This window comes from Mauremys mutica, chromosome 3, assembly GCF_020497125.1.
Source record: "Mauremys mutica isolate MM-2020 ecotype Southern chromosome 3, ASM2049712v1, whole genome shotgun sequence".
In the NCBI taxonomy this organism is placed as follows: Eukaryota; Metazoa; Chordata; order Testudines; family Geoemydidae; genus Mauremys; species Mauremys mutica.
Window position 1 is genome coordinate 68,464,582 of NC_059074.1, and position 126,057 is coordinate 68,590,638.

Below are 126,057 nucleotides of genomic sequence, written 5' to 3' on the forward strand. Positions count from 1 at the left end.
AAATTGCAGGAAGGATTGAGGAACCAAGCCTATACTTTCTCTAGGAAAATCAATTTGGAGCAGTTGTGATCAGGAAATGCACTCCATACTAAAGTTTTTACAAAACGTAGTTTCGATTGTAAAATACCATTTAAAAAAAATGAGGTAAAGTTACCCATTGATGGGGGCTAGATAGATAGATTAGACGATAATCAGAAATGAAAATAGCCTCTTCCACCAAATGGCTATAGAAACCTCTGTGCTGAACTCCGAGTTCAGTTGCTGCGTGATGGCTTTCAAGAACGTGTAAATCTGTCCCTGAAATTGCAAGAGAAAAATGACTGCTCCAAGCACTCAGTCATTGCTTTATCACAAGCCTGTATTTCCATGGCAGATTACCCACCCCCACTCCAGACAACTACCATAAATTTTTGGTGCTATCCATAAAGATAGAGTCTATGATGAGCTTTGTTGCGATGTAACCAAAGCGAATATTCATTGTACCCTGATTTCCACCCCCCAAATAATTATAGAATCATAGAATATCAGGGTTGAAAGGGATCTCAGGAGGTCATCTAGTCCAACCCCCTGCTCAAAGCAGGACCAATCCCCAGGCAGATTTTTACCCCAGATCCCAAAATGGCCCCCTCAAGGATTGAACTCACAACCCTGGGTTTAGCAGGCTAACGCTCACACCACTGAGCTATCCCCCCCCCTCTAGGCTTCACATGCAGTGTATGTCTGGGATGCCTGAAATAGATTGTGCTTTAGTGGCAAGCCCAGAGAAGTGGTAAATTTATTCACACACTTATATGGCTCCCATGACACAGTATCTGTGCACCTCACAAATATGAATTTATCTTTGCAATACCCCAGGACAATTAAACAAAAATAATTAGGAAGCTGGGTAGAAAATATGATAAAAGATTTGGGAATGGGAAAAAACAATCTAAGGGATGCAGAGGAGCAAATTCTGTTTCCTTCCACACTATTCTCTCCTGTAATTTCTTCCCAGCTTTAATTATCAAAGGTGAGAAGATGAAGGGAATGGGGGAGGGGGGGATGTGTGTGGCTTGGCTAAGGAAAGGGAGATGGAGGAATGAGTACTACTTTCTCTCTTTCTGTCCCAGTCACCAAAGCCCTCCTGTACACAGTCCCCTGCTGCCTATCAAATCCATCTCCTGTGCCACAACTCCCTCCTGCATGACAAGTTTTCCCCAGCTTTTCACTTTGAAAACCTGCCCCCCCCTCCACTTGCTTTTGCATCAGAAATGACACATGCTCCAGGAACCACTTCTCTCATCACAAAAGCAGACTTAGAAATTCTTCCTTCCCTTCCTGCATATCATTTTCCTGGTCTCTTATCATTACACACAAGCCCAGCCCATAAACCAAACCATGGCAGTGTAACAGTTTCTTCTTAGGAGGTGCACCTTTCAGGGAATTAAGCCTGGTCTACACTAAGCGTTTAAACCGGTTTTAGGAGCATTAAACCGATTTAACGCCACACCCGTCCACACTAAGAGGCCCTTTATATTGGTATAAAGGGCTCTTTAAACCGGTTTCTGTACTCCTCCCTAACGAGAGGAGTAGCGCTAATATCGGTATTACCATATCGGATTAGGGTTAGTGTGGCCGCAGATCGACGGTATTGGCCTCCGGGCGGTATCCCACAGTGCACCACTGACCGCTCTGGACAGCAATCTGAACTCGGATGCAGTGGCCAGGTAGACAGGAAAAGCCCCGCGAACTTTTGAATATTTCCTGTTTGCCCAGCGTGGAGCTCCGATCAGCACGTGTGGCAATGCAGTTAAAAATCAAAATAAAGAAAGAGCTCCCGCATGGACCATGCGGACGTGATCGCTGTAAGGGCAGGCAAATCTGTTCTATCAGCGCTCCGTTACAGAAGACGAATTAAAAAACATTTTTAAAAAATCTCCAGACAGACGCCATAGCAGGGACTCAGCGCTCTGCTGCGTGACAAGCGTAACGGAAAGCCAAGGAATCAAATGGACGCTCATGGACTGGAGGACTCAAGCTATCCCACAGTTCCTGCAGTCTCTCTGAAAAGCATTTGCATTCTTGGCTGAGCTCCAAATGCTTCTAGGGTCAAACACAGTGTCCGCAGTGGGTCAGGGCATAGCTCGGCAATTTACGCACCCCCCCACCCACCCCCAGAAGTGAAAGGGAAAACAATCCTCTCTTGACTCTTTTACATGTCACCCTATCTTTACTGAATGCTGCAGATAGACGCGATGCTGCAGCACTGAACACCAACATCCTTGCTCCCCCCCTGCCATGGGTGGCTGATGGTGCAAAACGACTGGTACCCGTCCTCATCATCAGCCTATTGGCACATGGGGCAGTGCAAAAGGGCTGGTAACCATGCTGACTAGCATCCGTCAGGTTGATCAAGGGTGCCTGGCCCTAATTTTTCCTGGTAGATGGTGCAGTATGGCTGATAACCATCGTCGTCATAGCAACAGGGGGCTGAGCTCTGTCAGCCCCCACCCTTCATGTGTAAAAAAAAGATTCAATTGCCCCTGGACTAGCAGAGGGATGCTGGGCTCCTCTCCTCCACACTCCTTACTGTCCTGTCTGGACTATCATAGCAGCTGGAGGCTGCCTTCCACTCATTTCTCACTAACAAGTCAGTGTGTCTTATTCCTGCATTCTTTATTACTTCATCACACAAGTGGGGGGGCAATGCTACAGTAGCCCAGGAAGGCTGGGGGAAGAACGGAATCAACAGGTGGGGTTGTTGCAGGAGCACCCCCTGTGAATAGCATACAGCTCATAATTTCTGCAGGATCTGACACAGAGCAGCTGTGCTCTCTGATACAGTGGTTCTCTAGTACACTTGCATATTCTAGGCAGGACTGATTCTATTTTTAGATACCAAAAAGGAGGGATTGACTCTGGGAGTCATTCCCAATTTTGGCTTTTGCGCCCCTGGCTAAGAGCAGCCAAGGGCACTTATGACAGCAGCAAATGGTGCAAAACGACTGGTAGCCATGATCATCTTTTTATCAATTTATGGATTGGTAGATGGTGCAGTATGGCTGGTAACCATCTCTGCTGTCATGCAAAAGCAAAAGCATGCTGCTGTGTAGCGCTGCTGAATCGCCTCTGTCAGCGGCATCTAGTACACATACGGTGACAGTCACAAAAGGCAAAACAGGCTCCATGATTGCCATGCTATGGCATCTGCCAGGGCAATCCAGGGAAAAAAGGCGCGAAATGCTTGTCTGCCGTTGCTTTCCCAGAGGAAGGAGTGACTGACGACATTTACCCAGAACCACCCGCGACAATGATTTTTGCCCCATCAGGCACTGGGATCTCAACCCGGAAATTCCAAGGGGCGGGGGAGGCTGCGGGAACTATGGGATAGCTACGGAATAGCTACCCACAGTGCAATGCTAGCCTCGGACCGTGGACGCACACCACCGATTTAATGTGTTTAGTGTGGCCGCGCGCACTCGATTTTATACAATCTGTTTTACAAAACCGGTTTATGCAAATTTGGAATAGTCCCGTAGTGTAGACGTACCCTTAGAAACAACAGATTTCCTGCTGTTTAAAAACAACTGAGAGATTCCTCCTGTAATCCAGTGAGAAACCAAAAATTACCCTCAGCTTGCAAAGAAGGAGCCAGCCCAGAATAATTGCCTTCCCTTTAAACACAATGCAGAATTCAGTCCCAGGAAGCCACAACTGCACTATCAGAAACACAATCCATACAACCCCCTCACGATACAGCAGAACAGAACAGACTGAAATAAGACCAGCTATTAAATGAACAACCCATACGGTAGTGTAAATTAGTATAGTACCATAGACTTCAACAGAGCTTTTCAGATTTACACCCACTGAGGAGCTGGTTGGTAAACTTTTAAAAGTGGATTCTGGTTTTCATATTTCAGTGCCTGTAAAAGCAGGTTTCTTTTGGTACCATGAATTCCACTGTAAAGGCCTTAGAGGAAAGAAATTAGTAACATTTGAAAACCCTACAAATAATCAAACAGCTTTTCTATAGATCAGGCTGTAGCAATCTTGGGGCCTGATATCTTATGCACTTCTGTCTCTGGAAAGGAGGGATTCCCAGTTCTCCAGCTGTATAAACCCTGTGTTTCTAGCCAAGGCAGATGAGGAGAGCTCACACCTTTAAAACTGGCACTGGTGCAGGAGTACATGTATCGATTTGTGGGTCTGTGTCAATCAACCCTGCTCCAACAAGACCCAGGATCATCCATGCCTGGGGGCAGGGGAGGGAGGGAGGAAGGAATGCACACCCTCCTCCCGGCAACCAGTGGTAAATTTGCAAGGAAAGGGACTTTGGAAATATTAATGGAGCCTCAGGCCTCTGTTAGTTTTTCTGCAGGTTTCTCTCTGGTTGCTGGAGGATGAGGTGCATTTCCCTGGCCTGTCCCCGTACAGCCACAGAGGAATCCCGGATCAGAGAACAGCTGGGGTTACTGATCTGAGGTTGAGAAATTCCTCCTGAATTCCCCCAGTAAATTCACAGGAAAGGAAATGACAGCCTGAGGTTTTATGAACAGTTCTGCAGCCTTCCTCCTTGCTGGAGCTCCCATGAAACCCTGGCAACATGGCCGTGCTGTCCGGTGGAGCTGTGCTAGCAGGGAGCCAGAGGCAACTGCAGACTCCACAGTAATTGCTGAAGCCCAGTCAGAGGCACAGGGTCTGTGGGAGGAAGCCCTGTGATTCTACGGTATCCCTCTACATCTGTACGGCATTAGGGGGCCTGACATTTACCCATTCCATAGCAAGTGAGGAGGGAATTTCACATCCAAATGGAATGGTTTGGAAGAAACCATTTGAGGGGAACCTCACAGCAATTTCCTACCTTTATGGCCCCTTCCCATAGATTTTTTTTTCTACGTGGAGGATGATTTCACTCACTCACTCTCCCCAGCTGAGATTTGCCGAGCTGACAGAGCAATGCAAGAATTCACCATGACACACAGAGTAATAAGGAGTCTGTCAATCCAACCTCCTGGAAATGCAACTTCTGCTATTTTTGTACTTACTGCTCAGCATTAGAGGAAGAAGACTGAGTACATTGAATATCATTCAACTCCCATTAAGGTAACGGTTGGTAGACAGTACCTTGTCAACCCTGATATTCTGAAAGTACAATGGACCATTCCTGAAACACTTCAACCCTTAACGATATGGCTTACTGAAGGTTGTTGTGTAGCAGCAGTATCATACAAAGTGAGAAGAGGTAAGAGAGGCTGTTTCTGTGTTAAAAAAGTGATTTACTGTCATGACTCTGTGTGGAATTATTTGTTATAATGAGAAATTTTGAGTTGTCATTTATGTGTCCAAAATGTTTAAACGTGGCCTGTGAAAATAGCTTTAGAATTTAACAGATGTTCAAATAGTGTTTATCATATGTGAAAATGAAGGTAAAAGCCTTGCCTCGTATTGGAAGGAGATAACCTCAGTCCTGCAGTCCCTTACATCAACATCTCATTCCCCAGTGGCACATTCCCCTTGTTCACACTCTTAACACTGAAGCAATCATTTGCAGTCTGAGCCCAGCAAGAAGCAGTAGTCTCAGTAATGGAGTTCTTTAATCATAAGGAGTAAGCAATAAATAGATTCAAGGATTTGGGATGGAGCCAGAACACGGAGAAAGAGCAACATAAAAACCCTTTGTAGCATTGAAAATGGGCTTTCTCTTCTCATCTCCTTGAAACTAGAATATTACACTTCAGAAATAACCGAAAAATTTCAAACCCTTTTGTCAAGGTATGTAAAGTTTCAGATCAGGAAAAATGTTCCAGCTTCCAGGAAAGAGACTTGGGGGCAATATTATATCCTGTGGCATGGGAGATACAGGTTTAAGACTGTGAATATTTGTCTTTTGCTGTCTAGGTTGGTGAAGCTCAGGAATGCTGCAATGGTGATGGCAGGAATGGTCACTGATCGAAGCTTAATCCTGTCCAATGCTCAGTTCCTGTTTTGTAAGATATGTTTGGCACCTCATAGGATGGGCCCTTAGGCCCTGAATCTGCAAAGCACTTGAGCATATGCTTAACTTTAATGCATGACTTCAGTTAAACAAGCATGCTTTAAGTTAAGCATGCACCTAAACATTTTCTGGATCAAGGCCATAATGATCATGTGCATACACAAATCCTGGTACTCCCCTACAAATTAGGAAACATTCTTCTTCTTCCATATCCAATTTGTAATGAATCTGTGTGCAGCTACATACAGATATCAAGCCAAATCTTCACCTGGTGTAAAATGACACAGCTCCACTGACTTAAAAAAAGCTGTGCAAATTTACAGCTGCTGAGAATCTGGCTTATTGTGATCGTTTGTTGTTCTGAACACATGCAACAATGAACTGGCTTTTGGGTCCAAAAATACAGATCTCCACCACTGAAGGAGACTCCATTAACTATAATATAATAACCTACTGGTTTATAGCCTCCATATCAGCCAACCAGCCACTAGTGGGCATCAAAATTGCAAACCCTTCATCAGGTCTTGAATTCCATCCAGCAGAGGTCAGTGGTTAGCGTGCAGAGCTATGTATTTGTGCTTTTGGGGGGAAACTAATGGGCAGACACTTTATTTTCTCTGGTTTCAATCTGTGTGGATTTCAGTTTGGGGTTTGGAAAAAACCAAACAAACCTCAAACTGGAACTTAGTCAAAACCATCAAGTGTCACTTGCTTTTGTATGGAAACTACACATTTTGCATAGACTCAATGTGAATTTACAGATCATTCCAGGCTTGCTCAAAAGGTCTGCAAACTCTTCAAGAACTCTGGTAGAAGGCTAATTTTGTAACAATATAAAACCAGATAATTGTTCTTTGTTTTTCTTGTGTATGTTTCGCTTAGCTCTAGCTGTGGCATTTCATGTTAATTGCCCCTGACAACAATGGATACATCAGTTGAGGACCTAGCCCTATGTAGCATGCTAGCAACTACATTGCAATGGGTGCTGTAGATCTGAAGAACTATGCTGTAGTGTAATGAGTAAAGTTAATTACCTATTATTGCGTATCCACACAGTACACAATTTTAATTCAATTATCAGTTTGGTTGAAAAATGATGTTTCAAACATAGCAGAGAACACATTTATCATTGAGGTCTAAATCTATTCTGTCTGTCAAGGCTGATGCTTTAAACTGAAGACATCTTTGTTATTGGAGCCAAATACAATAAAATAAAAAGCATTTGAAAAAGCAAAATTCCTACAAATTTTCCCCTTGAGATAGATGAAACAAATTTGTTATTGATGCTGCACTTTGGCAAATTTGTCTTTTTATCCAACAGAAAACAGGAGGATTTTCTGTCAAAAGTGTGCCCAGAGACATTGCAATTAGCACCCCCGCCCCCAATCCTGAATGGACCTTCAGGGGGTAACAAATGATCCTCCCATCCAGATTTCAGCAGGGAGAAGCTCAGAGGTGCTCCCAACTATTCCCTGTTTTTAAGTGACTGGCTCAAAGAGGATAAAGCAACTCTCTTGTGAAAATGGCTTCTGTTAACTGAACCTCACTGGTTCAGTCAGTCAGGAAGCTAGAATCAATATCTTGCGACTTATGTTGCCAGACAGAAGCAGCCAACGCAACTCCAATTTTCAAAATACAGAATTTTGTCTTAGTTATTATAGGAGCAAAGGGTTTTACACACATTCTGATTGAAGTATCTCTATTTTTTCATCTCATTGCTTTACAGTTCACAGACCGTTTTTTAACTAAAAAATGGGCAAAATTTCCACAGCCATCCAATCCTTTGTTACATAGCTTTAGTGCTCAGTTTGAGGATCACTAGTTCAAAATAAAAAATAAAAGATTGTTTCATTAAATTCTATTGGGGGCTCTAGTGCAGAGGTGCCAAACATCTGTCCTGTTGGCTAGATGTATTTATATGGCCCACCTGTCATATTCTGGCCTTGTCTTCATTAGGAAAAAGGGTGTGTTTCTGCCTCATGTTAACTAACATCTGGTGACTAATGTGAGGTAAAATCCTAATGAAGACAAGACAGTTGTAGTATTAGCATATGTTAGCAGGTCCAGATAGCTCTTGGGCTCCCCCATAGTCTACCTCAACCTGCTAATGTGTGAAAGCTATGGCCTGCTTTGGCTTCACTAGGATTTTATCTTGTGTTAGTTACCTCATGGCAGCTAACAAGAAGTAATAAAAAACACCACACCCCATGATTTTTTTTGCTGTTTCGTTGAAAATCCACAAACCTGCACAGTGCTTTTCTGTCTCTGCCCTCTCTGACAGAAGCAAGGAGCTCAGAGAGATCAGCACCATTCTCATGAACATTGCAAATACAGGACATATGATTTCCCTGTATTTGCAGACCTTCAGGGAGTACTGCAACAACTGGGATCACAATAAGGAAGATGAGGATATCTTCAAGGAGAGTTTGTTGAAGGACATTGTGAAAAAAAATCCAGCTTGTTGGTGGCATTCATGGAGCAGCTGCAGATGGTGGATCTCTGCCTCTGGGCCCAAGAAACAAACACCTACTGGTGGGATCACATTGGAATGCAGTTTTGGGACGAGCGGAGTGACTGAAGAACTTTCAGATGCAAAAGACCACATTCCTGGATCTGTGTGCTGAGCTCACCCAGCCATCCAATGCAGGGACACCAGAATGAGAGCTGCACTTACACTTGAGGAGTTGCCATTGTGTTCTGGAAGCTGGCAGTACCGGATTACTACCCAGTCACTGGGAAATCATTTTGAAGTTGGAAAATCCACAGTGGGAGCTGTTGTCAAGCAAGTGTGTAGAGCCACTAATCATCTCCTGCTACACAGGACTGTGACTCTTGGCAATGTGCAAGAAATAGGGTTGGATTTGTAGCAATGGGGTTCCTGAACTGTGGTGCGGTGATAGACGAATGCATATCCCTATTTTGGCATCAGGTCACCTTGCTACTGAGTACATCAACAGAAAGAGATACCTTTCCGTGGTTATGCCAGTGCTAGTGGATCACCACAGAAACTTCCCCGATATCAGTGTGGATTGATCAGAGAAGGTACATGATGCTTACATTTCTAAGAACACAGGACTGTTCAGAAAGTTGCATGATGGGACATTCTTTCCTGAGCAGCTGATTTCCATTGGCGATGTGGAAATGCCAGTAGTGTTTTGGGGGGCCCAGTCCACCCCTTGCTCCCCTGGCTCATGAAGCTGTGCACCAGCCAGCTGGATAGTGTCAAGGAAAGATTCAATTAGCAACTCTGTAGGTTCAGAATGACAGTTGAATGTGCTTTAGGTAGATTGAAGGGTTGTTGGTATTGTTTACTCACTATATGAGAACTCAGTGAGAAGAACAGCCCAATGGTTGTGTTGTGCGCTGCATAATACCAGTGAGGCAAAAGGGGAAAAGCTGCTGCCAAGGTTGTGATGGTTTCCAGGGTAGCTGGGTATGGCGCATGACCAGCACGTGTTAAGCATTCTGCACGATAAATGACTCAAATTCAACCCTTAAAAACATATGGGGAGGTTATGTTTGTGTTTTTGTGTATTTACATATATATTGGTAGAGGTCAACAATGTAATCAAACAGTCATTGTCTATGCTGTATTCTGTTAATTCAGAGATCAAAAGAACTTCTTAACAGTTAAATGAACTGTAAACATAGGATATCACTGTATTCATCTCTCTTCGAAATGTGTAGCAAATCATCTGTGAATGGTGGAAAAACAGGCAATTGGCTTATGTTAATTCGTGTAGCTAATTGCCGGTGATGCTTGGAAATGGACCTACTTCAAAGTCGCCTTGATTACCTATTGTTGGTCTAAGGACTCAGACCTGTCAAAGAAGGCCTGGAATTGTATAAAGGACTCTTGGGTCCTGATCCTGTCATCTCAGATCTGCTTGAGGTTTCATGCACGGGAAGCCTAAGCCACAAGGACTGAGTACCAGTTCTGACTGGATCACCCTGAATATAAAACTTTGGGCTATAACCTATGGACTAATTCTGAAGGAACTCTTTGCAACTACAAAGCTCACCATCTCTACTATGAATCTGAACCTCAAGCATTGAACTCATGTCTGTATGTATACTGATCTTATAACCATACTCTCGCTCTTTTCTTTTTAATTTTTTTTTAGTTTAGTTCATAAGAATTGACTGTAAGCGTGTCTTTGGGAAAGGTCTGGAATATTCATTAACTTGGGAGATAATGTGTCCGATCCTTTGGGACTAACCTTTTTTATACGATGAATAAGATTTTCATTAATCCTCATCATATCTGACTTGGGTGACTAAGTGGAGGCCTAAGGCTGTGTTACTTTAAGGGAACTGCGTTGTTGACTTCTGAGTAACCACTGAGGTATAACAGAAGCTTCTTTTGTGCTGGCTTGGTAAATCTAAGTATTAGAATATCCACCAGCTTTGGGGATTGCCTGCCCCATTCTTTGAAGTTCACCCTAATTGAGTAACCTCAGCTGGCTCCCCTGAGATTCCGGTCACACCGGGACTGTGAGTCACCTTGTTACCTTTCTGCCTCCAGCATGAGGGACATTTGCTTGTTCTTAACTGGGTGTCAGCTCCCTGACACCATCAGCCCAAGCACTCTCCTTTGGACTATGCCAGCTCTTACTTTGCCTTGCAGTTTACAATAAGTGTGCCCCAGTTCCCGAACTCCTTTGAAATATTCCCCATGCTGTCCAGACCCTTATTCTCTGAACACTCACAGAAATACCAGGTCTGCTGTCCTCAAGGGAACAGTGTATACAGCAGCTTGTATGAACCAACTCAGGATCAGCACCTTGCTTTACATCACAGCACTAAGATGTATTTATAGTGGAACGAAGAATGAGTTTATTACCAAAGATTCAAAAGAGAGTGAGTAAGGATAATGGAGACAAAAAGGGTTAACTATAAAACAAAATTATAACATGCTTTTTAGAGATTAAATTTAACTATTAGGTTAACCTGTTTAATGAAGTTTATCTCACCCAAGACTTTTGCAGCATCTTCAGCCATGGCTGGTTGAGATCCTGTTTACATGAATGCAAATGCACTGCTCATTCTTAGGTGTAAGATGCTGGAGTATCTTCTTTGTTCCCCATTATAGTCCAGCAAACCTTTGAAGTATATCTCCAGATAAGGTTCTTTCCCCCACACTGTGTGCTCTTCCCTGTTGACTTCATATCTCACTGCTGACTTCATATGTAAATGGGCCTCCATTGTGTTAGCTTACAATGCTTAATTTATATGCCGACAGAGAAACAGGTGAATAAACATCTTTTGTCTGACAAGAAACCTGTTTATCACTGCTATGATATAGAATCTAAGAACATATTTTCAGTACAGATGCATAATTCCTTTGTAGTATCTGTATGTACATTTCACAACAATAACAATGACCAGCATGACCCTGGCTTTCATTTCAGACCTCACATGATATTCTTTGGTGAACCAGAATTTGCAGACTATTATCAGGATAATCTTATAACCCCCTTTGCCAGTTGGCACTAAGGGGTCCTTGGGTCACAAGGCTGGAGGGGTGAGGTGGCGCGGCTGTCTGCTGAACTCAAAGAGGTGGACTGTTACAACAGCCCCACATAAAGCTATGCATGGGAGGGAGGCTTTAAAGATTCATTTTCACAGCCAGCAACAATAGCATTCTGTCCTGAGGTAATATCTATCTTGTGTAATTTAAACTATGTATTTTTTGGTTTTTGCCTGCTGATATCTCTTCTGTTGTGCCTGCTACAAATTATAAATACAGCTAGGCCTGGGGCATTGCTTTGTGCTATGAACTGCATGCTGCTTGCTGTACATTTATAAAGATGGCTGGGTGTTTTCTTGGTGCAGTGAATTCTGCGGTGCTTGGTGTGCATTTATAAATACTGTTTAATTTCTTGACAGCTGCTATGCATTTTGTAATATTTGTTGTGCACTAATAAAGATACTTTGAATGCAAAAATTCAGTGCACAAAATCAAGGTGTGAACAAACAAATAAAATGTCATACAGGCTCCTAACATACCTTAACGGGTTAAAAATTCCTATTGAAAAAAGAGGTAAACGTTTACATCCATTTGTGTAAACAAAAAGGTGATTCAGTGTAGTTTGTTGTGGTTACACATATACCAAACTGTGGTTTTCACAAGTTAGTGTATGTGAACCTGTTGTGTTTCTTCCTGTACCCTGGTATGGAGTGGCAGGGGTGGCAGGGGTTAGGATACAGTCTGTGATGCTACTGGAAAGTTGAGGGGTGTAGGGAGCTGCAAGCAGGGAGTTCTCCAAAGAGTGCAGATTTTTATGAATCCAGGATTTTTGGACCTGTAGGTCAACCTCTGCAGCATTTGTGTTTGCTACCCATTATATCCAGGTGCACTTCATCTTCCTTGCCCTGCTGGGACTCCTGGGGCTTTTCCCTGTTGTCTCCGTTTTTCTCCATATGCTCTCGGACATATTGTCTCTCCAAGCCCTTTGTTTATGGCCCAATGCAGGATCTCTCAGAATATGTCCTACCAAGTCCTCTTCCCTTTCCTTCTCATCAGAGTCAGGCATTCTGCGGGCCGGGAGGGGGAAATTCCTCAAGGCCACCATTCTGGAAGCTGCTGATAAAGAGACCAGGCACCACTGGATTTACAGTCACAACACAGAGTTTCAAAACTCCTTCCTTTACTCCCATAAAAACTTTTAATCAGACATGCTTATTGACACCGCCACTTTGGAGATCCTCAGCACCATGCTGCTCTCCAGCTCCAACCTGTTGAGTACGGTCTGACATGATATTGTTCGAGAATTTGCTTTGAATTGACTTCCCAACTTTTTATTTTCTCATGCTAGACCAGGAAAGTCATGAAAAGTTAATACTGTTGTCTTGTACAGTGGGGGATGGGCTGAGTGCCATCTTTAAATGGCAGGGCAGGGTGAAGGAGAAGAAGGAAAAGCAAATAAAACATTTTAAGGAAAAAGGCATCACACACTTACCCAAACTCCCTTCCTCTTCATCAGTGGGCTCATCCGCACTCAGTTGGCAGGACGGGCTAGACTCCTCCTGAGTTTCAAACAGGCTCTAGCTCACAGTATGTTTGGAGCCCCTGGTGCATCTTCCCCCTCCCCCTCCTCCTCCTCACTGTTCGCAGCAGGAATATTTGTCTTGGGTTCCTCTCAGTTATCCACAATGGTCTGCAGGGTGTTGGATGGGTCACCGCCACATACGGCATGCAGTTCATTGTAAAAGCAGCAGGTCTGTGGATCAGCACCAGATTTCTTGTTGTCTTCCCTCACCTTGTGGTCTCCCTGGAGAAGTTCTTTCACTTTTACGTGGCACTGCTGCTGATTCCTGTCAGACCCCATTGTCTGCATCCTCTGGGCAATCTGCTCATAGGTGTCCATGTTTCTGCAGCTGTTCTGTAGTGGGGCATGCACTGCCTCTTCCTCCCACGGGTCTGGGAGATCCAACACTTCCTGCCTGCTCCAGGCAGAAGTGCATTGAGTACCTCTCTGTGTACGTGGAGCTGGCATGGTTGGCTGGACACGAACAACAAAGGTGAGCTGCCAGGTGAGTTCACCCAGGTCAGCAATCAGGAAAAGGCATTTAAAAAACATGTGGGGTGTTTGAAGTGTGTGTGAGGGGGAAGGGAGGCTTCTGATATCCACAATCTCCGTGCAGCAGAGTTTAAAATTGTGAGCAGAAAGGTCACTTTCTTGGAGACTGGGGCTTTGCAGGACGGTGGCTGGAGGACTGTTAGATTTGACACAGGTCATGCTGTGTCTACACTTCTACTGTGTCAACCAAGTAGTTCAGCCATGACTGTGTGCCTATTCAGGCTGGTGGTTTTACTGTATCACCCTAGCAGGATGCTTATGTCAGCTGGTGATGCATTTGAGATACATGCATACATAAGTTGATGCAAGGCAGCAAGGCAGTTTACCCCAATCTCACTTTGTAGTTTAGATCAGCCCTAAGTTTCTAGCCCTCTTGACTGGAATGTTAATGCCCAAATGTTGGCAGTGTGTAACTGATGCAGCCTTGTCTTTCTGAGGCTCCTGACAGCCTAACACAATAGCTCTGGGAAGAGTGAAATCCCTTGCCCTCGTTAATATAATGGAGCTGTTAACACTAAAGCCCAGTGACAATCCTTTACTTGTCATCATTTCCTAGTTCATTTTATCAGCTGGGATGTGAATGGAGCAGGAGTTTCAAGCCCAGAGTGGGTAGGGGAGGGAATTAGGAGTGGCTTCAGGGAAGGAAATGCAGGCAGAGTGAAGAGAGAAGGTATAGCGAGGCGGTGGGATACCCCGCAGCCCCGTGGAGGGACAAGCCTCCCCTAGCACCAAAGTGGGTGGAGCCAGTGGGTCCTGTGCCCGCCCCCCAGAGGTCACGGCACAGGACAGGAAGTAAAAAAGCCCCACTGCAAAGTTCAGTTGAAAGCCAGCTGCCGGAGAGGCCAGATACCTGTGGCCTAGCTCCGGGTTGGGGAACTCCAGCAGGGTGCGTCAGACCCGAGGACTGGCCAGGCCAACTGAGCCCACCCCTCGCCAGCTACCCCGAGGAGGAGCCGAGCCCACCCCTCGCCAGCTACCCCGAGGAGGAGCCGAGCCCACCCCTCGCCAGCTACCCCGAGGAGGAGCCACGCCCACCCCTCGCCAGCTACCCCGAGGAGGAGCCACGCCCACCCCTCGCCAGCTACCCCGAGGAGGAGCCACGCCCACCCCTCGCCAGCTACCCCGAGGAGCAGCCGAGCCCACCCCTCGCCAGCTACCCCGAGGAGCAGCCGAGCCCACCCCTCGCCAGCTACCCCGAGGAGCAGCCGAACCCACCCCTCGCCAGCTACCCCGAAGAGGAGCCGAGCACCCCTCGCCAGCTACCCCGAGGAAGCCGAGCCCACCCCTCGCCAGCTACCCCGAGGAGGAGCCACGCCCACCCCTCGCCAGCTACCCCGAGGAGGAGCCACGCCCACCCCTCGCCAGCTACCCCGAGGAGGAGCCACGCCCACCCCTCGCCAGCTACCCCGAGGAGCAGCCGAGCCCACCCCTCGCCAGCTACCCCGAGGAGCAGCCGAGCCCCCCCCTCGCCAGCTACCCCGAGGAGCAGCCGACCCCACCCCTCGCCAGCTACCCCGAAGAGGAGCCGAGCCCACCCCTCGCCAGCTACCCCGAGGAGGAGCCGAGCCCACCCCTCGCCAGCTACCCCGAGGAGGAGCCACGTCCACCCCTCGCCAGCTACCCCGAAGAGGAGCCGAGCCCACCCCTCGCCAGCTACCCCGAGGAGGAGCCACGCCCACCCCTCGCCAGCTACCCCGAGGAGGAGCCACACCCACCCCTCGCCAGCTACCCCGAGGAGCAGCCGAGCCCACCCCTCGCCAGCTACCCCGAGGAGGAGCCGAGCCTACCCCTCGCCAGCTACCCGGAGGAACCGATGGTGCTGGAAACCGCCGAGGACACCAGCCAAACCCAGCTACCTTATGAGTCCAGAAGTAGCCCGGGGGCAGCCGACCCTGGCCCGGCTACAGCGGGGCCAGAACCAATGTCAGTGTGTTGTGGTCAGGATCCCCACTGACGCAGCAGTGAGTCTTCTGCCGCTGCTAGGGCCCTGGGCTGGGACGCAGTGGAGCGGGTGGGCCTGCATCCCCCCTGCCACCACACTCACGGGTGGCAGTCTCCCCATCGCACCAGACACTCAGAAATCTGAGCTCCTGACTGTGTGTTTGCTGCCCCGCCCTGACCTAGGGCCAGGGCTCATATTGAACTATTGGCTCAGCCCCTGCCTAAGGGCCCGAGCTCCTGACTGTTTGTTTACCAGCCAGCCCTGACCCAGGGCTTGGGCCCAGAGCGAACTAGTGCGAGGCAGTGGGATACCTCACAGCCCCACTGAGGGACGAGCCTTGGCCGAGCCCTTCTGCAGGAGAGCTACAGAGACAGGGAAAGGGGAGAGAAGCAGAAAGAGTAGGAGGGGAAGGGAAAGAAACAAAGAACAGAAATGGCCGTGGTCCTCATGGAGACTATATTTCCCTATTCAGTGATTCTGAATGCGCCTGAGCTACTATCATAATTGTGTGTGAATGTCCCGATCTCAACTGATTCCTAACCCAACCGCTGGTGCAAGGGGCCAGAGTCTGGCCACAAATGGCCTGCAAGAAGTTTGCTGCTGCTGCTGCTGTAATGGTGATGGAGGCAGCTCTTGTACCAGCTTCCCACCTATCCCTCCCCCAATGTCAGGGGAGGGAGGAAACAGGGTGGGGTGGGTGTAGCTATAGCAGAGTTCTGCTTTGCCAGTTCTCCACTGGCATAGGCTCCATTAGGGACCCTACAGCTGTGGTATAAATTAGCGTCACCCTTCAGGCATGTTAACGGTCTCCATGGCTGGCATAAACCAGCCTCAGAATCAGGACTGGTGTATGCCCCCTGTCCATGTGCACCAACTTCCTCTCTATCCAGGGGGTGCTCAACCCCCCCTCCACCCCAGGCCCTGCCCCCATTCCACCCCTTCCCCAAACTTCCACCCTGCCTCTTTTTGCCCTCGTTCCACCCTGTCCCTGCCCCCACTCCACCCCCTTCCCCCAGGACCTCACCCCGCCCTGCCTCTTCCTACCCCCGCCCCAGCTCTTTCTGCCCCCGCCCTGCCTCTTTCCACCCACTCTCTGGATCGTGCCCTGTCCTCACTTCTCCCCCTCCCTTCCAACACCTCCTGCATGCTGCGGAACAGCTGGTGGGCTGGAGACACTGGGAGGGAGGGGGAGAAGTTGATCAGCAAGGCTGCCAGTGGGGGGAATCTGCTGAGGAGGAGGGTGGCAGCTGGCTGCCAGTGGATGCTAAGCACCCACTATTTTTTTTCATGGGTAGTCCAGGGCTGCAGCACCCATGGAGTCAGTGCCTGTGCCCCTGACAACCTAGCCCTCTCTTGAATTAGTTAAACTTGGCCACAGGAGAGAACCTAACCTTGAAATTTAGTTGTTATATTAAGGTCATAATCTTTCTAGCCTTGATCTTTATGCAAACTTTCCATTGGCATCAGTGGGTGACCTGCTGTGCATCTAGGGGAATATGCAGTCCTACATGTACGGACCATAATTAAAATTGGAGTGACTCCCTAATCTAATGGCCTAAAATCTGGAGCTGCCGCATTTATTATCTGTTAGGTACAGCCAATGTGCTCAGCACTGTACAAGACATGAAAATAAAGACAGTCCCTGCCAAATAGGTTATAATCTAGATAGAAGATAGACAAAGAGAAGACAGAACATCTTGGGAAACCAGAGAAGGCTTCTCAAGTGTCATTTATTTTATTATTATTATTATTATTATTATTCAGCATGGAAGAAATGAGATTTTAGGGGAGAGCTGAGCAAGGAAAGGGTGATGGCTTATGAACTGAGACAAGAGACTGAGAACTTTCCCTGTATAACAGATAGCATGGACAAAGATACAGAGGGAGGGTGGAAAAAGGGAATGAAAGGGGTGGAACTGTTGGCAGATGGGGGTCAGAAAAAGGGATGTGGTCATTGATAAGGTCCTAGATATATGTTGGGGTGGAATTGTTGCTAGTTTCAAGGTACAAGACTTTTGAACTGGGTACAATGAGCATGGGGAAGGCAGTGAAGACATTCAAAAAAGAGCATGACATGTCAGAGGGATGGTCAAGGAAGAACATTTTGGTGGTGGCATTTTGGATGGTCTGGAGAAGGGGTGATATGGATATTATGGAGGCTGGAGAAGAGAAAGCAGCAGTACATGGATTGAGATGATTAGGTCTTGGACAAAACAAATAGCTGACGGGACAGAGAGGAAGGATCAGAATTCTGATATCTTGTGGGGGAAGAAATGGCAAGGCTTGCTCATGGACTGGATGTGTGAGACGGAGAGCGAGGATTCAAAGATGACTCACGGTTACGTGTCTGGTAGCAAGGTGCATGACTGGGAGCCATTAAGAAGATCTGTGTTTTATGATACAGACTCTGCAAATAAAACCAGCCTGGCACTGTTGGTCTGAAATACTAGGGTTTATTTATGTCAATTACAGTGAATGAGCAATGAATTTTCAGTTGTTATGTTCTCTCCAGTCATCTACCCTGATTCTCCAATGATAGTCCACACTGTGGTGATTAGAGGGGTTTTATGACTGACTTCTAGCAGAAAAAGCCCTGGTTTTCTGTTTGATATGGAGGCAAAGTCGTCTGCACTGCAGTCTGCAGCATCAGTGCCAAGGGTTTGACTTTATTTGCAGCTGAACATTGAGAATTCTGAGTGAACTCAAGGCAGTCTCTCACATTCTGTTCTTTTGTGCGTGAGTTGTAGCAAGACTCATGGCACTGAATAAGATGAAGAGATTGCTGGAATTGTCAATGCAATCATCCTGGATTTATGTACTGCAGAGTACCTGGAAGAAATGCTCAGAACCCCCGGGAGGCATCACTTTCTGTCAGGCCCTAAAAAAAAGTTTCTTACAACTCTTAGTTGAGTGAAGATTAAGTTAATTATATCTGTGACAGGTGAAGGATGGGGCACCGTGTTCCCCTTATGCAGGCAGACAGCACAAAGCTTATGCCTCAATGATGTTCTATTTAAATCCCCAAAATATGGTTTATGTGGGACTTGAGCATGCTGGTCTACTTCACAGGTCTGCATTTCACCTGGAAGAATTAGCATGGGTTTGGAAGTGTCTAGGAACTCCCATTCAAATCTTGGTTCTGTCACTGACTCTCTGTGTGACTTGGGGTAAATCACTCAGTCTTTGGTTCCCATTTTCTTTTTTGGTAAAAGGGGGTGCAGAGCACTTATCTGCTTCACAGCTGTGCCTGTAAAGCATGGTGTGATTGTCTGATGTGAAATGCTCCGCTCTGCCCTGGTGTGAAGTAGGGGTTGCTATACTCACCTACTCCACAGGGGGGATGTAGTGATGTGTTTACACTGTTCTTGGAAAAGGGAAAGCTCCATCTAAGAATTATTATATGTTCCTGCAACTTGGAGAGTGTTGCTGCACATGCAGAATGAGCATCCTGCTCTGTAACCTACGTATATTGAATTCACAGGTGCACAGAAAGGCTTGTGGGGGGAGATTCTCAGGATAGGAGAGGGTCTGGTCTTTCTGGAGACACAGAAGCTGATTTAACAAAGAAACACCAATGTGCATGGTACAGCAGTGAGGCTTTCGGGCTCTGCTGTAATGGATGTCTTAGCAGGCTAAACATCAAGATCCTAAGGATAGGTCTACACTGCAATTACACACCTGTGGTTGGCTTGGGTCAGCTGACTCAGACTTGTAGGGCTCAGGCTATGGGACTTTAAAATTGCAGTGTAGACTTTCGAGCTCTAGCTGGAGCCTGTGTCCTGGGACCCTCCCCCTTTGCCCCCCCCAATTATGCCCATGAGCATGTAAGCAGGGTCTGATTGAACTCTCCCATGACAAGTATCAAAGGGGTAGCCATGATAGTCTGGATCTGTAAAAAGTGACGGAGTCCTGTGGCACCTTATAGACCAACAGAAGTATTGGAGCATAAGAATGCGTCTGATGAGGTGGATATTCACCCATGAAAGCTTATGCTCCAATACTTCTGTAAGTCTTTAAGGTGCCACAGGACTCTTTGTCGCTTCTCCCATTACAGCTAGTTGGGGAGGGGGAAAGACTTCAGAAGCAAACTGTATTTACATGAACACACCTACTCTGCGTAGGTATCTAGCAGACAGGAGCTGCGTAGCTCCAAGTGATCAGCTTTGGCTGGTGTTGGGTTACAAACCACTTTAGTACTGAATGCAGGGGTAGTGAAATGCTGTTATCAGTGTGTTGTCATTATTGTATGAATGAAGGGGAGCAGAACTGTGCTTAACCCTGTCCCAAATGAGGGGGTCACCCTCAGATGAAGGGACCTCATTAAACCAGTGGCTCAAATGCCAGAGCCCTGTGAAAGTAAAAGGGGTGGGGACAGGCATCTCAGCCAGGCAGTCTGGATTCTAACCTAAGGATCTCCAGATTGGTTTAACCTATTCCTCCCCACCATTCAAAGATACAAGTAAATAAGCTTAATTAGGAGCCTTTTGTTATTTTAAGTACTCAGTAAGAGCTGAAATCACTTGAGATGGGGCAGTGTTTCTGCCCAGCCTACTGAGAGCCAAAAATCACTAAGGGTATGTCTACACTATGAAATTAGGTCAATTTTATAGAAGTTGATTTTTTAGAAATCAATTGTATACAGTCGATTGTGTGTGTCCCCACTAAGTGCATTAGATCGGCAGTGTGTGTCCACAGTACCAAGGCTAGTTTTGACTTTCAGAGCGTTGCACTGTGGTAGCTATCCCTCAGTTCCCACAGTCTCCGCCACCCATTGGAATTCTGGGTTGAGATCCAAATGCCTGATGGGGCAAAAACATTGTTGCAGTTGGTTTGGGATACATGTCATCAGGCCCCCCTCCCTCCAAGCAACAGCAGACAATCGTTTCTCGCCTTTTTTCCTAGGTTACCCGTGCAGACGACATACCACGGCAAGCATGGAGCCCGCTCAGCTCACCATCACCATACATCTCCTGGGTGCTGCTGGCAGACGCAGTACTGCAGTGCTACACAGCAGCAGCTCCTTGCCTTCGCGGCAGCAAACGGTGTAGTACGACTGCTAGCTGTCTTCATTGTCTCCTGGGTGCTCCTGGCCAACCTCGGTAAGGTGGGTCAGGGGTGCCTGGGCAGACATGGGTGCTCCTGGCCAGCCTCAGTGAGGTCGGTCAGGGGCACCTGGACATAAATGGGAGTGACTCCAGGTCATTCTCTTCTTTAAGTTTTGTCTCATGGAGATTCAGTCCTGCCTGGAATATCATGCAAGCTGGAGACTTCTGCCTCAGGCTGCTCTCCCAGCCGGCAGCACCATGCAGTTGCGTCTACCCCTTGCTTCCATGGCTCATGAAGCCTGGACAGTAGTAAGGAGCAGTTCAACTATTGGCTGAGCAAGTGCAGAATGGTGGCAGAATGTGCATTTGGATGTTTGAAAGCACACTGGCGCAGTTTACTGCCTCGGTTAGACCTCAGTGAAACCAATATTCCCATTGTTATTACCGCTTGCTGTGTGCTCCACAATATCTGTGAGAGTAAGGTGGAGATGTTTATGGCGGGGTGGGAGGTTGAGGCAAATCACCTGGCCGCTGGTTACACGCAGCCAGACACCAGAGCAGTTAGAAGAGCACAGCAGGGTGCGCTGCACATCATAGAAGCTTTGAAAACCAATTTCATGACTGGTCAGGCTATGGTGTGATAGTTCTGTTTGTTTCTCTTGATGAAAATCCGCCCCCTTGGTTCACTTTACTTCCCTGTAAGCCAACTGCCCTCCCCTCCCCACTTTGATCACCGCTTGCGGAGGCAATAAAGTCATTGTTGTTTCAAATTCATGCATTCTTTATTAATTCATCACACAAATGGGGGGATAACTGCTAAGGTAGCCCGGGAGGGGTGGGGGAGGACGGAAGCACCGGGTGGGGTGGTGGAGGAGGGGAGGAGGGAAGGACAAGGCCACACTGCACTTCAAAACTTATTGAATGCCAGCTTTCTGTTGCTTGGGCAGTCCTCTGGGGTGGAGTGGAGTTCTGATAGCATGGATTCGTCTCCCCATACAGCAATCAGATCCAGTACCTCCCATTCGGTCCATGCTGGAGCTTTTTTGCGATTCTGGGACTCCATGGTCAACTCTGCTGATGAGATCTGCATGGTCACCTCTAAGCTCACCACGTTGGCCAAACAGGATATGAAATTCAAAAGTTCATGGGGCTTTTCCTTTCTACCTGGCCAGTGCCTCTGTGTTGAGAGTGCTGTCCAGAGCAGTCACGATGGAGCACTCTGGGATAGCTCCCAGAGGCCAATACAGTTGAATTGCATCCACACTACTCCAAATTCGACCCGGCAGGGTCGATTTCAGCGCTAATCCCCTTGTCGGTAGGAGTACCAAAATCAATTTTAAGCGCCCTTTAAGTCGACAGAAATGGCTTCGTCATGTGGACGGGTGCAGGGTTAAATTGTTTATTCTGGGGCATTGGTTCCATACTGACTGAACAAAGAGAGCCACCTACTGAATTAACCACAGCAGTTGCTGGAGGTTTCTCCACATAAATACTCTAACGCTGCTAAATTCAACCTAAACTCGGAGTGTAGACCAGGGCTAAGAAACTGACTTGCAGAGGTCACAGCAGAGAGGCAGGTGGCAGTAGAAGGTGACTGATGGGTGATTGGCGAAAGTGGCAAGCAGTAGGCCGGTGGGAGCGGCTGGCAAAAGTGGCGGGCAGTTGACTGGCAGGGCAGCAGCGGCTGGCAGAGCAGCCAGGCATTGAGGCACAGTGGCTGGCGGGGCATCCAGCCAGAGCAAGTGTTCAGATGGCGGAACAAACCAGGTTCCTTCTTCCCCAGGTGGGAGATGAATTCACACAGATGTGCCCCTGCATCCTGGGTCCTCACTGACCAAGGACAACCACTGTGAGTAGGGTATAGTGAGGGAGCAGAGGGGAGCACAGTAAAGGAACTGTTGGTTGTAGAACTCAAAAGCATGAGGCAGAGGACTCTGTCCCACGCACTCTAGGGTGGGTGTCCTGCTCACAGTTTTAGGTTTAGTAATCCTGCTTGTGGCATCTTCCCTAATTAATGTCCGGTGACTTCTCTTCTTTCATTAAAAGTTTTTTTCCTACACTCAGACTCTGTGGGTGGGGAAATAGTGCCTCTCAGTTCGAGCCGGTTCTATGTTGTATTGTTGAAAAGGAACCCCTAGATATTGAACTTGTCCCTGGTTGTTGCCGGCTCCACCTGGCAGAAGGGTTACAAGCAGAATGTCTGGTGCTCCTTCTGATCCCTGGCTGGTGCAGTGACCTTTTGGAACTACTGTCACTGGTACTCTTTAATACAGTCCCTAGGTAGCTTTATCCTTACCGCAGAGGCCATTACAGCCCCTGGCCAGCCCAGGCTCCTTTCCCCTCTATCCTCTTCATTGATGCTGAGTTTATACGCGGTGCATCTGGGAATCTGGCCCAAGTTAGAATTAGTTAGTCTTTTTAGAGCCAGAGGTTCAAATCTAGATCCATCTGGCTGAGCCCTTCATCTTCAAGGTTCATAAATTAAGCTCCATGCAGTTAGTTCCCTGTGTGGATTTTTCAGAGCTCCATGCAGCATTCTGTGTGCCAGTTGGCTGCTACTCTTCACCCCTGGGGCCACTGCAATTCAATGGCGCAATATGTTGATAATTTGTCAAGTGCTGCAGGATGAAATGTGCTACATAAATGTAAAATAATATTATAATCCAACCTACTGAATCAGGGCACGCTGAGCTGGGACATCTATCTTACTAGGACGTTTCCCAGGGAATTGATTTAGCCTAATGGCAATTACTGCTGCTTAATCAGGACAGTATTTAGGATAAATTCTGTTTAATGAGGATCCGTTTAGCTACTACCAGATAATGAAGGGATGAACAAACAGATTTTCAATAGATATGAGATTCTGAGGTCACGTCTCCTTATACAAATAAAGATTAAGATGTATATTTTCATGGGTAATTCCAACAATCAGAAGTATCTAAAAGTACAGAAAATTAGTTCCTCTGCAACCCATGTTCACTAGGATCATGGTGGGTTTGTGTGTCTGACCTGGACATCCAATTTGATGTAAAAATCCATCACAAACCTTGGTAAATTGTTTCACTTCTTCATTACCCTCACTGTTAAAATGTTGTGCCTTATTTCCAGTCTGAATTTGTCTAGCTTCAGCTTTCATCCACTGGGTCTTGTTATACCTTTCTCTGCTAGATTGAAGAGCCCATTATCAAATTATTGTTCCTCATGTAGGTACTTGTAGATTATGATCAAATCATCCCATAAGACTCTCTTTGATAAACTAAATAGTTTGAGCTCCCTGAATTTCTCTCTGTAAGGCACATTTCCAGTACTTTAATTATTCATGTGGCTCTTCTTATTCTCCACTGGAAATCAACGTACCTGCCTCAGCAGGGAGTAGTAAAAGGGTATGTGGTGACCAGAAAAATCACAGCCCACCACCTGCATGCTACTGGGATCACTACACTTATCTGAGAGGAAAAAGTGGAGCCTAAGGATATGTCTGTGCTGCAGTTTAAAATCTGTGGCTGGCCTGTGCTGGCTGACTCGGGCTCGCGGGGCTCAGGCTAAGGGGCTGTTTACTTGTGGTGTAAATGTTTGGGCTTGGGCTAGAGCCTGGGCTCTAGGATCCTGCAGGTGAGAGGGTCCCAGAGCTTGGCCTGCAGCCCAAGTTTAAAAGTCTATATTGCAATTTAACAGCCCCTTAGCCTGAACCTCAAGAGCTCAAGTCAGCTGGCACAGCCAGCTGCAGGTGTTGAATTGCAGTGTAGACATATCCTGAGTTGCAATGGCGATAAGTTGAGAGATCTGTAGGGTCACAGCAAAATATAAATGGAGAAAAAAACCTTCTTAGCAATTCTACCTTCCTTACAGGCAAAGTCATGTGGAATCCCTGTCATACTTCCTGCCCATTCTACTGTCTTCCTCTCACTCACCTCCTTCCCTTATACACCCCAGTCACAGTCAGTGTAACTTGACAAGGGCGGTATGGGTATGACTTTGTGGAAGGTAGGGTTGCTGGGTGTCTGGTTTTCGAGTGGAATGCCCGCTCAAAAAGGTACCGCTGACTGGAGCTGTGCTGACCAAGTTGTTAAAAGTCCGGTCGGCGGTGCAGTAGGGCCCCGGGGCTAAGGCAGGCTCCCTGCTTGCACTAGCTCCGCACTGCTTCTGGAAGTGGCCCCCAGGTCCTTGTGGCCCCTAGGCGCCTGGGCAGCCAGGGAGGCTCTGCAGCTCCCATTGGCTGGGAACCGCGACCAATGGGAACTGTGGGGGCAGTGCCTGCCGGCATGAGGACAACTCATGGAGCCAACCTGGCTGATGGCGACCCATGTGCGTAGGGGTTGCAGGGACCTGGCAGCCACTTCCTGGGAGTTGCAGTAAGCGCCACTGGTACCCTGCACCCCGAACCCCTCCCGCATCCCAACTCCTTACCCCAGCCCGAGTCCCGTCCCACACCCAAACTCACTCCTGAAGCCTGTACCCTGCACCTCCAAACACTCGAACCCCCTGCCACAACCCTGAGCCCTCTCCTACACCCCAAACCCTTTATCCCTGGCCCAACCCCAGAACCCACACCCCCAACTGAAGCCCTCACCCCCCTCCCGCACCCCAAACATAGAATCATCGAATATTAGGGTTGGAAGAGACCTCAGAAGGTCATCTAGTCCAATCCCCTGCTCAAAGCATGACCAACACCAACTAAATCATCCCAGCCAGGGCTTTGTCAAGCCGGGCCTTAAAACTTCTAAGATTGGAGATTCCACCACCTCCCTAGGTAACCCATTCCAGTGCTTCACCACCCTCCTAGTGAAATAGTGTTTCCTAATATCCGACCTAGACCTCCCCCACTGCAACTTGAGACCATTGCTTCTTGTTTGGTCATCTGCCACCACTGAGAACAGCCTAGCTCCATCCTCTTTGGAAACCCCCTTCAGGTAGTTGAAGGCTGCTATCAAATCCCCCCCCACCCACACACACACTCTTCTCTTCTGCAGACTAAATAACCTCCATTTCCTCAGCCTCTCCTTGTAAGTCATGTGCCCCAGCCCCCTAATCATTTTGTTGCCCTCCGCTGGACTCTCTCCAATTTGTCCACATCCCTTCTGTAGTGGGGGGACCAAAATTGGATGCAATACTCCAGGTGTGGCCTCACCAGTGCCGAATAGAGGGGAATAATCACTTCCCTTGATCTGTTGGCAATGCTCCTACTAATACAGCCCAATATGCTGTTGGCCTTCTTGGCAACAAGGGCACGCTGCTGACTTATATCCAGCTTCTTGTCCACTGTAATCCCCAGGTCCTTTTCTGCAGAACTGCTGTTTAGCCAGTCAGTCCACAGCCTGTAGCGATGCATGGGATTCTTCCTTCCTAAGTACAGAACTCTTCATTTGTCCTTGTTGAACCTCATCAGATTTCTTTTGGCCCAATCCTCCAATTTGTCTAGGTCACTCTGGACCCTATCCCTACCCTCCAGTGTATCTACCCCGCCTCCCCAGATTAGCATCATCTGCGAATTTGCTAATCCCATCATCCAGATTATTAATAAAGATATTGAACAAAACCGGCCCCAGGACTGACTCCTGAGGCACTCTGCTTGATACCAGCTGCCAACTAGACATTGAGCTGTTGATCACTACCTGTTGAGCCCGACAATCTAGCCAGCTTTCTATCCACCTTATAGTTCATTCATCCAATCCATACTTCTTTAACTTGCTGGGAAGAATACTGTGGGAGACCATATCAAAAGCGTTGCTAAAATTAAGATATATCACATCTACTGCTTTCCCCATATCCACAGAGCCAGTTATCTCATCATAGAAGGCAATCAGGTTGGTCAGGCATGACTTGCCCTTGGTGAATCTATGTTGACTGTTCCTGATCACATTCCTCTCCTCCAAGTGCTTCAAAATGGATTCCTTGAGTACCTGCTCCAAGATTTTACAGGGGACTGAAGTGAGGCTGACGGGTCTGTAGTTCCCTGGCTTCTCTTTCTTCCCTTTTTAAAATATGGGCACTATATTTGCCTTTTTCCAATCGTCTGGGACCTCCCCTGATCGCCACGAATTTTCAAAGATAATGGCCAATGGCTCTACAATCACATCAGCCAACTCCCTCAGCACCCTTGGATGCATTAGATCTGGACCCATGGACTTGTTCATGTCCAGCTTTTCTAAATAGTCTTTACCCTGTTCTTTCACCACTGGGGGCTGCTCACCTCCTCCCCATACTGTGTTGTCCAGTGCAGCAGTCTGGGAGTTGACCTTATCTGTGAAAACTGAGGCAAAAAAAGATTGAGTACTTCACCTTTTTCCACGTCATCTGTCACTATGTTGCCTCCCCCATTCAGTAGGGGGTCCCACACTTTCCCTGACCTTCTTCTTGTTGCTAACATACCTGTAGAAACCCTTCTTGTTACCCTTCACATCCCTTGCTAGCTGCAACTCCTAATGTGACTTGCCCTTCCTGATTACACCCCTGTATGCTCTAGCAATATTTTTATACTCCTCCCTAGTCCTCTGTCCAAATTTCCACTTCTTGTAAGCTTCCTTTTTGAGTTTAAGCTCACCGAAGATTTCACTGTTAAGCCAAGCTGGTCGCCTGCCATATTTGCTATTCTTTCTGCACATTGGGATGGTTTGTTCCCGTGCTCTCAATAAGGCTTCTTTAAAATACAAAGGTGCCCCACACAACTTTAACCCAACCCTTGAATCCTCAATTTCCTTGAGCCCAAATCACATGTAATCCATGTGTCTCCACTCAGCTGTTTAATGGGGAAGAAATTGGAAAAACAGGTACTTTCCCAAGTTCCATTTACAAATAAAGCCTCACCCACAAACCAAGCTCTGCCCACTTGAAATGCCAAAATGAGATGTCAAAACAGGACATCACTGCATCTATTTACATGTCACTCACAATTTGAAGTTTAGATTTGCAACCATCAGGGCTAGAGACTTAATTTTTGAAAATGAAAGCTTAGCTCCTGAAACATTAGCAGGCAGCTTTCAAAGAAGGACCAACCCACCAAACACTGTCCCACTTTAATTTCTGTCCACAACACGTGCAGACTCAGCACTGACAATATAAGCCACAAACACCACTACCCAGTGCAATACTTGATGTACAAAGATAGGCATTAATTATCTACCCACTGGATATGTTCTAAATATTTGAGCAGAGTCTAGTTTTTGATTCATCCATCCCTCACAAAAAAGCAACACCAATATTTTGCATCTGGGAAGAGGAAAGATGATCTGTGGTTAAAAAAGAGAACTAGGTGCTATGTCTACCTCCAACATTCCTGTGTAACTTTGGGAAGGTCACTTCATCTCTGTATTTGGGTATTTTTGTTTTTGTTTTTCAAATGCTACCTTAACTTTTAATTCTGAATGTTCAGACATTTCTGCTTTTAAAAATGACAATGTTCTTTTAAGGCTTTCCCCTCATTACTTTATGGATATGAGTTAAATGAAGTCCCCCCCCCCTTCTTCTTCTTGCAATTTTTGTTCTGCTCACCAAAAAATGTTACATAACTCTCACATTTGAAGAACTGTGCTAGTCTTCAGTATCTGAGCAGTGCTCCTTTACACTGCTAGTCATGAGAAAAGTATTTCTTATTTTCTTTCCTTGCATTTTCTTTCCTTCCATTGACTCTAAAGTTCTTTGCAGATGTTTAGGGTATTATGTTCTGTTCCAGTGGAAGACTTAGGAACAAATGTATGCTAGAAAAATGTTTTTTATAATGTGCTATCTGTGTGTGTGTCATTATTGCTACCAGTAGTTCTATACCTAACATTTGTGCCTGTCTCAGTTTCTTCTTGGAAAAAGTTCTCTTCACTTCTGAGATCTGGAAGGGTATCATTCAAAGCATCTATTAAAAGCATATTAATCCCCAAACCCTTTCCCAGATTTATGTTGCAAGTAAATTATTGGGTTCCAATAATAAATAACAAGTATTGGCTAAAAATATCATCGGGAAGGATTAAAATCAACAAGGTGACTTTTATGTGATTGAGGATTAGCTGTTAACCATATTCTCTTAGGAATTTGAAGAGTGAACAATTATATCACTGCTTCAGAGGCACCCTTTTGATTACTTATCCCAGAAGTCTTCAAAGTTTAAACATGCAAATATTACTATTATTATTTCTCAAACATCAGCTGTATGCTTGACACTGTGTAAATAGATAAGAAAGCACCATTCATGCCCCATGGAATTTGCAATTCAGCATACAGACAAAACAGTTCAGCCAAATGTAATACACTAGCTGATGATGTGAGATTGAGGTGGTCTGGGAAACTTGCAGAGGTCACTATGAAAGGTTTGAGAGCCCTTGGAGAATATGCTGGGAACTTTGAAAAAAAAAGTGTATTTTTTTAAAGCATATATAAAAAAGAACCCCAAACATGGTGAAAGTGTAGAACACGCACCCACCAGGACTAAATTTAAAAGATGTGCTTAGCAGTGAACACATGCATAGCATATGGATGCAGCTGACGGAAGAGTTGCTGGACTCCATTCAAGATACCACTCACACAGCAGATGAACCATCATAAATTTAAGCTACATAAGTCACATCCTCACCACTAAGGTTCCATTTAGTTATCTGCGAATACAGTTCAGTGTCAGAATGTGGATAACTAGCTTTGTTGTCTTCTGAAAGTATAGACATTTCTGTGCAGGAAAATGATTATGGACACATAACATAGACAAGTCCTCACCCGCTCTTTACCTCTCGTGAATTTCCTACCTTGGCATCTTTTACTTCATAGACTCTCTGCCTAACAGATTTTGCACAGCATTTTGTCATTTGGTTCTTTATGATTGCTCAGTGAAAAACAGGCACTATTCCTTAGCATTATCTTTTACAAAAATTTCTACAATTGAGTTAAGCTTCTAGAACAGATTAATAGCTTTGCAGAGTTACATCTTTGCCAAGTCTTCTTCACACACACACACACACACACACAGACACGTAGCCACCACAAAAGACAATAACCTTGAAAAGGAAAACACATATAAATTCCTGTTATGTCTCTTTAATTTCCATGATCACTACTGTTTATCCTCTTGTCTGAACTTTCACATCACTGAGCCAGACCAGACCTCAGCTGGACCTATATGAATGTCAGGTTATTGGTGTTCTTCAGTGATTTACCATTATTAAAGTATTTTATCAAAAAAGCTATAGTATACCAGCATGACCAATAGAACGGATAAACATTTACTGAGCAAAACCAAATATTCTTTTATTTCCAGTGCAATATCTGAGCCATAACATATTCTTATCCCATTGCTTGAAAAAAAATGAATGATTTTTGCTTTGCACAATTCTTTTAAGGATAATTTGATAAGTGACTGCCTAGAATTCATTAATTAAAATCCTAGGTTTCTAGGTGGGCCGAAAAATTACGGATGCCCCCTGAGTTATGCTAGCACTACACAAAATATTAACTTCCATTCCCAACTGTGCATTTTTAAATCTTGTGCGCTGCTCTTCATTTAAGGGACTAGCACCATGCTATTTAAACACTGATTACACCTAGATAATCCAAATTATATTATATGAGGGATAGGGAATTTGAGTGATTTTAATTCTTCATAGGATGGAAAAAATTCAAAATTAGACATTCTGTTTAATGACTTTTAGGAAACTATTCTTCCTCTTTAACGTAGTTTTGGTTTTTTAAAATTGATGAGCCCAAACCAAACTCCTGTCTCCTAATATTCAGATTTTGAGGCAGTTTGGATCTGGAGCTCGATATGAATTTCGTGGCTTGTCCATATTTCTATAATGGGCTGAACTGAAACCACAGATCTAAGCATTCAGTAAATTTCTGATAAAATCAGGGTTGGTCAGGATGATGATGATAATTATTAATAAACATTATTGTAGCACCCAAAGGCTCCAGTCAAGTTTGGGGCTGTATTGCACTCTATTGTGCTGTATAAACATAGATAAAGAGACCTGTAGAGTTTATGATCTAGAAGATGACTGGTTGTGGATGGGAATACAACAAATGTCATCCAAATAACCAATAATAATAATAACATGGTCACAACAGGTGTCATTTTGTCAGTTATATGTGTTGGTGTTGGTGTTGTTAAGTAGCATGAGGAGAAATGCATGAATGCGGCAGTTAATAAAAGTGAGGGAGCAGGAAAAGGAAGGAGGAAAGAGACAATCATAGCTCATCACCTGCTTACCCATGGTCAACAGATAGGGTTTTGTAGGTATTGCAGCAGGGCTGGTTTTTAAGGAGAGGTTTGGAAGAGGATAGGATAGTAGCTGTATGGCTGCTTTTCCAGATTTTTTCCCCATGTATAAAAGGCATAACAGGAGAAAGCATGAAGTTGTCTGAGGGAAAAGTAGATTGATGTGTGGTCTGGAAATGTTGGAAGAGCAAAGGTAGGATCAACTTCCTGGTAAATCACTAGGGCAGGAAGTTAGCGTAAGATAAGATGTAAAGGACTTTAAAGGTAAAAACAAGAAGTTTCCATGTGATATAGAAATGAAGAAGGAGCCAGTGGAAGAATTGGAGAGGGGATTGATGTGGGGACAAACCAGGAAGATTAAGCAGCAGCATTTTGAATGCAGCAAGGGAGGCAAAGTTGCAATACTGAAAGCCAAAGATGAAGTAGTCAAAGACAAAGAGAAGAAGGTTCTGGGCAAGAATTTTGGTAGTGCAAAGTAAAAGGAAAGACCGGGGCTTAGAGCTATTATGTAAGAAGGTTAGCAGCAGAGGTGAAAGTAAGCCGGTCCGGTATGGTGTATGGGCAAGAGCCGGTACGCCGTGCCGGACTGGACCGGCTTCTCCGGTGGTGATTTAAAGGGCCCAGGGCTCCAGCCGCTGCGGGGAGCCCCGGGCCCTTTAAATCACCGCAAGAGCTCCAGCAGCCAGTAAGTCCTTTAAGCGCTGCCCGGGCCCCACTGCCGGAGCTCCGGCAGCACTTTAAAGGGCCCAGGGCTCCCCACAGCGGCCGGAGCCTCTGGCCCTTTAAATCACTGCCTCTGCAGCTGGTAGCTCCGGGATGATTTAAATCTTAAAAGCCCCCACCCTCTTCCGGCTGAGGCCACGCCCCCGCTCAGGACTCCAGCGTACTGGTAAGTCCTTTAAGTTACTTTCATCCCTGATTAGCAGCTAGGTTTAGATGTGGCCTGGATCTATGGTCTAGAGAGAGGATTAAGTGAAAGACAAAGCTCAGGTTACAGCCCTGAGTAACTGAGAAGTCAGTAATGTTGTCTGTAATGATGGAGAAGGGGGAAAGGTTAGAGCTTTATTGGGAGAGATCAAGAGCTCAGTTTCAGCCAAGCTGAGTTTAAGTTTACAGGTGAGCATGGTGTAATGATGTCAGAAAGACAGGCAAGGAGGTGTGTTTGTTCAGAGGGAGACAGGTCTGCAGTGGAGAAGATCTGAGAGTCATCAGCACAAAGGTGATAGCTGAAGTCATGAAAATGATTAATTTGTAGATTCCAAGGCCAGAAGGGACCACTGTGTAATCTAATCTGACCTCCTGTGCAGCACAGATCATAGAACTTCCCCAAAATAATTTCTAGACCATATGTTTTAGAAAAATATCCAATCTTGATTTAAAAATTACCAGTGATAGAGAATCCACCACACAAACATTGTAGTTGTTCCAATTCATCTGACTAGTCTATACTAGACTGATTCTTGCCTGCATATTTATACCTGCTCCTGGAAATTTCCACCACATGCGTCTGACGAAGTGGGTATTCACTCACAAAAGCTTGTGCTCAGATATATTTGTTAGTCTATAAGGTGCCACAGGACTCTTTGTCACTTTTTAATGATTAATTACTCACTGTTAAAAATGTACTCTTTATTGCCAGTCTGAATTTGTCTAGCTTCAACTTCCAGCCAGGGATGGGGTGTAGAAGGCGAAAAGAAGGGGGCTAAAGATAGGGGCCTCAGGGGCTCCCACTGAAAGTTGTAGAGGGTATGAGAACCCAGAGAACAAAGCCCTGAAGATACTGTTAGAGAGGTCAGTGCAGAATCAGCAGAGGATAATATCATGAAAGCCAAGAAAGAAAATGATTCAAGAAGAGCATGGCTAGGGTATGATCAGATGTCCTGATAAAATTGGGACTGTCCCGATATTTAACTCTTTGTCCCGTGTCCTGACCAAGTACGATCAGGACGCCATTTGTCCCAATATTGTAGGTTGCTTGCCAGGCATCTGGTTGGCGCGGGGCTGGCAGGCTCCCTATCCAGCTCTGTGCAGCTCCCCAGAAGTGGCAACAGCTCCGTCTGGGTCCTAGGCATAGGGACGGCCAGGGGAGCTCTGCATGCTGCCCCCGCCATGAGCACCTGTTCCACAGCTCCCATTGGCCAGGAAGCGCGGCCAATGGGAGCTGCAGGGGCAGCGTCTCTGAGTGACGCTGTGCGCACAGCCGCCTGGCCGTGCCTCCGCCTAGCACCCAGAGGGAGCTGTTGCCACTTCCGGGGAGCCGCCTGAGGTAAACACCACCTAGAATCCACAAGCTCCACCTAGAATCCACCTAGAATGCACCCCCCCCCAGACTTGAGCCCACTCCCACACCCACACTCTCTCCTGGAGTCAGCACCCTGAAACGCCCCCGCACCCCAACCCCCAGCCCTGAGACCCCCCCTTGCAGCCGGGGGCTGCAGACGGAGCCGTGCGCCCCCGTCCAACCTGTGGCTCTCAGCGGTCAGCGAGACTGTAGCCGGGGGCTGCAGCTGGGGCTGTGCGCTCCTGCTCTATGGCTTGAGGTGGGGGCCGGAGCCAGGGACATGTGCCCCCGACCTGCGGCTTCCGGTGGGGGCGTGAGCCTGTGGCTGCCCCCCCACGTGTCTGGATATTTTATTTTTGTGATCTGGTCACCCTAAGCATGGCTGACAATTTCAAAGGTAGCCCGATAGGTCAAGGAAGATGGAGTAGAGGTTCTGAGAAAGGCTTTGCTCACATCACGCTTTTAACTAGCTTAGGCAGCAATTTTATCTGTCTCAAGATATCTTTCTTAATTTTGTTCTTAAATTGACCTAGCTGTGTCTTAGTTGTGCAGGCGGTGTCCCAACAGAGCACTAGAGTTGCCTACCTTAAAAAAAGAAAATATTTCGTATTATATTTTACAGTGCTCTTTATTTTTTCTTGTATTTTAAATTTTAATTTAATTCATTTGAAGCCTATTTGGAATCTGATGTCACTTTTAACCACATTTCACTTGATTGCAGTTACTTGTGGAATTAAGCCTTCATAGCTGCAGTTGCTCAATGTCAAAGGACAAAGAAAATAAATTACTTGAAAGAAAACTGAAGCAGCATTTCTATTCTGCATTTCAGTTGCTGACATTTTCCGGAAAATGGCAAGAGATGTCAGAATAGAGGCTGTTAAAATGATTTATCTTTGTAGCCTATTAAGTTGAATTCTGAAAGAGTGAAGTGAAAACTGAAGACTTCCAGGGGGGACTTCATATATTTTATCTGATGTATTCTATTACTTACATTATTTCAAGTTTATAGCAAAAGATTTCTGCTTTTTCACCCCAGGGTTCATCTTTAAATGTGTCCAAGACCTGGGAATCCTATCTTTTACACCCTTTTAAAAACATCTGGCCACTTTAAAGTAGACCTCCAAACAGTCCTGGGTTTTACAGGTTTGTTCTGCTTTGACCCCCCTCCAGTACATTCCAGGCCAATGGGGGCTGTGGGAAGTGGCCACTTTCCACAGCTCCCATTGGCCTGGAGCGGTGAACCGTGGCCAGTGGGAGCCATGATCGGCCGAACCTGAAGACATGGCACGTTAACAAACCAGCCTGGCCTGCCAGGGTGCTTACCCTGGCAGGCATGTGCTAAAAGTTGCTGATCCCTGGATTAACAGGAGTCCCTGAGAGAGCAAAACAAGAGAAACCCCTGGAATTTATCCCCAGACTTTTAATGGAAATACATGTTCTGCTTGAGGACTTTATATCTGACACTTAAAAAGCCCAAAGGTCCCTAGTCCCAATGGCTGCCTCCAGGGCCCTGATATTCAGGTTTATCGGCTTCACGACCAAAGAAACCATTCCATGCAAGGCAAGAGAAAAAGGAGAGCTTTAGTGAGGAAATCCTCCCCTCTAAAATACTGCTCTTTCAAGACTTCGCAAAGGAGATTGTGTGTCATAGGGTGGCTTTCAGTAGGCCCTGGGGCACTTTCAGAACCAAAGGAGCTAAAGTATTATGATTCCTGATTTATAGCTAGCTTCTGATTTATATTCATTACTATCAACTTCACCTTTCTTCCATTTGTATATATATTCCCAATCATCATGAATATTTTCTGTTTAAATTCTTCCTCTCAGATGGTTTGGCTCATAATTGTTTTCAGCTTTGTGAAATTGACCTTTTTAAAGCACCAAGTATGTATATATTATAGATTTGGACTCTATTTTGTTTGCACATAACAAATGTGATCAAGTCATGAACTCTTGTACCTAAGCTACCACTAATTTTTAGTTCTGTGATCAATTCCTCTGTATCTGTCAAGACTAGGTCTAATATAGAATTCCCCTGTGTTGGATGCAACACTTTGTTGGTTAGGAAATTGTCATCTACAGTATTTAGAAACAGGGCCAGCTCTGGGCACCAGCCCAGCAAGCAGCTGCTTGGGGCAGCCAACGGTGAGGGGCGGCACGTCCAGGTCTTTGGTGGCAATTCGGTGGCGGGTCCTTTACTCCCTCTCGGAGCGATGGACCAGCCGCTGAATTGCCGCCGAAGACTGAAGCAGCGGTGGTAGAGCTGCAGATCGCAATCGCGGCTTTTTTTCTTTCTTTCTTTTTTTTTTTTTGCTGCTTGGGGTGGCAAAAACCCTGTTTAGAAATTCCAAGGATGATTCCAGAATATATCTCTAAGGTTGACGTCTGAATGATAATACAGCTTCTTTTCCACTAGATATGTGCTTAAGGAGCCAGTCATCCTGTCCCCTAGTTGGTGTCTGTAGCAGACACCAACTAGTACTCCATCTTGTGCTTTATCAGTTATGTTATTGATTCATAAGCATTGAAGATCATTTTCTTCCAACTATCAGTAACTCTGAAACAGGTACTGTAATGCCATTTTTTCCTACAGTGCTACTCACCCTCCGCCTTTGCCCACTCAGTACTTCCTAAATAGGTTATAACTATTCATTTTAACATTCCAATTGTGAGGATCATCCCACCAGGTTTCAGTAACACCAATAGATTGATTTTATGCTCTTAAACGAGCAATTCCAATTCCTGTTGTTTGTTACCCAGGCTCCTAGCATTGGGGTATAGACCATTAAAATTTTTCTTCTCTTCAATCACTTTGAGCCTTGATTAATTTTATTTTTGACATCTATATTTTGTGCTAAATTAGGTCTCCTTTAGTTCCACCATTTTACCCTCCCTTTCTTATATTAATTTTAACGTCCTTCTGACTAGTCTTTCCTTTAGAAGTTTTGTTCCCCTTCTATGAGATGGCGGCTGGGCAAACTATACAGACTTCTCTCCTTATCAAAGGTGGACCAATACTCCACAAAATCTTCTATCCTACATCACTTACCTAGCCAGTGGTTCACTTCCAGAATCTTCTGTCTTCAGTCTTGTTTTGCTGCCAGGATAGGAAGGATCTCCAAGAAGATTACTTGGACATTCCTCTCCTTTAACAACCTCCCAAGTTCTCTGAAGTCATATATAATCTGTGAGGTATCACATGAAGTCATGTTGTTAGTGCCAATATATACCATCATATGTATCATCCTTGTCCACTGACTTCAGAAACCCATTGAGTCTCAGCGTCACTCATCTCATGGCTCCAGGGAGACAGCTCACCATCTTCTTGTATCAAGTATCAGAGGGGTAGCCGTGTTAGTCTGGTTCTGTAGAAGCAGCAAAGAATCCTGTGGCACCTTATAGACTTGCATCTGAAGAAGTGGGTATTCACCCACGAAAGCTCATGCTGCAAAACGTCTGTTAGTCTATAAGGTGCCACAGGACATCTTCTTGTATGATTTTCTTCACATCCTTTGGTTTCTTGATTAATTTTGTTCTCAACATCATTATCTTCTGCTAAATGAGTGGTCATTTGTTCTCTCTTTTCACCCTCCCCTTTTCTTATTAGTTTCATGTCCTCCTGACTATTCTAGTCAGCCTGTCCCCAAGAAGATTGGTAAGGTTCCTCTTCTACTCAGATGAGAGCCATGCGAACTGTACAGCAACCTCTCCACAAAGCCAAAGCAACTAAAACTAGATGTCTGAGTCTCCTATCCCAGTACAATTCCTCCTCCACCCCCCACCCTCCCTCGGGGTTTTTGCAAGGGGAACAGGGCAACAGACATATATACCTTAAATTCTCATTCCTATTTACGTTTTAAAACCTTTCTAAGATGCCATTGCCTAAACAGCACTGTTATGTCTCTGTCTCTTAAAGTAATCTCTTGGAACATTAAAGGATTTAACACCAAAGTTAAATATAAGAAAATTTATGTCTGGTTATTAACAGCCAAGGTTGACACACTATTTTTACAGGAGACTCATTTAACTGTAGAAGAGCCTCATACATTGGAACGAGATTGGACTGGTACTGCTGCCACACCTCAAAATCTAGAGGACTCTCTGTGCTGTTCCAAAGAGAACTGGCAGTGAATATTATTTATGTTATCTGGGATACTCAGGATATCTCCCAATTGGTTCACAGCTTCTATATAAACCCAGGACAGGAACAGAAGGTTGTCCATGCAACTGGGTTCTCCCTGTGTAGGACTGTTTCCCCTGCAATGCCTGCTCCTTGCAACTGATCTCCTAACCCTGCCTGCCTCCTGACACCTGGCTCTTGGTTTTGCCCTCTGGCTTGCCTTGGCCTCTGACCTCCTGATAGCTGACCTGGTCTGACTCCTGCTCTGACCCCAGATCAGACCGCCCATGCCCCGGTCGTGACACTTAACTTCAGCTAATCCCAAACCAGGTCAGGATCTCATGCCATGCTTGAATTAGAGACCAATCTCCATAATCAATAAAAATATTGGCCAAACTGTTGGCATTTAGGCTGGAGAAAGCTGTGCTCAGTGGGATTTATTAAAGGCCAGCATGGCTCGGATAACTCAAGACAGTAGGTGTAATAGCAGTATGGCATGATGACCCTGAATCCCAAGCACTTCTAGCTTTGGATGCAGAAAAGGCCTTTGATCAAGTGAACTGGGAATACATACTATATACTCTCCAGAGGTTTAGTCTGGGGCCTTTTTTTGTAGCATAGGTTAAACTTTTATATAAGGATTCCATATACCATCTCTTAACCATTGGCATAATTTCAGACTCATTTAACTTTCTCAGAGGCACTAGACAGGGTTATCCACTGGCCCCTCTCCTGTTTTCTCTAGCCCTCAAACCCAGGGCAATCGCCATACGCTGTCACCTGAATATTTGGAGCATCAAGATTTGCCCATTTGGAGTACAGTTTGATGCTATACACCAATGATGACCTCTTGTCTATAATGGACCCCAACATCACAGTGCTTAGCCTTCTAGTGTTAATCCAAGATTTTGGCTCACTTTCAGGCTATAGAATTAACTGAGAGAAGTTGGAACTACTTGAAATCTCCTGGCTGCTTTATAGTGGGGGCTTTCTCCCAGTGGCATTTTCTGAGGAAATTAAATACTTGGGGATAAAAATAGTAAGGAACATTTAAAAAAAAAACTTGTAAAAACTAATTTAGAACCTTCCATCCTACAACTAGAAGACAACATCAGTCAGTGGCAAGACCTTTCTCTGAGCCTCTGAAGTAAAATTAATTAAAATTTAGGTGAACATTTAACCTAGATTTTTATATATTTTGAATGGGTTTCCTATCATCCTCTCCCTATTCTATTTTAAAAGATTTCAAAATATCAAAACCTTTATATGGGGCCTGAGTCAGTGCCTTACGCTGTGTTGGAGGAAACTTCAGCTCACCGTTGTTGTCTTGGTTTCAGACTTCTGGTCCTTCAGAATGATTACATTGCCTCCATCATGTCCCAAGCGCCTCACTGGTTCCAACATATAAACAATAATACCCCTTTTCAGATTGAGATCAAATAAGAAGTCATGAAATGAATCCCCCTACTGGGGCTTTTGGGATCCTCATCCTGGTATAGCACAAGCTCCAGTGTGCTTCAGCTGGTGGGAAGTACCAGTTGTAGACTACAAACTGCTGCATGTTTGGAGAACTTCCTGGATCCTGCTGGGAAGTATCCTTTGCCCTCCCAGCAGGAAGTTCTAGCACTAAAGCTGGGAGCATGAGGCAAGCAGAGAGGGGGCCGCTGGACTGTAATCCCTGTTCTATGTTTCCTTACAGGTAGGACCAAAAAGGACTTAAAGAGCACCCTGAGAATAGTTGTAAATGATGCAAAAGAAGAACATTGGCTTGGCTGTTTTGGAGTTTAGTTATTGTGGGAGTCAGACCATGTTCATAGGGGGGTTGTGTTATAGGAAGTACACTCTGCCCTCCCAGCGGGAAGGTTGAGCACTGAAGCTGGGAGCATGAGGCAGGAAGGGAAGAGGCTGCTGGAACTGTAATCCTGTTCTAGGTTTCCTTACAGAATAAAACTTTTCTCCTGGTGGTTTGCCTAAGTGGATCTGGTCTGGAGTGACACACTCTGGCACACATGACAGTGCACGCAGAGGAACCTCAGGCCCGGTCCCCCAGAGTTGTGTACAAAGCTACAAGGCAGACTAACCCTATCTTAAATTACCCATACTGGGATGGTGAATTGGAGGGATGGGGGTTATACTACCATACAGAGAAAAACAAAGTACCCCTGTAGAGGCCACCAGAAGAGTATGGACCATTTTGGCCAATAAATTTCATTTTCACACTCAGCACTATACAAAAGCCACTATCTGGAATAGTTCTAATTTACCAATTGGCAATCAACAAATCATATGGAGATAATGGTTGATTGATGATTGACAGAGAGTTCCAGTCGAGGTCCTACGATATCAGGATAACCTCCTGGCCACACCATTTGGCAACTTATACAGCTGACACATTTATTGACCTGTCACTTTGGCCTGGACACTACCGCTGGTCTGAAAGTGGAAATCATAACAATTTATGCATTTTTGAAAATGTTTTTGTCGCATATTGGATTGAAAAGTAAAAATGTGAAATTTTTGTGAGAATGGATTTCCAGAAAAATTCCGTTTCAGGAGAACTGAAATTGTATGTCTATTTTGAGCTCATGTGAGGTAGCTGCTAACTGATTACACTGAATAGGATGTAGCTGTCAAGAGATTGTCTTTTCATGCACTACTTGGCATTTCCTCTGTTTGTTTCTTTCTGTTTGACTTGTATTGATGAAGGATGCAGGTGTGTGGTTGGTTGCTGCATAATTGGAAGTGGTGGTAAAAGAGCAGTGCACTAGATATACAGACAGCAACAAGACCATTTAACTCCCCAGGGGACTAAGTAAAGATGAATTGTTGGTGAAAAATTGAGTATATGACAGATATACCCACGGTTCAAGTCACATGGTATCAGTTCTAGTTCCCCGACTGGCTGGGCCAATGTGGCCAGGAAGGTCATGTTAAAATACTGGATAACATCAGTTCCCAAATATATATGTTTCCAGACTGTATAATTATTAGTCTGATTAGAGATATTTGACTCTGTTTCTTTGACCAAACGTATCTGTTGTTAACTTCTCTCTGTAAGCTAATCAGAAAAATATCCGGTCTCTTTCTCCTGTCACAATGAGGTAAAACAGGAGTAAATCTTCTGAAGTCTATGGATCTAACTAGTGTAAGTGTAGTGTGAGAACAGAATTAGGCTCAATGTTTTTCTAATCTTTTACTTTTACAGAAAATATCACCTTGCATAGGTGCTGGAACTAGGGATGCTAGGGGTGCAGCAGCACCTCCCTAGCTTGAAGTGGTTTCTATCATATACAGAGTTTACAGTTTTGTTCAATGGCTCTCAGGACCCCCACTAAACAAATTATTCCAGCACCTATATCACCTTGACAATGACAACAAACATTCAGGAGGAGATGGAAAAAAATGTCTCCATGTACCTTTAAAGGATCTCTAAGTGGCTTCAGATACACCCTAGGGCAGGGGTCGGCAACCTTTCAGAAGCAGTGTGCCGAGTCTTCATTTATTCACTCTAATTTAAGGTTTCGCGTGCCAGTAATACATTTTAACATTTTTTGAAGGTCTCTTTCTATAAGTCTATAATAAATATATAACTAAACTATTGTTATATGTAAAGTAAATAAGGTTTTTAAAATGTTTAAGAAGCTCCATTTAAAATTAAATTAAAATGCAGAGCCTCCCGGACCGGTGGCCAGGACCTGGGCAGTGTGAGTGCCACTGAAAATCAGCTCAGCACGCGTGCCATAGGTTGCCTACCCCTACCCTACGGAATAACCATTGCTGAAAAAAACCCAAGCTGATGTTCTAGAAGACAAAAGAATGAATTAAAAACCTAAACAACCTTCAGTAATGCATTTAAAAGCCTAATTCTATTATTTCACTCAGCCTGTGTTTTCTTTTGAATCAGACTAATAATTATACACCCTGGGAACTGTTATATTTCATATATGGGGGAACTGCCATTATTCAGTATTTTGAGAATTCTTAAACCTCCCATTTATTTTATTTATCATTTTTACAAGGAGAACAGAGGCAGCCTGGTGTCAGAAAAAGATCAGAGAGGCCAACTCTGTCTTGTTTAGTCCCCAGGGGACTGATTGAATTTTCCTCTGGACAGTATTATTTTATATTTCTGCTTCACTTGTATATATTTATTTTGATTTACAAATTATACTATCATGTCCGCAGGGCAACAGTCCTTCGAGAATAATTTCTGTTTGTGCCTGTGAGCTGGCTTAATGTCTGTGTTATGTGATTGAGGATGGACTCCTAAATAAGTTTAATTTCTTCCTCCATCGCTTGATTCAGCAGCCAGAAAACTGACTGGATAATATTCTATTTGACATTAAACCTCACATTTAGTTTGGGACAGGAACTGCCTTTTTATTATATGTGTAGAGTGTCTAGCCTGATGGGTCCCTGGTCCCTGGATGAGGCTTCTATGCACTATCACTATACAAATAATAATAATGAGAAAGCAGCACCCTGAGAAAGATCAAGTAACTTCTTTTTGAATGAGGCAGTGGAGTAATTCCACACACAGTGAAAAGATGGAGCAGCGGGGCAGAGAGGTTGTACATGTGGAAAAAAGAATCACCTTTACTAAGCTGGATGAGAGACAAGGTCTACTGCTGATCCTGAAGAGCTGCCACAAAGAGAATTTGCCAAGTGTAACTATGAGGAGTAGGCAATAAGGGACAGAGCAATTGGCAGAGCAGAGCAATTGGCCCCTCAGCTCTAGCAGCACTATGAAGTCAAGTCGACAGCCTCTACTGGGATCCCAGGGGCCAATCTCATGACCCAGCCATCCCTGAGATGACTATTGAGAGAGGTTGAAGTAAACACAGGCTCAAATTTTTAAAGGTATTTAAGCATTGCGCCCTTCAGTATTAAAGGCCAGCATTCAGAAGCAGCAAGTCTCAGAGCCCAGATCAGCTGATTTGGGCTTGTGCTCCAGGACTAAAAATAGCAGTGTAGACCTTCCTGCTTAGGTTTGAGGCCTGGCTCTGAGACCCTCCCTGGATTTCAGGGCCTAAGCCCCAGCCCGAGCAGGAACATCTATTTTTAGCCCCGTAGCAGAGCCCAAGTCAGTTGACCTGGGCTCTGAGACTCGCTGCCACGGGTTTTTTTTTAGTTTGTTTTGGGTTGTTTTTTTGGCCTTCTTTTGGTACATCCTTGCACTGTATTTTGAGTCTTGCCAGCAAAACCCCAAGTTTCTGCTGGTCAAGTTAAAGCACTTCTGAGCAGCATAAGTCCTGTACTGGTGCTCTTCCACCAGTACAATGCCTGTGTGGACACAGGCTAATACAAACAGTCCTCTACCAAAAATCCCATAGTTCCCCTTTCTTTGCAATGGTGACCACTCTGGTTGAATTTTTGAGCTATGCTGCCAGGGGTCACAGTGACCAGAAGCCACCCCCATAGGGAGGCATTTCCAAAACAAGTTGTGGATTTAAAGGATGGCACGAGGCTTCTCGTCACTGTGACCCTGCTAACCCACCTTTGCAAATACACCTTTGCTGCTTTGCACACAGGTGTGGCCCCAGGTAAAATAGCAGGTAAATCTTATGCTGCTTCTTGGTCTCAGAAAGAAGCCCTGGATTTCCTTATCATGTGGAGGGAAGGGCAGTGCAAGCCCAGCTCTGAAACTGCTGCAGGAATTAATATGTTTATGTGGCCATTGGAAAGGACATTTAGAAGCTGGGGTACAATAGGGATGAGCAACAATGTTGGGCAAAGGGGAAGGAACTGCATCAGTCCTACCAAAAGGGCCCAGCCAGGCAGTGGCACAGCTGCGAGCGGCGGCACAGGAGCCGGCGAACAGGGCTGCTAACAGGGGAGTTTGAGTGGGAGTTTACAGGGGGAGTCGGAAGGGGCAGGGGGCGCGGTGCTGTGTGTGCTGTGTTCCCCAGGTGAGAAGGCTGATAGAGGCAGAGACAACAGCAGCCATGAGCCAAGCAGCAGAGGATACAATGAGGATGATTGCATGCGGCAGCTGCGGTATGTACATGGTCCTCGTGTGGGCACCGGAACAGAGGTATGTATGCATGAAGTGCCGCCTAATAGAGCTGCTGGAAGAAAAGATCCTAGATCTAGAGATGCAGGTAGAAACGCTGGTAGAGTATGGGAGGGGGTTTGAGCAGCTGATGGAGCAAAGGCAAGCTGTGGCTGAAGGGGAATGCTCAGGAGTACAGGGGGAAGCAGGGGCTAAGGCCTGTGAGGGGGGAATGCTGGATGGGGAACATGGGCAGTGGAAGCATGTGACCGTGAGAAGCAGGAAGGGGGAAAGGAGGGCCAGTGAAGGAGAAATAGAGCTAAGGAACAGGTTTGAAGGTTTGGAGAATGAGGAAGGGGTACAGCAGTTGGTAGCTGACGGTGGGAGGGCAAGGAAGAAGAGAATAGCGGCTAGTCCGATAGAAAGAGGGGAGGAGTCGATGGAGACAGCACCAACTTTGGGCCCCAGGAGGATGCAGGATGGCTTAAGGGGGACTACAAGGGATGATAGGAATGGAAGGAGCTTGCAACCAGGGGGAACGGGGGATAGGTTAGCAGACCACACTGTCACCAGGCAAAGGCAGGTCTACGTGATTGGGGATTCCATACTGAGAAGGTTGGACAGGCCTGTGACCAGGGCCGATCCGGAGAACAGAAGGGTGTGCTGTCTACCGGGCGCTAAAATACGGGATGTGGACCTGCAGTTGAAAAGGATCCTAAAAGGAGCAGGTAAGAACCCGTTGATCATCCTTCATGTAGGAACGAATGACACGGCTAGATTCTCGCTGGAGAGAATCAAGGGAGACTATGCCAGGCTAGGTAAGACGCTCAAGGAAATTGAGGCTCAGGTGATCTTCAGTGGGATTCTACCTGTCCCTAGGGAAGGGCGACAAAGGGGTGACAGGATTGTGAGGATAAATAGTTGGCTCAGGGAGTGGTGCTATAAGGAGGGCTTTGGGATGTATGGGCACTGGGAGGCTTTCGGGGACAGAGAACTGTTCTCACGGGATGGGCTCCACCTGAGTAGGGAAGGAATTAGACTTCTAGGAGGGAGGCTGGCTCATCTGATCAAAAGAGCTTTAAACCGGGTAGAGATGGACCTTGCGAAGGGAATTAAAACCAATAGTAAAAGGTTTTTTAGCCATATAAATAGGAAGAAAACCAAAAAAGAAGAAGTGGGACCGCTTAAAACTGTAAACGGAGTGGAGATTAAGGATAAGCTAGGCATGGCACAATATCTAAATGAATATTTTGCCTCGGTCTTTAATGAGGCTAATGAAGGGTTTAGGAATAGTGGCAGAGAGACTGATGGGAGTGAAGGTGCGGGGTTGGAAATTACAGTATCCGAGGTAGAAGCCAAACTTGAACAGCTTAATGGTAGTAAATCAGGCGGCCCGGATAATCTTCATCCTAGAATATTAAAGGAATTGGCGAGTGAAATTGCAAGCCTGTTAGCGATAATTTTTAATGAATCTCTAAACTCGGGGGTTGTACCGTTTGACTGGAGATTAGCTAATATAGTTCCTATTTTCAAGAAGGGGAAAAAAAGTGATCCGGGTAACTACAGGCCTGTTAGTTTAACATCTGTAGTATGTAAAGTCATGGAAAAAATATTAAAGGAGAGAGTAGTTACGGACCTTGAGGTCAATGGCAATTGGGACAAATTACAACATGGTTTTACGAAAGGTAGATCGTGCCAAACCAACCTGATCTCCTTCTTTGAGAAAGTAACAGATTTTTTAGACAAGGGAAATGCGGTGGATCTAATATATCTTGATTTCAGTAAGGCGTTTGATACGGTACCGCATGAAGAATTACTGGTTAAATTGGAAAAGATGGGGATCGAAATGAAAATCCAGAGGTGGATAAGGAACTGGTTAAAGGGGAGACTGCAGCGGGTCGTACTGAAAGGTGAGCTGTCGGGTTGGAGGGAGGTTACCAGTGGAGTTCCTCAAGGTTCGGTTTTGGGTCCGATCTTATTCAATCTATTTATCACTGACCTCGGAACCAAAAGTAGGAGTGGGCTGATAAAGTTTGCGGATGACACGAAGTTGGGAGGTATTGCCAATTCGGAGAAGGACCGGGATATCCTCCAGGGAGATTTGGATGACCTTGTAAACTGGAGTATTAGTAATAGGATGAAATTCAATAGTGAGAAGTGTAAGGTTATGCATTTAGGGATGACTAACAGGAATTTTAGTTATAAGCTGGGGACGCACTAGTTGGAAGTAACGGACGAGGAGAAGGACCTCGGAGTCCTGGTTGATCGCAGGATGACTATGAGTCGGCAATGTGATGTGGCCATTAAAAAAGCTAATGCGGTCTTGGGATGCATTAGGCGAGGTATTTCCAGTAGAGATAAGGAGGTGCTAGTCCCGTTATACAAGGCGTTGGTGAGACCTCATTTGGAGTACTGTGTGCAGTTTTGGTCTCCCATGTTTAAGAAGGATGAATTCAAACTGGAACGGGTACAAAGAAGGGCCACTAGAATGATCCGAGGAATGGAAAGCCTGTCGTATGAAAGGAGACTTGAGGAGCTCGGTTTGTTTTCCTTAACCAAAAGAAGGTTGAGAGGAGATATGATTGCTCTCTTTAAATATATCAGAGGGATAAATACCAGGGAGGGAGAGGAATTATTTCAGCTCAGTACTAATGTGGACACGAGAACAAATGGATATAAATTGGCAGTCGGGAAGTTTAGGCTTGAAATTAGACGAAGGTTTCTAACCATCAGGGGAGTGAAATTCTGGAACAGCCTACCGAGGGAAACAGTGGGGGCGAAGGACCTCTCTGGCTTTAAGATTAAGCTTGATAAGTTTATGGAGGGAATGGTTTGATAGGATAACTTGATTTAGTCAATAGGTCAATAACGTGCCACCACTGGTAATTAGTACCGAGGGTCAATGTTGATATTGAAAGTCTTTTTCCTGAGTGTCTGGCTCGAGAGACTTGCCCACATGCTCGGAGTTCAGCTGATCGCCATATTTGGGGTCGGGAAGGAATTTTCCTCCAGGGTAGATTGGCAGTGGCCCTGGAGGTTTTTCGCTTTCCTCCGCACCATGGGGCAGGGGTCGCTTGCTGGAGGATTATCTGCTACTTGAAGTCTTTAAATCAGGATTTGGGGACTTCAACAGCTGAGTCAAGGGAGAGAATTATTTCAGGAGTGGGTGGGTCAGCTTTTGTGGCCTGCATCTTGCGGGAGGTCAGACTAGATGATCATAATGGTCCCTTCTGATCTTAAGTTCTATGATTCTATGATTGAAAAGGCAAAGGAGGCAAACAAAACCTCTGGTGCTGTCCCCCAAGAGTTGTCACTACTCTGTAGAGCTCGATGCAATACTGAGTGTGGACCCTACCAATACCCCATGAGTGACAATACACTCTTTGAGGATGGGATGTGGAGGATGCAGTTCCAGCAGATAGCCAGGAGCTCTTTGCAGCCCAGCCAAACCTGCCTCAGATGAGCCTAGAGACAGAACCCATTGAGGAAGGGGAAGGAAGCTCAGGTAGGTGTATTAATACATGCATTTGTTTGTTTTTGTAACTTACTGCACAGCTCCGAAATCTTCGCCCTCACTCCACCACCATCTCAATATGGCAACCAACCACATGCAGGCAGGCAATCAAGCAATTGTCTTTTAATGTAGCTGGTTTATTTTAAGTGCATGCCTTGACTGTAATAGGTAGAAAACAACACATAGATACACTGAGCATTGAAAACACATTAGCAAATGCATATTTTTTGCCAGCAGATAAAATTTCTCGTAACACAACAATGCAAGTATAAATCAGTGCATTGCAAAGAGAAAAAGAAACCAATCACCTGAGCATTCAAATAAAATACTTTGAAAATACAAAAATATCCATAGAAGCAATCCAGTAACTGGGAATTCAGAATACAGGATTTTATAGGAATAACATTGTAAACTAAACATGTAAACATTAAAAACAGTATTTTGGTTTTCCAGTCTGAAAGTCCAACACAGATTTCTTGCATGCTGTGCTTAGATTCACCATGTCAAATTTCAACAGTTGCTGCGCATTTCTGTTCTTCTGCCTGATACCAAATTTCCCAAACATACTTGCCCAGGGTGTCATTATCCTTTCCTACCTGCATAGTAAAGAAAAAACGTGGGCCTAAACTGACCTGACAGTGACCTTTTTAATAACAGTGGTCAAAATAAGCAGGCAAAGGACAATGCAAATACAAATGCAAATGATTTGATTACCGTAAATCGGATCAAATAAAATAAATAATCTAAGTAGCCAGGGATTAAATTAAATAGAAGTCACTGTACTGAGTGATGGATAATTAACTAGAATTGTATTTACTTATTTTTCTTGTACTGAAGAAGGCGCATCTTTGGCTTTCTTTTCTTTCAATGCAGCCTTTAACTAAACAAAATTATTATTAATTTTTTACACTGGGTGGAGCATTATTTAAACAGGGTAAATTGGAGAGACAAAGACAACAAGTATTGAGATTCAGGTTTAGACCTATATCACCAGGTAAGAGCTTGCCAGAATGGGCAGACATTGGACCTGATTTGCAGAGGTGCTGAGTACTCACTGCTCCAGCAGACTGCAATGGGATCTGCAGATGCTCAGCCTTTCTGAAAATCATGCCCTTATGTTTCCAAGTTACACTTGGAAAAAACAAGCAAACAGTTTAAAGGCAATTCCTAATTTCTGCACCTGAGTTTATCAAGCTTCATGTTTATCAATCCAAATTCACAGTGAGGAATGGTGCAGAGCTGACTGGCATCTAAAGCAGAGATGCATCCTACACTTTTAAAATCTTATCAGAATGCGAGACGGCAGTTCTTAAACCCAGATCACACAAGGGAACATCCTGCTGATTTTAATCTTTTCCTTTAAGATTTTTGATTCTGGAAAATTGGGGAGTGTTTTAGCTTCATCATTATTATCTAGTAATTAAAAAATTATTGATTGCTTAAATAAATGCCAAGGTCCTCTAAAAATAGAGCTTGTCAAATAGTAGATGCCATTTTTATTTTTAAAAGTTTTATAAATTACACAATATTTGCAAGGGCTTTGCAGTATCCTGCCGTACTCTGTCACAGCAGTCAGTATATTTGTTCAGCGTATGCGCAAAGTTGCCTTTTTATGTGTACCTCTGTTCAAAATACCTACTAATTAATTTAGTGAAAGACCTGCTACCTCCATTTCTCCCACAGCTGTGGGACTACTACAGACAGTCAATCTATCTAGGGATTTACCCTGCACTCATTACCATGGTATCTTGGTGCTTCTACAGCAGTGGCTATCTGACTAGATATCCAAGGGGGAATTAATGAGCATTAACTCTTGTTAGGTCCCATGCTTTTCCCAACTGCAAGGTACAGCAGCCAACAACAGCATGTCTCTTAGATGCAATGTGCTTCCTGAAGAAGGAAAGCTAGCAGGGCAGTGTGGAGGCTCTGGCATCAATGCCTTGCTGTGCATTTCTGGCCAGGTGGCAGCATGCTAATATGATGACTTGTGGGCTGGCATTCTTCTCGCTGTACCAGAGAATGGAGACGAACAAAGCTAGGGGTACTGTAAGCAGTGTGGTAGTGAGGACGCCAATGAACACCATATAAAGTTGGGTAACTTTCAGTCAGGATATAGAGAACAGGAAAATGGAAAGAGAGGACCCAGGCTGAGGCTGGAGTGGGTTGTGGGAAAGGACTGGAGGGCAAACAACAATTGATTATTGGGTGGGAGCTTGACCAGTGTTCTCAGTTAGCAAAGAGCAAGGCAACCTGACTAGCAGTCTGCCCTAGACGTCGGAGTGAGATATCTGCCCCGTTATGTGTCATGACTAGAAAACAACTAGTGGGGACTTAATGTCTGAACGGGGGGCAAGTTAACAGGAACATCTGAGAGTAACAGTGATAAAAGAGATTAATAGCAAGTTAATTGTCTAGTGAAGTCTGTGAGGCTGGAGGCAGAGTTTCCTTGTGGATTCCCAAGGCTCTGAGGTTTTGCAGGCACATGTTCTTTGCTTTCTCCAAGGATTTTTAAACCCCTCTCCTCTGAGGGGAACATGTGGAGGAAAATCTGCAAGGTGGCACAGAGTTTCCTGGGCTGTCTGTTCAATTGACAGCTTTTCCACAGGAGGGTACAAAATGGTTGACAGTTTGTCCGCTCATGAGAAACAAAGACAAACAGTTTCAGCTGCTTCCTCTGTGATGGTAATCAGAGAGATAAGAACTTTATAGAGATCATGAAAACACCCACAATTACATTAAAAAGACATATTTTAATAAGGGATATAAATCCTATTTGGGGCAGAGACCATCTGTCATTATGTGTGTGCACAGTGCCTAGCACAAAGTGAACCTGCTCTTGATTTGGTCCTCCAGGCAACTACTGCAATGAAAATTAATACTAATAAAAAAAATATTAGCGAAGCACTAACTGACCGAGTTAGGAAAATACATTCCCTATGTGTGGATTATTCCATACTTCTCCATTATGGGGATTCTAGCAGCTTCTTCCAAAATATGTTGTATTAGCCACTGTCAGACAGGACTGAGCTAGATGGGTTACTCATCTGATCCACTTAGGCAATTTCTAGATTCTTAAGTCCACCTTCTTATGCTTTGTCTGAGTGGCTGGGCTTCAATCAGAGGGAAAGTAATTTATTCCACTTACACTCAATGGCCTAGTATGTGAAATGTTCCCAGGATGTACATGAGCCTTCTGTGTAGCTTTGGGATGCAGGATCCTCTGGAATTAATTTCCTCACTGCCTTTTCACATTCTGAAGGCCTGCTGGTGTTCTGTGTAAATAGAGTCTCCCTACATGTTCAGTTTACCAGTATTGATGGTAACATTATCAGAGTCAAAAGGTCAGACTCTCTCATATCCAAGGGGACACCCAACACATGCACATTTCTTGAACTGATCTATTTTTCAAGATACTCCAGATGTTGTTCTGCCACAGGATTTCTCCTTTAACAGTATTTTAATTGAATGGGCCTGTTCTATTACGTATCCCTCAGCTGCTTAATAGATCATTTTTAGAGATATGCAGTCAATAGATTCTTGTTCTTGAAAATTTTTTTTACAGGCAAAGCTTGCCAAAAGAGTCTTGAGAGCCCAGTTGTCGTGAACTGTTATTGTGATGGTGGCTCTAGTATGACAAAACAACTAGAAAGCAAAAACTAGTCCAGAGATACACTTCTAGCACTGCTGCAAACACGATTTAAAGCTAGCAGACTAGGCGTTAACACAGTCATTTTGAACAGCTAGTATGTGCATCTTATATGCAACCATACATGCCAGGAAAAAAATTTATTTTAAGCCCATAACAGTCATGAAATGATTGAAAATCTGTGTATTTCCCCTCACATCCTGCAAAACCTGGCATTTCCTTCATAGATAGGGCCTCGTTTTCATAGGTGGTGAGTACCCACAGTTCCAGTTGAAAACAGTGAAATCTGCAGCTGCTCAGCACCTTTGAAGGCACATGACCTTGCTCCCACCGAAGTTAGCAACAAAACTCCCATTGACTTTTAAGTGAGCAGGATTAGATTATGGGGACCAAATTCAGCCCTCACTTACACCCCTGCAACCCTGTTGAGGATAAAAAGGCTGCACAAGTGTGAGAGCAGAATTTGGCTATGAGTTTATGAAGACTTGCAGGCAGTTTTACTCATGAGTTCTCTCAGTTATAAATCTCTCATTCCTTATATGAAATAATGATCACCCTATTGCTAAACACTCTTTCCAAAGTCTGTGTTCAATGTACTGATAAATTTAAAATATGAAAGTCAGTGGAATTTATGAAAAAGTCTGAAAGTAGATATAGATAGGCTGATATTTTTGGCCTTTTTTTTTAAACTATTGTTTTTGGTTTTAAAAGAATCATTTCAGGAAGATACAAGTAGCTAGTAAATAATGCAAACAGATGTAGATAATCAAATGGTTTATGTTTGATTTTGATAATGCATGACTTACTGAGTTAACTACACTTCCACCCATGGAAAAAAATCTCGCTTGAAGTCCACTATCTTTCTATTCCAAAAGCCACCAAAGCAGGAAGTGACTTCTCTGCACCAGCAGTGAAGAAGGAGCCATGGAAGATCAAGGATGGCTACTCTAGTAAGTAGGGCCAGTTCCAGGGGCAGGCGAGCAGGGTGGTTACCCTGGGCACCAACTTCCAGGGGACGCCATATTACTGTGCTGCTTGGCTCCCCCCACCCTGCTCCACTGATTGTCTGTCACGGTTGTTTTGTTTATTTGTCTACTGGAAGTGGGCAGGGGCCACCGAAAACATATTCCTCCCTGGCCAGTAAAATGGCTGTGGCTGCTCCTGGTAATGATAGTTGAAAACAGGGAGGGGAGAAAAGCAGCAGCTAAGAAAAACTGTATCCATCTGTGGAAGGTCAAGCAGGTAGCTGTCAGACTAGAGCAGGAGAGAAGACTGCACCTGACTTTTTCATATCAGATGAGGTGCTACATGCTGGTTTTAGTCACATGAATGGGGCTTTATTATTTGAAAAGTTTCCCTGAGTTTTGTCTGCAGTGCTGATTATTGCTGTTCAGAAATAACACATTTGTATTTTTGGTTTTGTGATGTCTGGGGCAGGCTATGATATTTTGTTCACCATTAAAGAATCATTGCTTACCAACAGTTACTATATGGTGGCAGGAGATACCATGTTTTCTTCCTGTTCTCACTACAGGGAAATAACTGTAGTATCTCATATACCACAGTGTACCGACTTCTGATTTTTTAAAATGACAACCACCATACATAAAACAAAAAAATGCACTGCAGGTCTGAGTATGTTAGGATTTGAATGTAAATTGCAGAAAGAACAGAACTGCTCTCCCATGAGAGGGAATCTGAGCAGAATCTCAGATACTTTTTTCAGAAATGCTGCCAACAGTGTGTTCATTAACTACTTATGGATCTGTAAAATAAGTAGAGCAATTTCCAGCTGAGAAAAGCTTAGCCCGCGTTTCTAGTGGCTTGGGGGAGATTTCCATTTAGCTCTCTTGCTAAAGCCTACTGACCTGTCTGAGTCTCAGCTGTGGTAACATATGTAAAGAGAGGAAGTCCAATGACCAGCGGCCAATTCTTGCTCCCATTGAAGTCAACTGAAAAATTCCCATTGACTTGGGGATGGAACTAGGACTGTGTCCTGGGGTGTTCTGTGGTCACTCAATGCTTACAGAGCATGCAAGAGCTCTGCTTTATTCGGTGTCCAGTTTCAGCTGGCTGTGCATAACAACAAGAGCTTCAGGCAGTGCCTTGCCCAGACTCTATGTCTGGGAAACTCAGTCCTTAAAGGCACAGGCCGCGCCACCGCCTCTTTCTTTCCTAGCCAAAACTTATTAACAATAACACTTAAAGAACCAACATTAATATAACATGCATTTACAAATACTTATAATCTAATAACTAAACTTACTAATAACATTCAGTTAGTCATTGAAGTGCCCTGTATGCTCATTTGGACCTGCAGTGCTCCGTTGGGACCTCAGAACTACTGCTGTCAGAAGGTGGCAAATCCACTTAAAAAGATAAGAATGGCCCTACTGGGTCAGACCAAAGGTCCATCTAGCCCAGTATCCTATCTTCCAACAGTGGCCAGTGCCAGGTGCCCCAGAGGGAATGAACAGAACAGGTAATCAAGTGATCCATCCCCTGTCGCTCATTCCCAGCTTCTGGCAAACAGAGGCTAGGGACACCATCCCTGCCCATCCTGACTGATAACCATTGATGGACCTATCCTTCATAAATTTATCTAGTGTTTATTTTTAACTCTGTTATGGTCTTGACCTTCACAACATCATCTGGCAAGGAGTTCCACAGGTTGACAGTGTGTTGTGTGAAGAAATACTTCCTTTTATTTGTTTTAAACCTGCTGCCTATTAATTTCATTTGGTGACCCTTAGTGTTATGAGCAGTAGTAAACAACACTTCCTTATCTACTTTCTCTACACCAGTCATGATTTTATAGACCTCAATCATATCTCCCCTTAGCCATCTCTTTTCGAAGCTGAAAAGTCCCAGTCTTATTAATCTCTCCTCATTTGGCTTGTTCCATACCCCTAATCATTTTTGTTGCCCTTTTCTGCCCTTTTGCCTCATTTCTTCTGGTTGTTTTATGTCCTGGTGCTCTGTTGTCTCAATCTGCTGTAGTTGTTGCCTGTTTGAGACTCTTTGGGCAAAAAGGCAGGTCCTGTGCCCGGTATCGTCCTCCTTTTTGGGATTTGGAGAAGGTGTCACCATAGTATGTATCTACCTAAGGTGAAAATCTCATATGACTGCAGGGCAACTTACCTCTTGTGACCCCACTGTTGATTGCGACCATTGTTTCCCAACGTAGAGACACTCATCATCATTTTCATGAAGTGGTGGCAGCTGCCAGGACCTCAAATCATATTGATTTTTGTTTTGCCTTATCTGTCTCTATACAGCTGCAAGTCCCCAGAGACTGACATCAGTTTCTATCAGTGCAGATGTTCTTGTTTTTCGTTTTCTGTCCAACAAAATTTCAGCAGGTAACAACCCCTGCTTCACTAATGTTATTCTGTAACTTAACTGTGCTAAATACAGATCAGTCTGACTCCACAGCTTTTTTCAGTAGGTGCTTTATTATTTTGATACTGTTTCCTACCAACTCATTAGATTGGGGATAATGGAGACTAGTGGTTACATGTCTAAACCTGTACTTCACTACAAAATGCTTAAACTCATGCCCACTAAACTGTGCCCCATTGACTGATACTACGTCAGGTATACCATATACTAGCAAAAACAGATTTGATAGGCACAATCACCTATTTAGATGTAGTATCTTCTAGTAGGAGTATCTCAGGAAAGTGAGAATAATAGTTTAGGACAAATACATAGTTTTTTCTAGCCAACATAAACAAATCTATGCCTGCTTTGCTCCAGCGGGCCAATTTTTCCTGTGCTAATAGCGTGATCTCTTTCACTTTACTGGGCCTGTATTTTTAGCATATGTGTAAGCAGAGTCAGGATGAGCCCCACCCTGACATCTGGTGTTAAATTATGGGGAGTGCGGAAAGTGTTGCATTGGTATTTCGGTTATTTGCATAGGCACTCCCACCCCACTTAGCATACCGCAAAGCAGCATGGGATGGTTATTTTCGCAGCTGTGGGAGCCCCAATTTCGTTGTTATTGGGGCAGGAGGAATGAAATGTTGTCACCCTGATTGGGTAAATGGGGAACTACAAAATTGTCTTGTGATGGGGGGTTTCATTGTCAGCTGGATAGCGCTTGCTAGATGGGGCACATGGGTTCCAAAACCCATTGAAAAGAGAGAGGCTGAGGACAGAGATCTGTACTTGGTGGTGCAGGCTCTTTGTGTGAGCCAGAAGCACCAATTCCACCTGTGCCTCTCTCCACTGTGGAATGTCAGAGTTAATTTTTGATTCCCTTAAGAATCTAAATGCAGGTTACTGAGCTGAATTCACTGGTACTGGGGCTCCCCTACTAAGAGCTGGAATCACTAAGAGCTGAAATCACTGAAGAGCTGGACTTGCTGAGCTGAGAGCACTGAGTACTGTGCTAATGAGTGGGGGAGCCTGAAGCCATACCGTGGAGCAGAGCAGCTGGCAGAGCAGAGTGGAGCAGTTTGTGCAGCCACTGGGTGAGTGGAGCCAAGCAGCTCGTGAGGATGGCTGGAGTGGCTCACAGGACAGCTGGTGGACCAGAGCAGCTGGCAGAGCGGAGCAGCCCACAGAGCAAGGGGAGCTGAGCTGTTTGCGGAGATGACTAGTGGAAGCAGAACCCCACGAAGAGGCAGGGCATTTGGCCCCGAAACCACGTAAGGTGCCCCTTTCTACCCAGGCTGGGGAGGGGGACCTCTGCAGAGAGACTCTTGAGCTCTGGGGCTGCACTGACCCGGGACAGAGACTTTTGGATTGTGGGACTTTTGGGACTGTGGGTGATTTGGGGGTTGCTGGACTCAAGGGCCCCGAGAGAAGGACATGGCCCAATTTGCTGGGGTGGGTCTTTGCTCACGGTTTGACCTATGAACTCTAGCTGAGGTATTTTCCCAGTTTAATGCTTGTTGTTTGTCATGTAATTAAACCTTTTCTGCTACACCAAGACTCTGTGTTTGCGAAAGGGGAAGTATTGCCTCTTCGAGGCGCCCAGGGGTAAGTGTAAGATTTTCCCAGGTCACTGGGTCGGGGCTCGAGCTGGTTTTGCATTATGTTGTGGGGAAGGGACCCCTATGTATTGAACCCGGCCCTTGCTGCTATCGTTTCGGCCCGGCAGAAGGGTTACATATGTAACAAGCCTTAACAGCTTCCTCTATGTTACTGTTCATTTGAGTCCAGTATAAAATGGCTCTGTCCAGTTTTAACTGGCTGTGTGTAACAACAATAGTTTCACAGCACCCACCCACACTCTGGGAAGCTCAGTTCTTAAAGGCACAGTCGCCAATACCACAGGTCCCACATGAGATATCCCACTAATTCTCTTAGTTTAAGTTTATTCTAGTGTTTGGTTCCCTGTTGATAGATACTGAGGGCTAAATTCAGATGTTGGAGTAAGTAGATACAACTACTCAGACTTCAGCAGAATTGCATATGCTTATCCCAGGTCTGATTATGATCTAATATCTTTGTACGTTACTTTTTTCACATTACTGTAAAGTACTGAAATTTATTTGAAATAACTTATTTTACAGGAGAAAGTACAACTATGTCAAAGACATGATGGCAGATTTCCAAACAATAATATTAATAATAAAAAAATCTGCTCTGCTATTGATCCAAATGAATGTTGAAAACATTACTATGGCAACAATTCTTACTTCCTGGAAGAAGCATGGCATTATCTATGCATAGGAATTAAATAGGAAGAGGTGTTTTTCAATGTGTTTCCCCCTACCCACCCACTACAGATGTGCTGACCTTCTGACATCAGCTCCTGCTGCAGGAAGTTTCTATTAAATAAAACTTAGGGAATTATTCATTGGCTCATGCCCAGTGAATCAAGAAATACCATCTACCTCAAACACTCTGTCACAGAAGACAACATGGCATGGAATTCACATTTTCTGAAAGAATCAAGCATCTTTCTTGCATTTAAAGCCACCAAGTTTATCATTGTGAATAAAACAGGCATGTTGACAGGTCCATTTTAGTGTTGTGTGTGTTTTGGTTATGTGCAGTTACAAAGCTATGAAAACACCAATTATTAGCTAAAGAAACTCTGTGAAACATCCATGTTTGTTGTACTCTTTATGTGAATGAGTGAGGATTTATGGTAAAAATACAAATTGTTTTTGTTCCCTCCTCTAATAGTGGCAGTAAGACTAATAAAATAAGCAAGAAACTACTTTGCATTATGTGGCTAAATAGGTCTATCAAATACAGCCTGAGCGCTAACCAAGAGCACTAAGGAAGATAGAGATATTTATAACACTTCACAAGCCTTGTACTTCCTGAAGGTGTCAACTTTACCTGGGGTGCATCTCTCCCCCTCAAGACCCATGTGGGCACCTGTAAGGAAAATACAACTCTGACCACTTGGGTAACTGCTGCTCCTATGATCCTGGGGTGGTGGTGACTGTTATGGGCCCAGGAAGACTACTTTCCCCCTTCCTATAACTGCCTGGGGAGAGAGAAAGTATTAAGTGAGGAAGGTGCCAGTGATAAGAGCAGAGCCTGGAAGAAAGCTTCCAAACACCATTCCACTGCAGAAATGCTTTTGTTACTGTCCTGGTGCTGGAGACATGAGGAAGCAGTTGCAATCTCTTTCAAAGATGTTCATTTGCCAGCCCCTTTCCTGTTGGGGCAGCCCAGGGTACAACCAGCCATGAGAGCAGGTGTAGGTGTGGCAAACCCACTACTTGGCAATCCACTATGCTCCTCCATGGAGTCACTAGCAGAGTGAGTAAGGGGAGTGAGGAGAGCAGATTCTCGCACACTAATCTTACTTAGGAGGGACACCCTCTATTTTTGAGCAAAATATTTAGCTTTTTTCTTGGTCCCTTCAAAAAGCTTTCCTAGGTCTGTATATTTCATTGGAGTTATGTGGTCTTATTTTAATTCCATTATGTCCTCATTTATAACTTTCAAATGGTGTCCCATCTGGAAGAGATGAAAAATAAGGAGGATTAGGAAAAGTGAGAGACAGCTTGGGGAATAGTTAGACACAAGTTTATGGAGAGGACAGACACTCAATATTTGTGGGGGTGCAGTGCTGAAATGGAATAGACTTCCATACTAAAGAATAATATTGACATAAAGCATGCTAACTAGCCACCAACTAGTTCTCTGCAGTTTACTTTGTGTCCATTTAAAAAAAAACCTGTTTTTTGGTAAGATCTTAAAAACGGAGCTCCTGATTACTCTGTGTGGACATTAAAAATCCACTTATGTGAGAGCAGTGGTTTTCATTGCCACCATCTCAAAACTGTCATTTGTTCTGTGCACCAGTTGTTTTCTGTCCTCCACACCAGAGGTGCATTGCATTGGCACTATATTGTAAAGTGCTTTGAAAGGATGAAAGAATCAAAATGTAGAGTGGGAGATGACCTATTAATTCATCTAATTTATCATTTCACTGCTTCAAGAGGATTATTCCTTATTTCACATTTAGTTACGTTTTTCCAATCTAGTTTTAAAAGTTCCACTGGGTGGGACTTGAAGCTATAGAATATATCCTTATCATTCTGACAATATAAACTTTGTTTGCAGAGTTGTTGTAGCCGTGTTGGTCCCAGAATATTAGAAAGACAAGGTGGATGAGGTAATATCTTTTATTGCGCCAACTTCTATAGGTGAGAGAGACCGCTTCTGAGCCACTCGGAGCTCTTCTTCAGATCTGGGAAAAGTAGTCAGAGCGTCACACCTAAATGTAAGGTGGAACAGATTGTTTAGCATAAGTAGTTAGCGCATGTTCTAAGGGACCACTCTACTCTTTCCTCGACCTGAAAAAGAACTCTCTGTGGCTCGAAAGCTTCTCTCTCTCCTCAACAGAAGTTGGTCCAATAAAATATGTTACCTACCCGCTTTATCTCTCTGATACAAACTTTGAAAGTCTTATGCATTTGATGGAATAGGCAACGCCTCTCCACCCATCAAATCAAAATATTGCAGTGCTCTAAACTCCCCAGAGTGAAATTCCTGTCCCCATCACTATAGTAAATGAGAGTCTACCATGTATTTTAAAAAAGTAATAGCTCTCTTCCTTCCTTCCTTCCCAGCCCATAGGATAAATAGCTTCATTAGTTCACAGGAATTTTGTTTGTTTGCTTGTTTATGTTTGTGCGTGTGAGCGAGTGGGTGTTTTGTGTATCCATATGTGTGGGAAGAAATTATTGGGGGAAAGCTAAATTGAAATAAGATTTGCATTTAATTCTGAAAGGGATGTGATCTCTGCTCATTCTTATCTCTTGCAAGAGTTAATACTATAGTCTTGGTCCAGCTTCTTTGAGAGTTCTATCTCCTGCATTCACAAGCCTCCTATTCTTTGAGTTTCATCATTCCAGTGGAACACACATGTCAATGGAGGTCCTGGTTGCAGAGGGAGACACTCTTTTTTAAGTAGCTTGGGCCAATTCCAGACAAGGTTTTGAGCATCAGGACAGAGACTTTGAGCTGGACTCTATTCAGTGTAAAGACCAGAGCCCTAGGGACACGTGTTCATTGTGGCCTGTGATGTTAAGCTGCGTTGGGTAGTAGTTAGCCAAAATCCCCATTCTCCTCCAGAACTATGGTTTTGCACACCTGCTATCTATATAGCTGTCATCTTTCTACCCCAGATGTGGCTGCATTTCAGCAGAGCTTCATGTATGTAGCTTGTAAAGAGCTTTGGGATACTTTGGGTTGACAGGTGCTATCGAAAGCTAAGATACTATTGTAAGTGTTTCTATTAGGAACAGGCCTGAAGCAGAACACTGAATCCAAACTCTCTTCCTTCTGAAGTTTGGGGAAGTGCTCTATGGGTTCAATTCCATATACAGATTGTGTTACTTAGGCCTATCTGTAATTAGTGTCCTCAACATTCAGGCAGCACAAAGTTTGTGGTCCACATTTTCAGAAAGTAGGGCTTTGAGGTCCATTCACACAAATACAGGATTGATGCCATAGATGTACATACAAATTAGTATTTAGGCATCATGGGCCAGAGTCTGCTCTCATTTGGACCAATTTAAATCCCCAGTGACTTCAGAGAAAGTTAGTCTGAATTTGTAAGTCTGAGTAGACCCTGCCCCCTACATGTTAGAGTGGAACTGAGAAGGAGGGCTGCTCCGGGTGCTGTGACAGTCCGATGGCCGGCAGATCTGGGTGGCTGCCTGGGGAGAAGGGGCAGCAAAGGTGGCATTGCCTGGGTGCTGTGAGATGGAAAAGAGATGTCTGTGGGTGAGGTGCAATGGAAAGGAGGCAGAGAAGGAGGTTCTGGTGGGGGGTGCCCAGCCAGGAGGGAGGGGCAGAGAAGGCTGGGGATGTTTTTGGGGTGCCAGGTGGAAAACAAGGGACGGGGAGGGGAGTCTGTGAGGGGGGTCGGGGGACTGAGGACATGGAGGATGGAAAGAGGGTGGGGGAGGGGGGAGTCTCCTCCTGGCACCATCATGCAGAGGCAGGCGCGCGGAGCCTCCCGCCTGGCTTGCCGGCAGCTCCGAACGCTGAGCCGCCCCTTTGTGACGCCTCAGGCGTTGCCGGGCTGCGGCGGCGGGTTCCACCGAGGCGGCTCGGCGCCGGGCTGAGGTCGCGGGGGCGGCCACTCGGGGCGCGGCGGAGGATGGGGCTGCGGGCGGCCGGGGACGCGGGGCGCCTCGCCCTGCGCCTGGGGCTGCTCCTGAGCCTGCTGGCCCAGCAGCCCGTGAGCGCCAAGAACGACAGCGGCTCTGCCCTCGAGCAAGCCGTGGTGGAGCCGATAGTGCAGCTGTTAGAGCCGGGTGAGGGGAGGGGCCGGACCGACGCGTTGCTGCAGGGTGGGGTGGGCAGCAGCGGGGTGCCAGGCAGGGTGAGGGGGTGGCTGTGGGGTGCTAGACAGGGTGAGGTGGGTGTCAGTGGGGTGGCAGGCAGGGTGAGGGGGTGGCTGTGGGGTACTAGACAGGGTGAGGGGGGGTGTCAGTGGGGTGCCAGGCAGGGTGAGGTGGGTGTCTGTGGGGTGCTAGACAGGGTGAGGTGGGTGTCAGTGGGGTGGCAGGCAGGGTGATGGGGTGTCTGTAGGGTGCCAGGCAGGGTGATGCGGTGTCTGTGGGGTGCCAGGGTGGGTGAGGGGCTGTCTGTGGGATGGCAGGGAGGGTGATGGGGTCACTAGGGTGAGGGGGTGCCATGCAGCGGGGATGGTTCCTGGGTGCTGAGGACAAGCAGGATTTCCCTGAGCACGCTAGGAGTGGGGAAGTGCAGAAAAGCTCCCTGGCCCCATTTACTTTCACCAGGAAGGAGCCTGGCTCCCCTGGTGCATGGAGAGTAGGTCATATCATATGCCAACAGTGGGAAGATGTCCTTGTTCATTCATGATTTATCAAGTCACAGCGTTTCTAAGGGGCCCTCCTAAAGGGGGAGCAAGGGAAATCCTAGATTTACTTGTGATTCTTGTAGCTGAACAGTGTGGGCTAAAGGAACGTGTTGGGTACATGTAAACTCCCTCACAGTCTGTTAAGTTCATTGAGTAATGAGACACCTAAGTTCACACCTAGTGTGTCATTAGGCACAAGGCCAGCTACATAATGAATTGCATTCCTTCCTTCCATCTGAAAGTGGACTTTTCCTTTTACAGAATTTCATCTGTCTCCTTGTCTTATTTTTTCCTACCACATCATTTTTCATACTGTGTTTATCCCATTTCCCTGCTCAGATGTAACCACTCTCAGTGTCATTACAGAAATTGCCTATCAGGGATCATGAGAGATCAATGTAGCCAGCTGCTTTGACTGCAAAACCTGAGTTCCAGCAGTCCTGGAACTAGGAATGAGAGTGTTAAAGTTATCCCCTGGATGCTCAGGCCTCATGTATAGCGTAGTGGAAAATATTGCTAATAAGCCACAATAAGAATAAAACATTTAAAACACGAATGAGTGACTTTCTCTATTAGTTCACTTCACAGGCATGACTTGGAACAACCTCTATTGACATTCTCAAACAGGATTTTTAAGTGTTTATCAAAATGTACTATGTGCATCCTGTGATGTGACCTGTAATGAAAAGAGAGAATAATGGAAACAGTTTCTGCTCTGCATGGTTTTTACCAGGATTCCAGATGTAGAGAAGAACCTGAGATGTCTTTGCTTTGCTGGTACTAATTGCAGCCCTATGACTGGAATGTAAATGTATATTATTTTAGCATAGTCTCATCTCATTTTGTGTGAGATTTACATATATAACTCCTATTAATGCTAGTGGAAGTTATATACATAAATTTTTTTGCATAGGGATGATGCTATATCTTTTTATCAGTGTCTGATGCAAAATGAAAAAGGCATATATAAATGTACGGCTCAATAGGGGTTTTTTTCTGGAGAGATTTCTCAAATTTTAGATTGGTTTAAAAAATCTAGGGAGGAAATGCAAGAAAAAAAGAGGTGAGATTGCATCATAACAATGATATGTACAGTATATCACCTCTGCTTCTGTTCCTCTTAAAGATTTTGTTATTTGTTTTTGTTTTTCTTTGCTTTTTTATTTTTTTTTTCAAATTCACTGACAGCAGGATTGAGTCCATTTTCAATTATTTCTGATTGGCATGCTAATTTAGAGTCAATCCATTTTCAGTGTCTAAATATGTTTAAAAGTTTAGTTGAAATAGTATTTGAAAATAAAAAAAATCCTTTTTTTGATTTAGGGTTATTCATCTCTTATGAACAAATCACCATTGTAAGTTTAAAAACATAAGAATGACCATTTCAAGTCAGACCAAAGGTTCATCTAGCCCAGTATCCTGTCTTCAGACAATTGCCAGTGCCAGATGCTTCAGAGGGAATGAACAAAACCTGGCAATTTTGAGAGATCCATCCCCAGTTGTCCAGTCCAAGCTTCTGGCAATTGAAGGTTAGGGATGCCCAGTGCATGGGATAGCATCCTTGACCATTTTGACTAATAGCTATTGATGAACCCATCCTCCATGAACTTATCTAATTCTTTTTTGAACGCAGGTATACATTTGGCCTTCACAACAGACAATGGCAACAAGTTCCACAGGTTGACTGTGTGTTGTGTGAAGATGTACTTCCTATTTTTGTTTTGAACCTTCTGCTTATTCATTTCATCGAATGACCCCTAGTTCCTGTGTTATATGTTATGTGAAGGGGTAAATAACACTTCGCTATTCACTTTCTCCACGCCATTCATGATTTTACAGACCTCTATTATACCCCCCTTAGTCACCTCTTTTCTGGACCGAACAATCCAAGTTTTTTAAATTTCTCCTTGTATGGAAGCTGTTTCATCCCCCTAATCCTTTTCATTGCCCTTCTGTGTATCTTCTCTGATTCTAATATATCTTTTTTGAGATGGGGTGATCAGAACTGCATGCAGTATTCAAGGTGTGGGTGTATCATGGATTTCTGTAGTGGCATTCTGGTATTTTCTGTTTTATTATCTATCCCTTTCCTAATGGTTCCTAACATTCTGTTAGCTTTTTTGACTGCTGCTGCGTATTCAGCAGATGTTTTCAGAAAACTGTCCACTATGACTCCAAGATCTTTCTTGAGTGGTAACGGCTAATTTAGACCCCATCATTTTGTATGTATAATTAGGATTGTTTTCTAATGTGAATTACTTTGCATTTATCAGCATTGAATTTTGTCTGCCATTTTCTTGCACGGTCACCCGGTTTAGTGAGATCCCTTTGTAAATCTTCGCAGTCATCTTTGGACTTAACTATCTTGAGTAATTTTGTATCCATTGCAAATTTTGCCACTTTTCTGTTCATTGCCTTTTCCAGATAATTTATGAATATGTTGAATAGTACTGGTCCCAGGACAGATCCTTAGGGGACCCCACTGTTTACCTCTCTCCGTTGTGAAAACTGACCATTTATTTCTACCCTTTGTTTCCTATCTTTTAACCCGTTACTGAGCCACGAGAGGGACCTTCCCTCTTATCCCATGACTGCTTAGCTTGCTTAAGTTTGCGACAAAAGAGTCATGATATGTTTTATAATGATGCTACTGGATTGTGGGAAGCCTCCTGAGAGGATAGCATAGTTGGTATCTGCCTCATAGTTAGAGGAAGTTTGCTTGCTTTGGGTAGTAAGGTTGCTCACCTTTTGTTAGTAATCTTTGAATCTGTTCGGTCCCTGGCTGCTCTTAAATCAAGTAGTAGCAGTGGCCAAAACCCATTTTTTCATTTGTATCTGGATGGGAAATTGCAACCTCTCCTTTCAGATGTGACCACACCTTGCCACAGTTGCCAGATCTGGTAATTTCTAGATTGGATGTCTGTAATATGTAGACTCTGGGGTAGACACCTTGGGTAAAAAACCTGCAGCTGGCCCCAGTCAGCTGACTCTAGCTCACACTGTGGGTGAGGGTGGAGGGGCCCAGAGCTTGGGCTCCAGCCTGAGCCTGAACATCTACAGAGCATTTTTAGCCCCACAGACTGAGCTCTGCAAGCCTGAGTGAGCTGACCTGGCCAGCCATGAGTGTGCTGTGAGGGTGCCGCGAGTCTTTTACCCCTTGTGGCAGTTCCCCAGCTAGTATAAATTGTCATTGCTGCATTGAAATCAATAGAACGTTGACAATGTACACCAGCGAAGGATCTGCCCTCCAGTTTTCCCAGTTCTCTAACATGTTTTATTTCTGTCCCTATGAATGAGAATAAACCATTTTATAATATGGGCTGATCACAGCCACATTTAAACATGTTTACATTTGTATTATAGATGGGATCTTGGAAATCTCCTCTCCCTTTGTATTATGCTGTGGTGGTTGAGATTAGCCAAAGCTCTTGAGCTAATATCCCACAGATTTAAATGAGGTGTGGGGGAGGGAAGGCACTGAAGGCATGGTGTCTTAAGTTATGGGCTGTCTCTCTGTTTTCACATGATTTTGCATGAGGTGATACTGACAGAATCTATTTTTTTTAAATTCCTCCCTCTCTGGTTTGAGAGAGTTAATAATAATGAACTAAATTGTGAAATTATTCTTTAAATATTGCTGTATATGTACTAAAAGGATGATCTGATTAGCACTGCTTATATATATAGTGACAGTTAGGAATAGCACAAGTGTAGAATTATGAAGTTTCATGAATAATGTTGGAAAAGAGGTTGTAAGAGTTTGATAACAATTTATGCCTACTACCACTGTAGTGTTAATCCCCTACTGTAGAGTAAGGAAGGCTATTTTATATTTGTGTATCACTGACTGCTAGTGGAAAGGACCCACTCATTTTTCCACCACAGAAATGTTATGTAAAGTTTTAACAGCTTAAAAGAAGAGAAATATAAACTTGCATTACTGAATTAACATAACATTTTGTGTAGAAGAGATTCCAAAACAAAAAAATGAGGAATAGAAAAAGTAAACTTTGCATTTATGGTATTTATTATCATAACAACATATTTGGAGTAGGATAGACTGATTATGTAGACTTGCAAAAACAGCCATAATAAATCGTCTTTGTCCCTTTGCATTTTAGAAGATTAAAAAGACTTATTGCCTGTTAAAATGAATTGTTTTCAAAGACACTGCATAAAGTTGTTTAATTCCTCTATTGGTCAGTTACTTTTTCTTAGCATCCTTATAAACATTCAACTTGTATTAATAAATCCATATTTGAATCCCAGATGGAGATGTGAACCTTTTACTTCTGCATAATTTGCAAAACTCATTTCCTAGCCTGAGAAGTACCAGAAAAATGGAAGAAGCCAAATCATAGTGGTTAAAACCACAATAGTTAATTAAAAGACTGTACCTGGTTGATTCATTGCTTGTGCTAGCTGTCTAAAGCTGACCTTAAAGTGTGATGGGGAAAAAAATCATGTGGGAAGGCTTGCAGTAAACTAATTTAACATAGAAGATTGATTTATAAGGAAAATGCATAATATTTTCTCAAAAATGAGATTAAGATTTAAATATTAGTTATTTGCACTTGGTTTTCTGAAAAGGCTAGGGAAGACTTCAAGAAGTGAATTTCCTGGTAAATGGGTATTCCTCCTCCCCCCCCCCCCCCGCACACCCTCCAAGAAGGTGTCATATTAGAAATGTAACTTCAGACTTTGTGTTTAGGTTTGAATGCTACAGTATCCAAGGAAGTAGAATTTGGAATATGCACAGTGACGTGTGGTAAGTAGCAAAGCAGATGAATAAAGCATATTGTAATTTGTTTTTGGGAAAAAAGTGCTAACTGTAGCAATTTAGCAGGTGTAATTTGCTTGCTCTCCTTCACCTCTCATTGATTTCAATTTCCAATAACTATAATTAACAAAAACAATCAAGCTGATTGTCATTAGAAGTTTAGGTCAGATCTGTTGTTTTATTAATTTCACAGCCTGCAAGCTCCTATTTTAAACCAGTTCCCTACATTTATTGGCACATGAGCTGCCTTCACCAAAGTAACAATTTTCTCTATTTGTGAACATCTGTGAGATGTTCAGAAGATGAAAGATCTTCTGATGCATCTCACAGATGTCTTCCCACATACAGTATTGCCAACTCTATCAAAAAATTGCTCATCTGCAATAGTCTATTCTATATTCCACATTTATATAATTTATAAACTGTGTAATGGAAAGAAGAGGTATCCTGGAGAAAGATAGGATGAAAATTCAGCACATAGAATCTCAGAATTTTTGCTTCACCCATCTGGATATATTGCAAAGAAGACATCTGTGGTATTAGGGTGGTAATAGGGGCCGGAATGGAGTGGCACTGCATTGCTTAGAAAGCACCCATTTAGCAGAAGATTCAGAAATAGTATTGAATTTGTTTTGAACAGACTCTGTCTCTCATAGTATCATAGTACCTGGAAACAAGAAGGGAGGAGGGGAACCACCAACTTTCAGATCAATTAGTCTATTCCCCAGCCAATATGGTATTATTTCATACATTACATTCTCTAGTATTTTTTTCCTGACTAGTTCTGAATGTCGCAAATGATGGGGCTTCCACTACTGCCCTTGGGAAACTATTCCACATGCTAATAAATCTTGATCTCAAAAAGTCTTTTTTTCTGACACTCAGTTTAATTATTCCCTTTCTTAATTTTGTCATTTACTGCTGGTTATACACCTCACTTCCCCTCATTATGAGCCACCCTAAATAATCTCATTTTCTTTCATGCTTGCACCCTTAAGATATTTAGAGACTGTTATCATGGCCCACCTCTTCAGTGGACCTCTCAGATGTCCCTCCATTTGAGGGACTTAACTCATTTTAGACCAAAGTTACCTGTGTTCCCAACAAATGTGATGTCCCTTCACTTTTATTGGTGTCAGTTATTTAAATCTTAAATAAATAATCATCAGTTAGAGGTTGGATGAAGGATTATTTACACTAAAGGCCATTCCCCATCATTTTGAATTTGGATATTATTTTGTTTCCCTCATTTTGGGTCTCGGTCACTCATTAGATCCAATAGTTGGGTGTTGGCAGGTTGAAAGGTATTCCCTCCAGTCCATCCAGCCAAACTATATACATTTAACTTTCTTAATCTTTATTTATAAACCCATCCCTACATCCCTCAGTAATTTTGGTTGCTGTTTGAACTGCCTCCAGTTTCTCAATATCTTTCTGTTAATGTTGTGGCCAGAATTCAATACTCTTGACGTGGTTATACCACGGCTTATAGAGAGATCATAAAACCTTATTTCTTCATAATAATGATGCTCGTTAATATTTTGGTCAATTCTGCATTAGTCTTTTTTGCTGCCGTGTCCCAATAAATTGATGTCTAATTTTTCTGTCTACTATTATCTCTAGGTCTCTTTCACTATTTGTATTTTCCTTCCCATTGATATTTACTTTTTGTATTATTTTTCCCAGCTGTATTATTAACTTGCATTTTTTTCAAGTTCCATGTTTCTAATCTTTCTAGTTTAACATGACCATGCTTCCATCTGAGTTAATTTGAATAATTCTTTAAAATAAGACTTCATTTGACAGAGTATTGCAGTAGATTAACTTCTGCAGAGTTGGCAGCTGCTAATAGGGAGGGGAAGAGGGAAACAAGTTTTCTGGGAGTAGAAGACAAAACTGGTCAAAATGGAGCGGCAGGGGAGTACTGAAATGCCCTACAGGTCTCTGGATGGGGTTCCTTTAGTCAACTCTTTGACTTTGATAGCGTGCCACAGTTTTAATATTCAGGTAGTTAAAACAGGCATGTTTTTTCCTACTAAACGTGACCACAGTTAGCTCAGCATCCGGATTTTTTCAGACCAGCCATTTTGATGTTCAAAGGTTTTCTGCTCACCCCCCTCTGTTTTCCCAGACAACCAGACAACAAAAAGACCTAGTTCTAAAGTAAGAGGAATGTCTTTAATAAAAGTGTCAGTTCATTGTCATTTACACCTCTGTCTCTGCATCCTTGAGATGAGACATTCTCAGCAGTGGAGAATGATCCCTGTTTTGTGACAGCTTCAGTAAGTGTTGTTGTCTCCCTCTGTCACTTGAAGTATTGTTTCATGAGCTATATCTCATCTGTGAAATATTCTAATATCTATCAGTGTGTACCATACATATTTAAAAGAAGCAGATACATCACAACAAATTATTCTTCACATCAGTGGGGTTAATTCAGCATTCCAATCAATTTCCCATTTATCATACTGCAGGAGGGTTTTAACTCCCCTTTTCCCATGCCCCTGCAGTTTAGTAAACAACATGCTGCTAGAATAATGGCAATTTCTTCAGTGTTTACTGGGCCTAAACATACTATTCCCTCCACCCCCACACCCTATGTCATTTCAGTGAACTGTGTACACATTGTTTGGCAAAAATAAATATAGCATTTGTTTTGAATTTGTAATGGTTAAAATGAGGCAGTGTTCCCATTGAAATACTGATGTGTGAGAGTAAATACATTTTATTTAATTGAATTTTATACAGACATTTCTCTTCACCGTCAATATTTATGATTGCCTACTTCCCCTCCTTATCTTCAGTAGGACCCTCCATGTATTAGGTGGAGTTATGAGGGTCAAAATGAGGAGGTCTGAATGGGATCCACTTCAGAGCCTGTCAGTGTTGTTCCTTAGCCTGACAATACTGGTTACTGTTAAGTGATTCAAGGCTCTCCTTCTTCTAAGAGGATCCTATCCTATGAGGTGCTTAGCACACTCAATCCCTGTTGACATCAGTGGGAATTAAAGGTGCCCAGTACAGTGCAGGGTCAGGGTCAGAGTGGGAAGGCTATCTCTACCATGCTCCCAGCACCAGCTGACTTGGGCACTGAAAGACCATGTTCATGAATACTGCTAGTCAGCTTTGATGTTTGATTTGCTGTTTTGTTTTTTAGCAGTATACAGTATATTTCTGTTTATCCAAACGCCTATTATCCAAACCTTTGCATTATCTGAATCCCTTCCTTGTCCGCCAGCATGAGACACAGGAAATACATGCCCTTTATAGCATGTGGGGAGGGATAGCACAGTGGTTTGAGCATTGGCCTGCTAAACCCAGGGTTGTGAGTTCAGCCCTTGAGGGGGCCACTTAGAGATCTGGGGCAAAAACTGGTCCTGCTAGTGAAGGCAGGGGGCTGGACTTGATGACCTTTCAAGGTCCCTTCCAGTTCTAGGAGATTGGTATATCTCCAATTATTACCTTTTTTATTATATATCTTATGCAAGGGACAAGAAAGAGGTTCAGTAATGTGGAGGTTCATATAATGGAGTGGAGAGCCCAGCCAGGACTATTAGGAGGTGTAGTAGGACTAGCTCCTGTCTACAGAGGAGGCCACTTTGCTGGTGAATGGCTCCTGTGGCAGCACAGGGAGTCCTCTGCAACCCCACTGTCATGAGAGTGAGTGAGTAGGGCTGTGACAGCAGTGCTGCAGAGAGAGATCCCTTTGCTGCTGCAGGCCCAGTGATACCCAATCCCTGCAGGCACAAGGTGTGAGATGGGTGGGTGGGGAACAGAGACCCCCAGCCAAGACTGCAAAGAGAAGGAGGACAAGCCCTCAGTCTCAGGGGAGGCCATCCTGCTACTGGTGCCTGAAAAGCTCTCGATTATCCAAGCAAAATCCGTGTCCCAAGTGCTGTTTGGATAATCTGGAGTATAAAGTTTAATTGTATTTTGAATTCTTCTAAAAGGAGTATATTAAGAATGACTTTTTAGGAATGTGACATGGTGACTCTGAGGATCTGTGTGCTTTACAGGACCTTAGGTGATGAAAGTGGGCAGAATTAAGTGTTGTCAGCCAAATCTTAAGTACAAATATGGGATAGCCTTGGCAGAAGCTCTGAGAGGATCTGTTTCTCCGGATGTATGGTAGATAAATTAGTTTAGCATCCAATATAAAGAGGGAGAAGGCAAAAAATGTTGGAAGAAAAAGAAGAAATGGAAACTAAAATATATTTTTAAATTTTTTTTGCAAAGGTATTGGCATTCGAGAAGTTATATTAACCAACGGGTGCCCTGGAAGCGAAACAAAATGTATTGTTCGTGTAGAGGAATGCAGAGGACCAGTAGATTGTGGATGTAAGTAGAATACTATGATATAGGAATTTAGAGTGAATGTGTTTATTCAAGGGAAACATCTTTATTCTGTGTGAGTGTGGTGGAAGTGGAAGGAAATGATTGCATTCCATTCTCCAATTACCCTATTAGGCAATCTAATAACATTTCAAAACTCATTTTTGTACTGATGTGTGTTTGATTTTAAGTCGCTGTAAAGTACATTTTTCTGCACTTATTTTCTATTTTGTAGATATGTATGTATTTCTAAATATTAAGCCAAACTGCACATTTTAAATGGTTTTAATTGAAAGAACAATTTCAAAATAACATTCCTTGATTAGCTAAATTATGAAATGTATGGTACATACAGAGATATTTTAGACAGTTTTTGATGTATCTATTAAAATTTTCTTCCACAGGGGGTAAACCAATTTCTGAAAGCCTTGCAACTGTGAAGATCCCATGTATTTTTATACCTCCAGAGAATCGATTTACATATCTTTGGAAAATGTTAATTCCAGACCAGGTGAGCAACTGAACCTCACCTTCTGCAGGAGAATGATGTATTCAGTACTTTTACGAGCTGCTTCAACAATCTCATACAAACTCCTGGTTTAATTTTTTTCTTTGCTATCATAATACAAATGAGATCTTTCAGTTTTTCTTTGACAGTCAGATGGCACAAGAGCTTGTGTGCCCCACTACTTTGTAGAGCTCCAATTTTCCTTTATTTATTTAAAGTAAGCAATACATTCTGTAATGTATTTTAAAAAGTAACCTTTTTTGTTCTTACTTGAGTAAATAAATGCAAAGTAATGCACATTAGAAAACATAACCCCAACTATGCATACAAATGATAGGGTCTAAATTAGCTGCTTCCACTCAACAAAGAGATTGTGGAGTCATTGTGGATAGTGCTCTGAAAACATCTGCTCAATGTGCAGCAGCAGTCAAAAAAGTGAACAGAATGTGTGGAACCATTAGGAAAAGGATAGATAATAAAACAGAAAATATCATAGTGCAAGTATAGAAATCCATGATTCGCCCACAGCTTGTATACTGCGTGCAGTTCTGGGAACCCATCTAAAAAAAATATTAGAATCAGAGAAAGTACAGAGAAGGGCAACAGAAATTATTAAGGGTATGGAACCGCTTCCATATGAGGAGAGATTAAAAAGACTGGGACTTCTCAGCTTGGAAAAGAAATGACTAAGAGGGGATATCATAGAGGTCAATACAATCTCAACTGTTGTGGAGAAAGTGGATAAGGAAGTGTTATTTATGCCTTCACATAATATGAGAACCAGGAGTCACCCAATGAAATTAATAGGCAGCAGATTTAAAACAAAAGGAAGTACCTCTTCACATAGCGCACAGTCAACCTGTGGAACTCATTGCCAGGGGGTATTGTAAAGATTAGAACTGTAATGGGGGTCAAAAAAGAACTAGATAAGTTCACGAAGGATAGGTGCTTCAATAGCTAATACCCATGATCATCAGGGATGCAACCCCATGCTCTGTGTCCCTAGCCTCTGATTGCCAGAAGCTGGGAGTGGAGGACGGGATGGATCACTTGATAATTGTCCTGTTCTGTTCATTGGCATTGGCCACTGTCAGAAGACAGGTTATTGGTCTAGATGGACTATTAGCCTGACCCAGTATGGCCATTCTTATGTTCTTAGAACTTGGGTTGTCAACCTGGAGGATGTGAACAAGTGTCAGTGGGATATAACCACATTGCCCTACTCCTTTGGTGAATAGGAGAGGTGTCCTGCCTAGATGTGATGGGGTTTTGGATAGTGAGGGAGGGACCCTGGTAAGGAACTGATTGAAAAGTGCTTGAGTAGAATAACCAGTTTTCAATGTGACTTTGATATAGAGCATTTCCCCCTTATAAAGCTATTTGAAAAAAAATCCATTTTGTCTTTTTTTTTAATATGGATAGCAATCACTGATTCTTCCTAATGATTCGGCTATTTTGGAGGTACACAGGGATACCCATCCAGTAGCTTTCCAGTGTGACACGAAAGAAAATAATGAGATAGTTGCCTCTGTAAAATATACAGTATATACAACAGCTGGTAAGTCCATAGTCGCTTTTAAACCTTTTACAAGATATTGCTTGTGTTTAATGAGTAGCTATAAGCCTTCATGGTACTGTACCTTACCTTAGTATCAGAATAGGTGTTCACATACTATAATGAGTGCCATATAAATGCTTATCAATAAAAGATGAATAGAAAAGAAAACACGGCTATGGAAACTATGAGGTTTTGATGGTAGCAATAAGTAATTTCTTAAATTTATAGGCTAAAATAAATTATTTCTCTTTGCCTTTAAATTTATCACTAGGGCTTGGTCAATCTGCACAGATCTCAGGTGTCTTCTCTCACTGCTAGCAAAAAAGCAGGAAAGGCAACCAGTTAAATGGAAGCAGCTCTACTCCAGTTAGTGGCATCTTGTTCTCTGCTTCTCAGCTCCCCTGTTAAATTCCCCAGTGCAGTGCAGAAGTAGGAAGGCAACCTTTTGAATTTTAACACATTTAACTGCCATCTTGAATTTTATCATGCATGCTGGATTTAGAAAAGCTTAAAATTAAAAAGAAGATTTCATAAAATGGTTCAACTGCAACAGCTTTCTTCCCTCTTCTGCTGCAGGTAATTTTTGCTTGCATTGTCAGGAAAGACAGCAGTGGTCCCGTTTGCCTTTCAGATTCTGAGAGGCCTGCTGGAGACTCCAGCCTTCCCAATCAGTAGAAAAGAGAAGGAACCTTATGTGGACAGAGTCCCTGCCGGAAAAAGTATGGATTCAGATGGACCTAGAGCCAGAGAGGACCATTTTATTGAGGAGAATGAAAAGAGTCTGTTTTAAAAGTGTGCTGCCAGCAAGATTGAATTATCCAAATAAACACTGTAGAGGAGAGGGCATGGGACTGGAAACCTCTCGAAGTCCCTTATTTTTCTACTCCCCCATGGTTTCATGTCCATCTGAAGTGACATTTAATTCAGGAAGGAACTCTGCTCACATAGGTAAGGTCTCTTCTCTTTTCTTCTGCAGAGTGCCCAGGAATTTGTTTTTGCATTCTTAAATCCATCTGTCTCCTGCAAAACTTCCAGAGCTCTGGCTTTATCAGGTTATATTCTATCTATCGGTATTCAAACTCTGAAATCTGTTTGTAGGAAGGAGTGGTTTCCTTTGACCCTGATCAACAAGCATTTAATCATGTGTTTAGGTTTAAGCACTCAAGTAGTCCCATTGAATTGGAGTCATGCTTGAACTTAAACATGTGATTAAGTTGTTTACTGAATGAGGGCTAGGCTCAGGTCCATCCAGCAGAATGTCTCACAAGGATTACAGGAATCTATTCAGAAGTTATTGGTTTGGCTATGCAATTATAAGACTCTCAGCAAAGCGTGGCTCCAAGATCTACTACCTCTGTTCCTTGGAAAAAAAGAATCAAGTTCCACTCTTCGGAAGACAATGGAAAAAGCCTGTGTCATGCTCAGTGCCAAACTGGTTTCCTCTAGATCGATACAGACTGCCAGTGGATTTTCAGACGAGTGGCTTACTTCCCCTAACATGCATGCAGACCTAAAAAACTGAAGGTGGAAGAGATCATCAGTAAAATAATTGATTGTGAGTTATATAGTTCTACAGAGACCTTTTTGTTGTGTGTCCAGATCTGCTGTCTGTTGGCTTTCTGAGATCCAGCAAGATCAGGATTTCTTCATGTATCTCTCCAGGGGGATCAGAACTTTTGAAAGGTCCCTTTTGCTGTTAAAAGCTGTAGAGATATGCCACAGGATTCCGTGTTTAAATGCAGACATTCTTAGCTCTTCTCTGATAGTTTACAGAGCTCTGTTGCTCAGACTCTGGAGAGGGGGAACGTTACTTCACATCTTAGAATGCTAGCCCTCCCACTTCAAAGTTGAAAACATATTTTGCAGAGAGTTTAGGCATTACTTTACCAGACCTCTTGAACAAGAAGGTATCTCTGCCTATTCCAGAAAATCTAAACCTTTCTCCTCAGAGTGGATTCTTACCTTTGCCATCTGTTAATCTCCAGTGAGGTAGAGCCTTAAAAGCAAATTTTTTGGAGGGGATGGGGAATGAGGAGGTACAAGGGGCAGAATTGGTCATTTTTAAGGCCAATTACAAGGCCAAACCCTTCTTTTCAGCATCCATATTTAACTATAAGGGTTTCAGACCAGAATGGAATTGGCACTAGGGGAAGGATCTCAGGCTGATTCTGTCTAAATGGATCAGTTTTACTTAGGATCACAGTGGGCCTTGTTCGGTATCTCCTAGAGTTACTTTCTATGATTTCTCACTTTCCCTTCGAGGCATTTGAATCCATAGAATTGAAGTTTCTATGTAGTCTTCCTTGCTGTGATAAAGGCCACCAGTAGGGTGATTTCAATACCTTCTAGATTGTTACTTTATATGCTGTTCCACAGATATAGGGTTCTTTGCACCTTCCCTAGTTTTCTCCCCACAATGCTTTTGCCTTTTCACATCATTCCAGATATTTTCTTGCCCAGTTTTAGTCAGCAATGTAGGACTAGGAAAGGGGACATTTGGCATACCCTATATCTACGGAGCACTCTTAAGGCTTGCGTTGAAAACAGAACCCTTTAGAAAGCTGACTTTCTTTGGGCCTGAGCCAATTCCCATTAAAATCAATGGGTGTCCTTGGTTCCCATAAACTTTAGAGGGCACTGGATTGGGCCCTTTGTTCTTTTCAAGGGCCCCAAGCAGGAACTGCCATTGCAAAGTAGATCAGGAATCATACAGAATACCAGAAGTGCCTTGTGTGGCTAGGATCAGAGCACATTTTACCCAGGTCATCACCTTTTTTCAGGTAGAGGGAGGTGAAGCCTAAGTAGATGATCTGTGTCATGTGGCTTTCTGGTGATCTTTGCACACTTATCAGAAGCATTGCCAACTGAAGGGTCTGGTTTTGACCCACACAACTTTGTTCAGAGGGTACTCAGAGTGGCTTTTCCTTGAGAGGATCCAGATGTGTTCTTGGAGAGAAGTGAATAGGATCGTAATGGGTGTTTTCCAATTCCTTCCACTTCCTCTAGAGAAATGGAGAATGAGCTGCAAGGCTGGGGAAGGGGAATGGAAATGCTTCAGCTTGGTTGGTTGGGTTTCCTGCTTGTTGCTGCCAGGGAAAGGAGAATCTTGTGCTGGTCAACTGTTATAAAAAAACAAAACAAACAGGTAAGAGGAAAACTTGTTTGTTCTGGCCTCACTCCCTCACTTCACTCTCTTTTCCCTCTTTTTGACTTGTATGCTTGTGTAATTTGAACATTACAGCCAAATTCTCAGCTAGTGTAAATAAGCATAGCTCTATTGGAAGAAATAGAACATTGATTTACACCAGCTGAGAATTTGGCCCCATACAGGTATAAGAATTTTCTTGTTTAAAACATGCTGCATGATCTTTTCCACTTCAAATTTTAGGATATGTCTTAGGAAGGTGGAAGAAGTACTGTATACATTTTGCAAAAGTGCAGGAAGAGACCTGTAGGAGCTGTTCACACACATATTCCAAGTGGCTATGTGGAAGAACCTGGTGTAATGTAAAGCTGCCTATAGAAAGCCTTCATTTGCACTTACTCAGCAGATTACCATAGTTCTCACTGACCTTCTATTGAACAATAATAATGCTTTTTCACAATGAGCTGTCATCACAAATGGGCTTTTCTCCTTTATTTTCAACACAGTTCCAGACGGATTGGTTCTGTTCTTCTTTTGTAGCATCCTGGGGAAAGAAAACAATTACTTGTTTTTCCTTCAGTAAACATTATTATGGCCATTGCAAGAAAAAACCCACCCATTAGTAGCTGAATTTTCCATATGTCCCTCTTATCAAATCACTACCATGAGATACAGTAAAGCATTTTGTTCATACTCCTTCCTGTTATGTTGTTAAGTTGCTTTTGAAGACTCTAGTGCCATAAGGCAGTTTATTCATGTTTTCTAATTATAGTTCTGTAGGGAGGGAGGATTTTGCGGGGGAAGGGGTGAAGATAGAGAATGATTCTCCTCATGATGCCATGTGAAGGGAGCCAGTCTGCCAAGATCCAGACTGTGCCCCTTGTTCCATCACCCTAGTGAGTGTGTTTATTGGCACCAGCAGTGGAGGAGGTGGAGGCAGCAGCTTGTCAGGCATCAGAAATGGCACATCACCCACGTGGACAGTAGGTTGTGCTGAGGCACTTCTGTAGACCATTTCTCATGAGTTCAGTTCACTTCCTATTCAGGCAGAGGCTGACTCTTTCTAACAGACTACTCTAAAAAGGACATATTATGGGGTTTTTTTGCATTATATAGTAATAAAATAGGGAATCCCAGTGACCATATTTGGAATTCCTGGTCTTTGTGTGTAGAGAGAGAGAAAGAGAGTTTGTTTCCACATCTGGACATGCACATGCATTTTTAATATGTGAAGAGTCTTGCAGGTGATCCACAAGGGGAACAAAGATATGTGCACCAGTAGTACATACGTACAAAAAAGTCTGACTAGGGAGTAAAAAGTGCATTCCTATCTAATGCAACTTTCTCAAAACAAACAATATATACTTAGAAAGCTGGGTCTGAAATTAAGTGAAAATAATGCATATATGCTGCTGAAGTGTGTGAACAAATGGTCAAGCATTCTGTTTATAGAGAGAATACTCTTATCATCTTCACCTACAACATCATGCTCTAGTGACAGCTACAACTCAATGAAATAATTTTGGGGAAAAACGTACAGTGGCAGTTCTTAGAATGATGTTCCTATGGGTGCTCCACTCGTAAGTGTGGCAGCCCCTCCTGCGCCTGGGATCAGAGATCTTCATCAGCAGTGCCTGTTGGACTTCACATGCCCCTCCCACATTGTGAGTGGGACATATATATAGCGCTGTGCAGTCGAACCGCCCACAGTTTCATCTCTATCGCCTTTGGTCTGGGATGGAATCTACAGCAGAGCCTGCTTCTCCTATTTCCCTCACTAGATAGTGCCTCACCTGTTAGTGTACTGTAGTTAGTATTTTCTTCTTCTCCTTTCTTTCTTCTATCTAAAAAAAATAATTTTTTGTTTTAAGTTTACCTTCACAGTTATTTCATAGTTTAGGTTTCCATTTCCTCACTTCCTGCCCTTTCCAACTGGGAAGCTTTTTTCCTTCACCTTTGTGCCCAAATCCCCTAGGTTTAAGAGTTGCTTTTCTTGCGAGGCCACCTTCTCAGTAATGGATGGACATCTGCAGTACATTTGCTGTTTGGAAGAGGGACACGTCCCAGAAAAGTGTTCCCACTGCCTTGGCCTGAAAGCCGGAGCCAGAAAGACCGGGACATTAGATTAAAACTTCTCCTCATGGAGAAATTCCTGCAACTGGCATCAGACCCGGGCTCAGACTTTTCCCCGGAGAGGCCCTCACTCTCTGCCAGGTTGTTTGCTGATACTCACTCCCATGTCCCTTGAAAAGAAAGTCTTTTGTTTTTCACTCAGATGAAAAGAAATGGGCTCCCTCCTCACACCTTGAGGCACATCCTCCCCGACAAGGTTTGTTGCCTCAACATTGTTTGGCAGGGGACACAATTCCAGGGCCCATCTGAGTACCTCTGGTACTGATGCAAAGAAATGGTCTAAAGACCCTAACTGAGCAGACCTACAGCCCTTCGCACTATTTCCCAGCTCTGGGGAACGAGACAGGCTGACTTCAGGAGCTATAGCACCAACAATAATGATGGCACTGGCATCCTTTCGGACACCGACAAGACAGTCAATACCGAGCAAGCCCTCGGCATCATTGAAATCATCTGCACTGGTCAAAGCACCAGCCAAGTCACCATCATCGGCCAAATCATTGGTGCCATCTATGGACACTTTAAGGGAATACACTATTTCTTCGGCATTGAGTCACGCTGGCACTAATGATTCTTTTTCCCCCTCCACAAGACTTTATGTACCCTAAAGACCTGCTGGTATCTGACACTCCTGAGTCTCCACTCCTTTGACCTCCCCCCACTTCCAACCTCCTCTCTGGATTCACAACACTTCTACCTTTCTCTGCCAAGGATGGCACTTCCCTTCCGCCGTGATGAGGAGGAGGAATAGGAGGGCTCAATTGCTCCCTTGTCTACCAGGCAAATCACACCTGCTCATCCTCGCTATCCACAATTCACATCTAGTCCACAATCTTGGCATGGACCACTGTGGATGCAGCCACATGTTCCACTCCCTCCATACTGGCCATACTGGGACTCTTGGGCCATGTGCAAGCCACAGTTTGGGAACCCTCCTAAAAAGCAAAGCCTGAGACCTACAGCTCTCCCTTCACCATCGGTCTCTTGCCCTCTGGAGAGTGAAACTATGCTGGTACCAACTAAGCGGAAGAACAGGAGGAGGCCACATCAACACTACATTTTTCCTTGTCCTCTCCTGACGAGGTTATTATGCCTCAACCTTCTACATCTGCCAACAACTTCAGAAATTTTTCAGGACTTATTCCACAGGATTGCAGACTCCCTGGAGATCCCTTTGGAGGAAGTTGAGCTTCAGCAGCATAAGCTGCTTGATATGCTTCACACATCCTCTTTCTCCAAGATCGCACTACCGATCAATGAGGTTCTTCTCCATCCTGTGAAGATGCTCTAGCAGACCCTGGTGTCCATTCCTCCCACCTGCAAACACACCAACAAAAAATATTATGTTCTGGTGAAGGATGTGGAATTTCTATTCTCACACCCCACCCCAAATTCTTTGGTGGTCAGTGCTGTGCAAGAGAAAGGCCGTCAATACCAATCCCATTCTAGTCATCCAGACAGGGATTGGAAACACCTAAACTTATTTGGACTCAAAGCATATTTGTCAACCATGCTCCAATTTTGATTCTCTATCTATGAAGCTCTCATGGCTAAATACAATTACCTAAACTATGCTAAGGAAGAGCAATTCCAGTCCTTAATATCGGAAGGACACCTTCTAACCCGTACACCCTAAAAGCCTCGTTAGACTCTGCAGACACTGCTGCCTAATCCATTGCGACTGCTGTGGTAATGAGGCATGCGTCATGGCTTCACCTCTCAAGTTTTCCTAAGGAGGTACAAACCACAGTAGAGGACTTACCTTTTGAGGGCCAGAAACTATTCTCGGAATGCATGGAGGATTCTCTGCCCTCCCTTAAAGACTCCCGAGCTACACTCCGACCTCTCGGCATTTATACACCACCACCAAAGAGACGCTCGGAAATATCATCTCCCCCCGCAATCCCGACCACGCAGTACACCCCTCAACAGCACTATGGGCTTGGCTACACTTGAGAGTTGCAGCGCTGGTGGAGGCTTTCCAGTGCTGCAACTTAGTAACTGTCCACACCTGCAAGGCACATTCAGCGCTGCAACTCCCTGGCTGCAGCGCTGGCTGAACACCTGGTCTGCTTGGGGTGTAGCGAGTGCAGCGCTGGTGATCCAGCGCTGCTCATCAAGTGTGGACACACACCAGCACTGTTATTGGCCTCCAGGGTATTAGCAGATATCCCAGAATGCTTTTAACTAAATTACTTTCTTTGTTTTGTTATGCAGCCTCTCTTTGTTTTGTTGTGAACTTGGAGCTCCAGTGCTCCGGGAGCTGCTTATCTAAAAAACAAACACAGCTCCTGTTTGCTGTGATCAATCTGTACCTGACTGTGAACAATCAAATGAGATAACCCCTGTGAATGAGGCAGGCAGGGAGTGAGTGTTTGCTTGACAGAGAAACAGCGGGGGCAGAGGGGAGAAAGGGAGTCCGTTGGATGCAGGCTGTTTGCAGTTAAGAGTTAAGAGTAAGGGGTCGGGAACATTTTCTGATTTTGCAAGGCAGGAAGCTAACACACAGTGTTGGCTCCAAAAATCCACTCTCTCTCTCTCCCCCGCTCCCTGTCACACTACACCCCACCCCACCCCTCTCTTTTGAAAAGCACGTTGCTGCCACTTGAACGCTGGGATAGCTGCCCATAATGCATCACTCCCAACAGTGCTGCAAATGCTGCAAGTGTGGCCACACACCAGCGCTGGTAGCTGTGAGTGTGGCCACACACCAGCGCTGTTCCTACACAGCTGGATGACCAGCGCTGTAAACTCCCAGCGCTGCAACTCTCAAGTGTAGCCAAGCCCTATGACACCTAGCACCGAAGACAAAGGCCTCCTACTAAACATAGACAGCCCACTCCTCAAGGGGCTACCTGTGACACACCTCCACCGAAGCAACAATTGTGAAGCTGTGATCAAGGCCCCAAGAAGCCTGGCCCTCTTCCGGTCATTCCCACAATCTTCAATATTCCACCAGTTTGGCAATCAACTAACTCAGTTTTTCCCATCTTGGAAATTAATCACATTGGACAAGTTGGTTCTAGAGGTAATCAAGGAAGGATACTCCATCCCTTTTCTATCCATCCTGCCCCGCCACCTCATATGCTATCCCTCTTCAGGGACCCTTCTCATGATTCCATTCTGTGGGGGGAAATAAATCATCTGCAACGGGGACCCATAGAACTGGTCCCTTCCCAGCACATGGGACAGGGTTTCTACTCACACTATTTCCTGATCCAGAAGAAATCTGGCAGCTGGTGACCCATTCTAGACCTTCACAATCTAAACAAGTTCATCAAACTGCAATGCTTCAAGATGGTTACCCTCTCCACTATTATCCTAGCACAGGAACAGAGGAACTAGTTCTTGGCCCTCGACCTCCAAGACGTATACTTTCATATTCATATTTCATATTCACAGCATCTTGGGTGTTCTCCAAGGTCCTTGCAGTAGTTGCTACTTACTTAAGGAAACAAGGAAACATCTTTCCATACTTGGATGATTATCTCCTCAACGCCTCATCCGAGACCGACATTCTCTGAGCTGTCCACGTAACTATTGGCCTTTTCATGAAGCTAGGCCTCCTTGTGAACTTAGAAAAGTCCACTTTAATGCTGGTGCAATAACTGGAATTCATCGGCTCACAATTGGGGATGCCGCACAAGCCAGAGCCTTCCTACCACCTCACAGATTCTTGGCTACTGTAGATCTGGTATCCCACGGATGGGTCTGCCCCCAGATCTCTGCCAGAACCTGCCTGCAACTTCTAGGCTACATAGCAGTGGCAAATTTCAGGGTCAGGCACGCAAGACTCCATGTGTGATCTCTTCGGGCATGGCTCCATACAGTATATCTCCCCCACAAACACAACCTCCAGAAGTTCTTATCCATGCCGATGAGAGTTAAGGACTCACTACTTTGGTGGACACTGCCCAACAACATCTGTGTCAGAGTTTCTTTTCTCCAGCCACCACCAACCATGATCCTAACAACTGATGCCTCCCTAACTGGTTGGGGAGCGCATCTCCACAATCACGCAGTCCAGGGCAGATGGTCATTAACCAATCTACCCTACACATCAATCTCCTAGAGTAGTCTGCCAGGCCTGATGATATTTCCTCCCTCTACTCAATCAGCGTACCATCAGAGTCATGATGGACAACCTCACCTGCATGTATTATATCGACAGGCAGGGAAAAGCAAGGTCCCACTCTTTATGCTCAGATGCACTCAAATCGTAGAATTGGTATATTCAACACAATATCACCATGTCAGCAGCGTACTTCCTTGGATACCAGAACACCACCGCAGATGCACTGAGCAGGAGATTCTCACATGATCATGAGTGGGAACGGGATAGGTGAACATTTCAGCCCATCTTTAACTGATGGAGATACCCCACCATAGAGCTCTTTGCCATACAACACAACTCCCGCTGTCCTCAATTTTGTTCCAGAGTGGGTCTGGGACATGGATCTCTGGGAGACACATTCCTCATAACATTGGATGCACATCTCCTTTATGCCTTCCTTCCCTTTCCCCTCTTATTCTGAGTACTTTGCAAGATATAGGAGGACCAAGCTCATGTCATACTTACAGCTCCAACAGGGCCACGACAGGTCTGGATACTTACCTCCTCCACATGATGATATACCAGTTGATCTCTCTCCATCCAACGCGCCTGTCACAGGACACATTCTCCATCCCAATCCAAAGATGCCCCATCTCAAAGCCTGGCTCCTCCATGGTTCCGGGATTTGGAAGTAACCCGTTCAGAGGCAGTCAAATACTTTTAAATAGTAGGCAGGACACAACTAGTCACATATATGTTCACCAAAGGACTAGATTTTAATGCTGATGAGCCTCCCACAAGTCGACACAGCACATGCTCCCCTACCACTTATCCTGGAATACATGCCAGACCGTAAACAATCAGATCTATCCACCAGCTCCATTTAGGTACACTTGGTGACAATCATTACTTTTCACTGCCACATAGATGGTCATTCTGTCTTCACACATCTGCTCACCAAACACCTCTGAAGGTCTCTATAACTTTTATCCCCACATAGGAAACCCGACCCCTGCCTGGGATCTTGTCCTTGTCCTACCTTCTCTGACTAGACCCCCATATGAACCAATGTCAACCTATTCTTATGTGTATCTATCAGTGAAAATGACCTTCCTTGTCACCATCACGTCTGCCTGACAAGTTGGTGAAATTACAGCCCTTATGGCATGTCCACCTGTGGTGGGGCGATGACTCACCGCTGTGGCGCCCCCTTCTGGTTGTCCAGGGAATTAGCTCTCCAGCCTCCAGAGCGCCCTCTGCAGGCTGGTGTCTCGCCTGCCACTGGCCCCATGTTCTTCCCAGACCCCGGTGCCCTTTGCCTAGGGGTTCTGCCCATCACAGTACCCCCTCACTCTGGGTCTCCCCTCCCAGGGGAACTCCCAACCCCCTATCCCCACCTTGCCTCAATGGCTACTGCCAGTCATCATCTAGCCCCCAGCTCCCAGGCAGCCAGGTCCTTCTCTCTCAAAAGGCTAGAGAGAGAGTGTGTCTTCAGCCTCTGGCCCTCAGCCCTCTTCTAGGGCCAGCCATCGCCTGATTGGGGTGTGGCCCTAGCTGTGGCTGCTTCTCCAATCAGCCCAGCTTTTTCCAGCCACAGCCAACTCCAGGGTTGCTTTAACCCCTTCAGGGCCGGAGCGGGGTGACCACCCCACTACACCACCATACACACTATTCTACAAGGAGGAAGTTACACTACGCTCACGCCTGAGATTTCTACCTAAGGTTCCAGTATCTATCCATCTCAACTAACCTATACACCTTCCTTGCTTCTTCCCGAAGCCTCACAGTAATCAACAGGAGGCAGCTCTACACAGACTGGACGTGAGATGAGCATTAGTGTTTTACTTGGACAGGACTAAACCTTTCTGGAAATCACCATGATTATTCCTCTCCACCACCAAAAGAGCTAGAGGCACAGCCGTATCTAAGCAGCGCCTTTCAAAATGGATTTCGCAGTGTATGCCTTTATCTTATGAACTCCACAATAGACAACATCCTACCACAATCAGAGCACATTCCACACATTCATTATCCACCTCGATAGCCTTTCTCAGTAATGTCCCCATTGCTGAAATTTGCAAAGCAGACCGCACAGCACTATAAATGTGTCCTGCTCATAACATGAAGGGCTGTGTATGTGCATGTGCGGTCCAACGGGCACTGCTGATGAAGATCTCCAAACCCAGGTGCAGGGGATACTGCCACGCCTACAAGTGGAGCACTCATAGGGACACACATCTTGAAGAACCTCAGTTACTATACAGGGTGAGTAACATATTCAGTTACTCATAATATATTGCTCTTTCATACTGCAAATAAAATTAATGTGTTGGTTAATTTGTATAGAATCTGATTTTTACAGAAATTCCTAAAATATCTTCCAAAATGTTTGTATTGGTTTGGGGCTACTCTGACTTGTGCACAACTCACTTTCTTATTTAATACAAACAAACAAAACAAGAAGTTTCACTTAAATTTACCACACATTCCTCTTTCAGTCCAGAAAAGCATGATCAAAGAATCAACAGCTACACTGAAAACATGTGGCTGTGTAAAGGTTGGAGACTTATGAAATATAAATTGACAGGAGTGGAGCTATTTGACACTGTCGGCTTCTAAGATGTTTTACTAGAGTATTGCTATTAGAGCATTTTAAAGAATATTCTCCTATCTCTACTTTTAATAAACAAATTAATTTTTTTCAGAATGACTGGAATAAATATTACACTGGCTGAATCAGTGGATTAAAGACATACTGAGCCATATCCTGCACAGCTCATTCTGGCAAAACTCTCACTGATTGTAATGGAAGTTTTGTCTGAGTGATTAGTACAGAATCAAGCCAATTGTATTGCTTTAAAATACTTTTAAAGTGCTTTTTGTGATGCCTGAATCAGTATTTCCTCAGAGTAAAATGCTTGATTACACATTCACTTTTCTCTCTGCTCTGCTTTTATTTTAATCATATGTGATAGCCTTGAAGGCATCTCTGCTTATTATAAGGTTGTCTCATAGACTACTCTAGTTCTGGATTATATGGATCTGCCATACGAAGCAAAGGTGAATGGATCAATACTGGATGAACTATGAGATACTTCCTACTTCTCATTAGCAGACTCCCCTGTTGCAGCCTGCAAATAGAGATATCCTTAGAGCATCATAATCACTTATTACTAAGCAGTAAAATAAAAAATCTAAATTAATTAAATAGCAAAATTGAAGTTATTTTTAATTAATATCCCCCCCATATCATTCTAAAATGTCACAGTCCAACATTTAAAATGAAACTGCCTAAAAGCAGTTAGTTACTTTAACCTTATCTGACAATTCCTATATGCAGAGCAGTTAGTTTTGGAATTTTCAACCAGTCTAGTGATCATACCTGTCAACCCTGTATCATGCAGAAAGACCATGGGGATTATAAGAATGATCTATGATTTAGGAATAATGAAATCATTACTGCCGTGATGCAAGAAAATGGACTGGAGGGCCCATTAATACTCAAGTGATGCTATGGATTTCCTGCAATCACTGTGGGAATTTTGCATAGCAGTAAATGTCAGGATCACACCCTGTGCTTTTAACATATATGTTGCCAGATAGAAATCAATCTGAAATTAAATTAAAATTCGCTTGTATATGTACAATGTTCCCTCTAATTTTTTCCACCCATGGGCGGAATGAATTTTGTTATGTGTACCAATATCAAGGTAATGTGTGGATGTGCGCCACCAGTAGAAAGAAAAAATCTAGATATATATTTTTTAAAAGTTACCATAGGGATAATTACTCCAGCCAGAACAGGTTAGGCATTTTAGAACTCACTACTCAAAGAATTAAATTTAAGCATAAGAGAGAAATAAAAATTATGAAATGCATAGGCTAATCAAAAAAATAAAATAGCACTCTGAAAGAATAAAATTACAGAAAATATATGTGCATTGCAGGAAGTATCAAGTAACGAAAACAACAATAATACAAGTATGTGTTGGGAGGTGAGTGTGAAAGACTGTGTGTATGTGTGTGAGACAGAAAAAGTGTGTGTGTGTGTGTGTGAGAGAGAGAGACACACACGCGCGCATCTCTCCCCTCTGCAGCCCTGGCCGGGGAAGACACGCCTGCCAAAGTCCAGGCCAGAGCTGGGACCAGGGAAGAGAGACGCCTCTTCCGTCCCCGCCGCAGCCCCTGCCGGGGGAGAGAGACATCTCTCTCCCCTTCGCTCTGCACACCCCAAGCTCCCCCAACCCCCCATCACCTCACCCCACTGTGCTCACCCTCCACATTCTCTCCACTCACTTGTGTGCACACCTGTGTCGCTGCTGCGTGGCCCATGATGGCCTCATGTGCAGCTGCGCAGGTGCACACCTGAGAGGAAATACAGTATATGTAGATTGTTGAATCTGGAGTGATCAGAGGCGGGTGTATTACATTTCAGGAACTTGGATTGTTATTGGACACTTGTCAACATTTCTGATTAGAGCTGACCGTGTTTGTCCACCAAACATTTTTCTTCACAGTGTGACAATTGAATCTCATAAATTAGATGGAAAAGACTTACTAGGTCATCTTGCATGTCTTCTACCAATGTTGGATTGTTCCTTATACACCTCTACCCTGTTATAACGCCACCTGATATAACACAAATTCGGATATAACGCGGTAAAGCAGTGCGCCGGGGTGGTGGGGCTGCATGCTCCAGCAGATCAAGTCAAGTTCGATATAACACGGTTTCACCTATAACGTGGTAAGATTTTTTGGCTCCCAAGGACAGCGTTATATTGAGGTAGAGGTGTAGTTTGTTCTCACGTGTTTTGTCTGGTATCATGTAAAATGTCTCAGGTAGTGGGGTTGCCAATACTTCCCTTAGAAGATTGTTCTGGAGTTTAACCAACTGCATTGTTAAGAAATATTTTCTGATCCTAAGTTTTCCCTTGCTCAATTTCATCCTATTACGTGTAGTTATACCTCTTTGGTCAACCCAAAACAATTCCTCTCCATGCTTCATGCTTCAAATACAATACAGTTAACATCCTCTGATTTATTATTGATTAATTATTATTATTTATTTGTATGCTCCTAGGAGCCCCAGCCATGGATCAAGGCTCATTGTACTAGGAATTGCACAAACACAGAACAAAGAGACAATCTATGCCCTGAAGAATTTACAATCTCAGCAAATGATTTAATTTACTTATTTTTTAATTTTTTAAATTTATACAATATACCTAGCTTTACCTTAACCTATTCAAATGTTATAAAAACAATTTCTAAAAAGCAAAATATTACTATTTTACTAATTCTTTTCATAACACCAGCTTTTTTCCTAATCTAAGGTTTTAATAACTTTAATAATTTGTGCTGCTCCTAATTCCCTCCAATTTGTTACCATCTTTCTGATACTGATGTGTGCGAAACTATGTGCAGTCTGACTAGGGCTGTATAGAGAAGGACTACCATATATCTAATCGGCTTGTGATGGGATGCCTCTTTGGATACAGCTCATAATTGATTTGGGTTCTGATTTCCTTCCACCATATTGCATTGCAAGCTCTAATGTAATTTGCTGTCCCTTACTACTCCTAGGCTTTTTAAAGTCATTATGTGTCTGGTTTTCCATTGCCTTGTATCTTCTATGCTCACACCTGTGCAAAGTGGGTGTAAAATACTACTATTCTGATTTGGACTCATTTTTTCACAGGTCTAACTGGTTACACAAGGTTTAAGGCAATGGAGAATCAGGCCCTATTTCTTTTCATTTATTTTCCTTCCATTTAACATCCTGTTCAACAAGATGTTTGAGCAATAATGATCAAGGTATTTCTTCTCTTTAGAATTGGAAACAAGAAGATTAAGGAGACCAAACACAGATATAGTTCTGGTGTTTGTCCTGATAACTGGAGTTATTGTTTGTGTTGGTGTGATCTTTGCATTAATCTTCATAATTCTTCACTGGTAGGTGGACAGCGTACAAATGTGATTTTTGTGTTCTTTGATCAGAATATAGTACTACTAACTGCAAACCTGACACTCAGATGAGATAATTTAATTTTTCTACACTGGGATATTTATGTTGCTATTGGTCAGTATATCTGACAGTGTCTCTTTTTACTAGAGTAGCTTCAAAAGAAGTAATCTGCAAAGCAGTACCATAGATTATTGATGGGAAGGGACATGATATAGCACATTCTGTGTAAGGGAATGGGAATGTAAATCTACTTAAATTTACATTTTTGTTCAATTATTATTTCCATATCAGGGCAGCTGTAAAAGCATTCTGGGCATCAAAAGTTGGTAAGAGCTTCAAAGAAGAACAATCAAGCTCTCAAGGTTCAATGAGAACCATAGAAGAAGCACCAGGATCAGGATCTGTATTGGCATCAGGATCAAGATTAGCATCAGGATCCGCATTAGCGTCAGGATCAAGATTAGCATCAGGATCTGCATTAGCATCAGGATCTAGATTAGCCTCAGCAACAATGTCAGTACAAACACCATCACATATAGATACTACTGGACAAGAAGAGGAGTCTTTCCATGAATGGAACAATGAAAAAGAGAATTAGAAAGAAAAATAAGACTAGACTATAATAAAAGATTATCTAAAAAGAGATTATAATAAAGCATGTTTAAAATACTCACATTACTAGTTTTAAGATTTTTTTTAACATACATTGGGTATATAGAGCTGAACCTTAAAGATGGTGTGGGAAAAATACTAGGCCCTGCTGCCCTGCACCAAAGGGCCATGCTATTGACTCTGGCCGCTAGGCCACACTGTCCTGTATTGAAAGGCAGCACTATTAACTTTAGCCGCTAGGCCACGCTGCCCTGGGCACCAGGGCTATTAACTTTTTGCTGGTCCTTAGATCCCTGGGTGGCGAGATCAGAGACGGACAAGTGGACCACGTACCCCCGCAATCCTCCTTTTGGGCCAGGGTGTGCATACACCACCACAGGGGCCCTTTAAAAATTTGTCCCCAAAATAATTAAAATAAATGTTATGACCAAATTCCTTGGATAAGTGAAATCTCTGAAAAGGGGCCCTAGGAAATAACAGTTTTGGTATTTTACATCATAGTGACTTAAAAAAAAAGACTCATTTCAGATACTCAAGCATGGACAAAATTGGTTCTCAATAAACAAACAGTATATTGTTTAAAAACAGAAGCACAAGAAGATTATATACAGAACATAGCATTTACAAACTACCAGACAAATCTACATATATGAGCTACATAGCCATATAGGTGCAGATCCAGGAAATTTACACTCAACTGGTGAAGAGCTTGTATATTGTGAAAAATGGTGATCTTTCGGTTTTATTCTTCTTCCTTAATTTTTGGCATTCTAAAACCTCCCACAATACCCGCCGTCCCGAGAAAATTAAATGCAAAAGTCCAGCATTAAATATGAAACAGTACCTAGCTGCTCCATACTTAGGGTTGCAACTCACTTTCTGTTACAACTCTAAAGTTATGAGATCACATGCACTCAAAAGTCAGGAAACTTCAAAAGTTAAGGTTGCTCTGGCAAAGTTCCTACATTCTGACAGCATGTATTATTTTATCATCTTCTTTACCCTGCTAGATGTAAACCTTAATGTATTACTCTTTCTATTAGTCCACATTATAAAATACACAGGATGTGCAACATAGCCTTTTAAATATAGCCATAGCAACCTTTTAATTTTTTGAATTTCCTTACTTTTGATCCCACAACCTGAACATTGCATTACTTTTTTTTCACTATGGCAGATAAGCTGAAGGATATCCAGAAATAAAGGTTTGTCTTACTCTTTTTTAAAGGAGAAAATAATGTTTAAAGGTCAAAAATCTGATCAAACTCTTCTTTCTAAGTTAGAGATATTCTCCCTCTCTCTCTTTCTAAACATGTCTTACAATGTCTGTTGTGTTTGAGTAATTTAAATCATGCTGATACCTTTTTGTTATTATCTTTTGATAGCTGAATTAATTCAAAGCAGCAAAGCAAAGTTTTGCTTTCTGCAGGATGTATGCACAATATTTGCATTTCCTCCTGTTAGCCATATGTAATGGAAATATTAAATGTTAAATTCACAATGGCCTCAAGTCAGGAAAGCATCTATATTCAGGACCGCTTAAGCATGTAAGTCCCACTGAAGTCAATATGGGATTTAAGCATATTGAGTTCTTCTATGGGTATAATTCCCAGCTTTAGGAGACACACTTGCACAAGCTCCCATTGAGTGACCACACTAAAAATAGAGAGTAGACACAGCAGGATGAGCACTAGGAGGGTCTAGCCAGCCCAAGGGCATTCCCATCCGAGTATATACTCAGGACAGCTAGTTCGTCCAACCGCTCATGCTGCTGTGGCTACCTTGTATTTTTAGCATGCTAGCTTGATGAAAGCCAGCGTGACTCATACCCCCAGTTTGAAGTGTAGACATGCTCTGGCAGGAGAAGCGCAGAACTCAGCCTTCCTGATTTTGAGCTCCGGGGGGGAGGGGGGGACAGAGCAGCTCTCAGAGTAGTTTAGACAGATCTGGGCCTGTCTAAGGGTATGTCTACACTGCAAATGAAGGAGTCATTGCAGAACAGGCAGGTGTACCCACTCTAGCTTTAATCTAGCTAGTTTGGGTAATAGCAGAGAAGATGTGGTGGCATGGACCCTAGCATGGGCAGCCACCCAACTATATCCCCAGGGTTCCTTGTGGGTTTGTTTTGGGGTGGCCAGCCCAGGCTGAAACCTATTCCATCATGTCCTCACTGCCAGTCAGTCGCATGAGGTGGTCCTCAGAGGACAGCCCTAGCTGTCAACCTCAGCTTCTGCACTGGGTGAATTCTCCCATGGCTGGATCCAGGGCTTTTAGAGCCCCTTTACAATGCTGTTACCCAGCATAAAGGGGCAGGAGCAGGCGTGAGAATCTCACCTACATTTAAAGTTAAACATCTACTGAAGTTCTGTGAAGTGATTTCCTGAATGGGGGCCAAATTGTTTATGTCATCTTCATTATCTCATTTACCTTGCATTATCTAGATTTGATTAATCACCTTGCTATTTTTGTTTTAATCTGACAGGATTTAAAATCTTTTTCTTTTCTTTTCTTTTCTTTTCTTTTCAAGGATGATCCTTTTGGAATTCATAACTCGTCTGTATACGATCCACCATCTGTCTCAGAAAATTTAGGATACATTTATATAGTTATTTAGGTCTTGATGTATGTTTCATTTACGTCTTATCTAATACTATCTATGATGGAAATCAGTTTTTCTTTGACAGCTTTACTGGTCCTTGTTGGAAATGAATTTTTTATGTTGAATCGCAAAGATTTTCATTATATTTTATCACTTTATTTAGTCAAACACATTTAACAAAACACTAGGCACTCAAAGCTATTTCTCTGGTATTATGCATAGTGGATAACTTAGCAGCATAAATAAAGGTCATTTTTTAACCAGATGCTCCATAAAATGAAATTAAAAAAACATGAGTTGAAAACAGATTTAGTTCTCTATGATTAGCAGTGATATTTTCAGCAGTGTTCTGAAGGTACAGGAGGCAAATAATTTGATTTGTATATCAGCTAAATGTTAAGTCAAATACAAAGTAGTTTATGATGGCTATGCAATTATTTTTTTAGAAATAGTAGAAAGCTTGAATTCTGCAATTTACTTATTTATTTAAAATATATGGACTATTTTTCAGTGGTACTGAGCACCCTCAGCTTCCGCTCACTTCATTATGGGCATCTCTTTAAATTAGGCCAATTCTGTGCACTTGTGTTTCACTCCTAAGTTTCACATTAGATGTCTAGAAATAATTTTGAGTGAATAACTGGATCAGAGTGCACAGACTGGAAAATTCTTTATAGTAGTTCAGCATAACACTACTTTAACAGGAGATTGTGTTTATGTGCTGTGAAAAGATAGCTGGAAAAAAGCATGCCTGCCTGAAGCAATTAGAATCAAAATTCAACACATTTGTGAGATACTGATTGATTATTGGATATTCTTAAGCAATATGTGTTTTGTACTGTCTCTACCCTAAAGATGTGGAATAGACCACAGCTCAAACTAGGCAATCTAATGACCATTTTGAAGAGAGTTGGACTGTAACCAATGAATTCTTAAGGGTACATTGCAAACTTTTTGCAGGAGTGACAGTGTCTTATTACATATTTGCACAAAGGGGCCCCGATCCAGACTGGGGCTTCTGGATGTTAAATATTAACATCTGCTTATTGTACACAAGAAACATTTAAGCCCTTGAGCTAAAACTACCCTGTTCTATACATGGAAAGTTAACAATCTTACTATATGCAGGGCTGGTAGCACTGGCTGCTGTTTAGGGTGCCCAACACTTTCCATTGTAAGCCCCTGCTTTCAGATTCTTATAACATTGCTAAACTTTGACTGTTTGAGCTGAAATTTTCCATGCTGGCTGTCTGCCTTGGCTGAATTTTTGGGAAAAATGTTAGCCAAATGGTTCAACCATTTCCGAGAATGAAGCTAGGAGAATGCCCACATTAAAAAATTATTGAGATCTTTTTGTTGAACAGCTGTAGCACCCCCATGATTTGGGTCAGGAACTTGAAATTAGGCCATGTATGGCCTTTGTGAAAAGGATGTGTCTTTTGCCATTCTGATGAAAATCCCACTCAAATAAAATCATAGTTCACACATGCTCAGTAGATATTTACTAGAATTTAGCTAAAATCTCTGAAGATTCTGTCCTCACTGAACATGCTTGAACCTCTCACAAATCTTAGTGCTCATCAGAGTGTACATGCCCCATCCCCACAGAACAACTGATCATGGTCCATGCCCCCACTGCTCCAAGTGCTGCTGACCAGGCTATGCATGCATTTTCCCCTTGTAGCTCCTATGTGCCTGGACTGAACATCTGCCATCCCAACTGCAACTGAGCATGCTCCAGTCCAGTGCTCTGGGGGCTCAGAAAAATTAAGGCTGAAGTCTCTGGACTGGGATGGGGCCAGGCACTGGAACTGAGAGAACAGAGCCTGTCTCTTTACTGATCCCCCCTGCTGACACCCAGGCAGTGTGGAGGAGGAAGCTGCCTGATTCAAATGCAGAGGGAACAAAAGCCAGATGAGGAGGAGGGAAAGAAGTAGTCTGATGAAACTGGGACTGGTGGGGGTAGGAGGAGAGACACTGTGACAGGGGGTTGAAGTGAGAGAGACTGGGAATGGTTGATCAAGGAGACTGGGACTGGGAGGGGGAGAGTGGGACTGGCTGGGCAAGAAAATGGGGAGTTGTGGCAGGGAGGGCAGTCTGAGACTTGTTGGATGGGAAGGCTCAGAGTGGGAGCCATGGGGTGGCAGGGGAGGCTGGGAATGTGAGGGACAGGAGGCTGGGACAGGGAGCTGGGACAGAGAGGAAAGGCTGGGAGTGATTGAGCAAGGAGACTGGATGGTGGATGGTGGCGATGAGATTGGGATCTCTGAGGGAAATGGGGGGAGTGACTGGGAAGGGGGAGGATCATTGTGATTGGATGAGGAGCTGGAGGGAGGGGGAAGATTAGGATTGGCTGGGAAAGGAAAAGACTAGGCACAAGTAGGGGAGGAGAGCGAGATCTGACAAGGATCTGGAGTACAGGGGGCAAACTGTGACTGGCTGAGCAAAGAGACTGGGGCAAGGAGACAGAACGGATGAGGAGCCCAGGAAGGTAGAGTGGGAGCTGGGATGGGGTTGGGGAGAGACAAGGAGGCACATGATGGAATTTCTGTTTTTTCAGTTTAAAAACCTATTAAAAACCTAGGAAATTACGCATAAAACCTATGTTAAAATACCTTATGAAGGCAGAAAAGCCAAGCATTCAAAAGTTAGGAAATGCCAGACTTAAAGTTAACTGTGCAACCTTATTTTGGCCTCCTTGTGCATATGCGCTATGTCACACTGGCTTATGGATTAGTTTGGAAGACTAATGGAAGACAGACCCTGCAGAAAAGGCAGCAAAGAAGAAAGTTTGAAGGATCTTATGAGAGAGGTGGATAAAAAAAGCAATCAAATGTGATATGATTGACAGAGCAGAGGAAGAAGGGCAATGGGATGGGGTACACAAGCAAATAAGTGGAGAAGGGCTTAAAAGATAAAGACTCAGAACAAAAATCCTGGTGCCATTTAAGTCAATGGAATTTTGCCATTAGCTGCGGTGGGGTTAGTATTTCACCCTAAAATCTTGAATATGACGTGATGGAGAGAATACACAGAGACACATTTACTGATAGACAAGTGTGTACTTCCTTGTAAATACCTATAAAACAACCTTTTAAAAGTTTTAAAACGTGCAAACTTTTACAATTACAAAAAATAAGGTACATCCCTTGTCTCATGAAATGTTCATTAGGCAAATTATGTAGTTCTTTCAAAATGCCATCAGTCTTCCTGGTCCAAGTAATCCTCGCAGCAGTTCTCCAGCCAGTGCAAGTCAAAATGTCAGCTCTCTTTGAATATTTGAAAGGCAAGTCATATATAATTAAATCTCTTGTTTTTATTTTTTCAGTGTTGATTTATTTGTGTGTGTTTTATTCAGGCTGCCTGTGTTTTGCACAAACAGCACTTACTAGTCTCAGGAGAAGACATTTTTGATTTCCACAGAAAGCATGAAAAGTCAAAGTTCATGAAGTGTAAAACCCAAAGGGATTATTAGATCATCTAATCTGACCTCCTGTATACCATAGACCATTAAATTTCATCCAGGTACTCCTATCCTGAGCCTAATAACCTGTGGCTGGCTAAAGCATATCTTCCAAAAAGGCATCCAGTCTTAATTTGAAAACATCAAAGAGAGGGAGAATCCACCATTTCCCTTGGTAGTTTGTTCCGATGGTTAATCACCCTCATGCAGGTGCGGCTCTATGTTTTTTGCTGCCCCAAGCATGGCAGTCAGGCGGCCTTCGGCGGCACGCCTGCAGGCGGTCCACTGGTCACGCGGATTCGGCGGCGGTTCTGCAGGTGATCTGCCGGTCCCACGCCTTTGTTGTACCCGCTGCTGAATTACCGCTGAAGCCACGGGACTGGCGGACCTCCCGCAGAAACGCTGCCGAAGGCTGTCTGACTGCCACCCTCACAGCGACCGGCAGCCCCCCTCCCCCCCGTGGCTTGCTGCCCCAGGCATGCACTTGCTGCGCTGGTGCCTGGAGCCGCCCCTGCCCTCATGGTTAAAAATGTGTGCCTAATTTCTAATTTGAATTTGTCTAGCTTCAGCTTCCAGCCATTAGTTCTTTTTCTGTCTTTCTCTACTAGATTAAAGAGCCCCTTAATACCCAGTATTTTCTCCCCATTAAGGTATTTATACACTGTAATCAAGTCATCTCTCAATTTTCTTTATAAACCAAAGAGATTGAGCTCTTCAAATCTCTAACTGTAAGGCTTTCTCCAGCCCTTGAATTGTTTCTGTTGCTCATTTTCTGCACCTTCACCAATTTATCAAAATCCTTTTAAAAGTGTGGACACCAGAATTGTAAGCGATATTCCAGTCTCGATCTCACCAATGCCATATATAGAGGACAAATCTCCTCCCTACTCCTACACTCGTTTGCACATCCAAGGATTGCATTAGCCCTTTTTGCCACAGCATCACACTGAGAGCACATGTTCAGTTGCCTGTCCACAATGACCCCTCAATCCTTTTCAGAGTCACTGCTTTCCAGCACAGTCCCCTGTTCCTTAGGAATGGCCTGAATTCCTTCCCCTTAGATGTATAACTTTACATTTAGCCATATTAAAACACAGTTTATTTGAATGGGCCCAGCTTACCAAGCCATCCACTTGGCTCTGTATGATTGCCCTGTCCTCATTATTTACCGCTCTGCCAATCTTTGTGGCCTCCACAAATTTCATCAGCAGTGATTTTATTTTCACTTCCAGATCTCTGGTGAAAATGTTGAAATGGGTCAGCCTGGTACTGATCCCTATGGAAACCCACTAGAAACATGCCCATTTGATGATGTTTCTTCACTGACAACTACTTTTTGAGATCTGTCATTGCAGCATGACATTCTGATGAAAAATTAGCATTATACAGTGTCAGTAGAGTGCACTGGCTAACTAGGGCTATGTCTACACTGCATGTCTACACTGCACTTTTGTTGGTGAAGGATGTGAAAAAACACACCTCTGACTGACAAAAGTTTTACCGACAAAAAGCACCAATGTGGACAGTGCTTTGTCGGCGGGAGAGTATATTATATCTATGCACTTACCTTTATTCACCAAACTTTTAATGTCCTCAAGGAATAAAATCAGGTGTATTTGACAAGACCTAAAACCACAAAACCTGTTGATTAGTATCAAGTATATTTCTGGCTGTTAATTCTTTACCAGATGAATCCCGTATCAGCTTTTCAATTATTTTAATAATGTATTTGTATATAAATATTGTAAATAAATGTAAAATAACATTATAACAAAGTGAAATAACATTACAACATTTAAAATAACATTTTCACTTCAAAAAATTAATTTTCAACAAAACCCCATTTTTCAGCAAGAAAAGTTTTCAGTCACAAAATTTTAGCCAGCTCTCCCGATGGGTGACTTTCGCCGTTTGTGAGAATGAAGCATAGTAGTAGTTTGGAATCCTCTGTGGTAGGTTTCACATTCACAGTGAATAAAAGTAGCAATCCTGGTGACTGCAATCAGGAGCTTGTCTGAATTCGCTGGGGGTTCGTTCAAGCTTGGTATTGAGTGAGGAAAAAACAGGCAGGACCAGGGTAACACTGAAAAGCCAAGTGGCTGCGTTTATTTAGGGATTTCTTTACACTTTGGGCCGGGGGAGGAGGCAATTTCCAACTGGGACTCAGATAAACAATGCAAGCAAATTCAAACCAATAACAATGTACTGTATACTGCTCGCCACACCACCAAATAGACAGGCACACCAATCTCTCAAGGTAGGAATCGGGTTCGTCAGGGCGATGCCCGGTGCAACACAGAAAAGAGACCCACGGGCCACTGCCTCAGCCACCCTTGCGTTCACACAGAGGATAAATCCAGAGTGTGGTGCGGCTGCAGCTGGGCAGATTCCACTCACTCAGACGGCGGGGACTGGACCCCCTTGGTCAGCTACTCTCTAAGTAGAGGCAGCTCCCAAGTTTAAACACACACACACACTGGACACAGACAGAGCAGTGATTCATTCACATAAACAGTTTGCAATTAACAATTTAATAACAACTAGAACAATTATACAAGCTAGCTAAACAATTGTGCAATTCTGAGCAAGTTAGGGAAGGGAAAAATAAGAGGCTAAATAAGCTAACTGTCAGATATCAAAAAGCAAATACCGCACTCCAGGCGCAGCAGAACAGACACCAGAAGCATGACGAGCTGACAGGGATCGGGTCCAAACGACAACGAATCCAAACGATACGACACGAGCGCGCTTTACCGGGAGGAGACCCTGGCCGAAAGAGTGATCAGGTCCTTCAGCTAACACGCGGATGCTCCACACAAATTTTGGGGGGAAATCTAGTTTTATAGAAAGGTCTCACTCCCTCGTGTCAGCATCTGATTGGCTCCCTGGTCCCTCCTCCCTTCAGGCTTCGAGCTGTTGCCACCCCACGTTGGAAGGATTTGCACACGGCACACTGGAGTTGACAAGTAAACAAACTTGACCCTTAGACGACTGGGTTCAAAAAGAGCGGGAAAGTGAGTCGCTGGGCAGAATTAACCTGACCTCCAGACGACCGACCCAAAAAAAAACAGGTTGCCGGGCAGAATCAGGCCTTCACACACAGAACTAGCCTGACCTTTAGATGGCCCAGCAGGAGAGAGAAAAAAACAAAAACCCAGGAGAGCATACACAGCCAGTGTTGCTGGGCAGGACTGAGTCTCTGCCCTCTCCTATACAACAAGAACTTGGTCTAAGATGGAGGCTGCCTTGTCCTTTTAACAGGACGAGATGGCCATGGACCGACAAGTGGCCATACATAGCCATAACTGTGCAACGGATTGCGACAGAGCTTTAACTATTGAGAACACACCATAGATATGTTTTTTCTTTTGATTGTACTTTATATTGAAAAAAGAAGTGGTGGAGGAGAGCCCTGGTCACATGCACAAATTTCTTTACATTCAAAGTTATGCAGGCTAATTAATCAGCTCTCCTACTTGGGATGCAAGTGAATCACGTTGGGGAGACAGGGAGGATTTTTTTACTCCCTGCTACAAAACTGCAGTGGTGGCTGGTGTGACAACAATGTTTTTATTTGGGAAGCGCCCACAAGACTCACTCAAAACAGGAATATTCATGACATTTACAAATCGATATATTAAACAAGTGAATATATAAGGTAGCAACAGCCATTTTCATATGGGTTTCTTCATTAAATAGACTGGATCCCTCTTTAATTTACTCAAATTGCATCCTAAATCCAAGCAATAGCTATGTATACATTTAAATGTCTTAAGCTGCTATGTAGTATTGCTGTGAGATGTTAAAAACTTGCTGCATTACACCCTACAGGTGGCTGCATTTCAGTGGTCTGTGAAGCAATTGCTGGGTTTTAATGTGTGTTTAGGGGTACGTCTACACTACGGGATTATTCCGATTTTACATAAACTGGTTTAGCAAAACAGATTGTATAAAATCGATTGCGCGCGGCCACACTAAACACATTAAATCGGTGGTGTGCGTCCACGGTCCAAGGCTAGCGTCGATTTCTGGAGCGTTGCATTGTGGGTAGCTATCCCGTAGCTATCCCATAGTTCCCGCAGCCTCCCCCGCCCCTTGGAATTTCCGGGTTGTGATCCCAGTGCCTGATGGGGCAAAAATCATTGTCGTGGGTGGTTCTGGGTACAGCCTCACCCCTCCCTCCCTGAAAGCAGCAGACAAGCGTTTCGCGCCTTTTTTGCTTGGTGAACTGTGCGGACGCCATAACACAGCAAGCATGGACCCTGCTCAGCTCAATACCGCAATCGTGGATGTTTTAAACACCTCGCGCACTCTCGTGCAGTATATGCTGAACCAGGACCTTCAAACCGAGGCGAGGAGGAGGCAGATACGGCAGCGCGGCGATGACAGTGATGAGGACGTAGACACAGTATTCTCTCAAACCGCGGGCCCCTGCGCTTTGGAGATCCTGATGGTAATGGGGCAGATTCTATCCATTGAACGCCGATTTTGGGCCCGGGAAACAAGCACTGACTGGTGGGACCGCATTGTGTTGCAGGTGTGGGACGATTCCCAGTGGCTGCAAAATTTTCGCATGCGTAAGGGCACTTTCATGGAACTTTGTGACTTGCTTGCCCCTGCCCTGAAACGCCATAATACCAAGATGAGAGCAGCCCTCACAGTAGAGAAGCGAGTGGCGATAGCCCTGTGGAAGCTTGCAACGCCAGACAGCTACCGGTCAGTCGGGAATCAATTTGGAGTTGGAAAATCTACTGTGGGGGCTGCTGTGATGCAAGTAGCCAAAGCAATCACTAAGCTGCTGCTACGAAAGGTTGTGACTCTGGGAAACGTGCAGGCCATAGTGGATGGCTTTGCTGCACTGGGATTCCCTAACTGTGGGGGGGCGATAGATGGAACCCATATCCCTATCTTGTCACCGCAGCGCCAGGGCACCCAGTACGTAAACCGCAAGGGGTACTTTTCAATGGTGCTGCAAGCACTGGTGGATCACAAGGGACGTTTCACAAACATCCACGTGGGATGGCCAGGGAGGGTTCATGACGCTCGCGTATTCAAAAGCACTACTCTGTTTAAATGGCTGCAGCAAGGGAATTACTTCCCAGACCAGAAAATAACAGTTGGGGATGTTGAAATGCCTGTCGTTATCCTGGGGGACCCAGCCTACCCCTTGATGCCATGGCTCATGAAGCCATACACAGGCAGCCTGGACAGTGGTCAGGATCTGTTCAATTACAGGCTGAGCAAATGCAGAATGGTGGTGGAATGTGCATTTGGCCGTTTAAAGGCGCGCTGGCGGACATTACTGACTCGCTCAGACCTCAGCCAAACCAATGTCCCCTATGTTATTGCTGCTTGCTGTATTCTCCACAATCTCTGTGAGAGTAAGGGGGAGACCTTTATGGCGGGGTGGGAGGCTGAGGCAAATCACCTGCCCGCTGATTACGCGCAGCCAGACACCAGGGAGATTAGAAGAGCACACCAGGAAGCGGTGCGCATCAGAGAAGCTTTGAAAACGAGCTTCATCAATGGCCAGGGTACAGTGTGACTGCTGTGTTTGTTGATGAACACCCAACCCCCCTTGATTGACTCATTCCCTGTAAGCAACTCACCCTCCCCCTTCGAGTACAGCTTACTTATGCAAATAAAGTCACTCTCGTTTAAAAATCATGAATTCTTTATTAATTTATTATAAAAAGAGGGAGAGAAGTAAGGGTGTGGTTTGGGAGGAGGATAGGAAGGATGGAGAAGGCCATTAAAAAAATTTCACATTAACGACAGCCTTCTGGTTGGGCTGTCCACGGGGGTGGAGTGGGCGGGTGCACGGAGCCTCCCCCCACGCGTTCTTACATGTCTGGGTGAGGAGGATATGGAACATGGTGAGGGTTGAGGGTGGTTATACAGGGGCTGCAGCGGCACTCTGTGATCCTGCTGCCGTTCCTGAAGCTCCACCAGACGCTGGAGCATGTCAGTTTGATCACGCAGCAGCCCCAGAGTTGCATCCCGCCACCGCTGATCTTCCTGCCGCCACCGCTGATTTTCCTGCCGGTCTTCCTGCCGCCACCTCTCATCTCGGGTGTCCCTCCTGTCCTCACGTTCACTGGCCTCTTTCCTGTAATTTGATACCACGTCCTTCCACTCATTCAGATGAGCTCTTTCATTGCGTGTAACTTCCATAATATCCGAGAACATTTCATCTCGCGTCTTCTTTTTCCTCCGCCTTATCTGTGCTAGCCTTTGGGATGGAGGAGGGATGGTTGAAAAATTTGCAGCTGCATGAGGGAGATAAATATTTAGAAAGATACATTTTACAGAACAATGGTTATACTCTTTCACGGTGAACAGCTCTATTCACCTTACATAGCACATGTGATTTCCCTACAAGGTCGCATTTTTCATCTTAATAGTGAGTGCCTGCAGCTCTGGAGTTACAGATCTCACAGACACAGGTCCAGGCATCAGAATTCAGCTTGCATGCGGCCATGGTAAGCCACTGTCTTTCGGCTTCTGCAGTGATTTACCCCTCCCCCCAATGCATGGCTAATACCACGCTAGCTCCCTGCTAATCAACACCCTTCCCACCCCCCCCACCCACTGCGTGGCTGGTAGCTTGGGGAAGCCCCGCTGACCAAACACAAAAAAGATCATCGGCATTTCATTCCTCCCCGCCCCCCGCTTGGCTACGTGGAGGAAAGGATTTTTTTTTAAGCTGCTGCAGTCCACGAACCCAGTAGGAAAATGGCCATCCCCCTTAATTAAATTCCTGATTTTTAACCAGGTTATCCTGAACGATATCACTTTGCTGAGGATAACACAACAAGATAAAGAACGGATGCTTCTTGAATGCCAGCAGTCACCGGGACCATACGCTGCTATGCTTTGCCACGCAATGATACCTGATTACTTGCTACATGCATGGCGTGGTAAAGTGTCCTACCATGGTGGGCGGAACAAGGCTGCCTTGCCCAGAAACCTTCTGCAAAGGCTTCTGGAGTACCTACAGGAGTGCTTCATCGAGATGTCCCTGGAGGATTTCCTCTCAATCCCCGGACATGTTAACAAACTTTTCTAAGTAACTATACTGTCTGCGAATGCATCCCAAGTCCTCAGGGCAAATCAATCATTAAAAAACGGTTGCTTAAAAAACAATGTTTGCTATTTACAAAGGTACACTCACCAGAGCTCCCTTCCATGGCGTCATTGTCTGGGATACTTGCTTGGGAGGGCTGGGAGGAGGGTAATTCCGTCAGGGTGATAAAAAGCTCCTGGCTGCTGGGGCTCACGGAGTGCTGTGTGCTCTCTGCTAGGTCTTCCTCCTCTTCTTCATCTTCATCTTCCCCGTCTGCATAATCCTCAGCCATGGCAGAGATTACAACCCCCACCTCGGAATCCACGATCAGGGGTGGGGTACTTGTGGCGCAGCCCCCTAAAATTGCATGCAGCTCAGCATAGAAGTGGCATGTTTTTCGACCTGCCCCGGACCTTCCGTTTGCTTCTTTGGTTTTCTGGTAGGCTTGTCTGAGCTCCTTAACTTTCACTCTGCACTGCACTGAGTCCCTGCTGTGGCCTTTATCCGTCATAGCCTTAGAAATTCTTTCAAATACTTTTTCATTTCGTCTTTTGGAACGCAGTTCTGTTAGCACTGAATCCTCTCCCCATATAGCGATCAGATCCAGTACCTCCCGTGCAGTCCATGCTGGGGCTCTTTTTCGATTCTCAGGAGACTGCATTGTTACCTGTGCTGACGAGCTCTGCGTGGTCACCTGTGCTGATGAGCTCTCCACGCTGGGGAAGCAGGAAATGAATTTCAAAAGTTCGCGGGGCTTTTCCTGTCTACCTGGCCAGTGCATCCGAGTTCAGAATGCTGTCCAGAGCGGTCAGTGGTGCACTGTGGGATACCGCCCGGAGGCCAATACCGTCGATTTGCGGCCACACTAACCCTATTCCGATATGTTAATCCCGATATTAGCGCTACTCCTCTCGTCGGGGAGGAGTACAGAAACCGATTTAAAGAGCCATTAAAATCGATATAAGGTGCCTCCTAGTGTGGACGGTTGTGGCGTTAAATCGGTTTTACGCTCCTAAAACCGATTTAAACGCCTAGTGTAGACCAGGCTTAGGTTTCTGAAGTGCTTTGGGAGTCCTTGGGTCTGAAAGCCACTGTATAAATAGGCGATCATTATCACTCAGTGATTGGTGGTATAGACTCTATAGAATATCTATTTTGGGTTATTTTTATCCTTGATAAAAGCTAGTACCTCTTTTCTTAACCATGATTTGCACAAGCTATGTAGGGACAGGGCCTTATTTGGATCTCACTTCGACTTGCTTTACACTTGTGTAACTCCATTGCCTTCAGAGCAATTTCTGTGGATTTACTCCAGTGTAACAGGGCCAAATCAGTCCCCCAGAATCCTGGAAGGGACCTGGCATGTGTCTCTGTAACATCTTGTAATTTCAACTCGCATTCTGTGAGATTGGTTCATCAGTGTGACATGTCAAAATGTTACCAGGAATGAATTACATCTATCACTCCTCACCTCTCAGAAGACACATCCTTCTCTGGAACACTGATTCACAGGGGCACTTGAGATGTGAATTGTATTGGCAGAATTTTTAAATGTGAATGAAAGCATGTAAGTGGGATGCCACATGCAAGTACTGGAACAGAGTGAAGAATATTTCTTTTCAGTTGTCTCTTGTAAATGCAAGTATAATCCACCTCACTGCGATGCTGTCTCTAACCTACACCCAGCTGCCTTTGGCCCCAAAGTGCTGTTCTCTCAGTTGAGTATTGCCAGGACATAGAGATGGCCCAGCTGTGTTCATGTTCCATTAGCCAGGTCCCTTATCCTGAGGTCCAGAATAAATGAGAGTGGCTTGGGTGCCATTACAACAGCTCTGTGCCACCCAGACATTTCCTCTTACTAATGGAATCCTTCATCAGCCAGTTATGCAGCCATGGCGAGGATGAGGGTATGTCTACACTATGAAATTAGGTTGATTTTATAGAAGTTGATTTTTAGAAATCAATTTTATACAGTTGATTGCGTATGTCCACACTAAGCGTATTAAGTCAGTGGAGTGCGTCCTCACTACCATGGCTAGCATCGACTTACAGAGCGTTGCACTGTGGGTAGCTATCCCACAGTTCCCGCAGTCTCCGCCACCCATTGGAATTCTGGGTCAAGCTCCCAATGCCTGATCGGGCAAAAACATTGTTGCGGGTGATTTTGGGTACATGTTGTCAGTCACCCCTCCCTCTGTGAAAGCAATGTCAGACAATCGTTTTGCACCAGACACCAGGGTGATTAGAAGAGCACAGCAAGGTGTGCTGCACATCAGAGAGGCTTTGAAAACCAGTTTCATGACTGGCCAGGCTTCGGTGTGACAGTTGTGTGTGTTTCTCCTTGATGCAAAACCGCCCCCTTTGTTGATTTTAATTCCTTGTAAGCCAACCACCTTCCCCACTTCGAAATAAAGTAACTATTGTTTTGAAACCATGCATTCTTTCTTTATTAATTAAAAAAAATGAGATAACGGACAAGGTAGCCCAGGTGGGGTGAGGGAGGAAGGAAGGACAAGGCTACTTTGCTTATTGTAGCCACACTAAAAATCAAACTGTCTGAATGACAGCCTTCTGTTGCTTGGGCCATCCTCTGGAGTGGAGTGGCTGGGTGCCCGGAACCTCTCCTCTGCCTCCCCTGCCCTCCCCTCCCCCGCCGTGATCTTGGGCGTCTGGGTGAGGAGGCTATGGAACATGGGGAGGAGGGTAGGCGGTTATACAGTGGATGCAGCAGGGGTCTGTGCTCTTGTTGGCTTTCCTGCAACTCCAACAGATGATTCATCATGTCCATTTGCTCCCCCATTAGCCTCAGCATCACGTCCTGCCTCTGCTTTTTGCGCTCACTTAATTCTTTCCTGGCTTCTGCCACTGAATGCCTCCATGCATTAAGCTGTGCCCTATCAGTGTGGAAGGGCTGCATGAGCTCGGAAAACATGTAATCATGAGTGCATTTTTTTCGCCTTCTAATCTGCGATAACCTCAGGGACGGAGATGATAGTGGGAGCATAGAAACATTCTGTGCTCTATGATTCTGGGGGGACTGCATGGTCACCTGTGCTGCTGAGTTTGCCACGCTGACCAAACAGGAAATGAAATTCAAAAGTTCCTGGGGCTTTTCCTGTGTACCTAGCTAGTGCATCAGAGTTCAAAGTGCTGTCCGGAGCGGTCACAATGGAGCACTCTGAGATAGCTCCCAGAGGCCAATACCGTCGATTTCCATCTGCACTACCCCAAATTCGATCCAGCAAAGTCGATTTTAGCTCTACTCCCCTCGCTGGGGAGGAGTACAGAAGTCAATTTTAAGAACCCTTTAGGTTGATGGAACAGGGTTGGTTGTGTGGACGCATTCATTTTTAAATCGACCTAACGCGGCTAAATTCGACCTAACCCCGTAGTGTAGACCAGGCCTGAGGCTGTCTGTCTGAGTGTGTGTTGTGTACTTGCATAATAGCAGTGCTAGAAAGGCTTATACACTAGACCAGTGGTTCCCAAACTGGGGTTCGTGAAATGTTACATGGGGTTCATGGGAAAAAATTCCCTAATGGCGGACAGAGCTGTCCCTAGGGTCCCCGGACAGCATGGGAGCAGCAGCCCTGAGCCCCTGGACTTCCAAGAGCTAAGCAGATCAAAGCAAGCATCTCTATCACACTGAGGAGATTTAAACTTCAAGACTCCTTATAAGAAATGGAAAGGGAAGTGGATATTTTTTGCTGTTTTTAAAATTAAATAGGCAGCTAGTATTGATTTTAAAATTATTATGAAGAACAAGTTTAAGCTTTGTTGTAACGTGCATTGTTTGCCTGGAGTGCTCAAGACCTGAATGCTTGTGTAGGAGGAATGCTTTGAGTTGGCTTCTTAAATACCTTCATGCTGTTTCACATCTGATACTCCTTGATGAAACGTTGGAGCCTTGTCTTATAACAGGCTTATTCAAAGTGGTACAAGCTATGAAAGTGAGATCTAGGAAGAGTGTTGCCGTTTTCATAATGTAATAAAAATACTATAATGATCAATAATAATTAATAATAAATAGTGTGTAATAAGCATGTCATAAAAACAAATTTTATATTTCCAAGATTACTGCTTTTATAATTTATACTCAGGTAAAGGAGAAAATCCCTGGAAATATTCATTTTTCTGACAGGGTTTGCAAGACTCAACATTTTGGTGAAAGTGGTTCACAGGTTGTTAAAGTCTGGGAACCACTGCACTAGAGAGTCACATGCTTTAGTAGGCCAAGTTCATTGCTCACACCAGAAACTCTTTACATTTCTTCATGGTTCCCTACAAACTCTGTGTGCCATCCTCCCATCCCTCTCTATTTTAGGGACACCTTGCACCCCTCCCAGTCTCCCTATAGCAGGGGCTCTGCATATGCCCAAACCCCTCCTTCATCACATGCCAGCGTCTATGTGTGTCCCCCTTCCCCATACCATTGTCCCCATCCTCCTTCTCCAGGTGAGGGTCTATGTGTCCCCCCTCATTCTTCCCTTCTACCAGTTCCCCCTTTCCCACCATGGTACATGAACTACAGGGATTCTAGTTTTCCAGGATAACCCCCTCCCCAAATTCTCTGATAAAAAAATCTGTGTTTTTCTGTGATTAAAATGAAACGCTGAACTTTAGTTTCCCCAGCCACAATATATATATATATATATATATATATATATATATCAGTTGAACATAATGTTTTATTGATATAGTTCCAATTTTTAAGCAAGTTCTAAGCCTACCAGTTCCATCAATCATTATAATAATATAAAATTAATAGAATTGCAATTTGTATTTCTTACATCTACCAGACCCTTCTATGTCTGTATTCTACATTTTTAGAAAATTGGTTTTTTTTAAATGCACAAAACCACACAGTAAACACAGATCCTATAAGCTGGAATATGTTCACGTATAATATTTAAGCATTAAAAATTAAGAAATTAATAATCAAAGAGTGTGTATAACCAACAGACAGAAAAAGCCAGCTTTACATCAGTGGGAAGGGAAAAAGCCTTCATACAGTCTGTGAGACACCAATAATGATATTCTAAGGACAGTATGTCACATGAATAAAAGATTCTTACATAAGGCTTAAGTAGATTTAGGATAAATCTTACAAAAGTGCCTGAGTGACTTGGGAGCCTGGAAACATATTTCAGCCTACCAGTTGGAATATATAATTGTGTGCACTGTGTGCATTTGCTACTAGTTATTACCACTGTATAGGCTGATTGCTGACCAGCAGGGATTTTAGTTTTCCATGATAAAAAAACCAAACATATATAGGTATTAGTAGAACACAATGCTTTATTGATATATTTACGTTGTAAAATACTGGAATGATCTAGTCACAATGCGTTGTTTCTTTGCTGTTATCGATGGCCCTGCTGTTTCAGCCTCTTGTTTTCGTTTTTTGTCATTCAGCTTATGTTTAGCACTTTCTATGTGTCCTACAATTGTCTGCCTTCAAACATAACCTACAGCCTTGCTGTATACCGTACAGAACAGCACTTTACCATCAATGTGAAGTTTGTCCTTGCCAAACTCAGTGACACGGTCTTTAGGGGTGATTTTTAGTTTTCAGCATCTTTTCATAACTTTAATTACTCATGTCTGGAGGCTGAAGTGAAATTTGAGATGCATTAAAACACGAACCCCTATACACCATTGAGTAACCTCTGTACGCTGGAAGCAGTTTATTGGAGAATGTTTCACTACGCACATTTACAGCACATTCAAAAACCAATCACAAGAAGGGGAGTTTGCGCGCATTGAATAAATAACACTGGTACTTTCAGTAAAATGTAGATCACAGTGAATGTGTGTTTTTATTTTTTCACAAAATGTAAAAACTAAAGATTCTCAGTAAAAACGCAAATTCTATGTTTTGCTGTGTTTTTCCGTGGCAAACAGATTTCTGATCTGTGGTGATCTGTGTGCCCCCTATTTCCCCTCCACTACATGCTCTGTGGGCTCTTCCAATTTCCACCCATGTCTCCATTCCAGGGTCCCCCTTCCTCACACCCAGTGGTCTATGTGCCCCCATCTCAGGGGCTCTGTATGCCCCCCATTTCCTCCTCCAATCTTCCTCCCCTCCAGTATGGGAGAGAAATTATTCAGAGTGTCAACATTTTTAAACAGTATTGGGAGGATGGGCAGGACTGGGATGGCGTATTATTAGGCTGGAAGATGCTGTCGACTGGTTCTTTGATCTATAGAATTTCAGAGCTGGATAAAACCGATGTGTGAGCTAGCAAGATGCCAGGGACTCTGAGCACCTCCTCCACCATTTCCCTCTTCTAGTTTTCTGAATTTTATCAAAATCAATAAGGTTCTGACCATTCATGCCTAAAACATTTCTTGACTTTTTGGAATTGATTGGCTGCGGCGTTCAAAGTTATCACATTACAACAATAAATGCTGTTGAGTTGAGTGTAAGGCCTTGCAGGCTCAGCCAATGACGTTAAAATGAGCCTCTATGCAAGACCGTGTAGACTTTGTTTCTGCCACTCTGCCAGTCTGATTCACTCCTAGATATACTAGGTATGTGAGAATAAACACAGTGGTTGGTACCACTGCCCCCCAGCTGGGAGAGGGACCTGTAGACCATGGGTGAGATTTCATAGCAGCCAGCTGGCAGAAACTCCCACAGGAATGAACTGAATTAGCACATTCTCCACCCCCCTTACTCATGCTTCCTCCACAGCCAGTGCCACCAATTGCTTTGGCTGGCTGTGTGCTCCTCTAGCAAAGGGAAAGAAGATGTGTTGTGTTGTCACTACCTCCCCACCCCCCAGTGCCTGGGCAGATTTTCTTCTACTGGGGATTCTTCACCCTTGGTAACAAGAGTCGGCAGCTGAGTATCTCAAGGGATAGTGTAGCCCCCTTCTTTGTATCTGAATATGTAGTCAGATATGAGCGTAGCTTTGTTTGTTTTGTGGTGTTCTGGGTGAAGAACTGTTCGAGAAAAAAATCTTCAGCTTCAGATTCTTTTCAGTGCAGGGTTAGTAGCGGCTGTGATAATTGCCTGCTATTCTGGGAACCTCCCATTTGTCATATTATTTCCATGTGACCACTTCCTACAACTGGAGCCCAATCCTGGACTCTTTGTGTACCCAAAGATCCCATGAAAGTCAACGGGTGCTCAGGGGTTGCAGGATCATGTGTCAAGCTGTTAAATATTTATGTACTTCACCTAGTTAATGCAGTGGGTAAAAGCCTAACAAGTTGAAGTCAATGGGAGTTTTATGTGAGTAAGAACTAAGAGCTACAGGATCTGGCCTCTAAAAAGAAAAATATTGGCCAAATAGGTTCACACTGACCGCTATGATGTGATCTTATAATAAAGAGACCCTTGCATAGGGCCTATGCTTTTGTTCAATCAATGGGAGTTTTACCCTAACTAGGATCAAGATTAGACCTATATCATATACACACAGAGGAGGGGAGTGGGGTGTCAAGTTAAGGTCTACATGAACCATGACTCTGAAAGTCATGACTTCTGGGGGCTTAAGATATTAATATTAGTGCATCGTAGTTTCATTGCACTTAATATATAAAAATAAATATTTCTTTATGTGTCAGTCCACAGATGTACAGCTGCAAAAAGCTAGGTTTAAATAGTGCCCAAATAGTGACATGTCAGGAAATGTAAAGTTAACTTGATACTTAAACATTAATTCATGAATCTGACTGTGTTTGTTATTCTTCACAAAAGTCAGGAAATAAGATGAGTGTTAGACTTAATTCTGAATATCCTGGCCCTGGCCCTGTGGTGTCTCAGAGATAACATTCTCTAAACATTGTGTCTTTAAAAATTTAATTACCTTCTTATTTCCATGTTCCTGTTGCTTTGACTTCTGTTATGTGTATTCTCTTGCATCTCAGGCTGCTTGCTATTCAGTCTCTCTCTGCCCTACGTTCTCTGATTATTTACACTATGCGTTTACAATTCTTCCTTTTTAACTTTTGTTTCCAGTGAAAGGTCTCAATTCCTACACATATGGCTAGCTTGAACCACTTGTTTGAAAGCAGAGAAGTGAGGATATACTAGGTACCCTTGAAAAATCTGGATTTTTCCTTATGCCCTTCCTTATTCCCAGCAGGGGCGGCTCTAGGATTTGAGCCGCCCCAAGCACGGCGGCACGCCACAGGGGGCGTTCTGGTGGTCGCCAGTCCCGCGGCTCCGGTGGACCTCCTGCAGGCACGCCTGTGGGAGGTCCACCGGAGCCGCGGGACCAGCGGACCTTCCACAGGCACGCCTGTGGGAGGTCCACCGGAGCCGCCTGCCGCTCTCCCGCGGGACGCCGCCCCAAGCGCGCGCTTGGCTCACTGGGGTCTGGAGCCAGCCCTGATTCCCAGCTTCCTGAAGATTTCCACTTCCCAACAGGACATATTAGCATACCTCTGGCAGGAGCATCTCCGATTCCTCTGTCTAATACACCCTGAAACAGAGAAGAGAAGCCCTCTGCACAGAAGCAACAATTAAGACCTTTTTGCACAGTGTCATTACCCTCTCAGACCAGCATGATTACCAACCTTGCCAAGATTACCGCTGAGGTTTCCAGCTCCTACTTTATCAAAGACTCCAGTTTTGCTGTTCTCCCTTCCTATGCACAAGAGTTAGGCCCCAATCTTGTGATGAGTTGTGTGACTGGAGAACTGTGCCCACAAGCAGTCTCACTAACGTCAATGGGGCTCTGCACCGGAGCATGATTTGCCCACACAGAGCTCTTTGCAGGATCAAGAACTTAGTCCTTAAATAGTTAACATGTGGTGTCATGGATGACAATGCTGTTGTTGTCCTTGGGAGTTTGGCTCACACAACATGACAGAATGATATTCACACCATAGTTGTTTATTAGGTTGCTTCCTTGAACACTTTTTCAATGTAATCTGCATTGTTCTTCATTATTGGAGTTTTTTATGTACAAGCCCTTTTTAGTCAAGCAAATATGACATCACCCGCTCTCCTCACATGGTCTACATAATCATATTCCTTATAGAATCAAATAAAATTGCATTTTACAACAAAAGTGCTTCTATAAATTTTCAACCATGTTTACTCCCTTCTGCTGAAATCAAAACCAAAATAAGGTAAGTGACTCAGTCTGTGTTGAAATTATTTTCTAATAATGGGTAGATATTCTTGTTTATTATTATGTGCATATAATTCAGAGAGGGCAATTAACATCTTAATGAAATCTTTACATAGAATAATAGCGGTTTTTATGAAAATGGGATTGTGAGCTGATTTGTTGCTTCTAGCAAACAAAACATAATCAGATTCTGTTTAACAATGTACAAACCTATTAACATATGAAGAATGCACTCAGATAACGTTAGCATTATAACACAAGATAAGAACAAGCTTAACTCAGTCCCTTTTCTCATGATGTTGCAGCACAGATGAGACCAAACTCCGCTGTCATTTACACCACTACAGTCTCATTGGTGAGGTACTCAGCAGTTTATTTGCTGAGGGTTAGTGATTTGTCAACCTTTATTTGGTTTTAGTCCCCATAGGTTTTCACCCCTCAATCTTACTTGCAAGTTTAGATTAAAAGAAACCTGAAACTTAACAAGGAATTAAGGCCTTGTCTACATTGCGGATTTGGCTGGATTATAGCCATTGGTGACAGCAATCAATGTAGATGCACTGGCACCAAATCCCAGTTTAGGCAAACAAAGCTGATATTTGCATTGGTGGAGAAGTAAATTGCAATAATGCAAATCATAGCTGGTAATGCCAGTCTACCTATACGAGGGGTTAGCCCAGGGCACCTATGCTGATGGCTGGAATTGGGGCAGATCCCCACTGTAGACAAGACCTAGAATTGAAACCAAAGGTTGCAGTTTGCTTGGTTTCCAATCCCTTCCTAAGAACACATGGGGAGGGAACAAAAGGTTTGCTTGAAACTTGGCCAAGGTTCACTTGCATCAGACATAGGTCAACTGGAACATGGCCCACACTCACTCTAGATGTACAGGAGCTGCGGCAGTCCTTTGAGGGTGTGTCCACACTGCAATTAAATATTTTTTCTTCCAGACCATACTAAATGTTTACACATAAGACGAAATCCAGCCTACTCAGTGCAATGGTTTGAAAATAATACAGTGAGGTGATGCCACTGCCAAAAGAATTCTGCTAGCCAAGGTAGCATCCCACTGGATGGGCTGGCTGTGGCACAAAAAGATCACTTCACTGCTTCTTTGAGCAGGAGTATTGTGCGCACTCTTGGTCTACTGGCTAGTGTGCGCCATTGGTGGCTGTATAAGTGCCAGTTGGTTGGGGGATCTGGACTCACCCCAAGCTGCAGAAGAAAACTCCCATAGGGCTGCTGTCAGCAGGATGCCATATTAGCTGGACTCACCTAGTGCACTTCTGCTGCTTGTGTGAAAAGAGAAATCTTCCTCTGCAACCTTTGTGCAGCATGGCAGGAACTGAGCCAATTTCTATATAAATGGGTCTATCATATCAGCAGTGTCTCTTTCTTTCCTCCCCCAATATCTTTTCCTCCAGCAACTTACAATTACAGTATTATTTCCATTACCATTAAATTTAATATAATCCATCAAGTAGTCCCACAGGGGATATCTTTCACTTTGGATTTATCTGCTAATAGACACATGGTAGCAGATGATGGCTCTATTTTCAGTAAGATTATTAATTAAAAAAGCACTTTTATCACACAAGTCTGACAGTCTCCAAACATACATTTATATTTCCCAATTCCATTTGAACATCTTCACTGTAAATTACTGCCTTATGGTCCCAGTTTCTACAGGCATTTGGTCTTCCAATAGAATCTATGAGAAAACAAATGGATAATTTGATACATTTCTTCTTACTGACTAGCTTCTGACTCATCACTGGATCCAACTGTCTTCTGAACGTTTACATACCAATTCTTTTCAGCTTTATAGAAGTTAAAATGGAGGCTGGATCTAGGTCTACCCTCTGTTACATATTCCCAGCTCCCATTTAGTTGAATAGATTCATAAGTTTAAGGCCAGAAGGAACCATTAGATCATCTAGACTTACCTCCTAATGCCAGAGGCCATTAAGTTTTACCCAGTTACCCCTATGATAAGCCTAATAACTTGTGATTAACATGAGCATGGCATCGAGAAATACATCCAGTCTTGATGTGAAGCCATCAAGAGACAGAATCTACCACTTCCTTTGGTATTTTGTTCCAATGGTTAACTCACATGCGCTGTTAAAAATGTGTGCCTTATTTCTAATTAGAATTTGTCTGACTTCAGATTCCAGCCATTGGTGCTTGTTATGCTTTTCTCTGCTAGATTAAAGAGCCTTTAATACTCAGTATTTTCTCCCTGTGAACGTACACATGCTTTAATCAAGTCACCTCTCGGTCTTCTTTTTGATAAGCTAAACATATGGCACTCTTAAGGAGGCATTTTATCCACCTTCCAAATCATGATTGTAGTTCTTTTCTGCATCATGACTGTAGTTCTTTTCTGCATCCTATCCAATGTTTTACCAATGGGGTTCACGTGCATGCATCTGAGGGCAAGAGTCAATGCTTTATTGTTACATATATGGGGAAGCCGAACCTTGCAAATACCTAATCTTGATTTTTTTAAAAAATACCTCCCTCCACCTTATCTGTTTATTAACTAGCCCAAATATCAGAGAAACCAGTATGCTTTCTACCAGTGTGCTTCATAATACCATGCTACGGGCTCAGCAGCTGCAGGATGATGAACACTGGGGCCCAATCCGGCAAAGCACTTAAGTCCCCAGTGGGCCTCATGAACTTAAAGGGAAGCCTTGTCTTGCTGGAATGGGCCACAGTGCTCAGAACCTTGCAGAATCAAGGCCCTATCTGCTGTCATTGTCCCATACATAGATGTGCCATTGAAGTCAATGGTAGTTTTTCATAAAAAGCAATGCTAGGATATGTTCCCATGTTTGACAGAACATGGCAGAATGGAAACTACATATCTAAGTTGTGAAAAAAGTTGCAGCACACATTCTGCATGACATGATATGCTCCAGTCCTTTGATACTTTCTTTCAGAAGCTAATGTCTTAGTGACACAAAACATGACTTGATAGAAAGGCCAGCCTATGAGCTGTATGGCCTTATTGTGAGATGGTGTATGTTGATGCTCCATCATGGATCCACCACTGAGAAACTGTTCTTTCCATAGAAAAATAACTGTACTTCAAATAATGTTATTTACAGAAACAAGGTTGGGGAGGGAGCTGATGCAATAGAAAATCCAGACTGATATTTGAAAGGACGAATAATGCCTATTGCATGGCAAGTGCTTTCAGGGAATCATGCAGGAGCAAAATCTAAGGCGCCCAGAGTACACATCCTCTAGCGACAGCACAGCTGCATTGGGATGCATTGATGATTTGACCACTTGCAGAACCAGAGATTGGAAGCATCTTGTTCTACCAGTGGGCTGTGCAATATGTTGGCCCTGATCCAGAGTCTTCGACAGCTTTTGCTGGGGCAGCACATAAAGGGAATGAGACTCCAGGCAGGTTTGCCCTGTGCACACACCTACTGGTCATGCCCCTATATGTACACCCTCCCTCCATGGTGCCTTGTGGAGTTCTGTTCTGCCATGAACTCAATTGTCATTCCTTTGGCAACCAGGGAAAATGCATTGAATCTGCTGTTTGAGCTTCATGCATCCATATAAGCAGGCTCAGCACACACAATCCCCAAAACACAGTATATTAAATTAAAACTTTCAGTTCATCTCTCTGCGAGATTGGAAGCTGCAATGTGCACTGCCAGGAAATGCATCCTGAGACACTCGGAAACTGAAGATGCTGCAAAATAAGGCAGCTCCTTTGCTAATTAGAGCACCATTTTAGCAATATGCACTGGCTATTGGTGAATTTACAGATTGAATTCTAGGGAGTGGTTTTAACCTTTAGGCCCCTGAGCGGTTTGGGACCCAGTTACCTGCCTCTCTCTGCATGTCATCCTACTGCTGCTGAACTCAGTTGAGATGTTGGTGCAGCAACACCCCCACTCCAAATGGTAGGAAGCTGCTGGAAAGAGGATCTTCATGAAAGCGCTCATCTCTAGAGGTTGATTCCCACTGAGGTTGCCAGAATCTGGATTTGTTAGCCTTCTGGTCATGCTACACAATCACTTCGCCCAGAAATGTTGAGCAGAGAGAGGCAAGGTAAGGGAAGAGCTTTATTTACTGTTGAAACATTGAGTGGGGAGAGAGGGTCAATTACTTTTGCTGGAATTAGCAGTCTGTTATTTGTTTTAGTTGTTACACTATTTGAGAGGGTTAATTTTAATTGATCAGCTTGCCTAGGGTACAGGATGGGCTCCTGTTAGTTGGAGCAATATCTTTTCTACAGCTTGAAAGAATAATATAAACAAAGTCAGTGCACCAACTGCACTGTAGTATGCTCCCCAGTGCAAAGGGCCTGTAGAATATATACCCTTTAGGCCTTAATAGGCCCCAATTAAATCCCTTGATAAGGGCTTAGCTGGCGAATAGGGCCTTGGGTGGTCCCTCAGCTCAGGGTTGAATTTCACACTAATGGAATATAGACTGTGACATGGGTTGACTCACAATACAAAGGAGACCCTGGAACTCATAGGCAGTGCTGGTGTTTCTCAGAAGAGCAGTTTGGGGAAGTTTGTTTATTTTTTTGTGCGACTACTAACCTCTTTTAGCAGCACTGCCAGATGCTCACAGCAATATGCACAGCAAGGCCACACATACAGTGATCTGAGAGGAAGACTATATGGGACCCAGTCAACTTTGGTCATAGCAAATGTCAGAAAGCCACAAATGAGCTAGTGGTGTCTCCTGCTCCTGGTCTCTGGTTTGGTTCTGAGCATAGTTTACAGCATCTTAAGTCAACAAAGAAGTCTCCTATTGACTTTAAGGGGCTTTGGAGTAATCCGTTACCACGAATACTATTCATCTGGGCTTCCCCACCATTGCCATCGGATGGAGAGGAATTTTAAAGAATGCCCCATATTAAGGATTTATGGGTTAGATCTGAACAGATTTGCCAGAAGTGCATCTACAGGAAGGAACCACTGACCACAGCTTACTTCACAAAGGCGTCTCCAGGAAAGCCAGCCTACTCCTCAACCGCCCCCCCAGATGTGCTATAAAATTCTGCTGCTACAAGCCAAGAACATGGCTCAACATTTGTCACTTGTTGTTATTTTTCCCTTCAGAGGAAAAAAGCGGTACTTAAATAGGATTACAGGCCAAGTTAAATCTGTGCAGGAAACACGTTTGTCATTGATGCAATTAAAATGTGACTGGGTGGGCTGAGCTAGCTCACGAGTCTGCTTGTGAACGTGGTGGAGTTGTTTTAATTCACAAGAGCTTCCCTGTCAGATTTATTTACCAAGACTGGTAACCAGGGAACATGGATTTTGATACAGGACTAGGTATGGAAGAAACATGTATTCTTTTTTTTAACTATATGTGCCCCGAGTGCCTCCAAACATTTGTTTTAAAATCAGAGTTTTTGAAGAGTGCTCATTTTTCCAATTCTCATGTTATTGGAGATAGGGATTTTAATAGGATTTGAGAAGATAAGAATCACTGAGGGCTTTTGGTACCTAGGACCCTTTGATGGCTGCTGTTTGACCATGGTGCCTGCAGGAATTTGGTATTCCTCTGGCTTTGCTGCTCTGATATCCCTATTGGCCATGCCAGTTTCTCCTCCAAAACACATCCAGTTCTGTCTGCAGTATGTGAAACCAGACCCTGTAAATCCCCAGAACCCTTGAGTCAGCTGTGGCAGTTCCAAGAAGGAACTGCTGCAGCCAGTGCAAAGGAATCTGGAGGTATGTCTAAACTGCAGTTACCTGTGGTTGCCAGTGCAGGTAGAGAGACCCGCTAGCTCTGCTTGAGCTATCATACTAAATATAGCAGCGTGGCTGTTGCACCATGGTGGCAGCTTGGGTGATTAGTCCAAGCCCGCTTGTAGTCCTGGGTCTGGGCTTGGGTAGCTAGGCCATGTGGCTACCCGTGTCACAATATCCACACTACTGTATAAAGTGCATTAGCTCAGGCTGAGCTAACACCAATGTGTCTGCCCATACTAGGAATCACACCTCCCAGCTGCAGTGTAGACATACCCTGAGTTGGATCTGTGTCTCAGAGGTGCTGTCCTGACACAGCTGAGCAGAACCAGAGATGCCCTTTAGTAGGGCAATGAGGGGAGCGATAAGAAAGAACTCCAAACGCGGAGACAAAGCGCAGTTTGTGGATACCGTCACCCTAGTTCAGGTCTGGTACTGAACACAGAATGTGATCATATTAACTGACCTACTGCAGCACTCATTTCAACAAAACCCCTGGGAGTGCCCAGCTTCAGTTCTTCCTAGGGTCTTGCCATCCGTTCCCCATGGTAAGTATTTTACTATTTAATCATCCTCTCATATTCTGCTTTCTGAAATAGAAATGTTTGTTTCCTTTTTAGGACAAGGTCCCAACAGTAGGGAATATACCGGGACAGAAAGGGTATTTCCAGTGACTTGGACCTATAATTTCACAGTCAGCAGGAAGGCTAAAGTTTTACGCAGAGGCCAGCTCATTTGTAGTCTAAGATTAGATATCACAAGCAACTACATAAAAACCTCTTGTAATCAGCAAGATAGGGCAGATTGGGAATTAGTAAGAACAACATATGAGTCTGCACTGAATGTGAAAGCTGATTCTGCCCTTTCTTATTATAATCAGAGGTTTTATCATGCATGGAATAATTAAGGAGACACTGTTACTCTGGTTCACAGGGAGAAGAAACTGTAGCAGTATTTTACATGTGGTTAAGAACAAACAAAGGCCCAGTCTTGCCAAGTGCCAAGACCCTCAGTTCAAGTCATGCCCCACCATCTTGAAGGATAGAACCCAAAAGGATTTACTGTGTAATGCATGAAGCAATTTAGGCATCTAAACTCCAGAGTTTGGAGCCTAAGCTGAGGCGGAGGCCTGATCCAATGGGAGCACTATACTAAACTTGACAGTTATGGAAGGGATTTCCCCGCACCCACAATTCCAGGCTATCAAAGTCACACCCATACAATCATGACAGGAAGTTGCACACATGCACACCTAACAATGAAGTCTCAAAAAACCCCCCACCAGTTTCATGATTTCTGTCAGTGCTGGATTAAAGAATTTTCACTATGGAAATTGGGTGCCCCCCATCTTTCTTAAACTAGACAGAGAGAGCTCAAGCCTGTGGGGTTGCTGCCCTCCTTGGGAATGGGGATGGAGGTCACAGGCTCCAGGCCTGTGGAATTGCTGTCTTCTGCTTAGGGATTAGGGTATTTGCCCTACATGTGGACAGGGCCTTGCTCTCAGTCCTGCTTCTCCCTGAGCATCAGGCCCAGCTGCCAGTGGAAGTGATATCCCTGACACCCAACCCTACTCCTACTTCTGGGCTCTTGGCCTGGTGGGTCACCTCAGGCCTGGCATGCTGATGACTGCAGTGGCAATGGTATGTTCTGGGCCTAGTCAGGATGGGCAAGTTGCTACCCATAATATCAATGGCAGGTATCAAACCTGAATGGCACCAGGGTGCAATGCCACTCACTCAGATTTGGGCTGTTTGCCCAGCCCCCAACTCCCATCATGACTGGTCTACTGTGGATAAATACTTCAATCGTAATTGGGCCAGAGAGTGAGAGAATGTTTCTGCAGCCCAATGCTTGGGAGACCCTCCAGGTCTAGTCTAGTCCCCCTACTCCAACTACTCTTTCATTATTTATCCATGGTGGAACAGGTTCAACAGGAAAGGCCCACATCAGACTAGCCCATAGCTCAGTGTCTGGAGCACTCTACTAACAGGTGGAAGAGCCTTTTTCAAATCCTTTCCCCCCCATTCTAGCAGAGAGTGGGAGATTGAACCTGGGTTTCCCACCTCCCAGGCAAGTGCTCAGACTAAAAGTGATAAGGTGGGTGGCAGTAGCAGCACCACCTCCTCCTCTGGCTGTTTTGGCTGGCACAAGGCTGGCATCTAACTCATTCCCACAAACAGCAGCTGAGGTGCCTAAGGCACTTGACTCCAGGCAACAAAGTCCCATTTGTGGATCACAAGCAGCAATAGGCACCTCACTGCAGCCCAGACTTTGGCGCTATCTCTGTGAGAGGGGCAAGGCTCAGAACACACACCCTCACCTCAGCATCTCCCATTGGCTAGTTTAGGCCCACCTTGCACGCTGGATTTTGTGGACTGCAGTCTAAGGTGCATCTCTATCCCCTTTCACTATACTAGGAGTTCTAACATAAAAGCTGTCATACTGTCAGACCATGGTTCTGCTTACCCAGTATCCTGTCTCTGACAGTGGCCCATATCAGAGCTTCAGGGAGAATCTACAGAACAACGTAGTTATGGAGTGATCCACCCATTTTCTGCTTCTGATAGTCAGAAGTTTAGGGTCACCCTGAGCATGGGTCTTTGTGAATCATAGTGCTGTTCCTGTGATTGGATCTTTTCTAAAAGATGTGCTTTAGGAATAGGGTGACCAGATGTCCTGATTTTATAGGGACAGTCCCGATTTTTGCGTCTTATATAGGCTCCGATTATCCCCCACCCCCTGTCCCGATTTTTCGCATTTGCTGTCTGGTCACTCTACTTAGGAGTTATTTGGGGGCAGTTCTATGGCCAGTGCTAGACAGGAAGTCAGTCTAGATGATCATGTTGGCCCCTTTTAGCCTTAGAATCTGTGAATCCAGGTGCTGTGATGCTCAGCACTGGAACACCTAAGTCCCTTCATGGGTCCCACCCTTTGTGTTTTTGTTTGTTTGTTTTTTAAAGAAGGCACCTATAGGGCTCTGTGGCAGTAACTTATCTCCCCAGCACCAAGTGCAGTCACTGCCTCCATTTCCCTCTTCTTACTAGGGCAATTTAGCCCTCCAGCTAAACTAAAAGATTCCTCCCCTTCCCAGGGGCCAGGAAAGTAAAAAAAAACATTGCAAATCTTCCCTCCTCAGTCCTCCTTTCATAGAAATCATAGAATCATAGAACTGGAAGGGACCTCGAGAGGTCATCTAGTCCAGTCCCCCGCACTCAAAACAGGACTAAGTATTATCTTGACCATCCCTGACAGGTGTTTGTCCAACTTGCTCTTAAAAATCCCCAGTGATGGAGATTCCACAACCTCCCTAGGCAATTTAATCAGTGCTTAACCACTCAGACAGTTAGGAAGTTTTCCCTAATGTCCAACCTAAACCTCCCTTGCTGCAATTTAAGCCCATTGCTTCTTGCCCTATCCTCAGAGGTTAAGAACAATTTTTCTCCCTCCTCCTTGTAAAAACCTTTTATGTACTTGAAAACTGTTATCATGTCCCCCCTCAGTCTTCTCTTCTTCAGACTAAACAAACTCAGTTTTTTCAATCTTTCCTCATAGGTCATGTTTTCTAGATCTTTAATCATTTTTGTTACTCTTCTCAGGACTTTCTCCAATTTGTCCACATCCTTCCTGAAATGTGGCATCCAGAACTGGACACAATACTCCAGTTGAGGCCTAATCTCTCCTTTGGTCCAGGACTCACAAGCCATCCTTTTGCACTGGGACTCTTCCACAGCCTTTTGGCAGCGACTCTCTTCAGGTCTCCTCTAGGCTCTGGCCCAACCACCCCCCTTTCCTCAGCCTCTTGGTTATTTCTCTAGGACTCTTCCAAAACTCCCGTTGAGATACCCAACACCAGTTTCTCACTGCTCTCAGGGAAAGCTGCTTCTGGTAACTAACTTTCCCAGCATACCTTGCTGTGTCTACAGTTCTCTTAAATGGCCAGCACATGCTCCTATTATTGTAGCCTCTGATTGTGGCCACTGTCATTACAGGGCTTGAACTAGGGCCTTAGATAGTTCAGAGGATGAGTTGCTACAGCATGAGCTAAAGACCTAGGCTTGCAAGGTATAAATGACCTAGCTCCTCTGTATATCAGACACAGAGAGACAGATAACACACATCAAGGGGTGGATTACATGAGCACTACACAGTCCTGAATGTATTTAACCTCACACCATGTCTGTGAGGTAGGGAAATACTATGATCCCCAGATTATAGATGGGGAACTGAGGCATAGAGAGGCTAAGTGACTTGCCAATTGGTGCACAGAAAGTCTATGGCAGATCACCCCAGGTCTTCTGAGTCTTCGGCTAATGCCCTAACCACAGGAGAATCCTTCCCATCTTGAATGTGCCTTCCAAGCAGAGTCAACCGACCGATGTCCACTCATCTCTTTCGCTTTCATCATTCAACTCCCTCTCTCTTTCACCCCAGACTTTTCATGTCTTTTTTACCCCCCCTTACCGCTCCATCTCTCCTTGACTCCTCCTCACTAGGGTGGGGACTTTGTCTTCTGGCCAGCCTGCCTCCATCTGCTCACTACTTACAGAGGTGGATTTTCTGACTAGATGTCTTCTTCCTGCAGTGGAACTCCTCCCAGAGTCAAGATGTCCCAGACCTCCTTTCCCAAAATTGGCAATGAAGGCAGACACTAATCCAGCCTATGTCTTGGCTGTGCTTAGCTGAGAGGCAGCGTAGTTGAACTGGAATGCAAATCAGGAGAGCCAATTAATTTTTTTCCAGCTCTATTACCGACCTGCTGTTTAAACTTGTGCCAGTCATTTCACTTGCATTTCTTAAAATGTGTTTGTGTGGGGTCTAGCACAATCAGGTCTTTGGTGAGGTCTCCCCAGGGCACGATAATAATAATCCTTCTTTGAAAAAAATAGTCGTCCTCTTTCCCAGAGTCCTTTCCCACTCCCTGGGTTGAATTCTGTCAGCATTTTTTGAAAGCACTAAAATAATATGAAAAGAGGAGGAGGCAGATCATTGTAATGCTCATAGGCTGTGTTACTCAAGCTACATATTAAAATTCTGGTTAAAGCTTTAAAGATTTAGAGAAAATACCTCTATTATTAGTTTTTGCCTGATCAAACTGGATTTGTAGCAGGTAGGTGTTACGTATATAATGTGACAATTATGGCATGTTAGATTATGTGCTATGAGCTCTGGAGGCAATGACTGCATTGTTTCTTGGACTGACGGTGAGGCATTTTATAGGATCAGATTGTCAATTTTATTCTTTGAGAAGGTTTGGTCTGGAAGAAGTATTTGCTGAGTGGATAAACCTGTATGATTCTCTGTGTGCCTCTGTTATTAATAATACACCCTCATCCTCATTCTTTAAGATAGAAAGCAGGACACATCAGGGATGTTCACAGGCTCCATTTTGCTTTGCTTTTTTAATTGCTATCCTTCGCTAATGTACTGAGAGACCACTGGGATTTTTCTGGAATTACACTGTGGTCTATTATTGTTATCAAAACAGTATTATACACAAACTGTTTGCTATGCTTTATATCTTAACCCAAGGCTCTGTCCCTTTAATAACTTTGATTCTATATTAATTTGCTTCTTTTCAGACAGAATTCGGTATTAATTTAGTAAAATCCCAGTGTTTACTTAATCCTTTCAGTTTTTCTACTAAGTGCTTCCTGGACTTTCCTATAGAAGGAGAGCAACAGGTTGTACCTACTGGAGATTTAGTTTATCCCCCTGTGCTTAGTGCTCCCATAAAGGTCTCCTTTAACCCCACTAACTGGAGAATATTGTGGGGTTGTTGGAGGTGGGCCATTTATTTTATGATGTTATTTGTATGGTTTTCTGTGCAAAAAAATCCCTTTGCCCAGATTTCTGTAAATTAAAGACTGCACGAGGTTGAGACTTTTGTTGCTATTTGCATAGTAGAAAGCCTAAAAACAAAGTGGGCTAAACTAAAAATAAAAAAGGTTGCACAGAGGATGGACTGGCATTTCCTGATTTGACTACATATAATACGGTGTGTGAGTTAATGCGTCCTTCTCTATATGTGTCTGATTAGACTGAATTGATACTCACTAATCCTATTCTGCTATGCATTTTTAGATAAAATTATGATTTTAAGCCCTTGCCCCGGGCTAGTGCTTAATAGTTTGGAATTGTTCCATGGCATGAAAGTCATGTATAGTCTTACTCCAGTAATGCGCCAAAGGCTCGGCGTGTGTAAATTGGCACAGTTCCATTGATTTCAGTGGCGGTGTCCTGATTTACACCAGCTAAGGATCTGGGTCAATATCTTTTATTGACAATCTTTTTTTCCCCTCCCTATAAAGGTATGCTGGAAATGTGGTCTTAGAATGTTGGTCAGACAAGCAAATACACATTCCTTTGTCTAGGGCAGGCTAGGCTTTATGTGCTGTTTGCCAAATTTGATTGCAGAGGATAATGAAAAGTACAAAGCCATCAAGCTAGCAAGTAGAAGAGATGCCCACTTAACGATGGGGAATAAAGTCTGCATATTCCCCCTTCCCCATGGAAGCCTTCCTGGCTCCTGAAACAGCAACAATGAACTAAGAGACATTGTAGTCAACCATCACCCAGGGGACAAAGGAGTACAGCACCCTTTGAGTTCATGAAAAGTGGATCCTCTCGATATGGGAGGCAAGAGTACCTGGAAACTGACTATAGGTGCAAAAGCTGCTCAGACAAAGATTGTAACTTGCTGAAATTATGTTTTAGTTGCTAGGACGCACTTTGTTTTGTTTTACTCGGCCAAACCCATCTCTTTCATTTTTACTTATTCTCACTTAAGTCTCTGTTCTTTGTTAATAAACATATTTGTGTTTTATTACAAAATCATTTCAGTGCTGCATATTAGACTGGTGAGCGAGTCCTGAGCTAATCCAACAGGCTGTAGTGCACACTGTCTCTTTGGAGGCAGCAAACGTCGTAACTTCTGTGAGTGTACAGTGAGAGGGACTGGATACTGCAGAGTGAGGTCTCTTAGGAATTGGGGTTCACTGATTGTTGCCTGGAAGGCAAGGTTTGGTCTGGCAGAGTCCTGTTGAGTTTGCTGACAAGGCAGAGAAGTTGATGTGACAGGGAGCTGACACATAGCTTAGCAGCAGCAAAACTCACACTTGCCGAGGCCGAGAGGGGTAATGCAGTGGCTCACAGTTCTGGATATCCCAAGAGAAGCATCATGATAAAAGATAATGAATTTATTCCAGATTAAGGTTGGTAAAATCCCATTAAAGAACAACCACCTATTGCCATACCCAGCTCTGCTGTTTTAAGTAGGGACCGAATGTCTAGGAAGCAGTTCTGCAGAAAAGGACCTAGGGGTTACAGTGGACGAGAAGCTGGATATGAATCAACAGTGTGCCCTTGTTGCCAAGAAGGCTAACGGTATTTTGGGCTGTATAAGTAGGGGCATTGCCAGCAGATCGAGGGACATGATCATTTCCCTCTATTCAACATTGGTGAGGCGTCATCTGGAGTACTGTGTCCAGTTTTGGGCCCCACACTACAAGAAGGATGTGGAAAAATTGGAAAGAGTCCAGCGGAGGGCAACAAAAATGATTAGGGGGCTGGAGCACATGACCTCTGAGGAGAGGCTGAGGGAACTGGGATTGTTTAGTCTGCAGAAGAGAAGAATGAGGGGGGATTTGATAGCTGCTTTCAACTACCTGAAAGGGGGTTCCAAAGAGGATGGATCTAGACTGTTCTCAGTGGTACCTGATGACAGAACAAGGAGTAATGGTCTCAAGTTGCAGTGGGGGACGTTTAGGTTGGATATTAGGAAAAACTTTTTCACTAGGAGAGTGGTGAAGCACTGGAATGGGTTACCTAGGGAGGTGGTGGAATCTCATTCCTTAGACATTGTTACGGTCAGGCTTGACAAACCCCTGGCTGGGATGATTTACTTGGGAACTGGTCCTGCTTTGAGCAGGGAGGTGGACTAGATGACCTCCTTAGGTCCCTTCCAACCCTGATATTCTATGATTCTAAGTAGACCTTTTATGTCTATTTCTGAAAGAGGTTGAGGTATGCTAGCAATGTGGAGGTGGAAAGGTATTCTAACATCTGAAGGGAAAAATCCATTTTTTTTTACTGGGCCAAGTCTTATTTAATTATGCTGGGAAAGATATTTTTTGTTTCGGCACTTATTGTTCTTTCATTGGGTATCAAGACTTCAGCACTTAATCTGGTCAAATTCTGTGTTTTCACTGGAGATGAAAAATATGTATTATTGTGAGTGGGATGATCCTGTGACTTGTTAAAAAGAACATCAGAAGAGTAGGAATGATGATGGGTTTGATGTTAACTTGAATGGCCCAAATGATGATGGTATATCTGACTGCGTAGTTCCTGAATAAGAACAGTTTGGAAATACAGTTGCTTGGGTATTTGTCATTATTTCCTCTTGTTTTGTTAAAAACAGACATCAATTTGGTTATGTAGTACTTTCAAGAGGAAATGTTGTTGATTTGTGGCAGTATGGCTAGTATTTACCAATGAAACATTATATGGCATGCTAACAAAATATGAGTATTTTCCTAGTTGTCTTGATAGTGAGAGTTTTTTCCTGAGATGCTCAGATTTTGATCTTAATTTTTCTTTGCTTTCATCTTGTCAATTATTTCTCAATGATTAATGATCTAATATTTTCTAAAATATAAATAATTTGTCAAAGCAACAACAAGAAGTCCCTGTCCTCTGCTCAGTCCAGGGGTGACCTCAATATGAAGATCTTAGTTGCCTTGGAAGCTTAAAGGTGGAAAGAGAAAGTTGCTCAACTTCCTTGGATCTAAGATATACCACCAGTTCCTATAGAGACCTAATCCTAAGGTTACTGAAGGCAATGGGATTCTTTGGATCAGATCTTTGTGGAATTATAAACAGAGATTAGAGTAGATAAACAAGACTTTGAATTGTCTTATCTGGTAATGGAAAGGATGTAAGCATAAATGGAAGTTTATTTATCACTATGGAACCCATTTATTTGGTCAAATAATATATCAGCTCCTACCATGAACTTTCCCAATGTGACTGATTTCCCCCTTACAGAAGACACTGGACCAGGAGATCGGGGTTCTACTCTTGGCTCTGTCGTTGTCTTGCTGGGTGACTTTGGACAAGTCACTTTAACGCTCTGTGCCTCATTTCCCCATCTGTAAAATAGGGATAATCATACTGACCACCTTTGTAAAAGTGCTTAGTACCAAGTACTATTAATGGCTTTGTATCAAACTTTAGTCAAGTTTCACTCTACTGTGGCTGCACTTCTTCATTAAGATGCTTGGGTCCCACTGGTACTTTGGGTATTCAGCTGAAAAAGTGGAAAACATCTGTGAATAAATCTAGTCTAAACAAGTGGGATAGCTTTCAAGTTCTCATTGTAACCTTATAAAATGGCAACAATTTTACTTAAATTCCATTGAGAATATTTCTTCATGTAGGTTCCTACCCTGCACATTCTTAAATAGTCTCAATGGATATAATGGGTTTACTCACGGGAGTGAGGGTGTGGGAGACTAGGCCTACTACAGTGTGAATACCATAGTTAGTGGGTTAGGTCAACCTGAATGGTGCAGAGAGACACAAATTGCGTTTTTCTTGTGACAGTCAGCAATATTTCTCTTGTGCCCTAAGAGGAATTTCACCCTCATCAGGTGTTAGGTCAGGAGTTTTAGTTTTTGCTGGAAGCACTATAAAAAAGCCCCACTACTAGTGTGTGATTTAAGATATTTTTTTATCAGCATGTCGTCTAAATGTCCTGTCTATACTTCTTCACTGATAAGCACTAGCCACTTTTTGGGCTGCACTAGCTCCTGTGAGCCCTGAGCAGCAAATAGGTTGCCACAGCCTTGTACCACTACACCCTCTCCTTTTATAGACTTTCCTCCTCTAATGCCCTTTGTACTAGTTAATAGTGGCCAAACCTGGGGACAGGCTAACCCATCATGTTGAACTCACTGCTCTTATTATTTTTATACCTACCAGTAACTAATTCAGGGGTTTGTTTTTTGATGCACTTGGAAGATGAGACATATTTATTCCCCTCTTCTGACCTTTTATTTATCTTTATTGTATGGTACAGTTTCTTTCTTAATATGATTACATCTTCATGCATACATAAGCTTCTGACAGAGGCAAAAAATTAAAACTAATAATAGTGCAGTATTTCATAACTTCCTTGTGCTGGAGCTTGGCTGGCAACTAAATACTTGGGGGGGGGGGGGGAAATCCTTAAAATAAAATTGTTCTTTTCAGAAAAGAACAAACATTAGTAAGGCTGGAAATTCTAAGTCAAAGTTACACTCAAAAGAAAACATAGGAAAATTAATTTGAAAATACAAAGCCTTCATCTGATTTGCAACACACTTTTCAGAAAAAGTCTGCCTCAGGCATAAGATAATGCTGGTGA

At 43.9% G+C, this 126,057-nt stretch overlaps 1 protein-coding gene across 1 annotated transcript; it reads left to right on the forward strand.

Annotated features, from left to right (window-relative positions):
• The first annotated feature begins 59,804 nt into the window (after nucleotides 1-59,804).
• On the forward strand, nucleotides 59,805-87,735 carry SPACA1 (sperm acrosome associated 1). The gene is made up of 7 exons (XM_045008822.1): nucleotides 59,805-60,035; nucleotides 65,316-65,372; nucleotides 69,621-69,722; nucleotides 70,121-70,227; nucleotides 71,647-71,782; nucleotides 86,946-87,066; nucleotides 87,371-87,735. The coding sequence occupies exons 1-7, from the start codon at nucleotides 59,879-59,881 to the stop codon at nucleotides 87,675-87,677; spliced, it is 987 nt and encodes a 328-aa protein (XP_044864757.1). The 5' UTR covers nucleotides 59,805-59,878; the 3' UTR covers nucleotides 87,678-87,735.
• The last annotated feature ends 38,322 nt before the right edge of the window (nucleotides 87,736-126,057 follow it).

Excerpts from the sequence above, each read along its gene's own strand:
- SPACA1 (XM_045008822.1), top strand. The coding sequence starts at position 59,879 with ATGGGGCTGCGGGCGGCCGGGGACGCGGGGCGCCTCGCCCTGCGCCTG. Across the intron at positions 70,228-71,646 it reads AAATGTTAATTCCAGACCAG|CAATCACTGATTCTTCCTAA; the intron begins GTGAGCAACTGA and ends TAATATGGATAG. Across the intron at positions 87,067-87,370 it reads ATCTTCATAATTCTTCACTG|GGCAGCTGTAAAAGCATTCT; the intron begins GTAGGTGGACAG and ends TTTCCATATCAG.